The following is a 144179-nucleotide window of genomic DNA, read 5'->3' as shown; positions in this document are numbered from 1 at the left end:
TTTTTTCTTTTATTTTTTTTAAGTTTCATACTTTATCAAGTGAATTCGAAAAAAAAAAGTAAGAAAGAAAAAAAGATGCAAAGATTGAAAAAAAATGGAGGGAAATATAAGAAACTCTGATCCATGAAAAAAAGATGACAGGACAAGTTTTCCAATATCATATGATATTCTGCTGGTACTTAAAATTAATTCCAGGAAATGGTACAAGTCTGAGTTTATCAACTTGAAAGACATTTACTTCAGCTATGCAAGGCATTACACAAATTTGAAGACATATGCTATTTTGTATTTGCCCCCACCTTCCCAGACCAATCTCTGTCAGTGATGCTGAAGGAAATTGATTCCTTGCTCTGACACTGATACACACTAGTTCTTATTTCAGGCTCATAATGAGCCTCTTAAGACCCTTTAATGACTGCAAGTTGCTGTTGTTACTGAGATATTTATTCTCAGTGGAGGAGCGTTTCTGTTTGTACTTCTCTGAGTTTGGACCATTGCAGCCCATCTGATTGTGGTGTAACCATGGTGGTGTTATACTGAAGGACTTGTGTGAGGAGGGGGCTGTCTCTCATCCTTGGGCAGGGTGGAGAATATTACTGCTCCTAGGTTTGCAGAGGGGAAAGCCAGCAAAGACTGTGAATGATTTTGTCCTAAGCACACAGAGATTCTGGTCAGAGCAGGTGTTTGGCACACAGCAGCACAACAGTCCTATCTTCTTGCTGGTACACAATTATTTCTTGATTAGCTCTTTTGGCAATGAGATGCTAACTGCTCCTTTCCCTCCCTCAGGTATATTGTGATGTCAGGAACCCCAGAGAAAATTTTAGAGCACTTTCTAGAAACTATGCGCCTTGAAGCAACTTTAAATGAAGCAACAGGTATCTGCATGGCAGAAGCTGTTTTATTACTACTCCATAAAATGGATTTGCTGGGGGAACACTGCAGTATGGTGCTTTGAAAAGCACCTAGTGGTAGTTTTTCCCAGAAGAGCTGTCTACTGCTCTGAAACAACCCCAAGAGAATTGAGGAAATGCAGAATTAAAAATAGCAATCCACTTTTCCAAGCCTGCTCTAGTGTATTTGTACTTTAAGGTCATAGTAGAACAGCAAAAGCCTCCAAGGTGCCAGCCCAGCAGTTACAACTTTAAATAGGCACAACCTTAAGGCCTGGACAGAGCACCCCATCAGTAATGGTACTTCTTGTTCTGGAGATCACTTTAATACTGTGCAATAGCTTGGTACCTCCTGACTTACATTGTGCTAGTATAAGTGTTCTCAGATCTTCATCTCACATTTAAAGTATAACAATCTGAATTTTGTGTTTGTGATGCTTTTCCATGTGCAGGGAAAAAAGAGTTGTTACTCAAAGGAGAAGAACTCACCACAGCATGGGTCGAGTCCCAAGAATGCAGGTTGCTACATCTGCTCTTAATGGGCTGCTTTTCATCAATGTAAAGAGAACAAGGAATTTACATCTAGGGATAAACATATTTGCAGACTTAACATTTTAGTAATTATTTTAATTTTTGAAGAGTCAGACACAAAAATACTCATAATTCTCATAAAGTAATGCATAGACATATATTAAACTACGTAACATTGCTTTTGCAGGTTCTTTTTCCACTATAGATGTCTGCTAAGTACATATTCAAAAATGTTCTTAAATCCAGTTAATCTGTTTTTGGCCTCATAGTATTGGAGAAACCTGTATAGTGGTCCATGAATGATGGAATAATTGAAAAATTACAGAAATCCTTTTAAAGTGTGTGTTTTCACTACTTTAAAGACAGGAAAAAAGTGATCCTTTTCATAGATGCCTGTTTACTAGAATTACAAGCAGAATGTTATTCCTCAGGCTTGCAGCCATATAATTACAAGTTTACCATTGCAGTATGCATGTATTATATATTTTTCAAAATCAAATAATTTTAAAAATATTTTAAAACTTTTTGCCGAAACATATTGTGACAAGATTGTACCTATATCCCAATATAATATAATGTGTCACAATTCATAAAGTTATTTTTAGGATATAGGATCACAGAATGCTGGAAAACAGAATTTTTCATTTATGCATTCCTTTAAGAGTATTTAAAAAACAGTTTGCTCTGGGTATTACAGTTAAAAAGTGCTGCCCTTCCAGAGGTGAGTTTTGTCAACTGAGAGATACTTTCATATAGGAATTATACAAGTGAAGGCAATAATGCAATATTATATTGCACAGTTATTTTAATATTTCGTCTGCCATCCCTTACAGTGTTTGTAAATGTTTCTGTTATCTCAACAGTTGCACTGTAGAAATTACACCCTGGGGCATTGTGTTCACTGTTTCTCAGTGATTCCATATAAGCCTGCCAAACTCATTCTGGCCTCTGCAGCCAGGTTTTATAAATCCTTCTTGTTGTCACAAATGCAAAGATAAGGCAAACTGGGATTTACACCAGCTCTACCACAGGTCATTTTAGCAGAAAAAAATAGCTTGCTGGGTTTTGTCAGAGAAAATGTCAGTCATATGGTTCATATATGTGTTAATGTAATTGTAGCAGCTGTGATACTTTTGAATCAAAATAAACCCAGAAATTTGACTGTCCACTTGCCTCTTTTAGACGTTCTACACTGCTAGGAAATCACCACAGAATGAAACTATTTGCCTTCTCCTGACAGGATATACTAAGTGTGCTGCCTGGTACTGTAACTCCTAAAGCCAAATGTTACAGCTCTTTTTAGATACCAGGTGTGAAAGGCCTAATTCTTCCTTGCATAGAACTCCACACTTGTAGAGAGGTATATCCAAATATTTCACTTTAGTACAGATGTGGGGCTTTTTGCTGTGCCAGATTTCTCTTTGACACTGGCAAATGCCTGTTAATATAAGTGCAATAAAATACATGCAGACAAGACTAAAAGTTTAATATTTTAGCTCATACTTGTTCATGACCCTTTTTTTGTACCTAATGCCTGCAAAGAGCATGCAAAAAACCACTATTGCCTGTAGAGGGCTAATAAGTTGGTTAAGGTGAAAGAAAACTCATCCTTGAAATCCTCAAGCTGTTTGCAGAGGCTTAATTGACTGTTTTCTTTCTCTTTTTTCCCCACAGATTCTGTTTTAAATGATTTTATTATGATGCACTGTGTTTTTATGCCAAATAGCCAGCTCTGCCCAGCCTTGATGGCACAATATCCTTTTTTAAGAGAAAAGTCTCTAGCCATTATACCTATCAGTGATGAAAGTGAAGCTTCCCTCTCTCAAGAAGTACATCACATTCCATGGAGGCTGTGCCTTGTGAGTAGATTCTCAGTGTCTGACTATCAGCTGTCCATAGCTCAACAGTTCTAAAATGGATAGTGTATATATCCCATGATGAGATACAGTATGGACCATGAAAAATGTGCATTTCCTTTGCTGATTACTGTTCCAAGGGAAATAAATGTACTGTCCACCAGATAAGTGAAATTACATAAAAGTTTGGGTTACTCTTCCTGTATCCTTCCTGTCTTTCTTGGGTTTTGCTGAACTAAGCATCTGCATTTTAACTGGGATAGTTATGTCTTGGCAATTTCAATGGTCCACTTAATGATTTCAAGCTGCAAGCTACCTCTAGCAAGAGGCTGACTGAACTTGTAGATTAATGGGTAAGTAATTCCTAGGTGCTGTTCTAATTGTTATGAGAAAGTGGTAATAATCTGTAATAATAGTCTATAGCAAGTGCAAACAAACTGCAAGAAACTTCAATTGGATGTGAATACTAGAAGATGAAATCTTAATAGTGGAGAGCATTGAGAGCTGGGGGTGATTCTCATACTCTGCATGTTTCACAGCAGTCTGTGAAATGTCCACCTGTCAATTACTGGCAGGTTATTTAGTTTGGGGAGCTGTTGGACACAGAGAGTTTTCCTTCTGCACAGTGACTTGAAGCTATCAAGCGACTGGGAACATTAAATAAACATATAATGTTTTCTGTTTTATAGAATTCTGACAGGGGCATAATAACTTCAGGTCCCTATTTATTTGTTTAGAATCGCACTGGTGTGAAAGTGCTTTCCTTCAAGCTCAGTGGGGCGAGTGACATCTGGGAAAGCTCACCTCCTGAAACCACAAAATAGAGCATTGTGTCCTTGTCTGGCAAGCTTGAGAATCCATTTGTGTTACTCCTAGTAAGGAGAGTAATGATTTTGAAAACCTTTGGACCCGTGAAACTGGTCTGTAGAAGATTGTCTGCACACCTGAAACAAACACATTTTCCAAAATCACATTGTTTTGGATATCAAAAGTATTATGAAATGATGTTGCTGACAGCAGTGAGAGGGGAAGAAAGGGCAACACTTTTAATGTTTGGGTGTTTTGTCCTGATTCATTTAGCTCATATTGTTCAGTCAGCCCATTTGAGAGTCAGGCTTTTCTATCCTCAGTTATAATTCGATACCTCTATCCAATAAATGGGAAAATCAGACCCATAAGCAAAATGTACCTCACTCTTTATAGGGGAAAAGCTTTTCTGATAATCAAAGTTAAGGATAATCACGCTTAAGGATAAATATTCACTTGTGATTAAATCTGTTCTGGAGAGGATGCTAGGACCATGGTCTTCAGTGGGTCATGGCAAGCAACATGTTAATTCTTTTCAGAGAGGAGCTGGAAGTAACTGGTATCCTAGTGTTTTAGTTTTTGGTTTTCCTGGAGCTGAATTATTATTTATTTGGACCACTCTGAATATGGAAAAGCTAACTGTGGCTTTGTTGATTGTAACATTGAAATTTATTGTTAGAGTTGAAAGGTTCCTAACAAAGCTCATCTTTTTGGAGCAAAATCATGTGACAAAAGTGTTCGCCAGTGGTGTGAGACTAAGGAGAGATTAGTTATGCTCAATGAGGAAATTAAAAGAGAAAAGGAAGAAAGGTGATTCAGACAGAGACCTTTTTCTTCAACTCCCAATTTTTAATCAAAACAAGTCTATTTTCCTACACCCACTTAGGATACTATTTTAGCTGGCAGCATGCTAGTACGAGTAGAGCTAGACCACTGAAGTGCTTTCAAGCATAGTACAGAGTATAAATTATTTGGGTTTTCACTTCTTTTTCAGCAGTCATTTGTAAGTTATTTTAATCCTGAAAGGAATGGACAGGTACACCATTTCATCTAAGTACCATTATTGCTTGCTGTGGATTCCGTGCTTATTCTGTGCCGTCCTTTGGCATACCAAGTCTTTTTGGGTCATTAAAGAATATAGGTCCTGCAATATTAAAAGACATCGCTTCCGTTTTATAGGGAAGCAAAGGACAATGCTCCCCTGTCCTGGATCATGATATAAGTCCTGTGTGTTGGATCAAGGCCCCTGTTTCCCTCTTCTTCACAGAATGGTAATTTCCAAATTCTCAGAGCTACAGCTTGTCAGAGGGAGGCAGGACAAGGCTTGAAACAAAACTTGAAATAGAGCAGCAGCTCCGAAAGTGCACTTGGGTTAGTGCAAGTGTGTGTGAGCATGTGTGCAGGGGTTCACCTTTAAAGGACCACTGTCTAAATATTTACAAAGTATAAACTCCTCTTTTGCTCTCTGTAGATGATAGTTCTTCAGCACTTTTCTCTATGAGTGTTTTGCTAAACTCCTTTTCCACTGTGCCACCAAAAAATTTTGGTTCTGTTGTAGCAGTGATCTTGTACAGCTCCTGATACAGCTGAGTATTCCTATGCAGGGAAGAACAGCCTTCAGAATTGCTTCAATTTCTTAGCATATGCTAGAGAAAATTAGAAACATATGTATGTATTGAGCTCTAACCATATTAGTGTTGACAAATATTTTGCAATTATCTGACACTTGTTGCAAGTATACATCACAGTTTATTTCTGACTGCAATCTGTAGTGAAGCTGCATCTTGAAGATCACATAAAATTGTGAGAACTCTTCATTGGCTTACCCTGTGATAATGTTAATAAAAGAGAAATCAATATAAATGGGCAGTAAAAAATACAGAAAAATTACCAGTGCCTGTGGTGAGTCAGTTAATAAGAAAGTAAAAATACATTAAATAATTATAGTGTTTGAAAGGTAAATATGGCATGAGAAAAATGACTCAGTAGAATATTAAACTTGCTCCCCAAGACATTGAATTATTTACTTCTTATGACCTTTTGACTGATTTCTGCCTTAATTATACTGTCATGTTCCGTTCTCTACTCATTTTAAACCTTTCCAAATGAAATAAAAATGCAGATTTCCAAAAGTTTGTCAGTCAAACGAGTGCCCCAGTAACCCTGGTAGAATATAAAATCTCTGCAGGGGCTTTGGGCAGCAGGATCATTTCAAAATGTGATTTAATAGGTACTTTTCCCCACTGCATTTTATAAATAGCATTGTTAGGCTTCTCTAAATGAGAAGCTGAAAATGAATATCTTATATAATTTGTACCACATTAATATTTTTATTTTTCTAATTAGTTTTAAAAAATATTTTGGTACAGCAACTGAAAGTGCATCTGGAAAGGGTGCAAGGATGCTGGACATGGCTGTGGGGGAGAATGTCAGTATTTTAATGTTACATGTTACTATGTAATTGAGAATACCATTACTCATAGCAGTCCAGAATCAGGATTCCTATAACTGGGAAGAAAGTTGAAGATGTAACTGCACTCATTGTGTGCTTACTTGCCACTCAGCCATCAGTTTATTTGGAACAGTTTGAATATATATTGTTAACCTTTTTTCAGTGAGAAATAGACACACAAATAGTCATGTCCTGTTTCTTCTGGAGATACTTAATTTTCACACAAGTTAAAGGCTCAGATTATCTCAGTTTATTCTCCATTGTGCCTTTACTTTTTTTCTTGTTTTTTTCCTTTCACTAAATGTTGCTTTTGGCCTTTTAGCTATTTGTTTTTGTAATGTTGACACTTTGTCTTTAAAAGGTCAGTGAAGTGTTTCCCATTTTTTCTTACTGTTCATCACAAAATAACTTTCACAGAGTATACTTTCCTAAATACACTTTATTTGACATGCTGGAAATGTCTGATTTCCTCGTGACAATGAGGCTATTACAAAATTTATTATTTTACCCTGTGTTTCTATAGTCAATTTAGGCTAAGAGTCAGTCCCCCTCCCTTAATGGGACCGAGGTTCATTTTGAGTTACAATAACTTGTATAAACAAAAGGAATAGCACTAGTGTTTCATTCTGGTAGTCTTCCTCACAAATGCAAATTTGGAACTGCTAATAAACACAAAGTGACATTTTTCTTTTTCTTCAACTGTTTCCAAAGAGGAACAAGGAGAAATACCCTTCGTCAGTCTCCATGGTTAATCCTCTTTGTTATTCCAAGTGTCATATCTGTTCTTTTTCCCCTACAGCAACCATCTCTGTAGTGGAACTGTGATCCTTCCTGTGCTCTTCAGAAAATTCACTGTTTGAACGTGAAAAGTTTGCAAATTGTTATGCTAGTGGGTGTCAGAATTTAGAAGTGCATATTGGAAAGTTATGTTTGAGCACCCTGAAAGTGGCTTGTTGGAAGTCAGTCATTTATGAATTCATACTGAGTTTGATATTTTCAATCATCGATTGTTTTCCTTGACACTGTGGCACCTATCATGCCCAGCCTTCTCAGGGTACAGAGCAGGAAAAAATGGATTATGCTCTCAACAATAAAAGGAGAGTCATTCGACTGGTTCTGCAGTGGGCCGCTTTATATGGAGATTTACTGCAAGAAGATGAAGCAGCAATGGCCTTTTTGGAGGTATAAAGGAATCACTGTACCACTGAAGTGAAAAAGGTCGTTCCAAAGAGCAAAGTTTATTTCAGTTTATAACTGCTTTCTCAGGTTTGGCCACAGACAGTAAAGGCACCACAAGAGTGTTTGAACCATTGCCAGCCTCTGGACCTCTGAAAATAGTGTTGCAGATCCCTTTCAAAGCACTGCATGGGTTGCTTGTGTTATAGCAACAGCTGAATTTGCTTTTTCTAGTATTTTCTTGTGAATGGGTCAAGAGTTCTAAGGGTTGAACTGGAGGGCTGTTTATGCCTGCCTGAGGTATGCCAGGAAGGAGCTGGAGGGCTGCTGCTCTACAGAAGCAAAAGTCCTTTCCATTTGAATGAAAGCTGTACTGCGGCTATTGGAATTTAAGATCTTTGCCTTCAAAACCCTTGTAAATTCTTTGTGGTAGCTGCCATATCCTTGGATTTCTAAGAATGCAGCACCAATGTCATATTAAATGATTGTTATTGCCATTCTTATTATATATGGTGTTTATGGAACAGAATCCCATATGTTACTGGCTGAACAAATGTTCTTGTCCTAAAGAGCTTAAAACTGAGTCTGAGATTTAGCAGAGGGGAATAGGGAGGGGCTTTAAGAATGGTAGACATGCCACAAGCCCACATGGGAAAGCTTTTCAGGCTTTGGAGATGATAGAAGTTTAAGAAAAATCACCAGTTGCAATCACAGAGATCATTCTTTGGGATGGTTTTATGTAGTTGTTACAGAAAGAGACCTGACTAGGGTTTAAAAGTGGGTAATACTGTAGTGGATTAGAGTAGCTGAGAGTCAGTGTCTCAGGAACAGATGAAGCACTATAGACTACAACAGCAATGAATTAAAAAAACCTATCATGCTAGATTATTTTTGGCTTTTTTAGTCTTTATCGTTGACAATGTGAAAATGCAGGTTTTACACAAGCAGTCAGTGGTTGCAGAGTGAGTGAAGGAGCCTCATCAGGCTTCCCTTCTTCATATATATCTCTTGCTTTAAATCAGCTGGAGATAAACAAGTAGAAGTAATAGAGGGTTGGGCCCAGCATGTGTTCCTCTATGCAGATTATCATTCTTTATTATCATTAAGCTATCAGATGTCATCTCATAATCCTCTCTCCTGAGTACTGCTCCTTTACCCCTATCGTTATTTAAAGACTATTCTGTATCATTTACAGGAATTTTATGTGTCTGTATCAGATGATACTAGAATGATTGCAGCACTAAAGGAACAACTTCCAGAGCTAGAGAAAATTGTAAAGCAAATGTAAGCATAGTTTTTGCTTCTTTCCTTCCCTTGCCCTTTTTGTCAGTAAATTAATGAAGAAAAATTTTTGGTTGTATCTATTAAAACGGCATTTTGTGAATGACACTCAGTTACACAAAATTGAAAGTTTGTATGCAGGCTTATTTAAATTAATGTCTGTGGTCCACTTTTCCACATGATTCTTTCAAACACTGTACCCTCACTGAGAGATTGACAGAAGCTTATTTCATGCTTACATGAACTTTGTATAATTTTTCTGCCTTGGTCATAGATTAACTGTGGTATCATCTAGTCTTTTCACATATAAATATGATTCTATTGATATGCTAGTTTGACAAGTGGTCCATGTTCTATAGGTGATTTCATACACAAAATCTTCCAGGCAATATTTAATTATATATTCTATGCTTTACCCCTTTATAGTTCTGAAGAACCTAAAGCATCACAGAAGAAGGTAAAAAATTTTATTTGTCCATTTTCTCAAGTAAAATCTTAAGCACAGCAAATTCATAAGCATCTTCTCTTTAGTAATAATGGATATATGAGCTATATCTCAATTGTTATATTGAGAGATCGCTTTTAACATTGTCAAATTTTGCATTGCTGCTCTTTTTCCTGCCATTGATAAGAGATGTATTGTAGTTCATGGGTACCACAGGTTTATTCTTGAATTAATGTGAATCTTGATGATTCATTTTCAGCACAAAGTTCTTCTGCAGCTGTTCAACACAAGTGATGACAGAACACAGAAACGCCAGCCTATCAGGGGTGGTGATGAAGGTGAGTTTCTTCTATGCTAAGTTTTCTTGAGCCACTGACATCTATATAAATTTATCTGTCTCAAAAGAAAAGTCTAAAAATAAATGAATGTGCCTACCTAGACTTTTGAAGCCTGGCCTGAAACAAACTCTCTGCTTTTGCTAACCCACTGTTCTACATTGTTGATTAGAGGTGCTCCTGGTCTTTTTCCCTTAGTTACTTGTGCTGTCAAACACTGCTGCTTCAGACAAAGATGTAAAAGCCTTTAAAATAAGGAATGAACAAAACAGGGAAGAACCAATAAGATACTGTACTGCAGGTAATGGCAGTGCAATAAAGAGTGTAAGATGGAGGTCATGTTTGAGCCTCTGTCCCCCTGTGTAGTTTGAGCTAACATGTACAGCTGTTTTCTTTGCAAGGTAGGAGTGGAGCAGATAATCATGCCATGGACCATGGATCTAGAATCCAAGAATCTAGGCACACAGCCTAAAAACCAAAATCTGCTGGTTTGCCCTATTGCTGTTGTTTGATTCTCTGAGGAGATTAAGGTAAAATTTACAGCAATGTATCAGAATGTCATTTTCAGATTACTGATAAGGTATTCTTAATGGTTGTTTTGTGGAACTTCATCACCTAAAACAGCTGCTTCTTCAACACATTTGATATTAAAGGATAGCTCTTGCTAATGGACAGCAGTAAAACCAAGTAACAGAATTCAAGGTCATGTATCTGAGAAAGCTGGTGGCATAAACCAGACCAATAGAAGAACCATGTTAAAAGCTGGAAGTAGCCATATACAAACAGCAGACATCCTGCCAGTCATGCAGCTTCTGCTGTCCACCATCACAGTAGTGTTTCTAGGCCTACAAAGAGGGAAGCAGCTCCTGCTGCCAGTGAAGTACTATCTCTTGTGTCTGTCCTGACAGGCAGTAACTGCTCCTTTCATATGGCTGCAGCTTTCTCATTCATAGGACAGGCAGCTCACCGAACTCTGAAAATCAAAAATCCAAAACTCTGGGAAATCAGAGATTTCTGTACTAGAAATTGTAGAGCATATGAGAAATGGGGAGCTATGTATTATTTATTGTTTCTTTGTCTCATTGGTGAGGAGTGGTTTCTGAAGTGTCAATAATTTGTATGGTAAATCTTAGGGTTTTACACATGGAGTAAACCATGCAATGTTTTTTTTCTTTAGTTCTGTTTAAGGTGTACTGCATAGACCAAACCTACACCACTATCCGTGTGCCAGTGTCTTCCTCTGTGAAGGAGGTGATCAGTGCAGTAGCAGACAAGCTGGGCTCTGGAGAAGGCCTCATCATCGTAAAGATGAGTTCAGGAGGAGGTAATGTACTTACATCATCTTAAACGCTCCTCAGTTATGGTGAAGCAGAATTTTTGGAGGGATTGAAAGATTATTTCAGTCAAGGTTTTATACCTGTGTGCATGTTTAGCTCTCACACAAGTCCTAATTGAGAGGCAAGTCCTTCCTGTGCTGCAGGAACAGACTGCAGCTCACATGGGATACAGGAGAAGCTTGTGTATCTGCACGTTGCAGAGCACAGCTACCCCCATTTTCCTTCACTGTTAAGTTTGTAAGAGTTTTTAGCAAGAGAAATAGAAGGTGAGCATGGATAAATTCATGCTAGACTCAGGAATCAGTAGCATCAGAAAACACTGCAGTGCAAACATTGTGGCAGTGGTCACTACCATTCTGGCTGCTCTGTCTGTGCAAACCACTAGACAGCAACTTAGTGCCAAACACACTGACCTGGTGTTTGCAGAGGGACAGGGATCAGGGCCCCCTCTAGGCAGTGGAAATGCAAGATTAACCGTGGGGTGAATTCTCCTGGAGAATTGATGATGCTCAAGTGCTTTGGTTGAGTAGGACTGTGTGGAGGCCCACAGAGGTAATGAGAGCTGTGTTGAAAGGCATTTTTGCAAATAGTAGTGCCTGCCAAAAATGGCTCACTTCCTGAGAACTGACACCAGGCAGCTTTACTTTTTGCAGCTGAAGCAATTTTTTATTGTCAGATTTGCTGACCACCAACATATGATGGAGGAGACTGTTTTGTAAGTTACTTCATTATCTTTTCTTTACCTGTGATGTAGTTCTCTTTTAGAAATGTTCTAATCCATTTCCATCACCTCCTTGAGCAGTTACTGCCTTCCAGAGCAATTTCTATTAAGAAGAGCTCTCCAAATGCTTACAGCTCAGTAGTGATTCAATGGACTCCCTAATTAGGCTTAATTTTTGCAGGTACTTTCTAGTGATAGCAGCACAGGCTTCTTCACCTGTCTATACAGTTTGGGACTGGGATTCTGGTTCTGTAGGAGACTGGTTTTGGGCTGAGCTTATCACATTTCTTCAAGTAAAGAGGTTCTTGCTGTCTTCTGTTTTGTATCCTGAACACTGGGTTACTGGGCAAAATTTGTTCCCAGAAGGGTGATCTGTGCAGCTGGTGGATCAGTCCTGCTGTAAATTCTTTCTCTATGCAATCAATTTGTTCCATTTCTGCAGAAAAGGTTGTGCTCAAGCCTCACGACGTTTCAGTGTTCACCACTCTCAGCGTTAATGGCCGGCTGTTTGCTTGCCCACGGGATCAGTTGGATTCATTGGTATGTATGTGTGCAGTGCTCAGGAACACCAGGGCTTTGGTTTATTTGAACACCTGGCCCTTTTTTGCATTATCCACACTTCAGATAAAAAATAGTGGAAATATAGGCAACAAAGGGCTTGTCACACTGCAATAGGATGAGCCCTAAAAATAAAACAAGCTCATGTTATAGTTCCCTAGAGCAGTCCAGAAATCCATCCATCTGATCCACATAACAGAACTCGATCCCAGTACTCTCACTGTCACACTGAGCATTTAGGAAGAGCTGAGTATTGTCACCAAGACATGCAGTAATTCTTCATTACAGAATTATCTCCTCAAAGTCATAGAGATATATTTTCTAAGATAGTTGTTACCAATTAAAACATTCTAGAGATTTGATTCCAGCAGTAAATTCTGTATTTTTTCAGATTTCTCATCCCCACAAAATACTGAGTCAAAATCTGAGATAATTCCATGTAGAACCACAGAAAATATTCCTGGTAGATAGTCTGTTTTTTTCTTAGGTAGAATTGCTCATAAGTACTTACAGTTTATACAGTCACTCTAGCAATCTCCATGGGGTCTGCTTTTATAGAGTTTGATTTGACTGTACTTTTTGTTCCTTTTATTTCATTAAAAACAAATGTCATTGCCAAGTCATGTCAGCATGAACTCTATTACTCCTAGCCTTGTTTCAGCCTCCTGTATGCTTTTAACAAGCCACTTAGTATGTATGCCTGATTTCTTTTATGGATATGGTAAAATCTATGCTTTGCTGCTGCTTTCAATTTAGCAGCCAGGGAATGCACATCCAGCATATGTAGTTCCATGCAGAGATACCTCTTATTCAGCTTATTAAATTCTGGTGTTCCCTTAAGGTTAATTAATCCTGCCAAGTAGATACCCTCATGGGGCATGCTACTGTAAAGCAGGGGTGTTGCATCAGTACAACTGTGCAGGGTACTTATATATGGCTAGGCATTGTCTATGTACACATAGCTTTGGCAGCAAATTGTCTTGGCTTTCTATGCCTTTTCCCTGTGCTATTTACCATGCATCAAGTACTCAGAGTGCTGCAGGGAGCTCTAAGATACAGGGCTGCAATGTGCTACTTTTCATCAACTAGACTGAATTCAGTAAGAATTAGGGAAATACATTCAGCACCTTAAAAATGGTTCTCAACACTGCATAGCAAATTACAGCCCCTTATCAGCTGCATTTTTTCAAAGAGGTATAAACAAATCAAAAAATGTTACAACCGTAGCTGCCTCCCAGTTTAATCCTTTCACATTCCAGTGGCTGGCTGCTTCCTGTTCATGAACATTTATCTACATTACATTTGGCAATTCCCATGTGAAAACTGTTCTGGGTAGATGAATTTTCAAATATGCTGTGAGTTTGCATCTAAGTGCTTCTATCCAAGCCTTAGAAAATATGTGTTTGTTATGGTAACAGCTATGTTGTGTTCATCTCCAAATGGGGGGAAAAAGACATCTTTCAATCTGTAGGCAATTCTCTTTCCATGGATTTCCACAAGTTAGAATTTTCTACACAAAGCTGCTGTACTTTTTATTTCATATGTTGTCATAAACGAAAGAAATTTTTGTGCTTGTTCAAATCCCAATTCAAAGCAATCTGCAGTTATTTTGTGATATTAACGGCTACCCTGGATTTTTTTTTAGAGAATACTTTTCTACTTTTTAAATTATAGGTGAAGTTTTTAAGGTGATAATGTTCGTGATCTATTTAAGTAATTTTTAATTTGTTTCTATAATAATGATAATTGAAAGTTTTCCCTATGGTACAAAGCAAGAACTCATACAGCAGTAAAGTTTCTACACACTATGTGTAACTGAGAAAGTGATTGGATGTAATAATCCAATCAGACTTATTTCTGTTGCTAATATATTACCCTTACATAAAATAGGATTCATTTAGTAGGCTGATTTCTTAGAGTGCAGCATCTAAACATGGTCTGTTAATCTGGCAGGCTCCACCGAGCTTGTGCTGAGGAGGGAGCCTGTTGACAACTGGGTGCTCGCTCCATCATTAGGTGTTAACGGAGGTGGGGAGGATTTGGGAAACTCGTGTGTGAGCTCTGCCGCCCTCTCCTGGGAACAGGACCAGAGACCTGTTCAGGGTCGGCTCTGCGGGACTTTGACCCTCCAGTTTGTGAGGGGCTTCTTGGCAGAATTGTAGCAGCGCTGGTTCAAACACTTCACCCTAATGTGTACAACAGACTACTTCAAACGTCACTTGATCTCGAGCCACGTTTTAAATCTCTGTTTAATACTTCACCTGTGTGCCAAATCATGGATCGCATCTCAGTTATTGGGTGGCATGGAAGTGCCTTTCAGAAACGTTTGGTACTTGGTTCTCTCTCATAAGACTGTGTTTATATCATTCTAATCGGCCTAGGCAAGAATTCGCAATCACAAATTGTGCATCAAATTTGTGTACTGTCAAAGAGAAAGTATGAGGTTTATTTTATAGGTGATCAGAAGATTTTCAATCACTTGCAGATTTCTGGAGCATTCTAGATGTAACAATTCTCATCATTAGAATCAGGAATATGTAAAAGTACTTGGCTTGTCCTTGGTGGCCTAGTTATTTGTGTATGTGCAAAAGGAAACATAGAACTTTTTTTGGAAAGACCTATGCTCCTAAACAAACACACATGCTTTTGTTAGCACAACATGTGTTATAGATTCAATTTTTAAAACAATGTTAAAGATAACACACTGAGAACAGTCTGGTTTATTTCCTTACAGTGTCTCTGAAGAGCTTTCAGAATTTTCCTGACTATCCTGTGCATACTGGATATTGATTTTGCACAGGGCTTCTCATTTCCTAATATCTGCCTGTGGTTAAAAGCAAATTTCAGTTTTAATATTAGAAATACAATTAGGAAAGTGGTCACACTGAAAAAAAAAATGTTAGAAACATAATGGCATGAAAGCATCAACCATACAATTTAGCATGTCTAAAATATTTTCATAATATTTTCCTGTTTGTAGGCACCATTGCCAGAACAAGAAGGACCATCTACTGGTACTGTAGGAACATTTGAACTGATGAGTTCCAAAGACTTAGCACATCAGATGACAGTTTATGACTGGGAGCTCTTCAACTGTGTGCATGAGGTATGAGGATCTGTTCAGCAGGTTAGAATCTTACTAGAAAGTGTTTAATTGTACATTGTAGGTTTTTGCATTATTTCCAAAACCTTCTCTAAGCTTGATTTTCAAGAATTCTACAATAAAGCCACCTACAAGTTTTGAAAGTGTAAGACATTCTTAATTTTATAGGCAAAATAGAAAAAGTTAGACTTCTTCTGAGCATGTGGTGCTTGTTGAATTACTTTTGTTTGTTTTAAGGTATTAAGCTGTTTATATATAATCTGTAGTTACACTTTTACTATGCCTCAGCTATTTTATACTGGATTTGTAACCTGAATCCTTCTCATCTGTGGAGGTAGAAATGTAAACTGCAGAACAAGTTTCAGGCTAGATATTTACCTCATCATTCTTAGCCTCTTTCCTCTGTCCAAGAAACACAACTTCAAAAAAAAATCCGAACTGTTTTCTCTTTCCTAGCTGGAATTGATCTATCACACTTTTGGAAGGCACAATTTTAAAAAGACCACAGCAAATCTGGACTTGTTTTTAAGAAGATTCAATGAAATTCAGTTCTGGGTGGTCAGCGAGATTTGTCTTTGCTCTCAACTCAGCAAGCGTGTTCAGCTGTTAAAGAAATACATTAAGATAGCAGCCCAGTAAGTATTCAGTCATATGGGAGCTGGAAGTGAAGTTCAGTATATATAGTCAATGTGTTTTTATTCTCTCTTTTCAGACAGCCACACAGAGTAGAGTTTAAAACATTCTGTATTTGCTAATTCTGTCTATTTTCTTATGGGGTTGTACAGAACCTTATTAATAGATATTCTTCTTTCCTGTGCTACTCTCCATTTCTCCTTGATCTGTGATCTCTTAGGGCCATGTTTACACATCAAATTTGTGAGAAAATATGTTTCAGTTCATTAGGAGAATCCTTCATTTGCCCTTCCATATGTTAACAAATATTAACACATGAATTAGTAAATACTAACAAAATTGAGCCTAATTTTCCTGAGAACAGAAATGTTTCTGGTACTGCTCAAGACAATCATTCTCAGAATTGCCCCAAGTGGGAAAACCAAGAGGGGAGAGTAAAGAGGTGTAGCACAGAGGTGGTGACACTCATGTTATTTTCATTCTCTTTGGGATTTGCAGCAAGTTTGCTGATGACACAAAGTGGAGGTCCTGCACCTAGGGCAGAGTAACCCCAAGTAGCAGCACAGGTTGGGACTGACCTATTAAGGAGGAGCTCTGCAGAGAGGGACTGGAACTGTTGGTAAATGACAAGGTGACCATGAGCTGGCAGTAGGCCCTGGGGGCCAGGAGAGCCAGTGGGATCCTGGATGCATCGGGAAGAGCGTGGCCAGCAGGTCAAGGGAGGTGTTCCTCCCCCTGTATTCAGCCCTGGTGAGGCCACATCTGGAATATTGTGTCCAGTTCTGGGCTCCTCAGCACAAGAGAGACAAGGAGCTACTGGAGAGGGTCCAGTGGAGGCCACACAGATGATAATGGGGTCTGGAGTATCTCTCATAGCAGGAGAGCCTGCAAGAGCAGGGCCTGCTTAGTCTAGAGAAAACAGACTGAGAGGAGATCTCATCCACACATTCAAATATGTTGAAGGGTGGTACCAAGAGAATAGTTCCAGACCCTTTTCAGTGGTTCCCAGGCAGGATGAGGAGCAAGGGCCTTAAACTAAAACACAAAGACTTTTACCTCAGCATAAGGAATAACCTTGTGTTGAGGGTGGCAAAGTACTGGAACAGGCTGCTCAGGGAGTTCATGGGGTCTCACTGTCCATAGAGACATTCAAAACCCACCTGGACACATTCCTGTGTCATCTGGTCCAGGTGACCCTGCCTTGGCAGAGGAGTAGGACTGGATGATCTCCAGAGGTCCCCTCCAGCCCTAACAATTCTGTGATTCTGTGATTTTTTTTCATAATACTTTTGTTTTAAAATGCAAAATACGAATGTCATCTTTTGTTACTAACTGCTGGCTCTGAGGTTGGATAGCAGGCATTCTTTCTGTCTTCCTTTATTCCTATCCAGATTTAAACTGTTAGGAACTTTCATGCCAGAGATGTCAGCCTTGACTCACTAAAGTCAAGAGCAGGGCAGTGACTGACTTCAGAGGGAGCAGGGGTATAGCCATGCCCTGCATAGGTACAGATTTTTATCATTGTTACACTCTCCCTGCCTTTCCAGCTCATGGTGTATTTATTGCATTCATTGGTGTCTGAAAAACAGTTTTCTGAGGTTTGTAGTGTTTGTCTACAGCTCTGGGCATTGTAACTAGAAGCCTTTAGGCAGTTCTAAAAACAGAGATGTTCTTACTTGCAGTTAAACCAAGCTTTTAACTTTTTTGCATCATTTAATGGAGTTGTGTAAAGGAAGAGATTACTATTGCTGCTGTGATGCTACCCTCCTCCCAGTTAGTAATTGCACATAGCTGAAGTCTGCATTCACATCAAAACTGGGCATCAGTGTGGCTCCTTCCTCCAGGACACCCTGCTCTGCAAGTACCATCTTCCTTCTGGGAGCTACTTTGGGCCCTGCAGTTGGATTACGGGTGGTCAAAGCTGAAGATTTTAAAAAACTGGTGATGGGCATGCAGGATCAGTTTTATATTTAGAACAGAGGACAGAATTTACCTCTTTAATTTCTAAAAATATATGCACTGCATATTCCATGATGTCACTGCGCAGCACAGGAGAGGGAAGCAGCTGCCAGCCTGGCGGGCTGTGCCCAGGAGAGGGCAGTGGCACCCACACAGACGTCGGGGTCTTTCCTAATCTCAGGCATGAAATGGGAAAATGTTGAAATGTGGTCATTAAGATACAATAGTAATTTCCATAAACACTTGAAATCAAGTATCCTAAAAATTACAGTTAAATATCTCCTTAATAAACTGCCATAGCCTGCGAGTTCCGCAGAGTCATGGGTTTAATCTTGAGCTATTTACAACAGCCTGACAACCTCCTGTTTACTTCCATGTTTCTGGTATCACTACAATGCTAAAAATAAATAGCTAAAAGCGGCCTGCTCTGCTGGGTCCTCTTTGTCTCCTAAAAGCAGAGAAATCTGAAGCACAAGATTTTCCTCTGTACAAACCAAAGGAGCAGGTTTAATTCCAGCCTCTGGAAAGGCACTGGGAAGTTTTGCCAGGCTGCTGCCCTCTGTGCAGTGCTGCCATGGTAACAGCTGCTACACATGCACTAAAACAAACACAAAGTGCACCGAAGTTAGAGGGGAGAAAAAGCCCAGACCTTGAAGCAATATCTTTGAGAAAGTTTTGCCTGTGAAGATCCTTGAGGCCTAATGAGAACTTTACCCTACCTAGAAGTACTAGACTCATTAGAAAAGTGTTCAGGGAGAACAGCTCAGTGCTGCACTATTAATCTTAGGCATGACTGTTGGTAACGAGATGCCTTGCACGTACTCATTTTCAAAGATAACTGCTACTGAGAAGCTTTTTTCAGTTCTGTGGCTTGAGGTGCAGATACCATTGCAGAAGGCACATCATTCTGTCTGCCACCCCATGCACCCTTGATGTGTGCTCCCAGTCTGTGCAGGAAGCGCAAGGCCAAGTGCTGGCTCCGAGTGCTGTGCACATGTGCTTTCAGTTCCAGGAGCCAGTGTCACTTTAGCATCTGCTGGAAAAGGACATAGAGGTTACCAGGTTCATCTCCTTTCTCCAGCTATTGTAGGAACAACGTTCAAACAAAGGGGAGAAGTGAACTATATATCCAACAGTGAATTCTTCCCATATTAATTGCTGAAGAAAGGCCTTCTGGGATGTGCTTGAACATACTCTTATGGATATCTGCAAATGCAGTTTGTGTATATTTCCTCTTTGCAGATATAGCCACAGGCTGTTTAGAAGCCTTCTTGTGTATCAGTGTACTCAGACACATTCATTCAGTTTTTGAAAATCATTCTTTCCATACATGTGCATATATTATAAGCCCAAGGAGCCTGTGAGAAATTTCTCAAGTGTGTGTTTATAGAGAAAATGCAAAGATGAATATGCTTGTGTGTGTGTTTGCTGTTCAGCCTAACAGGAAAGATTTTTCTGGTACAGTCCATTCTGTGAGGCAGAGAGACCTCTCCTCCAAGGTGGTGCATTGTGGTGCTTTAGAGGACCCACTTTTTGACATTTTACATGCAGTTTATATGCGGTAGAGCCATGCAGCACTGTTTCTATTACTTTACAGGGGTCCTTTATCTGGAACTGAGCTATTTATTTTGGACCCTGTAGAATTTACAGAATATCGGGTAGAACATCATGTATCTAGATGGCTTTTAAATGGGATTTTGTCAAATTGTATTGATTAACAGATTCAAATTAAATGTTGCAGATACAATTGCAGCTGCCTACTTTGTTTGAGCACCAGTGCTGTGTGTTACTAATTATTTTACCCTGCACTAATTTATTCCTAATCCTGTCATGGGCTGTGGACAGATATCCCTTATGGGTTTACTCATGCCTAGGGAAGAGGTTATCACTGACAGCCTATCCTGTCTGCTTTTCATCTTTATCTCCCCTCAGATCCACTAATGAGGCACTCCCTGACCTGGACCAGTAGATTAAGTTGGTGTAGCTTTAGCATTTCAGTTTATCATTTCTACCCTTGCTCACTGTCGTTAATCTGATGTGGGAGAATTTATATGAACAGCTCTGCCAGAAGACCTGAGAGGGCAGCAATCTCCCAACAGAGAGACCAGCATATGGGACAGATCATTTATTCACGTGCTCAGTGTTTACACAGTGCAGACACAAGTGAGGCCAAGATCTAAAGGACTCACCCACTCAATACATCCAAGTCTGGTAAAATGGAGGTACAGAAGGAATAGAATGGTGTGGATGATGGATGATGGATGATTGATGATGGATGATGGAGAACAGGGTGATGGAGAACAGGATGATGTGGCAATTATGGAGTCAGATAGTAGGATGAGATGATTGTACTAATTTTGTCTGAAACTAAGCTAAGAGCTTTGATGATGACTTAAAAAATACGAGAATCATAGACTGAATCTTGTTAAAGTTTTCTTGGTAAATCGCAGAATCATAGAATAGCTTGGGTTGGAAGGGACTGTAAAGATCATCAAGTTCCAACCCCCTTGCCATGGGCAGGGACAACTTCCACTAGACCGGGTTGCTTAAAGCCCCATCCAACCTGGTCTTGAACCCTTCCAGGAACAGGGTGTCCACAGCTTCTGTGGGGAAATAGTTCCATTGCCTCATCACCCTCACAGTAAAGAATTTCTTCTTAATAGCTAAACCTGTCCCTCCATGCCCTTGTCATAAGTTCTTCTCCAGCTTTCTTGCAGGCCCCTTTAGGTATTGGAAGGTGCTCCAAGATCTCCTTTGGAGCTTTCTCCAGCCTGAACAATGCCAGCTCTCTCACCCTGTCTTCACAGCAGAGGTGCTCCAGTTCTCTGATTATCTTTGTGGCCCTCCTTTGCACTCACTCCAGCAGATCCATGTCCTTCATATGTTTGGAACATATGCAGAGCTGGACACAGCTCTGCAAGTGGGGTCTCAGAAGAACAGAGGGGGAGAGTCACCTCCCTTGACCAGCTGGCCATGATGTTTTTGATGCAGCCCAGAACACGGTTGGCTTTTTGGGCTGCAAGCACGTATTTTCAGCTCATGTAAGATTTTTGTCCACCAGCACCCCCAAGTACTTCTCCCCAGGGCTGCTCTCAATCCACTCTTCACCCAGCCTGTGCTTGTGCTTGTGCTTGTGGTTGGCCTGACTCAGGTGCAGGTCCTTGCACTTGGCCTTGTTGAATTTCATGAGGTTCACACAGTCCCACCTCTCAAGCCTGTCAAAGTCCCCTCTGGATGGCACCCCTTCTCTCCAGGGTGTCAGCTGCACCACGCAGCTTGGAGCCATCAGCAGACCTGCTGAGGGTGCACTCAATGCCACTATCCATGACACTGACAGAGATGTTAAACCCCAGCAGTCTCAATACCAATCTCTAAGGAAAGCCACTCACAGCTGAAGAAACAGAGACTGAGGTGCTGAAATTGGATGTTGGCACATCATTTGAGAAAAAAAGGGATTATTTGCAAAAACCCAATGAGACACAGTTTTGGGAGGTTTATTTTGATAGGCTTTGTTCTGTCTCGTCTCTTCTCTTCCTATTGAGTCACTAATGTAGAACAAGCTGAGCAGTTGCATTGACTATGCCCATCATATTGTATCTACTCCTTCACATGGCATGTTGGATCTTCCATAGTATTCAATTACGTGTTCCAGTTTTTCCTGACTGATAGCAAAATCCTCCTTTGCATGAGAGATGGAGTGTGACCTGGAGCTCCTTTTGCCCAGGACCTCTTTAATGATGCTGGTCACAAATGGCAGTTCTTTTCTTGAAACATACCAGAGGTCCCAGAATCTATAAGTAATATAAATCCTATCCTGCAGGACAGGTCTCTGGCATGGGGTATCTCTAGACAGTTGGTCTTCTCCCTTTAAAAAGACTCAGTGGCCCTGTAAACTGCAGTGAAGATTGCCTAAGGAGAGCTTCAAGCATTCATTAGCTGTTCAGAAGCTGTCAGCAAGTTCTGCAGCAAATGAGGTTATAAACAATTGTTTACATGGTTTCTAGTATCCCTTGGGACTGAATTTAGCCCAGTTTCAGGAGTGTCTCTCTGGGTGGGGAATTGCTTCAAAGACTAGAAGTCCTTGCAGAAGCTGGTTCCCAGTGAAGTAGAAGAAGGGAGGTCATTTTAGGAGGGAAGGGAAAGAAGCCTCCAGAGTGTGGTGAAGTGCTAACACGCTGGTGAAGAGGTATCTGCAGGCATGCTGGCCAGGACTGTCTAAATTCAGTCACTTCTAAGCTAGATGCCTGGGTTCAGCTCTCTTAAGGTTGTCATAAGTACTGCTCTGACTGATCTATACAACTTAAAACCTGGCCCTTTGTGTTTCAGCTGTAAAGAATACAAAAATTTGAACTCCTTTTTCGCTATTATTATGGGACTGAGTAATGTTGCTGTGAGCCGTCTCTCATTAACGTGGGAGGTAAGTCTTTGCTAAAATCCTGTTCCAGGAAGCTTGATGGGGACTTGTGCTTTTAGTTAGCAAAAACATGAATTGGGCCTTTATTATTGATAAAGCTGGATCTGCTAATTCAGCTCCTGACCATAAGCCTTAGCTTAGGCTGGCAGTATTTATTAGTAAGGCAGTATACTACACCCATGGACATGCTGAATACTCACAGGAGTTAACAAGAGTGACAACAGCAGCTCCTGTTGCTGAGCTAAACTGCCCAACAGGATGAGCAAGCTAGCCAGCTAACCTCTTAGATCAGCACATCCTCTGTGTGCCTTTACTTTACTGATGGTTCAGGGAGATCGCTCCAATGATCATTTTCTTAAATTCATCCTCTGTTTATGTATATTATTTTCTGATCTTCACAGGGACTCTCTTGCCCTGTTAAAATGTAGGTTCGTCTTAACCAGTTCTGGTTTTCTCTCTGACATGCCTTTTCATGCTTACTGTCAGTTTGGTCTTCATTCTCAGAGCTTCCACCTTTTTCTGTGGCTTTGCTCTTCTGTATATGAGTGTATAAAATGGTGCAGTGTCCAGCACAGTGTAACCACTGAGAACATCCTGGTTATCAAAAGCAGTATGGATTTAAATGTGCATGTATTTTGTTCATTAGAAATTTGAAATAATTAGTATAACTGAGGTTATTGATGCAAGTGAGAGCAAAATTTGAACACCTTTAAAAATGTGCTTTAAAACAGGAGATGAGACTAACACATCTGAGAGTACACCAGTCCCGTTTTCAAAAGTATGTCTATTATATAAAATCAGTGCTACAGGCAAATATTTTCAGTTTCTCAAAATTCTCTGACCCTTCATTTGTGGCAACTGAGAGGAGTTGGGAGAGCTGAGTACAGGACTAGAGAAGGAATTGAATGTATATACTACATACAGCAATCTGAAATGGGCACCTGAGCAGGGGGCAGGGGGGTACAGATCATTTATGTGTGTGGAGGATTAACTTGAGGTCAAGGAAATGTTACCACACTCAGGTTTTGTAGAGCAGTTGGGTTATCAAGAGAATTTCTGCAATTTGATTTTTAGCCAGATATATACAGAAAATACTTAAAGACAAACGTACCAAGACCTGATTTTTTTTCTATATTATCATGTATTTACATTAGTTGCATGCAGAAATTAGATATTTGCAGGTGCAAATGTCCAATTATACCACTTACTTGACAAATACCTAATCTGCATGCATATGCAAACTAGGCACACAGTTGTTGACACACATCATTAAAAATTAGGCCCTTGCTGTGGCACAGTGTAAATAGCTTGCTAGGGTACACACTCCAAATGTAGAAAGTATTGCAAAAAATGATTTCTGCACTATAAAGTCTCTGTTCATTTTTAATGTTATCCACTGCTAATAGTAGTCTGAAAAATTCATCAAATACAGAGAAATTTCTTACTAAAAATAACTGACATATTCTGATTGTACGTAAATTACAGTGATCTCTGAAACCAATTTATCACTTATCTTACAGTCTTTAAAGTTATTTAATCTGTGTAACATAATATGAATGAGGGGGTAGAAAGTATTTAGTAAAGCCCATCTCATCTCAGTGATTGCATGATCAACTGACCATTATTTATTTGTGTAGATATTGTAGACTAAAAAACTATTCATTAATTTGTACATCAGAAAGTGATAGAGCACCTTTGCTGCTAAGCATGTCAAGAATTTTACCAATAAATGCATCAGCATGGATGTGGAAATGGATCCTGGAAATGCCCAGGCATGGCTATGAATTTTGCAAGGGCAGTTCATCATAGGTATGAATAATGAAGCTGATCTGCCCCTACGCAAGCTGTGTGTAAATTATATTTTCAGATAGGCTATAATCAGGAATATCTTGAAAGCATTCACATGAATTTCCACTTACATTCTGAATTCAGTGATTGCTCGGTGAGCCAAACAAAAATCTGAATCTAAACATCCCAAAGGACTGAATTCAAGTCAGGGTTTAAATCAGGATTCAGGTTTCATGCCTGGTCCCGTCTCTATTTTTAATCTGGTTGCTAGGAAACATGTTGTATTTTAGATTAGCACATTGTTAGAAATATCTGGCAAAAAAAAAAGAGCACTTTCCTGACTTAGGGCGTTGTAGAAGGAACTAGCATTTACAGTAAAATTACTGCACTGATCGGATTTAATTAAGGTTTGCTATTTTTGTTTTTATTAACAGAAACTCCCAAGCAAGTTCAAGAAGATCTATGCAGAGTTTGAAAGCTTAATGGTGAATAGCAATAGATCCCTTATTCTATGCACAATCTGAGATAATTCTGTTTCTGATTTGAATTCCTTGATTCAGAACATTTTATATGTCCTTGTTTGACTTTAAGAAGTTTATGATCCCATTTTAGAGCTGCTAAAACAAGTATGTATGACTAATAAATTATACTCTTAGGAACCTATTCTGAAAGAACTTATGTACCACTCAAAGTTAATCTGGGAACTCAGAAAAGCTTTATCACATGTTTTCCAATAGTACATATGGGAAATTCTATTTTTCAACCTGGATTTTTCTAGGCAATACATTTTAGTGCTACGATATATGCAGAACTGGATCTGCAGCTGTAAGGAGGAAGGAAAAAAATGCGTGGTTTCTTTTATGAAGAATGTTTTTATAATCGTATCTTACCTCGCTATTCGGCATGAAAAGATGTTTGTGTTTAATGGCTGCATTCTCATCATGTAACCAGGGAGAATTCCAGTTAATAATTCTGGGAGAATGATGAAAGGTATCTGAATTTGCAGATGCACTTTTAAAGTCACAGGAAAAAGATAATGTTTTTAATAAATGCCATGACATCTAAATGAATGCATATGGTGTCTTGATACATATAATAATACATATTGGTAATTATTTCATTTCTCTTTTTTTGTAAGGATCCATCAAGAAACCATAGGGCCTACAGACTAACCGTAGCTAAATTGGACCCTCCAATAATTCCTTTCATGCCGCTGCTTATAAAAGGTAAGCTTGGATGTTACCAGAATTATTAACTTGAAAGCTATTTGTCAAATATCTGAAGGATAAGACTAGCAGCAAGAAAAAGCAAAAATCAGTCTCAGTGTGAGGTATGATCTTTTTCCATTATGAAAAGCATGACACAGAGACAAGAAAAACTGCTTTTGTACATCTGAATATCATACCTCAATTTTATTACCATATCAGAAATGCTGCAAATTAAAACCTAAATGTTTTACGTTTACAGCTGCTACAAATTTGTAAGATAAAACATTCTGCTGTTTTGTATTGCCACGATTCAGAAATGGGCTTTTATGTGTCTTTTATTTCTATACAGACATGACATTTACTCATGAGGGAAACAAGACATTCACTGACAATCTAGTAAACTTCGAAAAAATGGTATGTATGACATATTTGAAAGAAAACTTAGAAAGACCTCCCTGTTCTCCCCTTCAAGAGTGAACTTCTGAACAGTGAGTTCCAGGGCTAGGGAAAATGAAGGCAGGACCAAGACCTGGCAAAAATAGCCTGCATTGTACACAGAGCCTGGGGCCTCTGGTTTTCTGGAAAGCCTCACAGAGCTGGAGAATAAACTGCCCACTAAGCCATGCACAGCCAAAATGTTTCCTAGGAGAGGGATCATCAGGGACAGGAAGCAGAGATGTTAGAGACACTTTTTAACAGCCAGTTTGGGACCAACCTGTGATTTTAACTGCTGTTCCTTCAAACAGGCCTGAACTGCCTCAGCCTGGCATAGTTCTGCATTGCTCCTTGGAGAATGAAAGAAGCATTGAAAAGAATTTGCACAACATCTTATTTTCTTCTTTCCTTTGAAAATGAAAAGAGGTGTCTGTGGCTTGATTGCTTTCATCCTGAAAAGGAGAATCAATGATAAAAGGCTAGAGTACGCTCAAATTTGATACCAGTCCTGCACTTAAGCTGTTATTATTTCAAACACCATTGTCAAAAACTGCAGGCAGGCAACTTTCCATTGCAGAAGTCTCAACTGAAACTTGAGTTTCTCAGCAGTGAGAAGACATTTTCTTGGTTGCTAACGCCGTGTTCCTCATTAATGTGGTTAATGACACCTGTATCTGAGAACCTCCGTTAGTCCAACCCAGCTATGGCATCTGCATAGCAAAACCAAACCTGACTTACTGCTCTGGCAGTAAACAGTAGGATCACAGAATCACTAAGGTTGGAAAAGACCTCCAAGATCCCTGTGTCCAACTGTTAGGCCAGCACCACTGGGTTCCCCAGTAAACCTTGTCCCTGAGTGCCACATCCACAGGCTCTTTGAGCACTTCCAGGCATGGTGATTCCACCACTTTCCTGTGCAGCCTATTCCAATGCCTGAACACCCTTAAAGTGAAGAACTTTTTCTTGCATCCAATCTAAAACTCCCCTGGCACAGCCTGGGGCTGTTTCCTCTCAGTCATTCAGCAGCCATGCTAGAGCATATTTCCTCTGCCACCTGTATGTGCTTGTTCTTAGTAGTACAGTAATCAGAACCACTCCATTCCACTGGAGTTACATAACTGCAGTTATTTTCACTGCACTGTGGAGGTGTTTGTTTGACCCTCAGAACACTGATAACTGCAGAAGGGAAAAAAGGAGGACTTCTAGCTCTTTAAAAAACTTCACAGAAAAGTGATCCTCACTCTGAGTGAATTCTCTTAGATTTTAATCTGTAGCTCCAGGACAGCCTCTGTCCTTGAGTGAAAATACTGATTTATGAAGAGGAGACATTTTGTAAGTAAATGGCAGTGCTAATGCCTGAGTAAGGGCCTGACCTCACTTTGCAATAATGGCATTCTGTAATTGCATATGCAGATTGTGTTGCCATCTCTTTCCAAAGGCCTTGAGCCTTCTACCTGCAGAAGAAGATTGTTTTTAGGACTGCCTCTTTTAATTAGATATAGATATAATAGTATAGATAGTAAATACTTTAGGGAGCACAGAGGAATCTCAGACTTGCTTGGAACATCTCCAAAGCAGAAAGGATGGAAGCTGCATTGCTATAGCCATAGTTCTGAGGCTGGCTCCAACATCTCCACCTCACTTGGCCTGTTTACACCTACTGAGCCAGAAGAGCTGGTACATCCACTGGCCTCAGAGCTCCGCACTTCATTCTCTTTATGCCTGATTTTGTGTAAAAGCCAGTACGGGAGGGAGGAGCTCTCCTGTAAGCACTTCCCACAGACAGAAGTTCAACAGAGGTTTTGTCTTTTAAAATAGTTCTACACCACTCTATACCACATTTTGGCACTCCCAAGGCTAAGAGTGAATTTTATAGCAGCTTAAACTGATCTATATCTAAGTTTCTGCAGGTCTGCCCTCTTTGCCCTAGTCTGCTCATTGTCTTATCTTCAAAAGAATACCCCCAAATACCCCCAAAACAAGAGTTTACTACTAACACCGAAAAGTTTTAAATAGTATTTTACACTGCAAGAATGTAGTATCAGTAATGTGAGTTTTGATAATTTTCTTTAGGAGAGGAATGTGAAAATCAGTTAGTGCATTTTTGATGCTGCGTATTTTTTAAGGAATAAGTATTATGTCTCATGTTCCTCAACTCACTAGAAAGGGAAACATTCTCCTTTTTAGTATTCTAAGCCTTTCTTTGTTTGGTACTCTACCTAAAAGCTCAGTCTGCTTTTCCTCCAGGCCTTAATACAAGTATCTATTTTGTATTTTTGTTGTTCTTCATTAGCTTTTCTGCATGCTTCTATGGTACTTTTACTGCCTCTCTCAACCTGTAGCTGTTCAGAGCAACCTGTATTCAAATTCCACCCACATAATTCATTCAAATCCTACTGTGGACCTGGCAGTTTTTAGCTTTTTGCATGTGTCATCAGGTCAAGCAAAGAAGAAAAGCCTACTGTTAAACCTCAGTCACTGCCGCCTACTTGCGTTAGGCTTACAACTGTCATATCCACACGTAATTGCCAGATATTAAACTGTGAAGACAAGACCACTCAGCCAGATAACTCCCAGATAAATTCTCTTTTAAATAAGTATAAGCCCAAGGTGTTTTTGTGATTCTACTCTCTGCCATTTTCAGGAGAAGAGTAGAAACCAGATTTTCTCACAGGAATTATGTCCTGCCATTTGTTGTTTCTGTCTATTTGTTCTGCTGCATGGTGTTCTTTCATGAGCAGAACATCATGCAGCAGATAAGAGATTTCATAGACTATTGCTGGGACCCACTCTTACTGATGTTTCTGAAACATCTTTGTTCTTTGGAAGATTGTTTCCTTTTATGTTTGCTGAAGTTTATGAATAAAAATATCCGGGTAGTTGCCACTGCTGGTGCCACTTGCCACTGGAGGAGGTGGGTCCCTCTGACTCTCATGTAAGCACAGTGATGAAACTGAGAACAGCCTCTGGCATCATGTCTGCATTCTCACCACAGAGCTCTGATCCCGACAGCTGATGTACTGCTGACAACTATTCCTGTAACTGGCAGCCAAAAGTAGAAGTTTGATCTAGTGGCATTTCTTCAGCTAAAACAGCTTCCTTTGTGACTTTTCTGATTTGTGATATTTCTGTTATTATTTTTATTAAATGCTGCATCTTAAAACATGCAGGAGCTGTCAGGCAGTGTCTTAGCCAGGAGCTCCCTGAGTGCCAGAAACAGCAAGGCCTGGTTTCCTAAACATTTGTGTTTCATGGCTGCTTGAGCTCTGCTCAGATCTCTCCTCGTGGCTGGGGCATGTGTTGTTTCTTCATGGCTGGGGAATTCTGTGTGAATAGGCTTTTGTCATAACATAGGAACTTGCACTACAGCTTTTTTCCTGAAGGAGACAGGAGGGCACTTACACAATCTTTCTCTTGTCCACGGCCATCTGTTTTAACAGAAAATTGGTAGGAGCTTTCTTGTGTTTGAAAACTCTGGGTTCTTTTTTCAAATTGAACAAAATTATCTAGAGAAGAAGGGAAAAACAGACAGATGATGTTGAACCACATTAGCCTAGTCTTTTTTAACAACTCAAGCTAATAAGGAAAAAGACTGAGCCAATTTCTTTTTGCTACACTTTCCTATATATTGATCTTTTCAGTGGTGAGTGACATAACTGTGGTATTGGCAGTAGTAGGGGGACATTACTCTGCAGAGCATTGCTGAGCTTTACCGGCTGCTGCCTTTGTGGCTGCCTGCTCTTTCTTCCCCTTCCCATCTCCTGATCCCCACAGATGCCTTATCTGGAGGAGGCTGCGAGGAGTGGTAGGACAGGGACACCTAGCCAGGGAAGAGAGTAAGCACGTGTGGCAAAGCCACAGCTATGGGTAAAGGGGGAAGTTTGTAAACACACCCATTTGGTTTGTACAAGATGTGGGTAGATAGTATTGAACATGTCAGAAATAGGTTATGCTCTTTGTATTCATACTCTATTTGGGCTCTTTACTCATGCCATTGCATAAAGCCTTAAAATACAGTCTGGAAAGTGTTATTTATACATATGTCAATAGGTAGACAAAATTACTGAATTGTAGTGTAAGTAATGTAAGTTTTTAGTAAAAGGCTTTGTCTTCAATAGCAAACAAGACATGGTTTTAGAGAAGTATTGAAGGTCTTTTACTTACCTCACTGCAAGAAGCTGATGTGTAGAGGTTGCAAGCTGTTTCCACCATGGTGTTGCTCAGATGTACATTCTAGTTTGGCATATATGCCATGACACCAAACCACCTGCATCTCTTCTCCCCAGTGAGTTGACAGTACATGTTAGTTGTACGTGTGCCTTTAGAAGACTCATCTATGTAAAAACCAAAGACGTATTTGTTACAGAGGAGCAAAGCTTGTAAAGCTTTTAAAATAGTTCTAGTTTGGCAGGTGGGGAACATTTTGAGAGCTGCAAGTACATGAAAGATACAAAGATGGCAGTAGGCTGCAAACACAATTCGTTTGTGATCTAGAATGACCCTCTTCTTAGGTGAAGGCAAACACCCAAATAGCACCAGTGGTAATAGTTCCTGTAAACTCTGTGTGATTTATCAGATACAGGATAACCTACAACCTGTAGCACTTGGCAACATACACCATTTAAGTGATACTGCTTTTATAGATATATATTTAGAAAAAAATTTACAAGTGCTTTCCTAGAATTAGGTCTTGGCAGGGAAGGAACAGAGAAGAAAGCGAGGAAAGTAATAAACATGACTGTCCTTAGGGACAGGCAGTATTTCATACCCTTGACCACTTACTGATTTCCTTTTTTCAAACCTCAGCTGCGCAATTGCACTCTGACTGCCAGTAGAGAATTTTGTATTCATAGACAAAGGGAAGATGCAATTTGGGAACTTTATCAGCACCGTTTCTCAAATCATCAGAGAACCGAAACAAAGATTACTTTCTGTGGCACCTTCTCCATATGACATTATCCAGCATTATCTCAGGAATAACACCTGTAGAGGGAGCAGAAGTCGGGAAAAAGCTCTGGAAGTCCTAACCTGCCATGGCAGCACAAGATAGTGCCAGGGTGCTGACCACTGATGCTTCTTTTTGTCAAGCCTCTTCACCCTTCAGGTGCAAAAAAAGGATTAGAGAATTTGTGCATATTTGTTTTCAGGTTTTGTGGAGATGAACAAAAGGGAATTCACACTCTTATCCATATGCAAAAAGAAAAAGGGCAAACATTCTTTAATTTTTGGAACATAAAGATTATGCAAAAAGTGTGTGACTAAAGTCCTTAGTAGTTTTCAATGGCATATATGAATATTTATAATATTTAGCAACCTGGGTTTGGAATGGATTAGAAGATAATGTGCTGGCCTGCTGCCACAATTCCAGACTGTAAAACTTGAAAGGGTATTGCTGTGTATACACAGCATTCTTGTAGTAGCCATTACTTGTTATATTATGCACTTAGTTCTGTTTCAGAAAGATCCAAATTTAGGTTTGTATGGCTTTTTAATAGTGGTCTGGTTTAGCACTGAGATTAACAGAGGTTAATCTTTGCAGGCATTGACTAGAGGTAATCCTCTATTTGAAGAAAAACTGTAAAGAGCAATTGTTTATTTTACTGTTTTTTCTCTTGTGGAGAATTTGTTCTCAAAAGAAGAAGAACATTCAGAATAAATACTGTAATGCAGTACTGTACTGAAAGAAAAATTATGGGTGTTTAGTGAAGGTTTTTAAAAAAGTTTTTGCTATTTTCAAATTTGCCATTGTGTGGGCTCTTGCAGGCAAGGAAAATAGAAGTGGCAATGGACTTGTCTGACTTCTGGTTAAAGGCTGAACTGCTTGGCTTCCTTCAGTTGGCTTAATTTAAAGGGGTTCTTTTGCCTTTTCCTGAGGATATTGTGATGCAATCTGTGCGTTCAGAATTATCCTGGCAATGATGAAATACAAACCAATAAGGAAGTGGGTGGTAAGGCTGAATAAATGGAGAAACTAACTGTGGCCCAAAGATGGCATCACATACCAGTAGGGAGATTCTGAAGCATTATGTATCTTTGAAGAGCTCTTTTCACATTACTTTTTTTTTTCAAAGTGCTGTTCCACTCATAATGTCTAAGCTCCTAATAGTTTCTCTTCGTAAGGTATGAAGTGAACAGAAAAACAGATTATGAAACAAAAGTGAAATTTCCCTTCCTGAATCTCATCTTCTTTTGATGCAAGAAAACTAGAAACGTGTACAGAAAAATTGTTCAGATGGAAGTTTAGATTTGCATTTGATTGGGTTACACTGAAAAACCCAACACTGTTACCAGCAGTGTGTTCTGTCTCAGCTCAGTTGAAAATCTTGAGTATTTTTTAAGAGGCTGCATTGAAGTCAATGGAATTTATTCACATGCTTAATGCTAAGCACCTGTAAGAATGTGTGCAAGGTAAATGCCTTAGAAAATCTACATAGTAATCATAGTAATAATGGCTTGAAGAGGTATGAAAATTACCATAGGATAAAATTTACTCTTACTTGAATTACACATGTAGATACATATGACTTTAGGAGCAACGTAAGAAGATCCATATCCAGATTCCCTAGATCTGTTAGGAAAGTGTGTTTTCAAATTAACATATTTTAGATCAGTTTCATTTGATAATACAAGGTGTAATCCACAAACATTTAGTACATGATATATCAATTGTGTTTCTTACGCCGACCAACCAACCCATTTTTGTATGCTTGGCAGTACATTAAAATGAGGTTATGCAGTGTGTGTGTAAGGAACGTCTTAACATTGGTGCTTCTCACTTCTGGAATGACAGATTTCACAAACTTATTTCATTTGTAACATTTTCATTTAAGATTATAATTGTGATTTCCTTTAAGATTATAATGAATTTAGAGAAGCATATGCCCCAGGCTTTATTGTTCACTAGTAAGAGAGATATAATTCCATTTTGTGATAGTTTATGACAACTAGTTTGTTAATCTCACACAGAATTTCCATAATGTATGAAGCAGCCTGGTGAGAGTGCACTGTTGTTAGAAGTTGTAGCTGTTTTGGAATACAGACATTAGAATCTGATGGGGAATTGCATTTCCCTCCTCTACTTATTTTAACTTAAGCAAAAAAAAAAAATGAAACAAATGTTGTCCTTATAACAGGTATTGTCCTTATAACAGAGATTAATCAAACTATCTAGCTCACTGCTGAAGTTTCAGCTTATTTGACATTATGTAGAACAACTAATTCTGCCCCATACTGGTGGGTATATTATTTCTGTGGTGCTAATCACAGAAACCAGTTAAAATTCTACAGTCCAGAACTAATGTTTTGCTTTATGACTTACCTTAATTTCTTTTCTTAAAAACTATTGTAAAGTACCATCTGATTTATCACAGCAAGTGTATTGATTGAAACGGAATTGAAGGAAATTTTGTCTTTTTTTTCTGAACTGAAGGCACAGCCAAGGAGGATTGAAGTGTTTTCTGCTTTTTTTTTGGTGAATTGTCAGTAGAAGATTCACCAAAAGTGAATCCACTTTTCAAGTCCTATAAGATACACTTGTGCAAAATAACACTGTAACAGGTCTATTTATGAAACTTGGCTGCAGGCCGCAGTACTGACAAGGCCTTCTCACTTGGGAACCAAGCATTCTGCCAGTGGAATCACCCTCATGTCCTCATTTACACTGTCATCTTCCAGGAGGACTGCATTTTAAACCCAAGTTTATATAAAAGAGGAAAGCTCTTTAATTGCTGAATGTATTCTAGAAATGGCCCTTGCTTTTAGGAGCTGATGGTCTTTAAATTAATGTGTATATACTCCATGGTATTCCCTTCACTTTTTAATATGGTAAGATGTTATCAAAGAAATGCACATTGAAGGGGCTGATTTTCATTCTTTGTTAGGGCCTTTTATAGCATTCAGGCAAGGGAAAGAGTTCTCTGAGCGCATGTAAATTATACTCATGCTTATTTAAAGCCTGTGTAAATGCAAATCACACCCTATATATTAAAGTAGCAGCATTAAAATTATATTTTCATTCATATGACTGCTTTTATTGGCATGTGTCTTCACACTCAGGCACAGTTAGGTGCTTCGTTTAAATGATGATGAAATACAGTGCTTGTTCTCTGATTGCATCCCATCTTTTCCTTCCAGCGCATGATTGCCAACACTGTCAGGACAGTGAAATTCTGCCGAAGCCAGTCTTTCAGTAAGTGTACTACAACATCTGTACCGTTGGCATTATCATCAGTAGCTACAGTAATTACAATTCTGTAATTGTACACTAATTCTGTGTGTACCAGAACTGAAAAGTCTGATTTCCAGTGATTCTTCCATGTTTGGATCCTGTGATGTTTCACAGGGAGAAATACCTTTCAGGAAGCTCTAATAAACTCCTTGTCCTCTATTTCTTTTCCATGCATGTGAAAAAGCTAAATATCTATGAGGTCTCTAGCCATCTGTCAGATTAGAGCCAGTTGTAATTAGCCACTGGATTCAGACGTGGCAGTAGCAGGCAGCAGCACACAGATACTTGCTTGGATAAATGCTGCTTTAGTATGAAACCAGTCTGGAGACATGACGTTTATAAATGACATAACTGCATAAGGCAGTGAATTTAAAACCTGTTTGTCAGTAAAATTACCAGAACTTGCTTAAGGCCATGTAAGATGACAGAGCTGTATGGTCAAACAGGCTTCTCTGTGGGACTCATCCCATTGAGTTGCGCTGTCAGTCTCGGTCACGTGGCCATTTCCTCAGCACTTCATCCATTTTGACTCACCTTCCTCTTTCTCAAACAACGCAAATAATATAAAACTATATTTTTATAAAAATAGTTTCTTTCCATATGAGTCAAAGCTTTACTGTAGAAGATACGTCGAAATTTCTGTAGAACTGTAGAAATTGAGAATTGTTTTCCTCCACAGTCCAGGTTTTTCTGGCTTTGTGTCTTTAATTTTGATGTATTAAGCATGGGTGAGACCTCAACATATTTAGAAATGGAGGCACACTTTCATTATACATGATATAACAAAATGCCAGTATGTAGATCTACTAGATGTGAATTTTATGCTTTTTGTGTGTGTGTATGTGTAATGCATTGTAGATGTTTCAGTATAATTTTTAGTTGACTTTAAGTAACCTAACACGTATTACATTACACTGTAAGCTGTTCCCTGTGAGGCTGAAGATATTTAGAATTAACTCAGTAGCATTCCATAACTGCTGCTTGAGTAGGTATAATGTGGTTGAGTAATGTAAACAGGTAGTAAATTCTGAGGCTTGAATGGGGCAGCCACTAAGCACTACATTATTACAAATATTTAATACTGAGCTAGAAATGAGAATATTGCATGAAAAGAGGCTTAAATCAATTACATAATTTTGAATCTGTGAAAGTTGCTAGTTCAAAAGCAAATGAGCAGCTTTAAATTGTACATGTTAGATGTATAATTTATAGCTAATGACTGATAAGGTGATGTGTAAAACTGTAACCAAGGGCCATCAATTTTAGTAAATGTAGCCAAGGATGTCCAAGAGAAAAGTTAATTTGTGGGGGTAGTAACCAGAAAGACCGTCAGATATGGAGGAAAGGTTTCAAAGAGCAATTTCTAAATATTTCCTTTTTAACTCATCAGGATCTAGTCGTCCCTGTGACATCTGGTAAGGAGTTGTGCATTTTGTTCAGGCATTTATCCATTTACATGTATCAATCCTACATCATTTCTCTTTCACCAGATCCTGATGCAGCCCTAACTAATAAAAACCATCAGGATGTTCGGAGCTACGTGCGGCAATTAAATGTGATTGACAACCAGAGAACTTTATCACAGATGTCTCACCGACTGGAACCGCGCCGAGCATAAACATTTGAAGCAATGATGAGAAATGATCTTTTATCCTCTCAAGGTCACTTGTTAAGAACTTCACTTTCTCTGCTACTGCACTGCCACTACAAAAATAAGCAAAAACATACTCTAAGGTCTTGGGCAACGCACAATGTACCAGCCTGGTGGAGAACTTTGGCTGAGGAAGAATTTATGCACTGTAGGTGTTGTGAACCATTAATTCATCTTAAAGTGTAGTAAGTGATATCTCATATGGATTTAAAAAAAAGGCAAAAGATAAAATAGAATAGTTAGTGGGAAATGCACAAAAACTTGTAACAGTTCTAAGGTAGGTAGTGGGTTCTTCTCCCTAATTAAGAAGCTGTATTTTATGATTTATGCTTCTGGTCAGGATCAAAACTGATCATCAGTTTAGCTTGCTCAGCTACTGTTGACCTCAGTAGAAGACGGATGTATGGATCTGATGAAATAATGTAGGTTCAAGAGTGGTTCAAGGTATAGTTCCATTCAGAGAAAACTTGCAAATATTTCCATTTTAAATACAACAAATACTATGAAAAATTCCTAATCCTGATCATACTGTCTACTACTACAAGCAGTGTGGCCATTTCAGAAAACTGACAGGACTGAAAATATTTTGAATGATAGATTAATCAGTGTTTACATTTTACTTCCTTCTTTTTAAATTTCCAATCGGTTTTTTACAAAACGCAGTTAAAAAGTAAGGTCATCAAAATCAATAGCACTAAAGGTAGCAAAGGACTGGTTCAAAAAGAGCACAATATGCACAAATGGATTTCAAGATAATATTTTCCTGGACATTAAAACCTTAAACTTCAGCTAGGATTAATCATGGCTGGTTAACACATTTTCTGGTCTTACGCATTTACAAATATCTTAATTTTCAGCCAATTGTTTGCACTTTCAATAGACTGTAAATAAATGTCAATTCATTATGTTCTAAAATATTTATTTATGTAATAGTTATTGTGCCAAAATAATTCTGGTTTATTTATTTTGTTTAGCATGTTATGAGAGTGCAGCTTTTGTCTTCACACTCTGTGTGCATTTACATGTAGAAGCTGTGTGATCTATCTTTTCTGTAAATAACATGCAGTACCTTATTAAATATAATTGCTGGAAAGGTTTAGTCACTGGCCTTATTTGCACTTTCAGCTTCATTCCTGCATAAATACCAATGCTGCTAATTAGCTGATATATCAAACTTGGCTTGTCATTTGCTGGGCCCCAAACCTGCAGCTGGCCTTCATGCACTGAGAGATGGACGATGAGATTAAAGTCAGTCAGATCCATCCCTGCCACGGGGGATGACAGTCTGCCACTGACGCAACACCACGCTCTAACACTTGTTAGCTCATTTGTTTCTCAGGAGAAAACGTTTAAATTGGAAGGGATTAAATAAACAAGGGATATATTATTAATTTTAGCTATCTGACTAATTTGTCCTGCTCAGTCACTAGTGTGAGCACTACACGTTATCTTATCTTGGGCAGGATTTTACCTGAGGTTGGCAAACTCAAGACCTTGGCAAATACGGCACTTTGAGAGACCTCCGGGTTCGATGACCACAGGGAGGTCTCTCAGGGCTGCAGCCGTAAGGGGAGAGGTGGTTTGGCATGTGCCCTTTCCCCTCCTGAATGTGCCTGGGGATGGCTGTACTACTGCTGGGCAAGCCCAGATGGCGGCCAAGTGCATGCCAAGGGAGTGACGATGTTCAAATGGCAAAAGTCTTTCCTATTGCATTCACACTGGTTCTGCGCTGTGAAGCTGGATGTCATAAAACTGACTAAGCCTGAAATTAGAAGTTGCAACTATTATCTCATAATTGGGCTTCAGAGGTGACCTCATTGATACAGTCTACATTTTGCTTTGGACACAGAATATAGATTTTTTGGCATTGAGCAGGACTGTGTGGAATCAGTATACCCATTCTTTTAATCTATAAAAATAATTACATTCTTTTAGTCAAAACATAAATTCTGCAGAAACTGAGAGTCACCGGGGAGATGCTGACACACAGAACCACAATCTGCTTGGTACCTGCATTCTGCAGAGGAAAGAATTACACGGTTAAGAAATATTCTGCAGCATGATGAAATAATTTATTTTAACTTTGCTGTCTGACTAGAAGTTCAAGATGATTCAGAGGAAAACCAGCTAATAACATAGAGATGAATTTGTGTCTTATTATTTCAAGTGAGAAATATTTATTTCCATTTGTGCTGTTCAACAAATATACTTCATATGGCTTTTTCAGATACAGAATCTTCCCAGAAGCAAAGTTTGCGGTAGAATAAACTACAGGGACACAATTAATTCAACAGGCATTTTTATCTTTGCAATCAATTGATGATATTTCTGAGTTCATGATTTTATTTGTTCCAGGTTTGTTCCTGTTGTTTGGACTTCCATTTATTTCTGTGTTAGCTGGTTTATAAAGCTGCCAAGTTTTGGCTTGGCTCTGAGTATAGACCAATTCTTCATCCGTTTAGTATGTTTTTGTCCCCTTGGTTTATTCTTTTTCCTTTAGAACTTCTAACTGTTTTACTTACTTGTTGTCAACTGTCTCTATCATGTAGTTGTATCCCAGTGATACAAACAGAGGTTTTATGGCACCTCCATATCAACAAATGAATGTAGTTTACCTACTCAATGAAACTAGTATCTGACATTTTTAAATTTTCCAATAAAGGGTGCTGTATAAATAATAAGTCTTGTTATCTCTGTATCTAACTCATTCGAGTGGCTCAGATAGTTGCTATGGTTCTGATCACTGTCTACATACTTAGAGATTAGATGAATAAAACTACTTTCCGCCTCTGTGATCTGTCCTGGGCTTCCCTTGCTCTCTGTGTTGACTTTACAACAGGAAGGCAGCTGTCAATATATTGCTCTTGCTGTAGGGAGTCTAAGCGACTGCTGCACGAAAGTGGAGAATGAAGAGGAACTCAAGAACACTGAAATGTCCGAACGTCTATCCTGACTTCACCCTGTGCTCGCAGCTGTGAGTCACAGCTTGTTCCTGCTCCACTGAAGACAGCCCCTGGCTGCTGACTCTCAGGCTGGTCTACAGGTCCAACTTCAGGGAGCTGGGCAGTCCCCAGCACTGCCTGGCTCATGGTCCATCCTGCTTCATTGCAGCACTTGGCCTGGTTTTGGCCCTTGCCAGCTACCCCTGCAGGAGAGTGTCCAGCCATTCCTTGTGGGGGGTCATGCAGCAGGGCCATTTCCAGGGCAGACTACAGAGCTGTCTGTCCTGTCTCCATCCTGCCCCCGCAGCTCTCCAGTGGGACCCAAGGTGCTCTGCACCTCCATCACACCCACTTGCATGAACAGCATAAAACACTGCAGCACAGCCCCCTCTTCATTGCAACACTGCAGGTTGGACAAATACAAACCTGCTCTAAATGATGATTATGGCTGAGGGTCACAGGCCATTCAGTGCTCATATGGCTGGTCCCTCCTGCTTGGCCTCAGGCCCCAGAGCTCCTGGTCCTGTTTTATTTACTGGCAGAGTCATAACTGTTGAATGAGTTTTCAGATGAGAGATGAGCAGAGGCAGTGTCCATAATAAACATCCACTAAACCAGGATGGCAACACCTTGGGCATTTTGGAAAACATTCTGGGTTACAGTGTTCCGCTGTGATGTTTTTTTGCTCAGGCAGCAGTAGAGAGCACAAACACCTCTGTTTAGGGCTGCAGAGCCTAAAGAATCACAGGGTACAACTCTCCCTACCCTGACACATTTCACTATTGTTGATTTGTTAGGATTTGTTCTTTTCCTCAGTGACCAGGCCAGTGTTGACAAAGGCAGAAAACAAAGGTTAAATCCAAGGAGGCTTGAATCCTGCACACCAGGAGACTGAAACTTGTTTGGTAAAGGTGGGATTCAAAAATTTTTCCATGGACATCTTATTCAAACCCAGTCGGCCACAAAGATATGATAGTGCCAGATAAAAGAGTTCAAACGTATTTGCAGGACTCTGCAGATGGAGGGTTTGGGTTCTTTCTTCCTAGGTAAAATACTGTGAGGGCACACAGTCTCTTCAGACCAAGTACAAAGAGAGACAGAAACAAAAAATGCTGCTTTTCAGAGACACTGGCAAAACAACCTTTTAAGTACAAGAAGTTTAAATGTAATTTAAAAATCTTACAAAATAAGTTAGAGAGAAATCAAAAGATTTAACCTTCAGGGGTACAAAAAGAGATAATGAATTTTGCTTGGGGAAAAAATTTAACAAAATTATAAATCTAAATTGTTAACACAGCTTCTTAGTAAGGTCAACTGCATAATATAGAGCACCTTAACCTCTTCCAGCAATTTTTAAACACCATGCAGCTTAAATAGACTACTTCTGTATTCAGCAGTATTTCTTCTGGGACCTCTGAATGCAAATCAAGAGGTAATAGTAGAAGGAAATTAAAAGATGTGCTATTCTCATTTCATTTTTTGTACTGATAATAGAAAAGCAGCATAGAGTGATATGGCAAAGTGAACCTCTAACTTCAATAGCTTTTCTTTCACTGTTAATCTGAAATGCATTACACTCTGCCTTTTCAAATAATCATAATGTTCTTTACTGTAGCCTGCATTAAAGTTTAGCAGGCATAAGCAGCAGCTGCCACCAGAGGTCAAGGTATTAGCAATCAAAGAAAATAATGACCACATTAAAAAGTTATCATTAAAATTGCGAAACCAGAAAGTTCTGTAGCAGCTTATCTTTGGAGCCCTGCCTCCAGGGCTGTAGCTGTACCCCTGGAACCCCTGGCACCTCAGATGCCTCCCGATTGCAATGTGGTGGGGCTGAGCAGCCCTGAGCTGGGGTGATGACATTTGTGGCCTCAGCAGCTGGAGGTGACCCTCACCTTTCTGCCTCTCTTGGAAAGGTGCAGCACTGCCCCAAACCAATTCCCACAGGACAGGGAGCTCTCTGACATGGCCGGTGGCTAAAATTTGACGTCAGGCTCCTCACTGTGGTCAGTGTTAGAGGGGCACGCAGGGCACGTTGCCGCACGCTTTTACCTCACGCTGTCCAACAGCATGGGGAGACTGGTCCTGACCCCACCTGCCCTGGGCACTGCTTCAGCAATTACAGCCCTCAGACATCTTCTAACTAAGGCAGCAACTTGAAAACCCACAAAGGAGCATAATCCAACCATGGTCTTGGCAGTTTATGATTCAAGTGATGGGGGGACTGCTGTAGAGGGCGAGATTCTTAAAAGGGAAAAATGAGAGTGTACAGCTACAAAATCTATCACATCTAACTGCTGAATGGTATTTCACAAAGAGTTGCTTTTTAATAGGCCTGGCAATCAAAGGTAATTTCTGAATTCAAAATAAACTCAGAAACTGACATGATAATGCATAAAGAACAAATAATTACTGACGCAAATTGGGATATTTTTCTTGGAAACTCCATGTAATAAAAACGTGACACATGGGGGTACTGGTAAGAGCTTGACCTTTTTTTCCTGGCCCTAATCCATTTGGGTCAGAGTGACAAAAAAAGCGAACCCTTTCTCACATGGTAGGGGTCAGTCAGTCGTGGTTAATTTTTTTCCTCTTTTTGCTTTCAAATGCAAATAAAGCACATTACCAATGAAAATAATGATCGTAAATGAATACCTCAATTAAAGGACATTTACATAAAGATACATAGGATAGAGGTGAAAGTAGTTATTTCAACATCCTAACAGACAATAATCCATTTCTTAATCAACTTCTGTCAATAATCATAAGCTTTCTGCTCTCCATGGTTTCCTCATTATAACACCACCTCTTGTGTTTTTAAATAGTTCTTTCTTCAGATGCTGTCCGAGCCAGCAAGTGAACCTGCTATCTGTATTTGCCGACTCTTTGTGTTTTTTCACAGGTGTACATTATTTCTGCACAGGACTACTGTCGGCAGCATTGTGGATATTCTCAGATAACAGACAGTTTTGCCTTGGGTTTTCTTTAGATGTCCTCATTCTCTGTAGGATTGACCCTTGAGGGCTGCAGTACTGGCAGGTTGCTGTCTAGTGTCTGTTTGAAATACAACATTTCCTTCCATTTGTAATTCCTGCCCTAGTGTTTCTCCTGTTCCTCTTGTCTGGCATGTAACTCCTTTGTGATGCTCCTGATCAGTTAGCACTGTTGCCAGAAACTAGTAAGAGGTTTGCAAGGATTTTTGTTTGCCTCCTGTCATAACTAGAAACTGTTAATAGTGTGCTTGTGTTTTCGGGGAGCTGATTACCCGTACTTTCTGGAATCACAGGAAAAGGGACTGAGATGATACAGCTAAACAGATTTATCCACAGTAATGGCTTTTCTGAAGCAGTCTAATATTATGCATGTTTTCTAGTCTTATTTAATCTCTAAATTCAAAGAGAAAAAATATGTGATCTCCAATAGACAGATTTGTTACTAATTTCCAGTGAATTAAACAAGTAGCAAAAAATGTAAACTACTGCGTACTATGGTACATCATTAAAAGGAGTTCATATTTTCTTTGTAATTCAAACCAATTCCCTGCCAATGGTGACCAAAATTTTAATGACTGCAGTACCTGCATTCACTTTAGAAGAAAGGCAAATGACATAAATAGTTTGGTAATAATTGGTTTTAATAAAGAAAATATTATATTATGCTTTAAATAATTTGTTGAAAGTGTTATCTTCCCTTGGTGGTCCTCAGAGGTGGTGGAATTGTGCCTGCCTCAGCTCAAACTCTGTGACTGAGCAATCTATTGGGAAAAAATTCAGAGAGAAACGAAGGGACTATTGCTTCAGTGGAGCTCGGTGCGATGCGGATTAGAAAACACAAATGGGCACAGCTACAATAAATTCAGTACAGCTCTAAAACAAAGCAAAATGTGTTAAGCTGTATTACATTTTAGAGAAAATATCTGCCAAAATTAGAACAATAAATTAAGTCCATTGGACCAGAAATTTTAATATAAGAAGAAGTATGAGCTATATATATACAATTAAAAGTATGTAATGAAATGGTAGTTGAGCAGAGTACCAGCGAGTGGATTACAGCTGAGTATAATGATCAGCTAAAAACTGTGGTGCCAGAAAAAGATAAGAAAACCATTTTTGTAAAACAATCAAGAATTGGATTTCTTGTTAATATTTTGCCATCTCATGGCTATCTCATTACTAATTATATTGACATTTTTGTAGAAGTTATATGTGCTTTTACAGTGCACACGTCTGATCAAAAGACAGCGTACAAGCTGTAACCTGCCAGTTCTGAAAACCATTGTGCACAAAGCAGGTATTTGATCCACACCCATTGCACACAAGCATATTCTGCCATGTCTGTATTTAATCATTCTGGTATATGTTCAATCATTTTGTGTTTAATAATTTTAATTAATTTATACTTAATAGTATATTTATAATTTCATGTTAAATATACCATATAGGCACTTTCATAAAATCCTTATTTAAAATTTAAAAAAAAAGCAGGTAAGAAAACAACAACAAATATGAGTATCATAGATGGATAATGGTTGGTACAAGCTCTTTCTTCATTCCTCATGAAGGACAAGAAGAAGCCATTTCCCACAGGACACCAAAGCAAACAGGAATCACAGTCTCAGCTGTGTGAGCATGGGGACTGTGTGTAGCATCAGACTGGTGTTTGTGGGTACACACTCACCACCTCATGCCAGGAATGGCAAGATTGCCTCTGAGCCAATTCCAAAGACAATTCCTTAGATTTTCCACTTGCTGTCACCCAGAATGAGAAAAGGCAGCTTATTTTGGCTAGCAGTACCATGCAAGTTGTCTTTAGTCATGAAACCAATCCTGCTAGTTATGTTTTGGGGTGTAACTGCAGAGGTGTGTGATTGCAGCATGTGTAGACATACCTGCACATATTCCAGTCTGGAAAGCAGGCAAAAATAATGTAGAGAGGGCTTTCAGGTGAGCCATTTATTCACCTCTTCCAGATCACAAACCTGATAGAACAAATGGCATAAGCCTAATGCCACCATGTAGTTAGAGCTAACATTTTTCAAACTAGATAGATTAACACTAGCATATACTAGTGCTACATCTTCTACAGCAGTGTGTACAACCTTCCCAGTATATCCTGGGCATGACTTCCACCATGTGTTCTGGCCAGTTTTTTAAGCTAGAAATGGAAGCAAGCCATAGCAACCAAAGAAGCAGCTATGCTTCAAAGAAATCTCTGTATTAAGCCTGAGATGAACTCTGGGCCAGTCTTGAAGGAGAACTGAAAAATACAGAGCAGGTGTCCACCTCCAAATTATCTGTGTCTAGAGTTTCACACACAGTTTAAGGGGGCATAAACCACCTACCACGCAGCTAAAAAAGCACTTCAGGGCTCCATCCCCTCTCAGCTGCTTTTATCAGCCCTTGCTCCTTTCCTGCCTCTGAACTGGCACGAGTCTTTGTGCAATTGCCTGATGACCTGCATTCTGCTCCGAGTGAAAACTGTTTTGTTTTCTCTGCCGTAGCTTCTCCTGCACAGCCCAATTCCCTGACCAGCCCTGCAAACACCATGCTGGCAGAAGGTGAAATGGGCAGTGCAGCAGCAGGAGCAGGGCTCGACAGGCAGGGCAGGGCTGTGCCTTGTGCTTTGGGCAGGCAGGATGATTTAAACCACCTGGACATATGCGCGACACTGTATTTTCCATGTTGAAACGGGGTGAGATGTCATTACACAACCCGTAATGAGATGCAAAGAGACAATTCATATGAATCCTTTCAACTCTGAGTTAAAAGTTGCTAGAACTGCCTTTATCCTTTGCCAATTTCTGTGGTTTTACAATAACTTTTGTTACCTTTTAAATATTTTCTTTTTCTGCCTGTCCCATGTCAATTGAAGAAGCCTGAGATTAGGATTGAGCTCTCCAGAGGTAACTTTTGAGTTTCTTTGATTGAGATTGCTGCCTCAGAAAGGAGGGAAAACATACCACCATGTGTTGGCTCACTGTTCTATACAGTAGTATGACAGCCTAAGAAACTGCCATTACACTGGTTTCTGATCTTTTCCAGCTATTTTAAATTTTATTTTCATGATAATAGAAATACAACTTGAAAATAACCAGTCTCACTACCCAGAGGGGAGAAAAAGTACAAGCCCCAAAATGCACACTTAAAACCTTGTTGCAATAGTTTCAGCTCACAACAGTGAAGCTCTGAGGTTGGACAGTCCTTGTGTAGATTTCTTTGCTTTCTCTTACTTGTCCTCCACTACAGCAGGTGCAATTATGTGATTTAAACAAGTGGCATGTTAACACATTGCTTGGTGCAGACTCTGCACTCCTACTCTTGAAGTAGGAAATATTAACCACCCCCTCATTTCTCATGTGCTACTGGAATAGTTTATTTAGGCCCTGCAACCAGGGCCTAAAGTCACATATGGTAAATCCCTGCTCTACAGATATACAGCCATGGAAAAAATGCCCAGACAAAGCACAGTAGGCAAAAGACCTCTGAATGCATGTGCTCAAGGAAAATGCCTATGGAACAGGTGATTTAGCATTCAAAGAGATTTAAAAATCACTTGACTAATTGGCAATTCTCTGACGGGAAGGAGAAACACCTTAGTTACAGCATTTAAGAGACTAAGTATGTGGCACCTCTCCTCCTCCAGAGCATAGTTTTATGTGACTTGTGTTTGATATTTGTGTGTTCCTTTAAAATGTGGCCCTTTTGACTGGAGGCTTCTCCAGGCTCACTACATACAGTTCATAAGAAAGCACGAGTGCTCTCAGATCAGACAAGAAGGGCCTGAAACTGCAGTATCCAGGGGAAGCCAAAGCATGCTGACCTCCTTCACTGCTTGTTCTGGCAATACTGACCCTATCTGGTGGGCAAAAGGGGGTCATCAGTGCCTGCTTTTTGACTTTCTTACTGTCTTCACATACTTTCTGCACTGCGTGCTTAAGATCTTGCTGAACTTTACTCCTACTATTATGGTTCAGTGACATGTTTTATTTTAAGCACATAAAGTATTAGTACTTTTAATGGATATTAGTATTTAATGGATATCAGAGGCTTTCCCCCATATTTTATTAGTTGTGCCAAACTAATAAGACATGGGGGAAAGCCTCTGATATCCATTAAATACTTTTATTTCATTAATCAGTAAAGTGTTCTTCCACCATACATCTTTTGAGATGTACAATTAATGGATATGATTCAGCGGGATGCTGCGCAGCTCTTTGTGAACCATTGTGCTATACAACCCATTTTATATGGCAGATCTACACGTGCATGTAACAACAGTCAAATATGAAAGATAGTGGGGAGCTTCAGTTCTCCAGAGAATATAAAATCCCAATGTACAGTCAGCAGTAGATGACCTGGGGAGTGGAGAGTAAAGCAGAGCTAGGCACTGAGTCTTGCATGATAAATTGTATCAAACAGAAAATGTGCTGTCACAGCCATGTGATGTGTTTACCTCAATAGAAAAATTGTTTGCCCCCAAGTCCTTTGAGTCTCTTCCTTTATGTGTGACACCAGTAAACTGCCTTACTGAAATAGTAATAAGCTGATTCTATTTGCAAAATGTTTTCTGCAACAGTAGAATACCTCAATGCCATTAAAATGTTTGGATGAGAAGTGTTTTGTATGGCTGTTTCATTTCTGACCTGGACAGCCAGGGAATATATAGGAGGATTGGGGTAATTGCCAGTCAAGTCCTCCTCTTCTTCCATTTTCTGGAAAGGAGGATTGGCTGTGGGAGCATACCTTCTCCCTTTCTATTCCTTGGGACCTCCAAACCCTCACCCACAGCATCACAGCAATCACAAGTGACGCTCAAGACTTAAATATGCTGCATCTTGGGAAAACGTCATCCCAGCACCCATGGCACAAGAATGACGAAGAAGAGGAATTTTTTTGTTACCTTCATCTAGTCATTTTGGTTAAAAAAAAATAGCCATACTACCTGTCACCGAAGCAGGAACTTTGGAGGAAGAAGCTTGTGCTTCCAAAGCTGTGGCCATGGCAGTGAATCCCCATGCCTGGACCCCCTCCACCTGCAGTGGCTGGGCTGCACTTGTCCAGTGGAAACACCCAAGAGAACAGGCCCTGCTCAGTCCAGAGGCTCTTCCCAAGTTTGGCAAAGTTGACCAACAAGCAAACAGCCACTCTGCTGGAGGCCAATATCCCTGCTCAGTCCAACCCAGTAGGGCCAATAGTGTCCTGGGGTACATCAGGCACAGCATCACCAGCCAGGCAAGGGATGTGACTGTCCCCCTCTGCTCTGGGAGCAGTTTTGGGTGCCACAGTATAAGAAGGTTAAAAAGCTCTTAGAGAATGCCCAAAGGAAGCCAACAGCAATGGTGAGGGGCCTTGAGGGGAGCTGTATGAGGAGCGGCTGAAGGCACTGGGTCTGTTCAGCCTGGAGGAGACTGAGGGGAGACTTCACTGAGGTGACAACTTCCTCAAGAGGGGAAGCAGAGGGGCAGACGCTGATCTCTTCTCTGTGGTGACCCAACCCAAGGGAATGGCCTGAAGTTGTGTCAGGAAAGGCTTAGACTGGAAATTATTAAACGGTTCTTCACACGGTGCGGGGTTGCGCACTGGAACAGGCTCCCCAGGGCAGTCGTCACAGCTGACAGTCCAACAAGCGTTGGGACACCACTCTGAGGAACTTTGTGTGATTCTTGTGCATGTCCTGTGCAAAGCGAGGAGTTGGACTTCATGGTCCTGGCTGGTCGCTCCCACTTTAGCACAGTCTGGGATTCTGTGATTCTGAGAAGCCGATGCTCCATCCCGCTCGCCTCACGCCAGCCCCACCCCAGCGCTCACGGTGTGGGTGTGGGGTGCGCAGGCCGTGAGGGGCGCCGCGCGCCGTACGCCAAGGCTCGCGTTCCGGGGCGGGGGGGCCACGCTCGGCTCCGCTCGCCGCCCGCTCCCGAGGGGCCGCTCCGCGCCGGCAGCGCCCTCCCTGCCCCGGCACCGCGCCCCCTGCAGGCAGGGCACCGCGCCGTCCGCACCCCCGGGCCGGCGGCCGCCGCGCCTCCCCGCGGGGCCCGGCGCGGAGCGCGGGGTGGCGCCGCTGCGAGGCGGTGCGGGGGCGGCGGCGGCGGCGGCGGCGGCTCCGGCTCCCGGCACCAACCGGAAGCGCGGGGGACGGAGCGGGAGACGCGGTCGCGCCGGTTGTAGCTTCCCTCGCCGGCTCCGGGATCGGCGCCGCTCGGGTCCCGCCAGCCCGGAGCCCCTCGGGAAAGGTGAGGACGGTGAAGCGCCCCCCGCGGAGGCAGCGCTTGGGGCGGCGGCGCGGTGGGTGCGAGTTCGGCTGGACGGAGGGAGGCGGCGGGCCGGGCCGGGCCGGGCCGGGCCGGGCCGGGCCGTGCCGTGGGTGTCCCCTCTAGCTTTGACGTTCCCCGTGCCGAAGCAACTTCGGAAGCTCTGTGAAGGGACGCGGCCGGCCGGGCACACGGCCTGACCTTGCGTCGCCTTGGTCCCCCCGCTCCGGCCAAACGCTCCCCTGGTCGGCGGCGTCCAGGCTTGGCCGCGCAGTGAGACGGGGGTCGGGAGACGAGCCGAGCCCCGCTGGGAGGGGAGGGCAGGACAGGGCAGGTGAGGGCAGGGTAGAGCGGCGTCCGCCGAGCAGCGCCCGGGCGGGACGGCCCGGCGCGGGAAAGGTGCTGCCAGCGGCGGGCGCCGGTCAGGGCGGGCAGCGGGACATGCATGGACAGACGGACATGGACAGAGGGACATGGGCAGAGGGACATGGGCAGCGGGACGTGCATGGACAGCGGGACATGCATGGACAGACGGACATGGGCAGCGGGACATGGGCAGCCGGCGTCCGGCCGGGGGCTGCTGCGCTCGCCTTCCCTGCGCTCCTTAGAATGTGTTTCAAATGCTGCGCACCTACTGCATTTTGCTGTTGTTCTGGGCATAAAATCCGTCGGGTTGGAATTTGAGGTGTGACTTTCATTCCCTCCGGGTTTTTTTCCCTTTTTTTTTTTTTTTAAGTAAGCTGTCGTTCTTTGGTTTTGCTGTGTTTGCTTAAGTTAGCTCGTTTCCAGCAGCATGATCTTTTATTAAGCACGAGCGTGTGAGCCATCTATTACCCTGTATCCAGCATGCTCTGCTGGGAGGTTTAGCGACAGAGCCATCGGGAAAGCCATGGATCATTACTTTTTCTAAGTTCCAGAAGCAGAAATAATTTGAAAGCACTGGATTAACTGGGTCGCTGCCTGAAAACATCATAGCCTTCTTCAGGAGGCATGTGGTTAGATGTTTCCAGGACTTTGTCCTGGAATTGTAAATCCTCTGAAACCTAGTTATTTTATCTATCTGTAATGTGTTTTGCATACCGGTGGCATTGTGTGAATAATGGTGAGTCTGGCTCACTGTGAGGGGAAGACAGAAATGGATAAAACTGAGGCCCAGGTCCTGCAGTCTGGCCTGTGCCAGGACCAAGCTGCTCTATGGGCCTGGATGTAGGCTTAGCTGCCTTCTCTGTCTTGTGTGCTGTTGTGTGTGTACTACTGGCAGGCATCACTTACAAGGTATAATGTAAGGGACGTGACCAGTTTAGGGGTTTTCTGAGATAAAATGTTTTCTATTTAAAGTCTTTAGAGCCTTCAGTCTCTTCCACTTATACAGGTTGACTTAAAAATGATTCTTTTCCTACAGTACTCAAACTGTTTAGGTGGAGTTGAGCCTTTTTCTGCAGCAATGGTTATATAAATTAAAATATAATTAGAAGTGTTATTAATGGAAGTTATGCAGAATTCTTATGTTCTGGCAGAGGACAGGCTTAAATGTTGTAGAGTCTAACTAAGGTAGGCAGAGCCATGCCTCCAGTCTCACCATGTACAGGACTGCTACTCTGTCTGATTAAGAAAGTTGAGGAGTTGTAGGAGTTGTTGGCTTTATTTTAACTCATTGGGAGATTAGAAGATTAGAATATATTTAATTTAGATTTGTGCTTGGAGTTTGCGTCTTATCTGTCAGCAGTTCATGATATGATTAAGGGTTTTTTGTTTAATTTATAAAAACTTCTTTCTTCATTATCTTCTGTAGCTCAATGTCATTATAACTCCTTTTCTGTTTTCTGTTTGGACAAGACAATGGTTAACCGTGTTTTGGTGTTTGAGGGTGTTTTTTTTTTTTTTTTTTTTTTTTTGGGCAATTTTATTTGTCTTTTTTAATATGTATATACTTTTAAACTCTGTATAAATATACTGCTGAAAAAATCCAGGTTGGTTTGCTCAAGACTGTTGGATAAAAAGGATGATTTGGGTCTAAAAATGGATGGTCAAAGATCCTGAAAGCAAATGGGCTGTTTTGCCAAATAAGGAAACTTGGCACATTCAGCTGTGTATTTTAAGATAGCACAAGTGTGGTGTGCTACTACTTTATTGGCAATATGTTGGCAGTGTGCCTTCCTGCAGGAAGCACTGAATCCTACTTTGTGGCACCATGCAGTGAAGTGAGGGGCAGGGAGTTGCATGGTTGTTCCCCATAATAAATTACGCAGGCTGTTCCTGCAGTAATTGAATACTTGAGCAGCGTCAGGTGCACGTGCAAGATGAGAGATGCAATTTTGGTTTCGCAGCCACGCACTGAACAAACTATGAGTTGCAGTTACTGTGCAATTTGTAAATTCTTTCCTCCATCCTGTCTCTTAAGTCCCTCAAGTGGAAGCTGTCTATGCTCTGGGAGCAGTAGCTGAATGCCAAACAGAAGGGTCTTCTGTTATGGAGGTGGAATAAAGCAGAGTGTTGGGCATGGCAGCACTTCTCCTACACTGCAGTTTGTAGGGAGCTGGGAGGTATAAGTGAACGTGTTGAGTTCTTCCAGTGTTGCTGTGCTAAGATGCAGGGCAGCCTGCATGCCTGGGGGTTCCCTTACTTTGGGGGGATCTAGGGGGAGCAGCAAATGTGGGACCTTTGCAGGGCCAGGACCCTCACATGGGTTAATCCCCTAAAGTGCTGTAATCACAAAATGACAGTGATGATGGATGGTTTCCTACACCTGCATCATTGGTGTACTGAACTGAGCTTGTGGTGACATAATGCGGTGACTTCGCTTGCTGCAGTGACTCTGCATAATAGTTCTGACATTCTGAATGCTAAATAATAATATCAGATGTTAAACACTGCCAAATGCAACTCAGATCTGTTACTTCTTGGTATGAAATGAACAGCTTCCAACAGCATGCTCAAATATAAGTTACAATGTGGAGAAAAAAGAGCCAGGAGTAGATGTTGCTGCAAGATTACAAAGTCATGCTAACTATTAGAATTAAAATAGAAAAAGGAGAAAATTATTTTACCCCCCAAGAAGATCCCATAGGAATAACTGAAATACCTGTCATTCACTGTTTCTGAATTGTCATGTTTTCATTTGTCCGAGAACAAGCAACAGAGTCAGTCAGTGCAGTGTTTCCCTGCTGCACCGTGATGGTGCTTAGCACCCGAAACTGTGAGTGGGGAAGGAGGGTGTGGGTGCCAAGCCCTCCCCAGCTGTGTGCAGGGGAGTTGCTGTAAGGCCCCAGGCCTGGAGGCCGTGTTGCAGAGGACTGCTCTCCTGTCTGCAGAAGTGTAAGATGCAAAAAAGTGTCGTGCATTGTTGGAATGCTGTGCTTGTTTCAGATGCAAGTGGAAGACTGTAGAGTTTAATGAAATACCCGATCTGTTTTTTTTGTTTTGTTTTTTTTTTCTCTTAACCAGCGTTATAAACTCAGATTGTTAAATATCTTTAAAACAGGATGACAAGTTAATAACTATGTGGATTTGTCACTTGCAATTGTTAATCTAAACAGTTGTTTTCTCGAACATAACACAGAGATTGATCTTTCTAATTGAGGATTACCTACCTTAAATCCAAAAACATGGAGTCATGTTTAAACAGGTCTGTTGTTTCATCTAGAAAAAGAAAATTAATGTAGGCTGGTTTTAATTACAGATCTCTAAATAAAGAGTGTCTCTTGTAAATCTCCTCTACTTTCTGTGGAAAAAAAAGCATCTGGAACAACCTGATGCCAACCAGTGAATCATTTTTTAAATGAAATTAACTTATTGTGTGCTGCTGCCCTATAGTGTCTCTACAACTACCTGAAAAGAGGTTATGCTCAGGCAGGGGTCAGCCTCTTCTCCCTGACAGCCAGTGACAGGACAAGAGGACATGGTCTTTAGCTGTATCAGGGGAAGTTTAGGCTGGACATGAGGAAGAATTTCTTCACAAAAAGAGTGATTAAACATTGGAGTAGACTGCCCAGGAAGGTGGTGGAGTCACTGTACCTGGAGGTGTTTAAGGAAAGACTGGATGTGGTGCTCAGTGCCACGGTCTAGTTGACAAAGTAGTGTTCAGTCATAGGTTGGATTGTGTATCTCAAAGGTCTTGCCACCTGATTTATTGTGTGATCCGGTGATCTGCAGCTGGTTGACTGCTGTAGGTAAATTTGAGACTGAGAAGGTGTTTAAAGAACGAATGGTAGCTTCTGGAAGTGCTTGTGTGCCAGGCACTGCATTGTGAATGCATGAAAATTTAGATAAAGCTTGAAGCAGTAAGGAGGACCCATCAGAAAAGTACCCATTTGTATTTGTCAAGTGTCTGGTGTGCATGTTATTCTCTGCTAGTATAATTTTCAGAAATCAAATAATTTACTAGTTAGTATGGTTGATTTGGTGGTTCTGAATGAACAATAATGTTAAATAGTTTGACATCTCTTCAAAACTGTTGAATTCAGATAGTGAAGGCCAGAAATTTCTTTCCTGGGATGTGTTTTTCTTTTCATTTGGTTTCCTCTTCCTTCTGCCATCCCAAATGCAATGATCTGTTTTCAGCTTTCCCCACTTTCCTGTTAAATTTATGGTCTCGTCTGTGCATATGCTTTTGCCTGTGGGTAACATCACTCTTCTAGCTAATTCTGTTGTCAGTAAGGAAATTGTTCACTCGACTGTAATTGCTGTTTGCATAAATTTGTGCAGGGCTGTGGCCTTAAATTGTGAGGTCTTTGGGTTGGGAAGTCAACCTTTTATTTGTCTGTAAAGTGTCACATATGCTTGAGACACCATGTACCCAGGATGAACTTGGAGTAACTGCTGTAGTAAACGATGCAAATGAACTTTTGTTTCTGAAGATCTGCTAATTAAGCAGCACTGGCAAAGAGCAAAACATTAAAATGTTCATTACTCTCTTGGTTGGTAGGATTGACCAATTTCCTTTCCTTTGAGCTTTCTCTAAAGAAAACATGTGCAGGCTGTGCAAAAGATGACTGGGATGGCAGGAAATTAACAGCAGCAACAAGGACAGAAGGTCAGCAGGACAGTTCAGGCACTTGTATTAGGGAAGAGGCTGCAGAGCACTGGAAGAATGGACTTTATTTCAGATCCCACTGGTAACCCCTGCTCTGACTTACAGCTCTGGGGAGAGATCATTCATATCTCTCTGAGAGCTCTGCAGGCTGGCTGTCAGTGAAAGGCTTGAAGTCTGCTCCTTGCTAAAAAGCCTTCAGTACATGTAATAAAGTTGTCATGACCTGGTCAGCATTTGTCTTTATCTTTATGGGTGGTCAAGAGGTGTAAAATGAAGCAGGCGCTTTCAGAGAAGGCTGTATATTATGTTGTGTGTAGAAAAGTGTTGATACCTTCATCTCTCATTTGGAGAATAGCTGCAGCCAAACAGTCCCAGAAATTCCTGATCAGATGATATCTCAAAATTTTAATCAGAGTAGCTACACAATCAGGAGAGCCAGAGGACAAATAATGCCTTTGTGTTTGTTACAGAAGCGACTGGCATAAAGAGATTCTGGCAGTCAGCAGTACAAGGAGTTAACACAGGTGTGTTTCACTGCTCTGGACAACACATAACATGTGTTTTATCTTAAAAAACCCCATGGAATCAAGGTTCTCAGAAGGCATATTTTGCTACTGTAATTTACCAGTGAAATTAGATGTGTAGTTGTCATCATCAACCCGAATTCTCCAGTTCTTTGTTTAGCTTGTTTTATTAAAATTCATCTCTCATTTTACGCTGATAAATTTGCTTGCATTAATTGCAATTACAGTAGCTTTTACTGGCAATGAAAACTACTTTGTCTAGGCTGGTGCATCTGAACTGAACCCACAGCAGGCTTGCAGATGGTTCTGGAGTATGCCATGTCCTGCAGTCCCATTAAAGACCTGATCTTTCTGATCTTGTGTCATTAAAAAAAGAAATCTAAAATTAGTCATTGTTCATGCATTTAGGTGATAATGTTTCTTGAAATTAGCTACAGCCATAAGCTTTATCACCGTGAAATCTCGGGAAAGGACGTTCTGTTCCCCTGTCAGTGGATTTGGGATCATCTCCTGAAACTGCCGACACCAGTCTTGGCACAGGCTGCAGAATTTCACATATTGTAACCCAGATGAATTACCCTGTACTTGTGCTTTGTTACAACGTGCAAACAGATCTGAGTCACTCAGGAAGAAAGATTTACCATGGCCAGGTTTTTCCACATCATTGCACGAAGCGCTCCTCCGACCTGGCCCGGAGCGCTGTTGGGGCGCGCGGTGCATGCCAAGGTGCCGCTGCTCGCTGGCCACCGCTGCTGGCTGGCCAAAGGCGACCTGCCCGGCCAGGGTGGCCTGGCCATCGCGGCTGGAGGACAGCGTGCCTGGCGTGCCTGAGCGGGCAGGCAGCCCCGAGCCCAGAGCGCGCTTCCTGTCTGTCCACGGAGAAGGCAGCTCCGTGCCTGCCTTCTGCAGAGCTGCTTCCAAGGTGTTCGTTCCGAGGGGAATGTCAGGATTGCTCTGAGGAATAATGGTAGTTGTTTCTGTCCCCCAGCTCCTCCTAATAGCTTGTGCAAATTATGCGATCTTTTGCACATCCTGTTGGAATGCATGTTCTCAGGCTCTTTTCCTCCTGTGGCCTGTGGATTTTACTGTAGTGTGCTTATGATTCTGATTTTGGGGTGACTGGGCGCGGGTAAGAAAGTCCATAAATCCTTGGAGCGTGTGCAGTAATTAAAGCTCTTCTCTTTACAGGTTTTGCTGTGGTATATTTTGTCATTATGAGATGTCGTCTACCAGTGCTTCATTTGTGCAAATTAAATTTGATGACTTGCAGTTTTTTGAGAACTGCGGTGGAGGGAGTTTTGGGAGTGTCTACCGAGCCCGATGGATTTCTCAGGACAAGGAGGTGGCAGTAAAGAAGCTGCTCAAAATAGAAAAAGAGGTAAAAGTTTACTTTTCATTCACTTTGTCTGCTGTGGTAACAAGAGCAAAAATTCTGTTATGTGTTTTCCATCCTCTAGGTAATGCCAGCAAACCACCTTGGGAATTTTTTGTAATTACAGAACTCCATAATCGATGATGTTACAGTAAAGACCTAACGAGCAGTCCAAGCTGAGGGGGCTGATTTAAAGCACTGGTGTTTAACCCTTCACTGTTGTCTCCCACTTTTCCTGTTTTGCAATTCTCCTCTGCCTGGCCCTGAGGAGGAGGAGAGCTGGCTGCAGCTGTGGAGCTACTAATTTCTCCTTGATACCTCTGGCATGTTGCTAGATAGGAAGAGGCAGTGTTCCTGTCATTACCTGATTCCATCTTGTCCTCTTGACGTCTGCTCTGTGGTTCACATCCGTATGTTGACTACGGGCTTAGAGTTGACTCTTCCCTGCCTGCTGAAGATTTTGATCTAGAGCTCCACTAGCTCCTAGTTAGTCACAGCCACACAGTCATAGCTTGGTCTTGCAGTGAGGTAGTTTTAACCCTAACTGTTCTCCCAGTCACCTTCCCTTGGGATGTCTTGTGACCCAGAAGGGCAGATGGGTCCTTGGCAATCCTGGGGGAAAAGGCAGAATTAACTAAGTGCACTTTTTCCAGCTCAGGCTTTTTTTTATTTTTAAAATATTTTAAAATTTGCCTTAAAATCCTTTTGACTCCTTGGTTTTGTACAGTTTCAGCAGAGATATGGTATATGTGGTCCTCACAGTGCTCTAGTCTGCCTGCTGGTCAGCACCACTGATAGAGCAGTGAGCAGCCCCAGAGTAGTGATGGACAGCAGAGTTACTGGACTGCTGTTCCATCATGACTGTATGTAACTCGTAGCCAATATCCTCAGACTGTTGTAGGAAGACACAAGCTGGAGGACAGCAGAGCAGTGCTAGGCATAATAGACTTAGTAAATAATCAGACACCAAAGTTCATCCACTGCTGCTGCAGCAGCCAAGCTGCCATGATTGTGTCATGCTTAGTGATGTGGTAAGCATATTTGATCACAATTAAGCACATTGCTGTCTAAAATAGTGTAAAAGGATCTCACGATTTTTCTAGAACAATGGAAGATTTATACATTCTGTCCAATATCAGTTTGTGCTGTTCTCTTTATTTCTACTGTTTGTTAATATCAAGATACATGAAAAGTAAAATTTGTGCTATGCAGTATCAGTAATGTGCTCCTTAAAAAATGACCTGGCTGTCAGATCTCAGTCAGGGTCAGTGAAATACCTTTACAGAAGTTGTGTGTTTCTGAAGGGGTTGCACCTGTATCTGTGCTAGACATGTTGTTATGTACTTAAAGCATTTTTTGAAAGTAAATTTTAAAACAATATTGCTAATCTTGTGATGGCATAAAACTTAATGGAACAGGAAAGAATGGAGAAAGGAAAATCCTGCATATTACTTGATGCAGTTGGACCATTCAACAAAAGTATATTTTTAAGATGGCGCAACACAAAGTTCAGCTTGGAGTAGCAAGGAAAACAGGTTGTACAGTAGGAAAAGGAAGCCATATGCCAGAAAGAGTTTATTGTAATTTAAGGGTTTATTTAGGGATTAATGAAGAATTGCAACTCAGTAAGAGCTCATATCATGGTGCTGGTAGGCAAATTAGGTTAATTGTTTTGTGTATGCAAATCAGGATCAAGTAATTTTTAGCAACCAGGCATGCTTTATCTTGGTATGAAGCACTGGGAAAATTGTTGTTAGGCGTATGTGGTTCTGTTGTGTTTAAGAGTGTGAATGAACTGTAAGGGCAGCTCAAGGGAATCTGCAAAACACAAATGGAAAGTTAGAGAAAGTGGGGATGTCAAGAGGGGATCATGAATATCATCCATCAGGATGAGTTGACGGAAGGAGAGCAAGTGCCTTCCATCACAAATTTGTTTCTTTTTCTTCAGACTGATTATAACTTGCAACTTAAACTAAACAAGACAGTTTATGGGAGCAGCTTGGTATGGGCACTTTCAAGAGAAGGTTTTCTGGGAAGGCAGCAGAGAGGCAAGTGGTGATGACTTATTTAAGTCTGACAAGCTTTGGCAGAACTTTTCTGTCAACAGCCTTAGAGAATTAAAAAGTAAGAGCTTAAATACAAAAATTGCATTTTCATATGGAGAAAATGAAGGGATAGTTTAATTTAGTGCAAAAAGTGTTTGCAAGAGCTAGTGCTTGGAATTTGCAGCCAGAAAAATTAGAATGGAAAGAAAAGCACAAATGATCAGGCGTGAGGATGAGTAACACTTGGCATAGACTACAAATGAAAGGACTGAAGATGGAGGATCCTTTTCATCTGTCTTCTCATTTAGATGTCTTTTTAGACAATTGTTTTTGTCAAGTTGTTGAGCTCACCACAGGAACATTTTGCTGAAGTATAGTGGCCTGTGCTGTACCAGAGACCTGCTTGATGGCTGAAAGGTCTTCAGACCCTAGTGGTTGTCACGTGTGTACATATGTAGCATCTTCATCTGTAGTGATGACAATAATGAGTGTGACTGAACTGCACTGAAAGTCATGGGGAGTTCATGACTCTTCTGATATCAATACAAACGAAACTTGCTGTAACTCTTGTGTATCTGTGTTTAGTGGATACTTGGATGCATTTAGTCCAGAAAACTTTATTCTGTGCATTTGGGCTGTGCTCTTAGGCACTCTTGGGGATGGTCCTGTGTGGGGCTGAGAGCTGGATTTAGTGATCTTTGTGGGTCCCTTCCAGCTGGGCATAATCTGGGATTCTACTATTTCTAGTTTATTTGGAAGGAAGTGTCCTTTTATCTCCATGACTGCATGTCTTGTATTTCTGTTAACTGCTGCCAGCAATCCATAACAACTGATTAGAGGGAAAACATAGGAGAGTTGTGAAAAACTTGCTCAGAGGCATTTCGTGCTAGACAAGTCCAAGGGAACAAGCCAAGTCAATGGAGCTATGGTATCATTCTGCAAATATGTTCTATCTGTGTGTCATTTTATTAAACAAGCCAATCACAACCAACAAAAATCGTGGAAGTTCTATATTAGCCAAGGGGCTAACAAGTTCTAACATGTTCAGAGCAATTTTTGTTCCAGCATAACATATTAGAATATGTGCTTAGAAAAACTTAAAAGTATTTGAAAGAGTGTTGCTCAGACAGATTGCTTTGAAACTCTGAAATGTGAGAAATACCTCTGCAAGGCATTAACTTTTTATAGACAGGCAGTAAAATGCAACTTTATGAGAAGAGATGTGTGTTTATGTGAAAAAATACACCTAAACAGATTTGCTAGGAAAAAAATTATATGACCTTGATTAGAATATCAGATGTGAAACTGAGTAAGAATTGTGCCAATTAAGTACAACATAGAAATGTGGCCTGAATTATTAAATAGCAGCAAAAACAAAAATTAAGTTGCCATTTTACTATCTAGTACAACCATTATAGTGGTTTTGGGTTTAAAGTAGGAAACAGGAATTCCTAGTGAATTGTCTTACAGAAAATTAGGCTATCAGCATGATATTTATGGTGCATAGGGCAGAGTAGAAGTACCTCCTGTAGCAGGATCTGTCCTTTTGCCTTAAGTGATAATTGTGTCCACTCATTGAAGAAAATTGCACATCTACTACTCTGGAAGTTGTCTGGTACATTTATGAGGGATTTATATGAATTATTAGATAAACCTGTGATTTGGCTCCCACTGAAATGAATGGGAGAGGCTGGGGCCAGGGGCCTTATTCTGCAAATTGCTAGCAGTTCTTTTGATTCCATTATCTCGAGCAGATAACTGCTGGACTGAAGTGTTACAAATGTTGTTTTATGCCTTGCCACCTTAGGTTTTCACTGAAGAGCACTCACCTCCTTTGATTGCCCATCTCTGAAGTTCACCTGTTATTCACCTTGTCATTGCTTTTGAGGGCTGTGCTTCTGGTGGTAGTTTGTTGGCAGCTGGTGTGTGGAGTGTGGTATTTCACCAGGAGGTTTATTACTGCTGGAATTTCACCTGGAGTTTGAAATTAGTTTTGATACTACAGGTCTTTGAAAGTACACCATGGTCCATGAGCTGTCTCCATGCTATTGATGGGCAGCAGTATTGCTTCAGCCACTACAACCAGGGTACTTGGGTACAGGATCACTTGATTTCATGCAGTACACCTGTTCTTGGACTCCTTCAAAATGCTGGCACTGGTCTGTGCAAACTGCAGGAGAGTGGTGAAAAAAAACCCAGTAAAATGTAATTGTAATCTTACTGTAATTGTAATCTTAAGTATTTCTGGTCAACTAACAGAACTAACTTGTGGCTAGAAGTTGTTAAATTGAGCAGGATTAACTATGCATGCTTTGTTCAGTCACGTCTGTAATGCATTTGAGTTTTATGAGGCTCAAAAATAAATACATGCTTTCTCTAGTTTTGATACTGTATTGCCTGGAGTCTGACTATCATGGAAGTTAATTTTATATTGTCAGGGTTTCTTGTATGTCATACATGTGTTGTAAGCTTTAGGGGATATTTTAATGCTTCATAAAAATTTTCATATGCAGCTTGTTCACTTTTTTGATTTTTATGATCCACTTCTGGAAAGGACTGTCCAGAAGACATAGATGGTGCTTGTACCTTCTGAAGGGGATGAGTTAAGTATAATCACATGGATGTCACTGGACTTACCTCATTCATGTTTGTAGTGCTAAAAGAGAGCATGTGATAATTTTGATGTGGGTCATGAGAGCAAGGACTGGCAATGATTTGCAAGAGTAACAAGGGAAAAACAACAGAGTAAAATAAAGCAAAATAAAACAAACTGAAATTGATACTTTAGTCCTGACAGGACTAAAAATAGTAGATGTTCTTTTTCTTTGTAGTTTGTAGCTGATATGGGTACTCCAGTGCCAGCCTTGAATGACTCTCCACACTGGGTCCTGGCTGTAATGAAGGGCAATTTCGATGCTCTATTAATATTTTATTAGCTCTTTCTAGGAGTTTCTACTCCCTTACCTCTCTCAGGTCTGAGTCAGCAGGTATTGAGAGTGATGAACTGTGAGAGAGGGCTTAGAGTGTGTGCTGTATGAAGGTATGCAGGGTGTAGGAGTGGAATATGTGAACTTTCCAGGGATATCTGCACCTATACTGAAAAATTACAGAGTTCACAGTAAATGGTCTCATGGGAGCCCATACAGCCCCATATTCATTCAAAGAAAAACAATCACAGAATCAGTTAGATTGGATGAGACCTCTGAAATCATCAAGTCCAACCTATGACCTAACACCACCTTGTCAATTAGACTGTGGCATTGACTGCCACATCTGGTCTTTCCTGAAATACCTCCAGGAGTGGTGACTCTACCACCTCCCTGGCCAGCCCATTACAATGCTCAGTCACCCTTACTTTGAAAAACTTCTTCCTGATATCCAGCCTAAACCTTGCCTGGTGCAGTTTAAGTGTCTGTCCTCTTGTGCTTTTGCTAATTGCTGCGAGAAGAGACTGACCCTTACATGGCTACAACCTCCGTTCAGATTTACTGCTATGTGGTGTTAGCTGCTAAAAGGACATAAAACTGTGTTTATTATACCAGAGGAGTGTCTTAAAATGTCTTAGTTTTTGTTTTACAGAATGGTTATATTGCAAGGTTTTCTGTTGGTTTTTTTTTTTTGTATATTTTGGTAAAGGAATTGGCTTAGAGCACTCCTCTTGGTGCTGACTAGGGTATTCTCAAAAGGTATCAAGAGGATACTTAGAAGCCTTTATAGACTGAAAGCTGTCAAAATTGCTTCAGATGCTCCAGCTGCTGTGTAATCTGTATCTTGCAGAATAAATCATTTTGGATAGGACAGACTTCTGCAGTGAATCTGACTGATTCTTTATTTGCCTTATTCTTGGCTTTCATTCAATGGGTAATTTTATGGAGGATTTTATTTTGCAAATGAATGTCATATTTCCAGGAATTAAAAAGGTCACTGCATGAGATTTTCTTAGTGGATGCTTTGGATAAGACTGTGTTGTGTCATGGCATGTTGGTCTTGCAACCAAAATATTGTCCAAACCCCATATTTGGGGGACACCAGTATAATGAAACCTGCCAGAATACAATTATTCTTGCCGAGAACAGGCTTTGGTTTCATTTTGTCAGTTATAATAAACTTCATTCCTGTGTCTCTCCCTCCTAAAACAATCCTGGAAACACAGGAATCCAGACGTAGGAAAGTACTTGTCTGTATTTTTTTGCATTTTATTGTAGTGTATCTTTTTACTCGTGTATTTAAACATTTTTGTACAAAGTTTTTCATTAAATGAGTAACAACTTGAGTTGCTTCATATAAATAATGAGTATTTGTAGTACAAATTGTGTGGCTTACTGGATTTTTTTTACCAACTTAATCTGAGATTCTTGCTTGTACTAGCTTGTATATGCACTTTTTTTTTAAATCAAGCCAGTTGTGGGGTTAATTTGATATGAACATCAGCTTCAGTGAAGCTGTTTTGTCAGGGCCCACACTGGCAGTATGTGACTTCAAAAGTTATTTTGAATCAGTTGAGACATAATAACTGCCAGTGGTGTAAACCACTCGATTTTGTACTAAAATTGTAAAGGGACAAGTGTACATGTCCTCTTGACTGATGGCCAGTCCTGAGTAGTTGCTATGTAAACAAATTTGATTAACAGGTAAATTATTAAGCTAAGATGCACCAGATATGTCTGTTGCTTCCTTTTGCTTGTCTTTTGAATTGCTTTAAACTTTTTAAGTGAGAAGTGAAATTACCTTGCATGTTCTGTTCATTAGGAATATAGGTACAGCTTCCTTAACTTGGTTGAGTCACAGGAAATTACTGTGTGCCTGATCCCTGGGTTAGGAATATGTCTGTGAGGTCTGATCATTTTTATCTCAGTTATCTTCAATTTCAGTGGTTTGTTTTCTTTTTTTTTTTCAGAAGGTGCGACATCTGCAAGTGAACAAGTTTTTATGCTTGTTTTCAGTAAATTGTGATTAAATGTTGTTTAGGATAGGGAAAAAAATCTCAGATTCTTGGAAAACACTCTCTCTTATCCTCTTTGCTATCCACAGCATGCAGACTGTTAAGATATTATTAAATATTCTTTACTTTCATAATTAGTTTAATTCCATTGCATATAGTCTTAACTATTACGTCAATTGCAGGTTTTTGTTTGACAGTGGGCTGCTTACATTGCTCACATTTCCAATAGATACTTAGTTACTTAGTTGCAATTAAGGGTATTTTTCCTAGGGTGGTTTGCTTTGTTTGTTTCTTTATTTTGGGCTTTTTTTGTGTGTTGTTTTTTTTTTTCTTTTCTTTTTTACATGTTATTTTTAATTTTTCTCTAGATCTATTCTTCTTTTTCGGTCTTCTTTTTACATGGACTCGGTTGTTTTTTTTAATTTGGAGGAGAGGTTGTGTTATTTATTTTTTTATGCCAGCAACCCTTGACATGATATGGCAGTTCTTTTGTTTCCCCTCCCACGACTTTTTCTGACCCTGAGCTTCTGTTGAAGTGATTAACTGCAAAATGGTATTTTTGGATGTTTAAGCTGTCCTGAAGTTTTGCTGTGGAAATCTCATGGATACAGAAATTCTTTTTTCTCAAAGTGTTGTTTTAGACTGTTGCAGGCTCAGGCAATTGAAGTTTGGTTCAAGTTAGACTTGTGTAGACATATATTTAACTACATAGTTTTCTTAAAACAAGGTTACAAGTAGAAAATCACAGTGGCAGGTGAGTGGTAACTTGAGAGATAAGTGATTGCATGTTTGAGTGTTATGTGCTTTGAGGGACAGCTGACAATTTAAATGTCCGTGACCCACATTGAAATTTGTTGGTGTTGCAATTCCTGGAGATCCTAATTAAATAAATTGCACTCACTGCAGCATAGGGAGTGAGAAGTTGTTTCTGATAAGCCCAGAGTAGCTCTTGAGGTGCCTGGAAGTATTGTTTAAATCTGACACAGTTTCTAGGTTGTTGCACGCCTGTGTGATGGTTCAGATGAAGTCAGAGACCTGGGCTGGAGTTGATGTCATCTGAGCCTGGGACCATTAATCTCCTGGAGACCACTTTCCACAGGAATATTCAAAGCTGAGCATGGGGGCTGCAGTCTCTGGCTGGGTTCCCCAAAATACCTGCCACACACATGGTGGCAATGGAATTTTGAACAATGTGTTTTGTGCTTTTAAAAGGGCAATAAAACGCTCTATAGAACTAGAGAGGCACTACTTTACTTCCTTTTTTTTGTTTGTTTTTTTGTTTTTCTAGTCCTTAATTTTAAACTGGCTGCATGTGACTTGTGTAAGGGTCTGGGGCATAAGATTTCACTGAAAACAGAGTTGAAGGAAAAAGAAAATATATCCTAACTTGAATGCAAGCATCAAAATCAGACTTTTTAATTGTAATGACACAACTAAGACTTGTAAAAGTTATTTCAAATTTACCTATTTCCACTTACTAAGGTGCTGATAGAAGAAGTTTCCTTTTTAAGAGGACAATATAAGCAGTCACAGGGAAACATTCAGATATGTTTATGTTAGCTGGGGGCTGCAGAGGAGCCCAGACAACAGCTTCAGCATTAACTCTCTCTCTTATACTCAGTTAATTGTACTAGCACACCAGGGAGATGAGGCCAGCAAGGGCAAACAGAGCTGCACTTCTGATCCAACTGCCTCTAAACTGCCCTGTTCCTCTTAAATGTTTCATCTGTTGCAGTTCAGCTACTGAGGAAGAATCCTATTTGCAAATACATGTTTGTTTGTTAGACTAATGTTTACAGAATCTACATTCTGCATAATTTCTATTTAAGAAAGCTCCACAGGGAAACTGTACAGGAGGGGCCCTCTATGGGTGCACCTCCTTGGTAGAATAGAGCCTGGTCCTTGGATGTCATTGAAGGGGAGCAGTGGCACACACCTACCCACTTATCTTCTGCCTCTGGTTGCTTATTTATTTTACTCCAAAACTCCGGAAAATTGAGGTTCCTTGTGGCTCAATGGTGGAGGCAAGAGAGGAAAAAATTGTGTTGTGATATACACAACTGACCAAATAGCTGTGGGTTTTGTGTATTGGGCACCTGATTTACCAGTAGCCATGTCAAAAATAAGCTTAGCTTGTAAAATCCCTTGAGCTGTTGTAGGAGAAGTGAGGAAGCTCTTGGTAGACACCAGAAGATGAGATGCAGTTGCTTGTACCAAGTTACTGTTGGCAGGTGGGAAAACCAAAAGACAGGGACGCAGGCTGGGCGGGTGGCAGCCTTTCAGTGAAAGCTGAGTCACTCTGCAAATCATTATCTGGCAGAGGCAGAATAGGAGAGATGAGTGGGTAGTTCTGGAAACTTGTTAAAATCAACTAGTTGCTGTGAGCAACTCAAGCGAATGAGTGACATTTTCCAAGAGGTTATCTTTTCCTCTTGGAAGAACTGTACAGCTGAGAAAGTGTTGTGCATGCCTATGTGAAATTAGAGGGGGGGAAGTGCAGAAATCACTTCTTGTCTAATCTTTTAACAACTCTAATTTTAGTAATGTTAGATGCATTTGAGGCAAACCTTTCAAATGTGAAGGCTTATAAATAGTGATTGGTGGGTTTCCATTTTTGTGAGCTGCATACTTTTAATCTCCTAAACCAAGGAGGAGGCTTTTCTGCTCATAACTTTTGGGTTCTCGGTTGTTTATGTATTTGTACCAAAGTCTTTATTGTAAAGTCATCTCTCCAAGCCAGTGTCTCATCTGTCCTGTGCAGAAGCTGGCAGTAATGTGCTTTCTGGCACTGTGTTCCAAGTGGTTTACTCTGTTCATATAGGAGACTGATGCCCTGTAAGTGCTATGATTCTGGAAGGAGTCCTGCAATTTTTCACTGACTGGGAGTAATGCTCAGTCCTCCTAGGATCAACAGGCATTCTGTTTTTACTTAATAAATTTGAAACCTGCAGTACGAAATCTCCTGCCTTTTCACGAGTATGACTCTGTGCTATCCTGTGAGAAGTGGGATGTTCGCTGCGTGTTACAGCTGTTAGTGAGATGAATGTGAAGTAACAGCACTAACAGGGTGCCTGACACTCAAGAAATTCAGGGTGAGTGATACTTGATTCTGTAGCAACATTGACATCAGCTGTTAGCTCTGGTGACATGGACATTGCCTTGAAACTGTGACCTGAGTTCCCTTTTTGAGAAACTAAGAACCTGCAAACCCACTTCAAAGACCAGGGCAGCTGCTTTGTTTGTCTTTCAAAAACCTGTGTTTCTGCCTTTTTGCTTGGTCAATGTTTAGAACCATTGAAAAAGTAAATGTGACATGGGGACTGAGATCCTGCAGCTAGAGCTCCTTTATAATTACATATTCAACCACAACCACACAAAGGAAAATGAGAGTCCCTTTTCCTTTATGTACCATATTTCAGTTTTCCCTCTAGCTTTAAATTGGCGTTTTGGGCTATATTCGCTTGAGCCACTGAAGAGCTTATCAGAAAAGGAGGGAAACAGAGGGAGGGAAAGAAAGATAGATTTCCAAATGACAAGCGTTTGAATAGTCGAAGTTCAATCCCTAAAACAAAAAGTGGAATCTTTTTTTTTCTAAATAATGTGCTTTACAGTCTCACCTCTCATCTTGAGAAACATAAAAGAGCAAGTAAAAGAGATGACCCAAATCACAGAGTCCTTTGAAAGAAGAAATTCAGCTGTTTTGAACACTTACAATCAAAGGAAGTGGTTTCCCTAATTACATGAACTATGTGAAAGCTCTCAGAATAGCTCTTCCACCCCAGGATTCCTTGCACTTTAGAAGTTTGCATAAAAGCTCACATGGAGAATCAGATGCAAAGTGTTTGATTCAAATTTTATTAGGCAGAAGTGAGCATACATTCCTGTCTCTGGGTTTGACAGCTGCTTGGGTTTGGACCACAAGCCTGGGTTTGATGGATTTCAGTCCTATACTTAAATCTTTCACTCTTCAGGTTCTCTGGTGAGACACCCCTATCGAGAAAAGTAGAATTGAAAAAATGGAGAAAGGATAGAGGGATTTCTTTGTGAGCTTTCAGTTGAGGATTCTTCACCCTGATTAGGCTGTTCATTGTTGTGAAGACCCCTCTGTGTACGCAGCTTTTATGAAGAATTTTGCTTCCTCACATTTTAAAGAAACTGTGTATCTTAAAATATTCATTTGGAAGAACTGCAATCTGAATTCTACAACTTTTAGTATTATTTTAGCACCACCATTTACTTCAATCCATCAAAATTCTGAGTTCAGTAGAGACTTTGAACAAAAAAGCAATATTTTCAAAAGACTAATACACCTTGTGGTTTCTTTTTGTACATACACAATAATAAAGGTATGTTAGTCTAAACTAAACAGTGAGGACACATGAAAAGATGCAGGACACTTCTAAAGGCTTAAGATCTCTGGTGCTGCCCCTGAGGATACAGTATGGACTAATTAATGGCTTAAATATTTGAAAATAATATTTGCAAGATTTGCAGTAGTATGCAAGACCATCACACTTGCTCTGCACAATAGAGACCTCAGAATGGTCTCATTCTCCCCTCAGAGCTAACTACAGTAATTATATCCAGATTTGGTAAACACAGAGATAATTGATAAAATTTGCCTTGAGGAGAGATATAAATACTCTTCTAAGTGCAACAATTCAGACTCAAGAAGGAAAAAAGGCAGGAGGGTTATGAGAGCCTTCTGCATATATGGAGTTGGCCAAACCCTCTTTGCAGTAACACTGTGTGCCAGTCATGAGATACTGCTAACTCATCTTGAAGAGAAGGAGGAATGTTTCTCTTAAGTCCTTTATTTCCTGCCAGTATTGTTTTGGTTTTTTATTTCCTCTCTTCCCAGGCAGAAGGAAGGACTTCACCTGGAATAAGAGAATTGTCTCCTAGAAATAAACACCCTCAGGTGGCCAGTGGTGTTGCAAGTGTGCAGCACAGCAGCAGGACGTGTAGAAAGGGAAGAGAAATATTGCATAGCCATATAGCTGTGACAGGGTGGAAGAGAGTTCTTGCTGTGTATTCTAGAGAACTCTGTCTCAGGCAGCAAAGCTTTACTGGAGGATGATTTTGCTTGGTTGAAGAAGAAAGTAATTCCAGCCTTGCTTACATGAAGGTAGCATGGAAAATTACATCTGCTTGTGTGTCTGATCCTTGATAGGAGTCAATTTCTTAGGCAATGGTTTGGGTATGTCTGGCACTTGAAAATGAGAAGCTGTGGTATATGGGATGCTGTTATTCTTCCGTGGCAATTTGGATGTATTTTTTTCCACCGAAACATCACGGACATCCTGGGCCCTGGATCCAGCTTGTGAGTTCAGTTCATTGTACTGAACTTTGCTAATCTAATCCGTGTCATGCTTGGAGCATAAGTCAGCCAGTAGCTGTGCAAAGACTACGGGCACTGCTGAAATAGGAAAAGATGCAAATTCTCTCACCTGCACTCAGATTCAGGTTGAAATTGTCATTAGCTGCATCATGATGCCTTCTCTTCAGCTCTTTAGGTACAGCCCAGAAGAGAGGCTTTATTGTACTCTGCACATGAAAGTCCTGAAAGTTCCTGTGCTCCCATATGTGTACAATTCCTAGTTCCTCTTGGCTGTTTCATTTACTGCAGGTCCTTGGCAAGCACAGTGCAGAGTGATGGAAGAAGCAGTGCAGGTCAGTGGTTTTGTAACCACAGAATAGATGATCTCAATTTTGTTACTGACCTTATAAATGTTATTCATTCCCCATTAGGTATGTGTGATGTTCCTCTCATATTAGTAAGTATAGACACAGGTAGCAGTTACGGTACCTCTGGTTGTTCCGACATAATTTGGGGAAGGAAATGGCTGAAGATACTGTTGTTTCTTTGGAGAAGAGCAATGACAAAACAGACTTTTGACTTAATTTGATAGTCCTGTAGTGGTACAAGACCCCTGTGAGTTCTCTGCTCTTTGTAGGTCTGCAAGACTCAAAGCAACTTCCTTTGTAGGTCAGTCTGTAATCATTCTCGCTCTTCTAGATGGGTTCTTCTGGATTTCCGCTTTCTGCAGAGTTCAGATACTGGTATTCAAGTTATTAACTTCAAAAATGTGTTTTGAGGCTGACCATTCTTATTCCTATATAACAAGGACTATAAATGAAATCACTGTTATTGCCCTATCTATGTAAGCCGAGAGCTATAAAGACGCTTAGATAAGATAGGGAGTTCTGTGTACAAGAAATTCGTCACAGAGAAGTAAGGGAAAAGCTGAAGTTACATGTCAGAAATACATAATAGAGTAATAATGATAAATGTGGATTTATGACACAAAAAGAATTTTTAAAATAGTGCTAATTTTCCTCCAAGGTTTTAATTTTAGCCATTGTTTTACTTGAATATTTTTAGTTCTAATGGAAAAATGATTGAGCTATCATAAAGGCAGCATGAAGAAACCCAAGAGAAAAGAAACACTGGGTCCATGTTTCATAAAGATAAAAGCTTAAAATTTGATACCTTTTGTCTGGTTTTATTTTTTGACCATTGCTACACAATAGAAGTAGCATTTGAACTAAGTTTATAAGTAAAATACAGTTTTCATTGTGAAGAAGAGTGATTTTTCTGAAAAGCAGGTAGAATTCACCAAGATTCATGCTGGATTTTTTTGACAGTTTCACATAAAACCATGATGCGTGTCATTCAGAAAATGATTTCTTGAAAACCTCAGATTTGTGAGGTTGTGCCTCTCAATCCATGGAGGGCTCATCCACTTCAGCAGAGTGCCAACATCTGTGGTTGGCAACTGCTTTCCTTTCTTTTTATGCCTGCTTGTCACAGCTGTTTTGAAAGCTTTTTTAAGTTAGGTGGATTCCAGGTAGGGAACTATTCATACCTTTTCTGCAGGAGCAGCTCAGTTTTGAGTGACAGCTGGGGATAGCCTTATGTAGAGCTCTAGCAGCCCATGTTGAAAACAAAACCTTGTGGTTTGCTGTTACAAGCAGGTGACACATCCTGTGAAGTGTTTTTTTCTTAAGGGTGAGCTCAGCCTGCCTGGTTGAGCAACATTTTCTGGAATTATAACATTCACTAGGATTCCAATAAGAGGGATTCCCATCAAGTGTTGTCCTTGTCATTAGCTATAGTAGGTTTATCTATTCTAAGACAGGCTTTAAGTGAGTGTTCAAGAACATGATGTTTTTTTCCCCCTGTGGTTAAATTACAGTTTTCATGATTAAGATGGAAAAATACTTCATTGTAAAGATCACATCTGCTTTAGAGGAGTGGATCAGGATGCATAAGTACAGCTGTTGCTGTCTCTGTTGAAGTCTTTGCTAAAATCCACTGTATAATGAGATTTGACTTGTTCTATGTTATCTTATCCAGGTTCCCTACAAATGCCTTGCAGACCTCAGAAAAATCACTCCTTGAAAGGGGATTCATTTTGCATATCACTTTTATACCAAAATGCCTTTCCATCAGGGTGCTCATGAAACCTACAATGACTTTAATCTCACAAATAATTTCCTTGGATATTCTTCCATTTGTTGGGTCTGGTTGCACATTAGCCATGATATCTTCTCACCTGAGGAGTATGCCAGGAGTTAGAAAGTTTCAAGTTTTGTTACTCTGTTGCATTTTAGGAATGTTGACGATTTTGTTACTGTTCTCTATAATCAACAAAAGTGATTACGAGTAACTTGGAAAATTTCCCAACATTGAAAAGAGAAATGATGATTGCTGAAAATAAACAGCTCTGTGGGAGCTTAGGTGTTTCAGCCCTGCTGTTTAGTTCACTCATCTATTGCTTCTACTCAACTGCTGATATTGCTTTGCAGCTGGAGGCACCTTAGTACTCCAAATCTGACTGAATTAAAAATTACAAATATTGTGGATGTTGCTCATTTCTAAATTCTTACACCGGTACAAATACATAGTTATGCAAGTTTTGAATGGTTTTTACTTTATATGAATAACAGCAGTGAAATCCAAACTAAACTTGTTCTTGGAAGATCTGCCTTTATCAGATATCCTCATATTAAATGCTCATACAATCTCATGCTGTATGCTGCAAAATGTAACAGTCCTGTGGGTGTATTTCTATTTGAAATCTGTCTGAAAAATGAGTTATTTTTCCATAATCTTAGTTTCAGGTTTTTGTTTGTTTGTTTGGATTTTTTTTTGTAAATGGCAGCGTGAATGTAATATAGAATTTTTTCAAGCTTACTAACCATTCTGTAAAGATTTTCCACAGAAAGTGCCTCTGCTTAGTTCCATCAGTCTGTTAGCAGCCTCCTCTCTCAAAGACAGCAAGTTTTTAACCCTCCTCATGAGGAAAACCAACACCATGATCCTGCAATTTCTTGGTTAGTGCTGTGTGGGCTCCACGTGGTCCTTGTTCTGAGCTGATGGAAGTCGGAGGGAGGACTGAGCCAGTTAGGTTGACCTCACTCCCTCTTACTGCACAAGGCAGAGGGTCTGTTGCCACATCACAAGGACAAAGCCCCTGTGATTTTTAATGGGACCAGCCTGCTTTTCATGGGCTAAGCAAGCCTTTGCAGTGTTTTGACAGGCATGTTCTGAATTTGCTAGCTAGTACTTTTAATCCCCTAGCATTCAAATTATCTATAATGTACCAAGTTCTGTGCAAAGATTGCTATAAGGAACTATAGTAGAGTATAAAACTCAGTTTTCTTTTCAAATGGTCAAAATCCAGTGCATTTTACTACTAACAAATCCTATGGTGTTGCATGATGCAAATTAACTATTTTGTAGTAAATTTCATATGATGTGGTGAGCCTAGAACAGAATGCAATACATTCATGTCTAGATTCCTTATCTGTGGTACATTATGATAGTTTAATGAAAGTTATTTGTCTTGGTAATGGGCTTTTTCTTTCTCCAAGATTATAACCTTAGAGTCAATACAAGGTATTTAAAGTGTGTGTTTCTATCACGGTATCTCCAAAAATGAGATTTATTTTTTTTTGTGATATCCACCAGTGTATTCAAAATAATGGTAAAATAATTATATAGTAATGAGAATTTATTAGTTTCCTGTACATTTCTGCTTTTAGTCTCTGGGATTTGTAACAGTGTAGGACATAATTTTGATGCAAATTAGATGCTTTGAAAGTTTTGCTTAATCAAAATGCTTCAAAGTACAAATTTTGTACATCATTGTAGATGTATTTCTGAGAATTTAATTCTGTTACTTACAGAAATGCTGGTGACATCAATCTGAGAATGCAGTTTAACTCTTTTCTGTGTGGTTTAAGAGGATACTGTTTCTTATTACAGCCTGAATATAGAGGCTGTGTTGTAAGACATAAATGCTGACAGTTCTAACATGTAAATGGCTTATAGAGACCAGCTTTTTTTTGGGATAAATTATCATCTAAATGAATAATAGAAAAGAAGGCCAAGCTCACACAGCTTTAAGTGCCATGCGACCATCATTTTAAAACTATGATTGCCTATGGGAAGAGATGGTAAGGTGTATGCTGGGAGCGTGCCCATTGAAGCACTTGGTGACTGCTTATTTCAGGTAAAAAAAATCTCACTGAGGATTCTTTGGCTTTGTCATGTTCGTGTGATTTTCTTCTTGCATTGTTAGCATTAAAGACAACTTAATAGGTTTAACAAAAATTCTCTGAATTGGACAGTCGGTATCCTTTGCTTGTTGTTTAGGGCCCCCAAAGCACAAAATTCTTGTTCACCTAAAGAAACTGGTATTATACAAGGTGTCATCCTTTATGGTGTCATGGACACCAGTAAATTCAGGAAAGAATTCATGAGACACTGGAAATGGACATAGACTGGATATATTTCTGAGCAGGAGTCTAGAAATAAAGGTGTGGGATTTACATGTGTTAGCATTCTGTATCTTTTGTGTATGTGGTTGCCACTAAAAAACATCAGCTGGTCTCTTCCAGCTGCCCTTGTATTAGACTGTAAAAGCCCCTGATAGTAGCTAAGTTGCAACTCTCCCAAGAACATGACAAAGGTCAAAGCCTTTAAAATGCTACATAACTTTAAAAAAAATCTTTCCAAAGCTGCCTTAAGTGTGTCAAAATACCTCTGTAATTAACATGGCAAGCAGTTGTCTGGAAAATTAAATAGGCAGACTTGCACAATGTAATAATAAATATTATAAGGCAATTAAGGAAGTTGCGTTAATCAGACTAAGTAGCTAACCATGTGTAACTCGGTAGTTTTGCGTGGAGTGAAGGTGCCACTTGCTGTGTGGTTAACCAAGAGTTGGTTGGCTGCTGGCTGATGCAGGGCTCTCACAAGGAGCTGCAGCTAGTTCCTATGTTAATCCTAAACCAGTGTGCTCAGACCAGGGTGGAAAGATTCTTTGCTCTTTCCAGTCAGCTGTTCCAAGGGCACCTGGAAGAGGCGGTGGTTGGGTTGCTTTGGGCTCAGTTTGTCTGGACCCATGCAAAAATAGCCTTCTGATGCTGAAAAACCCTGTGAACAGATGTTCTTTTACAGTTCCAGCTGTGCTGCTGGAACAGACTGCCCAAACCCTTGATCACTTCTCTTGACTACAAGCGTGAGTGTAACAAATTCCAAGGAGAACCAGAGTAACTGAAATATGCTGAATCGTTTGGTCTTTGCTAACTTTGACTGCCTTGGGATAGGGAGCTGTAACAAGAGCAGCTGCAGCTGCTCTGAGTAGCTGTCAAGCAACAACACAGCTGTATGCAAAGTGCCTCCATCCACATCCTTACTGTCTTCGCGGCTGCAATTAAAGATCTGACGCTACGGCCTTGTCTGATTCCCAAGTAATGCCAGCTCAGCATCAGGTGGCCATCGCCCGCATCTGCAGTCAGCACCAACCTTGAAGACCTCATCAGATCTTAGCTGCACTTGCTGCTTTTGCTGCACTGGTACAAGGCAGAGCAAAAACAAGTGAGGGCTTGGGTCGTCCTGGTGAGCTGAGGTTTGTGCTGCTCACAATGAGACCACGCTGTCCAGCCAGCTTGTTTTGTCCCCTCATCTGCTGATGGCTGTGCTTAGAATTTGTGTTTGTGATTTCTGTCCAGCAATTGCTGAACACAGACAAGAGCTGGGGGAGGACCTTGTTTTTCATGCATGGTTGTTTGTATTACAAGATTAAGAGCAGTGCTAGTGGGTCTACAAGCAGCTCTGGGGTGAAGTCAGTCCTAGTTTATGTAACCGTCATTTTCACATATGGCAATAAGTAGAGATTAAAGAGGCATAAAACCAAATTGCCTGTTAAACACTGTGATCCATGCCACGGTTCACAGGACACAATTACACTGTTTGTACACTTAGGGATTACCTGAATTCCAAACTCTTATACTGTAACTGTTTTATGAATTGGGTTTGATTTACAGTAAGTCAGTAAGTGAGAATTAAATGAAAAAGTTTTCAATGTAATTTGTTCTGACCTTGGATTTTGTGGTATTTGAATTATGTAAGCAGTGGATTAGGTTTGTTTAGAAATACGAATCCCTTTGCCTTCAAGAAATGGTGTGCAGTCTGTAATCCCTTCAGCAGGAATCAAGAGAGGAATTTCATCCATACCTGTGATGTAAATGCAATATGGACAATTTTAGCGTAGTTTGATGGTCAGTAACAGGCTGTAACTGACATGGCACTAAGCATAATACTCAATTCTCTTGCAGTTACCTTGTGTGTCTGGGAGTTTGTATTTAGGTATTTGGATGTCTTTCCTTCAACTGAAGTCCACTAGTTCTGCTTCAATTAAACCTTAAAAAAAAAATCTGTCTTTCACACCAAAAACTAATGTAATGGAGTAGTTGAATACTTGTTACTTGTCATCACTATTTAGGAAGCAAATTGGTGCTCATTTGGCTTGCATAAGATAGATAGCAGCTTTACTCAGGGAAGAGTGTCATGGCCAAGCCAGCAAGGGCTGCCTATAGACAGACAGATGCATGACAGGATTTTCTTCCAAGCATTTAGGCATTTTGGATTAAAGTACAGTTTTGATGCTTAAAGGTGATGCTAAATATTCTTGTTAGTGTCTAAGAGACCTTTGAAATACCGGTCTTATACCACCACTTTGTAATTTCCTATCTGAAAGTAATTTTCATTGAAATATGGCACCTTCTTGTCAAAGATAATACAAAAGCTTCAAAGATACAGACTGGCTTGCATCTGGTTCTCACTGTAAGGAATAAGTGTCTTTAAACTGGCTAATAGAGTTCAGAGCTGATCCACGGCAACAGAAAAGAAAAAAGCATGAAAGGAATAGTCTAGAATTGCTACTGCTAACAACAGCAGAGTGATTAAAAATGTTTAGAGAGGATTTCTTTGCAATATAATGGTCCTTAGGAAAAGTTGGAAATCTTTTTAACCCCACAATTGTTCCTTGTCATATCTGTAGGCAATTAGAAGGCGCTTCTCTAGATTTCTTAGATGGAAGCTTGCTTTGGTATCTGTTAAATCCCAGATCACAGTATGAATATCAGTGTGAAGTGATGGCATTATCTGTGGTCCACACAGTATTTTTTTTCATACTTCTGTAATGTGATCTTAGTGTATATAATGTAAATAAGATAATCTTAAAATTGTTTTTTATTTTTTGCATTTCCAAGTGATAAAAGCACTGTGTGTCAGTGTGCCTGTGGCAGTGAAGTATTCATCTTCTTGGCCCAATACTCCTATTTTGATTGCAGTCCCTGTTGTGGTAGCACTGGGTGATTGGTTGGGCTGAGGTTTGCTGCAGTGCAGCCCCTCCTGTTGTCCACTAACTCTGATGGGCTTTCACTGGATCCAGCAGCATCTTGTGTGAGATGGAGAACAGTCACTGGGTTCTGCACATAGTTGTGGTGGGATAGGGAGCTATGGAACTTGGATTTGTTAATCATGGCACATTTTTGATTGTTCTCTGAAAAGATTCATCTAGTACTTCTTTTATAGACAGGATCTAAATATATTATGCTATGGGAAAATTAAATATGAGACCCATCAATTTAATTCTAATGACCTATTGAAGTACTTGTGTTGTAAACACCACAGCAGATGGCATGCTCATTGCTTTGAAGACATGGTGTGTTTTAAGTACTTTAAAAGAAGATGGTTTTATCCTATTCCTCTGACCAAGGCGTTAATGAAAAAGTGGTTTAGATAGTTTTTCAAACTGTGTTATTCCTGTCTCATATCAGAATATTCAGATAGGCAGTCAAGGAGAGTGAGGTCTCCTGGTAGTCTGGCAGCAATGCTTGTAGGAATTTAGAGAATTGAATATTTCCTAAGGAATATACAAACATAATACAAAAGTTTCTGAGGTGGAGATTTGAATGACTCAGTGGTCACCTGCATCCTCCAGCCTAGGGAAGGAGGTTGCAGATACAGCTCCTGGTTCTGCTGCTGCAAGAGTCCTTGTTTTGGGAGGATGGTGGGGCTGCAGGTGAATGGCAGAGCTCCTTCTGCTGGCAGATCGACTCACTGGCTCTAGGAGTCTTGCTGTTTACCTGCAGCTGAATCTTTCCACATTTTCTTAGATAGATGCCAGTTAAATTATTTTGTAGCCTTGTAGATGCACTGAAAACAGGCTATAGCAGTTTTTATGCAGAAGCCCATAGTACATCAGCTACTGCTATTCTAATAAATGTAGAGCTATAGCAAACCAGTATTTGTTGGGCCTATGTTCTATAGGTGGTACCATGATACATGTGCTTAATTGCATGATTACAGATAAAGGCATTAGATGACTCAATTTTTTGCTATTGTTGTCGCTTAAAGACTTTTTTGAGTAACTTCAGCATAGTTTTGAAGACCTTTAGCTAATGCTCAGACATTTACACATATTCAATTAAATCTTAACTATAGCTTTGAACTGAATTTGGGTTATGCTAACTCTTCATGCTGCTTAGCCTGCTCAACAAGAAAAACAGTATTATCATCGAGTGAGTAATCTTTTTTTTCACAATACCAGAAAATTAACTTTTAAAATGTATGCTGTTTTCAGCAAATCATACAGAAGACAGACTCACCTACAAGTCCACAAAAAATTTAATTGGCAGTTATCTGAGAGCATGTGTGAAAACTCAGCTGTGGGTAAACAGCAACACTCCCACTGCAAGTCAGGGGATCTGTGAAGGGATCTGTCACATTCTTTTGATAAGTTCTGAGGAGCTGTGATCCTGTTTTTGTTTGATGCTCTTGCCTGCTAGAGAGTCAACATAATCTTGAAGTCTTAAAATAAAGCATTACTGTGGAGAAAAATACAAAATAGTACATATATGTATTTGCATAATAGGTATATTTGTGTAAAAACATGTATCGAAAAACTGTTGATGCACTGCAGAGTTGAAACTGTTGAGACACCTTCCAGGAGATACCTGACCTTCTTTCTCAAAAACTACAGGGCATACATGTCTTAATTTCTGTAGATACAGTCTCATTGTCTTGCAGTCTCTTGCTCAAACCCAGCAACATTGTTGAAGTGGAATTGGAAGGTTTTGTATATTTATCCAGAACTGCCAAACATCTGTAGTCTGCTTTGAGGAGCAGTTTCAACTACACTGCTGGGTATTTGGCAATCTCAGTCATGCTTGCTCTGTGTATTTAATCAGACTCCACAGCACATGCTTGGAAATTCCACATTTCCAGTAAACATTGGATGGAGCTGTGTGTGCATGGTGTGCTGTAACAGCCCGGAGCACTGGACTCACTGAACTCATGGTACTTTGTACATAAACACAAATTCTGGATAGGACTGCTGCTGCTCTGCCAAAAATCCCAGATCTTTCTTAGAATAAAGTTTTCTAAGATTTTCAGTTTTTCCAAAGACTTAACTTCCTACATCAGTGCCTTGGCCATGAAAGAATAGTTTGAAATTTATTTTTCCCACCCCCCTCCCAAACATACAAAGCATTTATCTGCCAAACTCTCTCATTAGGTTTTCAGATGCTAAGCATTTGTGAACAGTCTTTCTTAAATGTGTGTGTGCTTTTATATATCTATATATTACATTCTGTATGTGTGTATACCCACTGGAGCATGAAATAAGCTATCATAGTAAATGACCCATTCTCAATTGTCTAACTTGTTTGTTTGTTTGTTTGTTTGTTTGTTTTCAACAGGCAGAAATACTCAGTGTGCTCAGTCACAAAAACATCATTCAGTTCTATGGAGCTGTCATTGAACCTCCAAATTATGGCATAGTTACAGGTAAGGATTTTTGTCTGACCTTCTTCTTGACTCTGTAAAGCTACAGTTTTACAAGGTTATCTCCAGTGTTAGCCAATTACAGTATTTTGCTAATTGTTCTGGTCTTTAAACGTTAAGAGTGTTTGGCACTACCTGCCTCAAAGTAAGTGGGAGTGCTGAAGGTGAGAACCAGGCTGGGAGCATAGCTGGGGGCAGCATGGAGGCAGGTGAGGCCTAGGGTGTTCTTAGTGCACAAACACAGAACTCCTTTAAACAGCATCTTTCACTGTTTTCTCTTATGCTGTTTGGAGAATTGCTTTTCCATTTTAATTGGCATGTCACAAAAGTAGAGGTTTTCGTGATACAAAGTCCTGTCTGGTTCAGTGAAGAAGGTAGGCTGGGTGTCTGCTCAGAGCAAAGCTGCCCCATGAGTTCTGCCTGGACTGAAAGTAGGAGAATCTGCATTGTGAGGTTCACAATGGGAAGAGCTTGAAATAGAGTCAAGGGTTTATAAGACATTGTAAGACAGCTCCTTTTTTTATACAGTTGAAACTAGGTTTTGTTTTTACATTCCTGGAATTACGCAGAAGTTTTTTTTGTTTGTTTTTTTTTTGTTTGTTTGTTTGTTTTAATTGGTTTGGTTTTGTTGTTGTTTTTGTGGTATTGTTGGGGCTTTTTTTGTTGTTTTTGTTTGTTTGTTTGTTTGTTTTCTGTTAATGCTTTAAGCTTCCTGGTCTTATCTTTGGAGATGGTCCAAATACAGAATTTTCTCCCTTTCCTGTACGGGACAAACTACACAAGATAGGAGTAGGAAGTAAACCCAAAGCAAAGAAATTTCCTAACTGCTCAAACAAATGTTTGGAGAGAGAAAACCCATGAAAACGTGGATTAGGAGGCATGTTTTGGCATATCTGTCACCTTTCAAAGTTCAATGTGAAGAGTAGTCTTGCATGTGGCACAATCTAATACCAATTTGAGTCACTGTTGGTCAGGTTTTTATTGGTTCTTGGATGGGTGGTCAGAACTTGTGAAAATACAGTTATTTCTACCTGTCTCTTGGACTTCTGTTATCACAGCAGATGGCAGTGTAATCTGGTGGGAGTGCATCTGAAATGCAGCACATTTCAGGGTGTGGGAAGCTTTGCTTATTCCAGGAGTATCAGCCTACTGGAGGTCATGGTGTGGCAGTCAGCATTCCAGAGGAGCTTGGGGTGACCACAGTCTACACCACTCAGAAATGTCCTGATGATGGCATATAGACAGAAACTTGAATTCTTTCTGGAAGCAATAGAAAGCTCATAAATCAAGTAATGTAATTTTACTATCCTTTTTAATATAACTATAAACCAGCAAGCAGAGTAGCAAAGGAGAGGTGTAATCAGTGACCTGGGATGATGTCTGGATCAGAAGTCTTCAGCTTGATTTCACAAAAGGTTGGTGTTGGGAGGACATATGACCTGCTTACCAGTCACAAGACAGACTGAAACTAAAGTAACTCACTGTGCTGTTGAGAATGGGGACTCTTTAACTGCCTGTGAGAAAGAGACTATGGTGTGTAGTTCAACAGCTCTGTTCCACAGGGAACTCTGATCACATCTGGATAAAGAAGAAAAAGGGTTGGGTTTTTTTTAGCAAACTGTGTTGATTCTCTGTGCAGCTTCTAAGGAGACTGAAGTCCTGTGGGTTGGAATGGAAGCGAGGCTGCATTTCCCCACACCATTTTCAAATGAGAGAATGGCTACTGATAAAAGAAATGTTAATTACGCTTCTGATGTCTTGTAGAGGGATTTTCACTTTGTGATCTTCTGGATGGCCTTCAGTGTTGCAGACAATCCTGTGTTTAGTCAGAGATTTGTTTCTTGAGAGAGAAAATCCCAAACAAGAAGAAATCTTGAGAAATTAGTATTTCTTCAGAGTGATGGAGATGAAAGCATTCAGCCAAGTATTGGCATGTACTAAGTATTAGCTGCATGTAATGTCTTACGTGGGATTGTTAAAGAGTTCTCTGAGAAGGGCTACAACTGGACTTAAAAAACTATTTTCCTACGGGGATGTATGTCTGTGTTCCAGCCCATCCTGCCACCTGGTGAGCTGCTGTCATGTTACTGGCCATCTCTGTCAGCAGCAGTCTCAATATGTAGCTTTCAGATACGGCTTTTGGCCACAGCTGCCTCATCCCAAAAGATTCTCAGAACTTGTGCCCCCATTGTACAGAACCATATGTATGCCACAGACCACCACAGGGTGGGTCCAGTAAGGCAATCAGAGCTTTTCATTGTAAAGCAAATATTTTTTTTTCCATTATTGACAAAATATTGTCCTTGCAATATGATTTCCAAATCCACAAGCACCTAGTAAATATCTGTGGCACAATAAGTGCATGGAAGAAATACTAACAATGGAGCTTTGTTGATTGAAGCTTACTTGCCTCTGTTCACACAAAGTGGCAGAGGGCTGGAGGAACAGAGCTGTCCCTGACCCTGGTGGATGAAATTATGCATTGTAAAGGCATGCAAAGCATGCAGCCAACCTGTTCCTGAAGAATCCATTTATAAGACAGATGATGACCTCATGGGTAAAAAAAGCTTCTGTTTTAATTGTGGAAATGTGCAGGTCAGCAGCTTACTGCTCTCTTGGTGACTTCAGAAGCAACATGTCTGTCCTTTCATTGGGAGGTTGTGCAGCAGTGATCCAAAGCTTACTTGCCACTTGAGTGTTTACTTTCAGAGGACTTGCTATTTTCTCCCTCTTTCATTTATCACTAGAGTCTGCCCATCTGGTCTGCCGTGTTCTAGGCTGCAGATTCAGTTTGGTCTTAGTTTCCTTCCCCAGTGTTTTTCATTTCTTTGGTTAGGAACAATGGAAATTTTTGTATGCATTTACCTTATCATGTATCAATCATTGATTAATATTATTACTAACAAAATTTAGACACATTTGATGTAGTCTTAAAGGCTGATTTTAGGATGTAGTCTTAAAGGATGATTTTGTGACTGCTTTCAAATGATATGAAGATTTTGAGAGTCTTCTAGATAGGTTCTTAATTCTGCTCGAGAGCACTTTGAATAGCCTTAGGAGAGAGGGACAAGAGGCTTAAGTTGCTCCTTGTATGCCCCTGGTCTTTGTGCTACTTGGGCTGCACCTGCCTGCCCTGTCATTGCAAACAGATAAAAGAAAATGTATCAGCTTCTTCATCTTATGAGCCTCCTGTTGTGTTTTTGGTCAAACATTAATGAATACTAAATAAGATAAAGCTTATTTAATAAATACTGAGCAGAAGAATTACAGCCTTTAAAACTGCTGTAGATGACCTGCAGCATAAGGAAATCTGTCCTGCTTATCTCAGGGTTAGACTTCTAGTTTCATCCTTCCATTTTTTCATGAACAAATTATTTGATCTGCTGTTCTGTTTCTCCATGGGGAAATAGGAAACTGTCTATTTGCAAACCCTTTCTTTGTAACAGAACATTATATATTTAGCATGTAGCTTTACTTTAAAAAAAAAAAAAAGTTTTGTTATGGGGTATCATTTATACACAGTACTGCTTACCAGTGGGGAGTATCCTCTGATTTTGGAAACATTAAGGTGAATCTGATACCACCAAACTCATCTGTTAACTGCTCTTCTGATCAAGAGTGGCTAATTCACTGCTCAAAAAAGTAAGAATTTTAGGTTATATGAAAGTGGTCGTGTACAGATTAGAGTTGTCTCCAGTTTCACACCTATAATGTGTGTAGGGCTAACTAGCTTGTTATTCCTGCTTTAAGGCCCACAACTCTGGCAGTCAGACTGGATTCCATCTGCCACACTTCCAAACACCAGTGGGCCCCAAATGACCTTATTTGTACCCACAGAATCCTGCTGTGTGATTCTGTAGGTATACTTAAGGGAAATTTAAAAAAAACATCTTTAAAAAAGATCTGGCATCAAGGAAGATCAGGCAAAGCAGCTCAGATTCCTGAGTAAAAGGTTCTGCATGTTTCTTGTTATGTCTTCATTGGGATAATCAGATAAACTCTCCTACTACACTGGTAATATTATTAGGCTGTTGAACCCAAATTCTTTGTCATTAAGCCAGAGGTTGACTGCTTTCTGGAACTGGCATAGTTTCTATTACGTCTTTCAAGTTAGGTGCAACGTTCTTAAATGTCTTGTTGGTTGCTGTTTTTTAACAGAGTATGCTTCTGCTGGCTCACTGTTTGATTACATTAATAGTAACAAAAGTGAAGAGATGGATATGGATCATATAATGACCTGGGCCACTGACATAGCCAAAGGTAAGCAAGAAGAGTAGTGTGTACTGCCTACACATCCAGCAAATGTACAGCCTTCCTTAGTCAGGAAAGCCCTCCTAGTCTTCCTGACTCGGGTGGTAACAAAACCAGTCAAACATATATAAATAAAATAGCAAAACCCATTCACTGTTCTTTTTAATATGTTCCTCGTTCGTTATGAATCCAAAATATTATGGAGTGAAAATGACTTCTGTGAGTCAGTTCTGGTGTGCCCCTAAGTCCCAAGAGGATAATTTTGCTGATGTAGAGTAATTATGAGGTAAAGTGCATAATTGCTCTTACATTTTATTTGCTTTGGGGCATTTAAGGAATCTAAGGGCTTATTCTCAGCAAACATACTGAAATTCTTCATATAATACTGTAGAGTAAGCTGTTCCATCCTTTGTGTTCTTTGTGACTGACCACACAAGAATTGGTGTAAACTAATGAAAAAAAAGTATCTTTGTCTCCAGCTTAATTATGTAGACATCTCCTTAACTATATAGCTAGAGAAAATAACTACATATGATGTTAAAAAATATTAGCATATCTGTATATATGCTCTGAGAGATATTTGAGCTTTGCTTAGTGCTTTTTACTCAAAGTAGATTATGGGAAGCTTTGCTTCTCCTTCAGCACATCAATATGGGACACAGGTATGGCAACTCATCATGAGTACAGCTAGTGGGAACCAGAAATCATGACTGCAGATATGTGATGGCCCTGCTCAGCCTGTCTAATTAGATTGTTCCTTTGTTTTGTGTAGGAATGCACTATTTACACATGGAAGCTCCAGTCAAAGTTATCCACAGGGACCTGAAGTCCAGGAATGGTAAAGTAGCAAAACACTGAAATGCTCTGCATTTACTGTTAATGTGGCATTTAAATCTGTGCCTGAGCTTTGTGAACAAGCAGAACTAACTAATGCCTTGGTTGTCATCAAAGCTGCAGTTGCTGAAGCACAGAAAAGCCTGTTCCCTCCTCCCCATCCTGAGCCTGTCTGAAGTTCATTACAGACCTGGTATCATCTAGAGCACTTTGGAGGGCTCTTTCAACCTGTATCTTGCTGGCCATGATTGGCCATGAAAGCTGATGAAGTTTTCAGATACTGCCTGGGCACTCCTCACCTCTTTTTTTCTATTTGGAAAGATTGAGTACCAGGAAGGTCTGGCAGACACCAGTCACAATAGACTGGATAAGGCCTATTCTTTCTTATCAGAAAATCTTGCCTTTACTGTGGCCTTTTTTGAGGTTTGAAGGATACTCAGGCTTTTGAGTGATACACATTCAGTATGAAGTCTGTACTTAGCAGTTAACTGTCCTTTCTGAAATTTGCTGAACATTGCCTTTTAGATGAAACCTCTACTACTAGTGGTGGGACTGGAGAAGCACAGATTTTAATAGAGCACACGGGGAAATAATAGTCAATAAACATGTAGGTCTCACCTCGGTTGTAGCTCTTCTCCTTTTATTAATGACTCTTCCAGAGAGCTTCTTATTAAACCTAACTGTACTGGGGAGAATGAAGTTAATCTGTATTGCTGTCTTTTAACTCAGTAAGGCCTGAAAGGTTTAGCATTTCTTCAGAGGCTTGCAGGTGTTCAGCAGATATTCTGTCAGCTTCTCAGAGAAACCAGGACAGGTGTGCACATTCAGATGCTGGCTCACATTAGGGTCATTTGTTTTATTGAAAAATGCAGTGTTTTGCTGTAAAAATGTATCGCGCTTGCTTTTTGCATTCTTGTAACCTTTTGTTTTTTCATTTTCAGTTGTTATAGCTGCTGATGGTGTGTTAAAGGTATGACCACTTTAATTATTTGTAGAGAGATGCTGCTGCTTTGACTGCATGTTTCCATGTCTGATGATTGAGGTCAATATTCTTAATACCAGTTTAATATTTTATTTGTTTTTGCCAGATCTGTGATTTTGGTGCCTCAAGATTCCATTCCCATACGACACACATGTCATTAGTGGGCACTTTCCCGTGGATGGCCCCAGAAGTTATTCAAAGTCTTCCAGTGTCTGAAACATGTGACACATACTCCTACGGAGTGGTGAGTGCCTCATCTCACTATGCATTGTGGCAGCTCTTCAGTGGGACAGAATTCACGTGGTGCAGGAACAACAGTTCTAAATAAGAGCAATAAAATACATCACACTTCCTTTTAAGACTCATAAGACCCACAGTTTATAATTATATGCTTGAAAATGATAGGAAGAACATAGTATCTTGTATGTTTTGTAACATCTGATTAGGTTAGCAGCATGCCAGTGTAGGAAGTACATGTTTTGCCACAGTTGTGCAGCCTATGTCCATAGGCTTTCAGGAGCTACTGAACAACCTGCATCATGAATCTCTACTTCGGGGGTTTTTTTGTGAAACCAAGGAGTAAAAGGTTGTCTTTGTAATAGGAGTGTAACAAGATGAAACCATTAGCATTCGACTTTCCCCAAAATACAATGTCACTGATTTTTTATTAAAAAGGAACTGATCTATAATCAATTGTTTAAAAGACACTGCTATCACTATTTGTGAGAATAGACCCCATCTGAAAATATCGAAGCCCAGCACTGCTTTTCTGAAGGGTGAGGAATCAGTTATAGTTCATAAGAATGTCAGGTTTTCAGATTTAGTAATGTGAATTACTTTACTCTGTCCACTGTTAAAACTCTAATTTAGTTTTGCTCTGCAGTATGAAGTAGGCTAGAAATAACCCTACTGGTTACATCAGTTGTGACTTCTCTGGCAGAGGACAGTAAAGAGTACTTGGGGGGGGAAGGAAAGGAAGTGGGGCTGTAGTTTCCATGCATATTGGTGCATTAACCATTTTTCTGTTTGGATTCAACAGTGGGTGGCAGAATGAGAAATTCTTCACTACCTGTCAAGTATTGTCTCTTTGTCTTTGAGGAATGGGAGGAGATAGATGAGAGGTTTTAAGCTAGCACATATGGCTATACATAGCTAAGCTGATGTCTCAGTGGAGGGTGACACTAACTTTTTGCCAAAGAGTTGTTTATAGTGAGAAAAATCTTTGAGACATGATGTGACCACTTAACACTGAAAGTTTGCAAGGAGCCTATATTGGCAGATTCAAAATCTTTGCTTGCTTAACTGAACTATGTCACAAAGAGTAAGAGAACATAAGTTAACAAATGTAAACGTTAATATAAACTGTTACTGGAAGCAATCACATCTTACTGAAGGGAAACATTCCAGTTTCAAAACAGAACAACAATATTAGAGGAAAAAAATCCAAACATGGTATTATAGTTCAAGCTGCTTGCATAGTCATCCTAGTTTGAATTAACTTTAGGTAATGTTTTCAAAGGGGGAGAGGGTAAGAAATTGTTTATTATCTTATCATGTCAAGTATTAACAGTACTTTGGAAACAGTATGTTGTGCAAAGTTTATTTTACCTCACTCAAAAAGTCAGGTTCCTTTGACAGTTATGTGCTTATAGGTAGAACTGAACTACCTTTCTTTTGAAAACAGTTCAGTGTTACCAGAGTATTTTAACATTGTTATGGCTGTGTAGTGCTAATTTTAGAATGTCTAGTAATGACACACAATTTTTTAATATATTATTTTTGAACTAATGTATTGTAGTGTGTGTTGAAGCTTATGAATTCATAAACACTTAAGAGTTATTTTTCTTTCTATAACTCTAGTCTTGGCACACCATCATTTTCAGAGGAGATAGATGGGTAGAAATGAAGAATGGCAGTGGCCCAAGTTATCTGTTTCTAAAATAACTGATATTAGGGGGTTATACCAGCAAGAAACGGCCTGAATATAACATTGAAAATTGGAATCTCCCTATAATAAGTGTTACAACTACCACAGAGTTAGCTAGGGGTCTGAAAACAAGAAATCTGAGAAAGGGTATTTTTGTCTCTTTAAGTTATTATCATCTATAAAAACAAAATGTAAAGAATCCCTTTTTGAAGCGTAACACTTGCCAGCAGCTTTTGTGCTAGAGAGACAAATCTGCTTTACTTCAGTTAAAGTCCTCTTAACAAAGAACAGAATCCTTTCAAATGTAAACTAGTAAGATGCTAGGAATAGATATTTCATTTTCAATATTTGTCATCTTTCCCATGGTTTTCTTTAATTTCCTTTCTTCTATTTTTTTATCTGATAGTCTTTTCATTCCACAAACCTATCTGTAATTTTAAATATTCTTCTTAAGCTGTGCGAGAGCTTTTTTCCATGAAGTATTGAAGTCTTTCTGCAGCCTCATAGGTCTGAGCTGCTTCTTAGCTGAAATAAATTTTCCTTTTTGTGAGCAGCTGTATACATGTTTATAGCTAATGTTTAGATTAGCTTGTCCTGCTCTTGGTGGATGATTAAACAGGCCTATGTATTCTCTGAGATACATAGTCAATAATTTATAATACTGTCATGAAATGCTAAAGCTAAATTTTCTAGGAGAATTTATTACCACCCAAAGACAGATCTTACACTTTCCTTCAGCCATGCTGTAGTTCTCTTTTCTGATCCATTTCCAAGTCTGTACTCCAAACAACTGAAACCAAGTGTTACAAGTGATCAACCCTAAAACAGACTTGTATGTCACTGTGTGTTGGTCAAAAATTATTCCTTGCCATCTCTGTCATTCCTTCTATCTCTGCCAGATAGGGAAGTGTATGTGGAATGACAGTGTCACTCTAAAAACTGTTTGAAATCATGAAGACATATGTTCAGAATATGTTATCCTGGCAGAACTGTTTGTAGTGGACCACAGTGTGTGTTTGTGTATCAGTATAAATGTGTTTAATCACAGAAAGCTTTTCTGGTGTAGCTGAATTATCACTTACAAGAACAAATAAGTAAAACCATTAATTGGCTATTGGTGGCATAGAGACTGCCATTAAATGTAGCAGCTGTTCAAACACTGCTTTAGTTATGAGAACATATGTTATTTATAGAGGGAATGTTGGCCAGCTCCAGGGGTTATCCCTTACTCTTTTTGAAAAGAATGATGTGATCTTTAACTGCAGTTGGATCAATGCAGAGAAGCCAGACCTAATTTTCATGCCTAAGGGCAGTACCTCTGTGAGTGCAATGCTAATGCTTATGCTGTACCTCTGCTAACTGTGGCTCCTGACCATTGTTTGTGAACAGTTTCCTACCAGACAAAGCTTTTTTTTTTTTTTCCGTGAAGGTGTTCGGAGTGTTTTCTTTCCCTCAGATTACTTACTCGGATGTCCCCCTATCCAAATGGCACTTTGAATCATTATTGGCTTTGCACTAGTGTGGGGATGGGGGTAGCATAGAGGTGTTGTAGGTTTAATTTTTCCTTTGGGTCATTGTCACATAGTTTAGAGGACAGGAATTGAAATGCACAGCTGAGCCAACAGAAGTGTGTGGGCTTTTTCTGAAGACCACATATTTCTTATTCTCAGGTTTGTGTATAGGGTGAACATTCATACATTTATCTCTCCTTTCTGTTCCTCTCTTTGCAAAGATGAGTCTTCTGAGGCTGCAGCTTGCAAACCTATAGACCTGTAAACTATATTAAATGGCCTTGCTTTGTTTTTCATCATTGTTTCTAGCTTGGCTGTTTTCTCTCTGAGCACCTGCTGTCCATCATCACAGAGATGTGATGTAATTGGGAAAGCAGGTGATCCTCACCATCACAGGTGGGAGGGGCAGTTAACCATGTCAGTCTCAATTAGATTATAAACCAGAAAGGAAAGATAAATTGATTTCCATATGAAGTGAGCTAGGGAGACTGTTCTGAAAATGAACAGCGTGTACCTCATAATAAAGAGGCTGGGATAAGTTAGGTTGTGGTCCTTGCCTGCTGCTGAATCACCCTGGGGAAAGGAAGAGGCAAATGAGAATGCAGATGGTACCCATTTGCTGCTTTTTAGAAGACTGCTGTTGCAATCATTCACCTTAGCTGATGATTCAGGGTAGCTAGTCCATGAGAAGGGGTTGAAACTCCTGTAAAATTGAACATAGAGACATGTCACCATTGGAAGGAAAGGCTTTCTCTATATACCTGGCCTGAATATGAAAATTGCACTGTTGTTAAAATATTTTCTAAACCTGCGTAAGTAAATACAAAGGTTTCCGACATCCAACTTCTGTACATTTTACTTGCATTTATTACTAAAATGAAGGCATTAAGAAAAATCCTTCTTAATATTGTGTCAAATTGCTGGTTTTCTCTTCAACTGTGTGTAGTCTTGGAAGAGTTTATAGCTAGCACTATTGGTTTAGGGACTCAGTGATCTATTTGGGCAGTGGAAATAAACACTAAAGGTGTCATGATAAAAGAATTCGGTGCAAAATGTTCTGCACAAGCAAATATGCATGAATGAAACAAGATAGCTCTTACAATTTACAGTCTTCTGAAAGAAAGGTAGCACAGCAGTAGGTTTCCAGCTCAAGGCTCTTGAAGACGTTTAACATGTATTTCTTTATGTTCTTTACTTTGAAGGTTGTTTAGATACTGCACTATCTGATGTGCAAACTTGAGTTTTTTCCTCTGTAGTTTCATGGTACAGTCCCAACAGATGAGGTTGTGCTGCAAAACTGCTCAACCACATCTTTGATTTGGTCCAGGAGCCTTTGTTTTAAACTGACTGTTTTATACACTGCTTTTTTGCCTGAAGTACATGGGACTGGTAAATTTTTTCCTTCTCTCACAATTACATTTCCTTCTGTAGCAGTAGAGAGGCGATAATTTGAGTTACAATTGAGGTGCCTTTTTTCCTTCTGAAAGGATTGAACTGAGGCTAACAGGATAATTGAACATGTCTGTGATAGCTTTCCCCATATATTTCTTATTCTCAGAAAAACTGTTCTTATTTTTCCAAGATACCCTTACCTTTACTAATCAGTCTTCTGACTCAAGAAGAATTATTCAGATAGGTCTACTCTTGGAGTACCCTGTTCACTTGATTAAAGGCCCAACTCTGCTTCAGTGCATTTTTTTGCTTGACTTCTATGTGCCAGTATTGTTGCATTTGCTTTCTCATGATCTTCATAGCTGTCCACAATCCATTCAAAATTGTACAGCTGGAATAAACCTGGGCACTAACCCAAACAGGGAGGATATAGAGACTTGCATAAGGATCTTACTGCATTTTGGCAAATCCTGCATTAAAGATGTTTTGATGTTGTTATACTTGATATATGAGCAGAAGAAGAAGTTTGTAGGTATTTGCAACAAGATGTGTATATGAAAGTTCTCTTTTAAAAAAAGAGGACATATACAAGTGGAGGTACAAAGTGCTGTTAACTTGGTTGAATTCCAATGCGTTGTCCCAAGGGCAAAAAAACAAGTTGGATTCATTGACTTGAAGCCTTTTTGTTGATGCCAAACTGTTTTCTACAGAGTAGCTTAGTTTCTTGGGTAGTGTGTAACCAAAAGGCTAAAAGCACGCAAAATTAGGAGATCTTTTGATAGCTAAGGACAGTATGTCTATAAAAACTCGTGGTGAACAGAGTAACTTTTTATATGGTGTATATTGCTTGGTTTAACGTGATCACGTACTTGGAGATAAACAATTACACTTTTGATTGCAAAATTATATTTTTATAGGCATATCATAGGAGCAAAATGCCTTTTGGATCATAGTCACTGGTTGCAATCGCATAGAAATATTTTTAAATGAAAAATTACTGCAAAGCAAAGATATGTCTGGTTGGAGCTGAGAAGGAGAGGAAGAGTTCATTGTCTTCCCAAGTCCCAGTTGCCAAATGGGAACTTTATAGTGTACAAAGATAGTAAAAAAGCAGCCCAGTTTTTCATCTTGGCTTTTCTGTAGAGGAAAAAGCAAAAACATTCAAATTAATTTTGTAAGAGGATCTTGCACACAAACACTGGTCCAAGTTCCTGCAAATGAAAACTGGTTGCCTGGTAATTGGATACAGAATAGTGCTGTATCAAGGTTTAATAATGTATTTAAAATACAAAGTACAGAAATAAAAATTCTTTTCTTTTTTTCTCTTCCAGGTTCTCTGGGAGATGCTAACAAGGGAGGTCCCCTTTAAAGGCTTGGAAGGATTACAAGTAGCTTGGCTTGTAGTGGAAAAAAACGAGGTAAGACTACATTTCTACATTCAGGTACATAGATCAGAAAACAGTATTGGGGTTTTGCAAAAGACTTTTTCATCTTCTTCAAATTGAAAGTAAGTTCACGCGTATGGAAAGATTAGCAGTAGGAGCTAACACAAAGGGTCAAAGTGATGTTATTCCTCATGAATGGACCCTTTACATCTAATTGTTGCAGCTTCACGTCGTGATGCTGTAGATCAAAAATTGTACAAGTACTGTACTAGTTTCTCAGTCTCAATTGTAAAACCTAGGGGTTTGTTCTTAGTGATGAAAGAAGCCATTGCGTCCAAGGTAGGGGAACAGTTTAACTCCATCTCCTGCGTTTAGGACATCTTTTTACTGGCCGGGAGTTGATATATCTGTAAGAGACCTTCAGCTACTTCAACTTAACTCTCCCAGCAGGAGTCACTATAGTACAAGAAACTGCCGCTTAGATGAAAATTTCAAAAATAAAAGAAGAAAAAATAGTTTTAAAAAAAGAGAGAAATTACAGTTTTGCCACCTACGTTCAACACTACATTGAAGATGAGCTCCTCACTGGTATCGGCAAGGCTGTGGCATAGCTGCAAGCCTCCTCATGCAGAGTCTTTCCATTTCAAAAGCACTTCAGTGGTGTAAACACCGTTTGTACAGTGTCCCCAGCCTCGCTTTTCTTCTTCTCACAAATTGAGGCTTTCAGTTAGTTGGACATGTGAGCGTATATCTGAACACATAGTCCCTTGATATCAAAGACAGTAACTACATTTAAAAAACATTTAAAGTTGTGACTGTACCACACACAGACAAGCATGGAAATCCTCCACAAAGATGAAACCTCCTCTATCTAGACACAGCGGAAGCTTGGGAAACATTACAATGGCGAGGCACTGGCTGTACAATACAGATTTCTATTATTCTACATAAACTGTTTCTCAAAATGCTTCAGAGTTAAGCAGAGGAGTTAGGTTTCCTCCTCTTAGTTTAATGTTTTTTGTTGGTGTTTTTTTGCCTCTCTCTTTTTTCTTCTTTTTGAGGACTGGATTAATTCCAGTGAGTGACACTGTGATATACCAATTAGTTGGAAATGCTACACTAACAGTGTGAAGATTGTGAATGTGGTCTTCTACTGCATTTATCAGAGCAGGGGACACAAAGACACTCTTTCTCCTAGTTTAGAAAAAGCCTCACGCATCATTTTGAAGGAGGAGCCAAAAAGCCTTCCATCAACAGTATTAGGTTCTTGTGCATACCACATGCAGTTTTATGTAAGGAGTACAGAGTGGCATTGGGAATATTGTAAAGACATGCAGTCAGTCACGTGCTGAAACAGGTCCAAGAGTACAACACACATTTCTCTACAGTTTTCCGGAGCAACAAATTGTGTAAAATACAGTATGAGCAAAATGTGGATGTGACTATTTTACTCATGGCTGAAGAAACCTAAGGGGTGGCACTCTCAGAGCCAGCTCTTTGCCTGTGAGGTACCACTAGCCTGTTGCTACCACTTTCCTCAGAGGACTCTGAGGGATCTTACTGGGCATTGCAGGCTTTTAATTTTTTCTGGGCATGAAATGGGTAATATGTCCAGCATAAGCCTCGTAAAAGCCAGCTTGTGCTACCTTTCTTCTTAGTTTTCTGTGTCCCAAAACACGTGTAAGGGTCAGGTTCTGCTCTCAGTTCAGTCTGTTGATATCGGTGGGATTGCATGGTTCCAGTCCACAAGAGAACTGGATTACTGTTGAGCCACTCCTCCATCTTCTGGACTGCAAGTCTTTTGTTAAAATCAGTGAGAGATTAAGGCCAAAGCATAATTGCATAAGGTGAAAAATAGCCTTTGTAAAGCCTAAGGCCAGCAAATGGAGTAGATTCTAATGTTTCTCTATGTCCTTTGACACTATGCATAATTTAACAGTATTATTTTTATTCTGGTGAAGATTTTTTAAAGCCATTTTTTTGCGAAAAGCAAAGCGTGAGAATTCAAGTTATGCTAGACATGATCTCATAATAAATTGCCACTGAGAAATGTATTCTTTATTATAATATGACATTTGGAACCTGCTACCTCTATATTACATATTAGGTAGGCAACATTCTCCATAAGTGAGGCAAGTAGTGATTGCAACTGTTTGTCTAGCCCCTGGAACAGTGAGGGTTACAGACACTACTGCAGCAAGACTAGCCAGTGTATTTTTAGGCTAATGACTCAATTAGAGATCAGACACCAGTACAACTTATTTATGCATTGTACAAATTTCTGTGTATTTCCTCCACAGAAGCCCTTGCATGTTAAGTTATGACATTAATAATCAGACTTCTGCAGTGCCCTGCCTCTGTATCTCATGTTTCCAATTCTTACAGGGTTCAAATGCTTTCGGAACAGAATTTTTTAGCTCTTACTTTTGGCTGTTGTGTCTTGTAAGGCTTTGCAGGTCACGCTGCAGTAATGTAATGGTACAGAGTGACATAACCTGCTCTACTTTACTTCTGAAATGGCAGTAGTAGGGCAGATGAGAGTGTCTTCCTGGCAGGTTAGTCTGAAAAGGAATGTAATACCTGGTTCTTGCCTCGTAGAGGACAAGAACCCTTTTTTCAAACAGCTTGACCCCTCTTACATTTGAACTCATTTTCGCTGAGAAACTGGTTTTCTATCTAACTTTAAAAAATTTATTTATGTAATATGAAACATCTGAAGTCATTTAATGGCGTTAGTGAGAGCAGAGGGATCTCCTTCAGTGTGTAATGTTGGAAGCATGTGCAGTCAACTGGAGAGGGTTCAGTATCTCTGTATGTGTATATGAGAAAGGATTTGTTTTAGAGCTTTCCACTATGGAGGCAGGCTGTTAATGTAAGAATCTTCTAATTTAAAACTCAGCAAATGAAACCAAACTAGCTTCAAACTAATTCTGTGTAGTCAGTGGTCCTGGCTATGACCAGCAACTCCTTGTCTTCAGTCATTAGGAAGTATTTATGAGTTCACTGTGCTCTGTGAGTGCTTTCTGAGATCTGCATGTCCTCATTAATCCTGCTGACCACAGGCTCATGAAACGTCTCTTGTGTCATGTAGAGCTTCACTTAACTCTTTTTAGCTCACTTAATGTAATCTATATTTCAGCTATTTGTGTGTCAAGAGTGATTATAGTATTGTACAGCTAGATCATTTATGTGGGAGAAAGGAATTAAGGCAGGCTGTATGCTATGCCTATCTGACAAGAATCTTAAAATACTACACAGTAACCTCCACAAACTATTATGTTTTAGTATTAAAAGTTGTTTGTCTTGGTTTTTCTTCTTCTCTCTGAGTTTTCTTAAGGAACTCTATTTGTGCATTTGATGCATTGCTTTCTTATAGGTCTATTAAAAATTATTTGTGCTTCTTGCTAGTGTTAGTAATTTTGATTTTTCTTTCTAATATGTCTCCACATTTTTTATATTGTGTTTCAAAAAGGAAATGTGCTTTAATTCTTTGAAGTCTATTGGTCTCATAAGAAATTGCTTAGTAGCAGCTGAAAAGGAAATGCTTCCAGTAACTGATATATTTTCTTTCCATCAGAGATTAACCATTCCAAGCAGTTGTCCCAGAAGTTTTGCAGAACTGATGCATCAATGCTGGGATGCTGATTCAAAGGTAATTAAATGTGGTTTTGATTTCTGCACCACCACCCTAGCCTTGTTTTGCAAAGTGAATTAGCATTTCTTTAGGGGACAAGTCTGAGCTAACATCATTGACACATTTCTTCATGAAGATACTCAGGATTGTCTCTTTTTTTTAGTGGGTTTATATATTTATACCTAAATCTCTCTCTCTTTTCCCCTTTTAATCAAGAGTTACTATGCTGCTAACTTTTCCTGACTACTAAAGACAATGACAGGAAATATGGTAAGATGGCAAAAATATAGCCATGGAAAAATCGTGGGGTTTATATTTTCTTTCAGAGGTTAGTACTTAATCCCTCTTGGATGCATGTGAGCATCACGTTATGAAATACAAATTTCAAGGTCCAATTCTGTGCCCTACTTGTGTTGAAAACACAAGTGTAAGTAAAGAATAAGTTAATCCATAAAACAGGTAGGAACAGCAACAACACATTCTAAATTAACATTAAACCTTTCCTAATGTTCCCTTAGGGCTTGAATGGTGAGCTTTACAAAGGCTGTACTGTAATAATATGATAATAGCAGTGCTGTTTAACCATGAAAACAGAATATAAAGTTAAAAGAGCTGCATCATTGTCACTATTAATCTGTTGCTGCAAGGAAGGGATTAAATAAGTATTTATACAGTAAAAGATTTTGTAGATTATGAGAGCAACCTTCTTTAAATGGACTTTGTGACCATCCTGTTGTACATAAAACTGGCTGAAAAGAGCCTGTGGGCATACTAGCTTTACTACCAAGGATTAACATCTATTTCCTTTGCCTATGAAAATATTTGAGACATTGAAGAATACTTAAGCAAAGGAAATTGTGCTTTTTTTCTCAAGTCAAGGCACCAGGAAGAACTTAGTTTCTTTAAACTCAGAAGAAAGTTAGCTACTTCTTCAGAGAGACCAAGATTAATTCCAAGAAAAATTATACCATACAGGTGCTCTAAACTAGAATTTATCACCAAAGAGTAGCCACAGAAGAATAGTATGGAAAAGAAAATACCCATTCTTGGTATGCCTTTTAAAAGCAAGGGGTTGCTTTCCTGCAGAATGGATCTGGAACACTGAGATCCATCAGCATGTGATTTCCACAAGAACAGACATATAATTACCACTCTTAATAACTTCTTATATCTTCTCCTCAGAAGGGAGGGGAGAAAAATGCTTTGAGTTTTTGAATCTACAGGTAGGCTGTTTAAGTTCTAGGTCAGTAATTACTGAAGAGGAATTTAAGTGCCAACTGCTTACTTTTACTAACTGCTCCTAAGTGTCAGCATCACTATCAAAGGCCTCAGAAAAAGAACTATTTGAGCTTCTTTTCTGTAATTGGAGCACATACTAGATCAGCTCACTGTCTTCCCTGTTCGAGCCACTTCCTTAAGTGTGCAGAAGACTGTTGTTTCTCAAGGAGAGAGAGGGATTTGCATGTTGTTAAGGAATGGTGCTTAACCATCAGGCTGAGTTCTGTCTGATAATTAAGTGGGTGTGGGCTGGTTCCTTGGGACATTGTTCCCAGAGATCTCTCTGGTGCATGCAAAGTGTGAATCTCCTGTGAGATGGGGTTTTTCTGATGGTCTGCTCTTCGCTAGTTTATTTTATGCAGCTCTTCCTCTGTTAGGCAACTGCAGCTTTGTTCACATGACTGAAATGGAGTAATGTGTGGTCACAGTTTGGACATGTGACTGACTTATTCAGTCACGTGCTGGGAAAGGTTCGCTACTTACAGTTCTCCAGATGCTTTGATAAAGGGCTGTGTGGCCTGCATGAGCCAAAAGATGGAGCACGCTCCTCTGAAATACTGCTCTGTAACATTCCCTTTTTGCCAGGATTAGCTTTAGACATTCAGATCGTTGATGCATGAACAAGTCACTGAAGGTCAAGCAGGGGTGAACTTGAGTATGTCAGCTGCTCAAAAGCAGTTGCTAAGGTGCACACTTCTAGCCCACAAAAATCATGAAGTAATTTTTGGTGGCTTGCCCCTGAGAAATGAGGGATGTGCATTTAGGTGGGGCTGAGGAATACACTTGGAGAGGTGCTGCAGAGCGGCTGGAGTGTCAGACACTGCTCACACCATAATTTATTCATGGGAACAGACAGAGTTATTAATGTTGCTTTGAATTCTTAAGAATTTCTTCACGTGGAAAAAAATATCTCTAGTGCTCCATGTGATACTTGAAATGGTAGTCTTTATGCAGTTTAAACTGCTAGTTGAAACAAATAGTTCACACCTTAAAATTTCTACCAAACAAGGTGCTTTTGCTTGGGTATTAGGTAATTGTAGAAACAAGGTTGGTCATCACTGATGTCTTTGTTTACTGGGGTTACTTGCTTTTGGGACATGGGTGAATAATTCTTTCTCATTTCATCTGTTCCTTCATTTTCTTTCCACATAAGAGATGTTTATAAATTACGGAGTATTTTAATGGAAAACAGAAATCTGGGAACAGTAAAGAAACAAAAAATGAAAGACTTGTGGATTAAATATCCTTGTTTTATGCAGACCTGTTCAGTAAGAAATACTGAGTGGAAGGAAACAATGCAAACATTAGCCAGAATTATTTCTAGAGGGGCATATATTTTAAAGATTTCAGTATGAGACATCACAGATATAAAGGGAAACAGTTTTCAAAGGCGACTCATGCCTTGATATTTTAAGAATCCCTTATAAGGGCTTTCTAGAAAGTGCTAAACAGTTATCCACTGAAAAGAAGACTTTTTTTTTTTTTTAATGTTTCTCAGCTCAGGCTCCCAGTTTCACAAATCACTTCTTGCCAGTTTTAACCAGGGTACCACTCTCCATTTAGAGTGGATTTATTAAATCTGAAATTATCTCTTCCTAGGGGCAGGAAACCAACAAAACCCACATGACAGTGTAGGCTTGTGCCTTCCTGTCAGGTTTGTCTCTATGCAAAGCTGTTACTTGTAAATCTGGCAGCTGCAAAGCTGGCAGGGTAACTGCTGGCTGTTTACAGAATTTGCACAGCCAGAATGTACAGTACTTTGGCAGTACTGTGTGATTCTGCATTTGTTCCAGCTCCAGTTGCACCAACTCAGCAGCTCCTTCGCCTGTAGTGCAGAACCCACCAAGTGATTGTTGCTGCTTCTCCCAAATCAGCTGGTTGCTCCTTTTGCCTGCCATTAGTAAAAGCCCTATTCTCTGTCATTGTCTCCACGCTGGTTGCTCCAGGCAAGCCTGACAGTAGAGTTGACTGTGCTCACTTAGTGTCAGCCCGGCCCTATACTTCCCAGTATACACCTGAGAAAGAAGGAGCAAGCAAAACTCATAGATGTGTTTTGTAAATGATCCTGAATAGTCCATAAAATATTGTAGATAATTCAGCATGGGAATGTTTGCCCTTGGTGTCTTCCTGAAAATTTGTTTTCTATAGGCACATTATGTACCTGCCAGTCTGTTGGACAATGTGAAGCAGTTGCAGTACCCTGGTAAATTGCAGAAAGCCACTATGTCCTATCTCTGGCAGCTTCCTCACCATTTGGGAGGCCCTTGAATCCCTTAAGAGTTCACATCCACTGGTGTGGTTACAAGAGATGCAGCTGTAGCAACAAAAAGGCTGTGAAGGCGGGTCAAAGGTTCTTCTGCCCCAGGACTGCACTGGAGTTGGTGGTGGTAGTCATGGATGGATTTTGTGCCATGTGCCCCCAGTGCTGCCCACTCCTGACCGGGGAAGTTTGGGCTCTTCCCAGGGTGTGTTCAGAGGATCTGCTCAGCTGGGGCAGGTCCAGCACCATCATGCACGTGGAGGGGAGGACAGCTGCCTCCCCAGCCCCCGGTAAAGGCAGGGAGACCCTGCTGGTTTCCATACAAGGGACTATGTCACCAGTTCCAGCAGCGTGCTGCTTAACGGGTACCTGTTGCTGTGAAGCCCTGTGTGCCCAGCGTGCCACTCTCTGCATGCTGGGCTGGGGAACAAATTGCATAAGCACTTGTGGCTGGGGGAGCGTGTCTGTGGCAAAGAAAATCTGCGTAGCTCACTGAACTGCCCATTGCCTGAAAGCACGGAGGTGGACCAAAAAATGACAGACAAAGCCTCCAGTTACAGCCGAGTAGTGCGGCATTACAGTATAAGAGAGCTTGTCTCTTTTTTTGTTATGCATTTGACACTTCTTCATGCTGTTTGACATTTAAAATAAAGAAATTGTCTGTCTTTTATAATGTGGAAATCACTTGGATCTTCCTGAGAGAGACACCTCAGCATTGTTCCTAATTGTTTTTGTGCTCCCAAATTAAAATGCACGTTTTAATTGCGGCATCTGTAATTTTAGCAGAAATGGTATAATTAAAGGCACAGTAGAGAGAGAATGTGCATCATCCCCTTATTATGTAGCTACATTTTGTTTCAACCTTTTGTCTCAACCTTGTCTGGGGTCTGTCAAACAGACTAACAGAGTCAGCGCTCTTTCAAGAAACACGTTTAACTGGCTTTTTCAGTTTTCAGTTTATTATCCTACTTCATAGCTTCCCCTTGCGACTAAGGGAAAGGGAATAAAAAAAAAAAAAAGGAAGAAAAGTTTTCACTGGTCTTTCTGACTCATGAGCACAGTGGGTCTTGGATGGAGAGCCCTGGACCAGAAGGTTCAGTAAATCAGCCCAGGACAGAAGAGCACAGAGTCCACTAACTTGAGCTTAGCTGCCAGTCAAGATATCCTTCCCTAGCCTCAATCTTCGGTTCTTCCCAGGCTGCTCCTGAAGTAGCTAAGTGAGAGTTTTTTGAAAGTATCTCCTCTGCAAGAGGGGAATTGCAGCCAGAAACCTGTTACTGAAAGGCAGCTAAATGGCTTGTTCACACACCAAAGAGTTTATGTTAATACCTGTAAAATGCTGGCTGTATAATTACCAGTTGCTGATGGTCCAGCCTTCTCTATTTGGAAGCATTTTCCCTCTTATCTTGAGAAAAATTATTCTTTCAAATTAAGAATCTAGATGATTATTGATGAATCCAATATTTAACACTGTTTCACTGGTAGACATGGGAGACAGCTAAAGGCTTGAGTCCTACTAGCCTGTGTGACTCTTCCCAAACCTCTCTTTAAAGGAAGAACAAAAAGAAACCATTTACAGACTTAGAGTCCTCTTGAAGGATGCTGTGGCCAGAAAGAAGTGTGGCAATTCCTGTTAATTGTGTTGTTTCAGTTGAAAAATTCCTGCAGATAGTTTTAGTAGTTTTGTATGAATGCAAATGCTCTGTTTTGTTTTTTTTTTTCCTTCAGAAAAGACCATCTTTCAAGCAGATTATTTCAATCCTGGAATCTATGTCAAATGACAGCAGTCTTCCAGACCAGTGTAACTCATTCCTGCATAACAAGGCGGAGTGGAGGTAAGTTTTCTTCCTCCCAAGATGATATGATGTGTTTTACGTTGAAATGGTATGAGTAGTTTTTTTTCAGAAAGACATCAGACTCCAGTGATGTACTGGTAGAAAATATGCATGCTTGAAGTATTTTTAGAACACAACTTACCTTGTTGTTTTTCAGGAATGCCCAGAATGTTGCGAAACTTGTATTAGGAGCCAATGCACTTAGCTGTACCCTGTATTTAATATTACACTGGTTTAGGCATCATGATATTTATGGTTTTGTGATTCACATCTTAAAACCAATTACAAGGTTTCAGTCAATAGTGTGGGGGCAAAAGAACTCAAATAACATGTAGGTTTGATGCCATTTTCATAGACAGTGTATTGGTGATGTTAGTATTAAAACAAAAAAAAGATAATAGATAAAAGATAACTCCCCCCCCCCTTCCAAATCAAGCCTCTATTTGTATGCATTCTGACATTCTTACTGTGTTCTCTCCTTTGTATGAACTATGTTCACATATCTAGCATATGCCCAGGCCAGTAGTGTTTTTACATACTGTTCCAGCATTGTTTGAGCATATATGATTTTAGCTATTGCTGATTTTTAATTGTTATTCATAAGTGATTATAAATGGAGATGAGATTTGAGACAATTTTATTACATTACAGTTTTGCCGTAAAACTTCCAGCCTCTTCTTTGTTATGTGCCAGAACTTCAAAAACTTGTCCCTGAAGCTTATTTGTGGGTTAGAAAACTCGCTCCTTCCCAGTACAGCCTTCTGTTTGAGATGGAATATTGAAAACAGATCTGCAGAGGGAGGGAGATGATTTTTGCAGATGATCGTGTCTCAGTCTATATTAAGAAGCTTTGGCTCTATGCCAAAAAAGCAGGGAGCAGACATACGGAAAGATTCCCTGCATCGAAGAAACGGGGACGGGGTGGAGGATGGGAAAGAGCACATGGAAATGGGGCTTGTGTCAAGCCCGGCAATCCCGCGTTTCTTCCGCTGCTTTGCCAGGAAAGGCAAGACGTAGATTTTTAATGGGGCGAGTGGAAAAACTGAGCTGTCGCTGGGACGCCCCCGGTCACACGGCGGGGTATAAATAACCCGGCCCGGGCCCGGCCGGGCGGCGGGGGCTGCGCGCCATCTGCTGGCGGCAGCGCCGCACTGCGCCCCCGCGGGGCCGCCCCGCCGAGCCCGCCCTGCTCCGGGCGCTGCTCCTGCCCTTAGCAAGGGACCGGCCCGGCCCAGCCCGCCCTGCTCCGGGCGCTGCTCCTGCCCTTAGCAAGGGACCGGCCCGGCCCAGCCCGCCCTGCTCCGGGCGCTGCTCCTGCCCTTAGCAAGGGACCGGCCCGGCCCAGCCCGCCCTGCTCCGGGCGCTGCTCCTGCCCTTAGCAAGGGACCGGCCCGGCCCAGCCCGCCCTGCTCCGGGCGCTGCTCCTGCCCTTAGCAAGGGACCGGCCCGGCCCAGCCCGCCCTGCTCCGGGCGCTGCTCCTGCCCTTAGCAAGGGACCGGCCCGGCCCAGCCCGCCCTGCTCCGGGCGCTGCTCCTGCCCTTAGCAAGGGACCGGCCCGGCCCAGCCCGCCCTGCTCCGGGCGCTGCTCCTGCCCTTAGCAAGGGACCGGCCGGCCCAGCCCGCCCTGCTCCGGGCGCTGCTCCTGCCCTCCCTAAGGGACCGGCCGGCCCAGCCCGCCCTGCTCCTGCCCGCACCGCGGGGCCGCTGCGCCCCTCACCCCGTGCCAGTGTTCTGGGGCCTGGGAGTCATGGTGGTACTTGAAATGCCTCAATGGCCACCGTTGTTTATGCAGACTCTGAGCCTCGTGTGGTGGCTTTGACGGCAGACAGAACAAGGAGGGTTGGGAAACAAGTACACCCTCGTGAGGGGTTTATTATAATAAAAATATTTATTTAAAAGATGAATGGTGCCCAAAGAGGCTGCCTGAAACGGAGGGTAGACAATGTTACATGAGTAAAGCAGGTATTTATTAAAAGGTCTTCAAAGGATAAACCTTGGGCAGTGCAAGAGCCCAGCCGTGGCTCTACCCAAGATGGATGCAGGATGGATCCTGTTCATGAGTTTTCACACTTCTGTAAGTTTTGGTCTATCCACACATTGGGGTTAATTGTCCGATTACGGCTTCAGGTTATGAAGTCCCATTCTCCTAGATTGCTTTGCTGTTGCTTACACATTTTGGGCCCAAAGCTGTAATGGTGTCCTTGGTTCTCAGCCTGGAAAAGGATTGTTTGGTCTAACTAAACTGTGAGGAGAATTTGCTAACAATTTATATGAAGTTCAGAGTCATGCACTAAGGCAGTACCCAATCTGAAAAATATAAAAGCTAAAACTTAAGGCATCATGAGCAAATATTCAAATGCCTTTAGGAAAAGCAAATAACTACTTAAATCTTGCCAATATAGAAAAATAACAGTTGTACTAGCTGACATTTGGTAACAAACATTGTCTAACTTAATCTGTTTATTTCTTGAAGTGTGACTCAAGTGACCCACTTATGTCTTGCTAATTTTGTTTTGGTACACCTGAATTTCTCAGATGAGGAATGTCTGAAAAGGTGTTAATGAAAGGCCATGCAGCAACAAAAAGCTCTTTGGTACTGTCAAGTAATGAAAAAAATTCTTACCATGGAGACTTGTCTTAACAATAAATGTGGCATTTTTTTCTGGAAGAATAAATGACTTGGAGACAAGGAAATGTGAAAGAAAATGAAAGTTGGTGATGGGACATGATTTGCTTGAAAGCGAAGATGATTTTTTAATTGAGCTAAAATGAAAACAGCGTTCAGAACGAGCACAAATCATGTGGGCACTAGTTTGGAAGCTGGGGAGTGCTCTGCTATCCAAATTCTGGTAACAGCTTTCTGCCCTGATACAAAATCTGTGTCTCTGTGGAAGCTTTCATGAATGTTTAGCCAAATAAACAGAAAGTATGCAAAAGATTTGCCACCTGAAGTAGATGAAAAATGCATAAAGTGATCCCAAAGGATATACTAAAAGACAAAGACCTAAGTTTGTTACTAAAAACAATTGCGCAGAAGTTTAATGTATTTTAACTTCTGCATTGAAAAATTTTTGCTTTTACTGATGATTTGTGTTTTTTCCATGGTTTTTTATCCCATAGGGATTTGCAAAGAGATAGTGGAACCAGCAGCAGGGAAAGAATGAGATCACAAAATAGGGAATTTTAATGAAGCCTGGATATCAGAGCCCTGGAGAAGGGTAGGCTTGGGAAAAGCAAAAATTATGCTTGTTCCTTTGAGGGACCTCTGAATTAATGATCCAGATACTGCACTTTCACAAGGATACTGCACTTACCAAAGCAAATCAAAGCTCAGACAAGCTGGATTGCATTTTCACCACTCTTAAAAAAAAAAAATAAAAAAAAGGCAAGCTGAGGTTCTTTTTGTATAGACATGCCAAAATTGTAGCTATAACAGCAAGTAACTGGAGTCTTCAGTTTCACTGAGTGGCTGGCATGAAAACTGAGAGTGGGCTGAGTCTCTACGTGACTGCTGGAGTTGATAACACAGATGATGCTTTGACTTACCTATATAATGCAGTCCTATTTGCAATATTTTCTGGTCTTAATTTTTATATTAATATTTTTATCTGCTCATTCTGTTTTTCCTTAAAATAATTCAGTGTCTTCTTTCCTAACTGTTCCACGCATGTTTGGCACATTTTTATTATTAATAAAATAAGGGCACTGCCTTATGCTTGGGTTGCCTAGGTCTACCCTATGTTTAAGTTCATATTCTGTGATCCTTTTGGAGCCCTTTTCCAAGTCACTTGTATTACAGTCAGAAAAAATTACTGTAGAAGTAATGATGTTTCAGTTCAGTGAGAGATCACATTTATCTGCATTTAGTCATATATACTAACTGCATCTTTCCTTCCATCTTCTCCCCACGAGTGGCTGCTCCACTGATTAAAATAGTTTATTAGTGATACTTATATTTGTGTATTAGTAGCAATTCAAGACATATAAAGAAATGCCAGTCATTGTTTTTAATCTGTGAATGTTTAGCATTATAGTTTCTAGCAATGCAGTATTTGTTCTTCTGTATTACAGAATGAATTTTTTCTAGAAAAACCAGTAAACCCACACTACAGAAGCAAACAAATCCACATGCCCTACAATGTATAATGTTTCAAGCTGCTACATTTATGGAGTAAGACTCATTAACTGGGCAATGTACAGTAGCTTTCTCTTTAATTACACAGTTTCATTATGCAGTGGAATTATTTTTCAGAATGCAACTGTTTTTGCAGACTAACCTTTTATTATAAGAGAAGTTTCTGTCTAATGAAGAGAGATAATTACAGTACAAAGCAGACTTTTGACAGAGAGAAAACTATTGTTACCAGGACTCCCCTAGTGCATAGTATTATTTTAAAAGAGGATGTAATTTACATATTAAAAAACTTGCAGAGTTGCGTGTAAGTAGCAGCAATGATGAGAGACAAACTAAGAAAAGCAGTGCTTGCAACTGCCCTCAAACTGCTGTTTCCACAGTAGATAGCATAATATGTGTTGCACCTGACAGAAAGGGTTTATGAGGGCTTTGGGTGTCTGGGGAGGAGTTACTTTCTGACTTTCAGTCCAGTGCCTTTTAGTTTGTTCCCTTGTTGTCTGTTTATTATGATGTGTGTCCACTTTCTACCCAGCACAGGGATCAATCTTAATCTATGCATGCCTAAATATGATAGAGAATTTTTCTTGAAATCTGAAGCATGGTAATTAGGAGGCGTATTTGTTCTGACCACCATATAGAACAGCTCACTCAGCAGGACTCCAGTGTGATAAATGCCTTTGCCCCCAGGTGGCTGATTTCTGCAGTAGAATTAAGCATGGTAGCAAAGTTTGCAGTAGGACTTACTGGTTATTCTAGCTCTGAATCCTTTCACTGTACTTTGTAAGCAATGCTCTCTGAAAGAGATGCTTTATCAAAGTGAGAAATCCATAAAATTTGAAATATTTATGTTATTGGTTAAATAGATTATTTGGGCACGCCATTTTCCCACACTGAGAGGTTAAACTCTTTTAGTGGAGAAGAGTTTAATCATTTCATGCCAGGATAGGAGATTTACAGAAACAACTATTATCTTTCTCCACCCCAAACAGAAATGACAGCTAATTCTGTCAGTCCTTGTACTTTCTTTTTGAAAACATCAGAAGAAGTATATTTTGTTCACATTATATTAGCACAAGAAAAATAATGTGGAAGTTGGAGCAGAATATTTGGCCTTGCTGAGTCCCAATAGCTATCTTTATAGGAGCTCTCTTCAGGATCTCTTGTCTTCTTAGGAGCTCTCTTTTTCAAGGAGAAAAACAAAACACTGTGATTGACTTCCCACAACTGTCAGGATACAAGTGACAGGCAGTGCACAATCTCCCAAAGAGGCACAGAAATGTGAAATGCAAGTACAACCTCTGACACTAATTGGAGATTTTTCTTTGGTTCCCCCACAAGCAAAATATATGTCTGAATCTGGTGACAGAATTGTTGTTCACCTTCTGTGCATTTGTGTAGTGCAGAACTTGTTACACTCTTCTCCAAGAGCAGTTCAGTTCATGTGTTTAAAATACACTGTCCATCAGAACGTATGTCAAAGGAAACTACCTCGTTACAGGAGGTATGTGCAGTGGAACCAAATAAAGATGGTGTCTGCAACTTTCTTGGAGTACTGCCTTCATTTCCTGCTCTTCCTACTTTTCACAACTTTGCATGTATGGTGAGAAGGGGGGAAAAGTAAATAATTTTCACAACTTCTCCAAACTTGAGAAGCTTGTATTTGTGACCATTTTCAGGACTGGCTCGTATCACAGTTTGTGTTTTTGCTCTTGTATCTTCACCTAAAGAAACAGGAAGGCAAGTGGGGAAAACATTCCCCCACAAAATGCTTCTGTGCACTTTGAGTATAAGTCCAAATACTATTTATAGTCAAGTTATAAACCCAGACAAATGGGCTTCTTGGACTGTCTGTATTGTGTTGCTAATGCTTGTCCCACTACCAGTTCTTAATGCAGTTTCTTTATGGATCAGATCATGTTTCATGATGTTGGGGGAAAAGAAGGCATTTTCATTTTTAAAATGTTTTTGTTACATGTTATTTTACTCTTTTAAATGTTATTTTTCTTCAACTGAAGGTATTATGGTTGTTCTGAAGTATAAACATTACCATTTCTTCCTAAAGCTGTGGAAGACTTTGCATTTGGTAATTAAATGAACTGCTTGAGTTAGTATTGTACTTTTCAGCTTTTCACATTTAATTAACATTCAAGTGGGAATTATTAACAATTTATATCTGTCAGGAAAAGACAAGACGTAACAAATTGTCTCCGTGCAGATGTGAAATTGAGGCAACCTTAGAGAGACTAAAGAAACTGGAGCGTGATCTGAGCTTTAAAGAGCAGGAACTAAAGGAGCGGGAGAGACGTTTGAAGATGTGGGAGCAGAAGTTAACTGAACAATCAAATACTCCTGTAAGTAGACAATAATTCAACCTTTCATCTTGTGTCAGAAGTATTTGGAGCTTTGTCTATATAAATCTCAAGATATACCAAAGAACTAGTGCTCCTGTTTTTAGTTGTTCCTTCGGGCCAATTTTATTGCATCACTGCAGATAACAATTTATTTTGTAATTTCACCTAATACATTAGATACCACATATTACTGATAGTTCATACTGTGACATGGGCATTTTAAATAGTGTCCCATTGTTTTATTTAGAGTTTTCAGCTTTAAAAGTTGTTTACATTCAGTAAATTATTTTCTCAACTAGGCAGTTGTTGGCTTTATAGAATGTAGGATTTGGTCTTAAATGTAAGAATAATATGTATCTTCCAGAAGGCATGTTGTGAAACTTACACAGATTTTTATGAATCTGTTCTTTTTCTTCGAGAAGAAGCAAATTCCCATTCTGTGAAAAGGGGGTCAAAAATTGATGTATTAATTTAAGGTTTTGTTAATAATTATAGTTAACATAACTTTGACTGGCCAGTTACCAGCCAGTAGAATTCCCACATTTCTGTTAGTAAATGGAATAAAAAACCTTCCTTGTATTATCTTGCATTTCTTAATGAAATACCATGCTCTTAACCACTGATTGGCAGAGGGAGGACCCACAGGGTCAGTGCATGGCGAGACATATTACAACAGAGTTGTTAAAAAATTTACTGTGATACCTACTTGTTTTTAGAGCACTAGCTAAAACAAATACCAAATTGAGATTGCAGTAGCGTTATGATTTTACTTATGCACAATTTTATCCTACTTCTAACCTTGATTCCAGCCAGACCCATTTACATATGACTTGTTTTTAAGGTGTAGCTTATTGCTGTTCTTTGAATGAAGTTATGTTTATGTTCCAGCTGCGAACATGCAGTAATGAAATCATGGAGGATAAATGTTTTCCTGTGTGCAGATTCTGTGTGTTTTCAGTAGATATCTGTATGCCTGCTTTAACACTTGCAAGATTCCAGTAACTGAGCTGTGGGCCATCCTCTATCCTGTGCACAGCATGAGACACAGCCTTAATGAGCAAACCTTTTCACCAGCAAGGCCCTAGGGTTTTTTTATGCTGTACTTCCTTATGACTTGTACTTTTCACTTAGAGCTGGCATTGCTGCAAGAATAAAGCATTGTGCTAAGGCCTATTGTGCTAAGCATGAACTGTCTTTCTGCATAGCATTAACCCAACTCTCCTATTGCATTTAAATGTAATTTCTTCTATTAGAGAAATACAGGTTTGTTTTTTACATACAGCTTAAGTGAGCTTTTACACAGAACATATTTTTCAAGAAGCTCTTTTATTGGAAGAATTTTGACATACTGGAAAAGAAAGGGCTAGTTCAAGGAGGATTGGTTCTTTTCGTAGCACTGGTTACACATACAACTATATTGTAAATTCATAGCTCTAAATAATTTCCAAAATATCTTTGGATATTCTGTTTGCAAGCTGTAACCCTTGAGAGTCAAGCATCTGTCTCCCTCCATTAGTTCAGTGTCTGCTCAGCAGCATCAGACCTAGAGGGTTAGAACAGAGAGCTGCAGTGCGTGACTTTAAAGTACCTTGACTAAACAGCAGGAATAAAGATCTGGCAACCAGACACATCTTAGGGTTCCCACTAGGCATAAACCTGGTTCTAGCTAACACTAGACCTTGTTGTGTCTTAGCTGGTAGTCTTGTCTCTGCTCTGTGTTCTGCAGTCACCTCTTCACTTGGATCTGCAGCAAAGACCAGAGGCCAACAGTGGTGTGCAGGAGTAGAAACTTAAACCAAATGACAGGAGAACAGCTGAACTGTCTCTGCCACTTGATTCTCCAGTACTGTAGGGTTGGTAAAAGCTTCATCCTGCATGGTAGCTATGAGTGGCAGGCTGCTCCTGCTCCAAAGAGTAAAGTATAGCTTCACACATATCATCATGAGGGAACGATGAGGCCAGTATTTAGAAATGCTTTTATGCATTTCTCTCTCCTCTTGTTTTCATCCTATTTCTGCTGCATCTTATACAACAGACACCTTTGAGTCTGGTCTCTGCAAATTCTTTTGTGCATATCTCCAAGAGTCTAGTGCAAGGGAATCTAGAGCATTTTGGTGGAGTAAAAGATATCCATAGCTGCCATGAAACGGGAGACTTCTCTTGAAAAAAGATTTGACTTTACAAGGCTAGTGTATGTAGCTAAGATGAACATCTTATTTAGAGGAAGACAGTGAACAACATATGAAATTCATGTATCACTTGTGATGCCCTGTACTTGCAGGTCATCGTTTAAGAATCATGGAATTTGGAGAGATTGGTGAATCCCAGCTATTTCTAAGGGTCTCTTCTGATAGTCATCATATGCAGTGTGTCAGTATAAGGCCTGTCCTGTCCCAACAAACTGTTTAAATTATCCAGATAACGAGATGGCAAAATACAGAGGAAGTAAAGTGATTATAACTTGCAAAATGAGCCATTCACAGCTTACCCACTCTCAGACCTTGAACAGTCAATTACTCCTTAAAGGTGTTTTAGTGGAAAGCTGATTTGCAGCTTTGTTGATTTTCGTTGGGAATTCTTCCCGTATGTCAGGGGATGCTCTTCTTTGGTTCTACAATGATTGTAACTACCTGGGAATGAAGCATGTGTGCTGTGTACTAGGTCTTGTTTTTAAAAGATTCCTTATTTTTATCAGGAAGGGCTTTTAGTAGTCCTTGATCCAACTAGAATGCTGTTGATGGTGTAACCAGGGGGATTTGTACAGCCAGGTGTACAAAATCTTAGCTGCAGGTTCTTTCATCAGATAGTGATAGGATGTATGAAGAGTACTTAGGGCACCCCATCATCCCAACTTCTTACTTTTGTTTTGGTTTCTTAAACCCTGATCACTAACTTTACTTAACCAGAATGCAAATAGTGCGTCTGTGTAAGTAGGGAAAGCTCAAGTCAAACAGAAGACAGATACTGTCTTTTTTAATGATAAAAAATCAGTCAGTGTAAGTGATTTTACCAAGAAATGGGCACTCTTGGAACAACCCTGGCTGTGAAGCCTCTTGTGTTACATACCAGGGCATCACCATAATCACCCCTGTAACCTGTTGTGATCAACTGCCGTAGACTGTTCAGTCAGTTTTCTGATCAGGCTAAAACAGATATGAAAACCAATGAGTTTTGGGGAGGTAGTTTTACAGATGCTTTGGAAAGAAAGGCTACTGCAGGTGTTTATGCACAGCTCCTTTGCTGTTATTTTAGTAGTGTCTCAGTTTGACACCCCGAGACAGGTAGGTAGTTTAATTTAGGGTGAAACTCCTGAGTTTTATTCCCTGTGAAACATAGGCAGACATGCCACAGAGGTTACTAGCCTGGCCACTCTGAAGAGGCATTAATAATTTACCTGAAGAGAGCATATTTCATTTGTTACTACAGACTGGGTCAGGAGAATGCCATTGTCTGTAGGTGAAGATTAATAGAAATGTAATATGATATACAACCAATTGACAGATGTCTCTTGATACCACTAAAGAAAATAAAAGGCAAAAAAAGAAGGAAAAAAAAAAGCTGAAGAAGCAGATAAGCTGACCCAAACCACCCCTCTTCCCTTGCCTGCTTGTCCTTGGGATGGCTTCTGAAGGTGTGGTGCTGGTGCAGGCTGGAGGCCAATTCTCCTGTCCTTTGCTTTGTTGAGAGACTCACTTCTGATTGTGGCTGTTGCAGGGTGACCCTTTCTCTCCTTTCGAGCATACACTCAAAGCCAGTCTGCTGCTGCTTTCATTTCTGGTATTTAGGGGCTGCTACTTCTGCATCAAACTGCAGAGCTTTTTTGGATTCTCTGGTCTTAACCTGATTGATTCTTCAATCCTGAAAGGATGAATTAAGCAACTCCAATTGCCTTGGAACCAGTGCACCTGGTTGGGAAATGTCATATTCTGTTTTGTGCTATACAAAATGAAGGATTGAAGAGTTTGAACCTTCTTTTGTCATGAAAGCTCTGTTGTCTATGGTTCTTGCCATGCCACTCAGTGATTTTGCACTTTGGTTTAGGAACAATGACCCCAGAAGGACTCTGTCTGTTTTAATGAATTCTTACTTGACCTCTGTGTTAAGATTCACTAATCGTATGCTTTCTGTTGATTGCTGACTAATCTGGTGGTGTCTTTTTCCTTGATTTTTAAATTGGTTCTAACTTTCACTTTTGCTCTGTCCTTTCCTCCTTTCAATAGTTTTTCTTACCTCTTGCTGCAAGAATGTCTCAGGAGTCTTACTTTGAATCTAAAACAGAGGAGTCAAACAGTGCAGAGATGTCATGTCAGATCACAGCAACAAGTAACGGGGAGGTAGCTGGCATGAACCAAAGTCTGAAGGCCTTGATGATGACGGGCTTTGGGGATATCTTCTCTCTGAACCAAGCAGGATCTGTCCTGCATTCTGGAATGCAGATAAACATGCAAGCCAAAAAGAATTCTTCTAAAACCACCTCTATGAGAAAAGGGAAGAAAATCAACATGGCTTTGGGTTTCAGTGAATTCGACTGGTCAGATGACGATGATGATGATGATTTTGATGACACAGATGATAGCAGCGAATGAAATAAGTTGTAGAAATTAACCCTGAAATCGTTTTAGCAAAGCAAAACAATAAAGTTCTAGAACAAGAATCCTGTCAGTTTGGTCTGTTTAAATCCTGTAAAAGAACAAAAAAACAAACAAGCAACAACAACAAAGATATTTACCAGGCTGAGCGTATTTGTATGTGGAAAGATATGTTTTTGTTCATTTGTACTGACTTATTTCTATTTTGGAAACTAAATTTGGAACTAAACTTTCCAAACTAATTGAGATTATTATTATTTTATTATTCTATCTATAATTCCTAGTGCCTGATTACAGAAACTATGGCTTCATAAATTTTAAGATTTAAGATCTGGAAACACTGGGAGAAACTTCAATGCCATTAATGTACTTCAAATTTTTCTTTTGTGTTTTTTGTCATTTCCCTTACCCTTTTAATTGTCAGTCACATGCATATGCTTGTACTTCCAATTTTGCTATTCTCTACATCCATTCTTTCTTACTGTTGTAGTGAAGGGGTTTGTTGTGTTTCTAATTTACAGCCTTTTTCAAGGCAGCATTGTGGGAAGTCATAGGTTTCTAGGAAGAGAGGAGCTGGGGAGGGGGAAGGGAGGGGTTAGTTAAATATATAATTTAAAAACTGAATAGCAGCAGAACCCAGATAATCCCTATTAGTAGATGATTTGTATAAATGTTCTTTTTTTCCTCCCTCACGTGTATGTGCATGTGTATATAATTCACTCCTGCAAAGTAAACTGCAATCAGACCTCTGCATCTATTATCAGATATTGTGATTTCGAAGCTAATTTTCAGTTATGTTAATGTGAATCCATGAAGCCTCATTAACTCTGATGGACTTATTCTTGTACCTGCGAGCAAAAATCGGTGTTTGTAAATTTTGATTCTGTTGTATCTGTTAAGCGGCGTGTGCCATCCCTAGGAAAGGACAAAAAGAAGGCACTGTGACATTTCAGCTTGGGCCCTACTCCTGTGGCTTATGTGAAATTCTCCGTAGTAGAATCTGGCAGTAATGTCAGGAATATTTACTAGTCTCTGCATAACTATTTTTTTGCAGCTACATTACTTTTAAAGTATTGTCATTGCTCTTACAGCTTACCATAAAACTCAAGCGTGTAACAATCTGCTGCAATAATTGCCTGCCAGGCACTTACATTGAGAGCAGTGAGGATGTTTCTCCTGATGACCCCTTTAGTGGTGATGCAGAAGGAGGGAGGGAAACCAGTGCGAACACAGATGCAGGTTAGAAAGGAAAATGTTGTAAAATATTTGCCAAGGAAGAAGGGCAGCATTTCAAAAGAAAAATGTTACTGTGTAGTTCAGCAGTAGTGGGAATAAGCCATCAAAATTCCATTCTCAATTACTGGAAGGGTTTCTTTTATAAAACTTCTGTTTTTGAGTGGCTTCTTTAATTATAGACTTGCCTGTTACACAGCTCTAACCTACATATTATGGTGTTTTGTGGATAGCTTAGAGAAAAATGGATACATTAGATAACAGCAGGCCTGAAATCATGACCTGTTCACTCAACAAAACAAAGTGGGCACCTCTTTGGGTTGTGAGAAATAATTGTTTTATCCTTAAGTGTCAGCACTGGTCTAGTCACCTGCAAGGCACAAGTGCTGTACTTTAAGCTGGCCTACTCCATTCTGTTTGCACAGGATTAGACCCACCCGAGATGCAGGATGTTCCTGCAGGAACATTTAACCTTCCAAACACTCCCAGATCTGTTGACTTGAACCTAACCTTCCTGTATCCAGAAGGTTTTCTCATGATGAAATTATCATTTAAATGATGCAGTAAATGTTCAAAGTATCCCAAGGAGAAACTTCTTGGCTCAGGTGGGGATGGCTTCTTAGGTCCATCAAAGCAACCCTATTTTAGGGAGAAAAAGAAACTTGGAAGGGCAAATAATGAAATGGAAATAAGATCAAATAGCCTTTTCCAGTGTAGATTTGTACTATTTTTGTAAGTCTATGTCTGCTAACACCTACAGCAATGATACTATTATTGTAACTGCCACTTTGCACTCTGCAAAATTTGATGGATTTTTGTAATGTAGTATGTGCACTTTAGGTCTTAAGATGTGTATCATTGTGCATAAATTACATAAGAAGTGTAGGGTTGTACAACTGAAAAAAAAAATTGGTTCAGTACATTTCGATTTCAAAAACGCCAAAAAATCTGTTCCTAGCATTGATATTTTGCACTTTTTTGGTGTTTGACAATCTTGGAGCACTTCATGCACATTTCTATTTGTGTGGGTTTTAACTGAATTTGTAAATTCACTCCTTAATCTTTACAGAAATAAAAATAGTTTTTAAGCAGTGTGACATAGATTTTCATAGTTGCAACATCACAAGGTTTAAGTCTGTCTTCAAGGTTTTGTGCTTACCCGGGGCTATAATTTATATCAGCAAACATCATTAGAATGTGGTAACATGCTTGTAGTAATTTTCACAATATGCTTGTTTCAGTATTTTTTAAAGAAGCAAGGTAGTTTATTTTCTTTCCCCTTTGCTTTTTTCCCCCTTGTTGTTTCTCAAAGCAAGTTAAACTATATTAAGGGAAAATTTAAGCTCTTCCGAAACTTCCCCGCGCATTTTAAGTAGCAAAGGTGACCTCTGAATTGTAGATAAGATGATAACATGACAAACTCTTCTGATAGAGTTGAGATAGTGTTACACTTAGGATAGTGGCTGTGCTTACTAAAAAAGCAGTGGTATTAATTGCATTTTTACTTTCCTGTGATGAGTTTCAAACCAGGTTTCTCCAGTTTACAAGCTAGTTATCAGATGTGAGAATCAAGCTGTGTTGCTTCTGCCTCTGAAACGCTTCTCAATAGATAGAAGTATTGAAAATGGCTCTGGTGGGCAGATATGGTGATTGGAGGTCAGAGTATTTAATCTTCCACACCTGATTTTGCTCTGCAATGTATCCCAGTCCATATTCTGCCTGTCTCATCACCAGGTTATACAAATCTCCACAAAAGTCCACAGCCACACAGTGTGTCACCTTATGAAAGCATTAACCAAACCCAGAAGGCATTTCTCTGGCTGCTCTGGGCCAAAGCCAGAACAAACCACTAAAAGCCTTCCTGTGCCTTGTACACCTCTCAGCTCACTAGACCCTGCCAGGCCTTTTGGGTTCCCAGTTTCCTCTGTCTTCCATAAAGCCTGAAGGTATTTCCAGTAAAATAATATCACTGCATTTGATGGAGGGGAAGGGTAAGAACCAGGCCTAAACGTTGTGGTTTTACCAGGCTGCTGTACTACAAACATTAACTTAGGTGGGTAAATGGCCTCAGAGAAGAATGGAGAGGGTCGACTTTTGGCTTGCTTCATGGTCAGCTGGGACCAAGACAGGATGTCCAACTCCCTTTCTTTTCCTTCAGTGGTGGTGAAAAAAAATGGAAATGGGACTTACTGAAAGAAAACTTTTGATCTAGTAATTTTTGTGGTGATGACCTCACTACTTTCTTGGAGTGGCAAGTGGCTTAAGGTACAGTGTGTAGGTGTGCTGCATCACCAGCCATTGTGTGCTCCCTGACATGGAGCTTGTCCTCTCTGGATAGGAAGGGCTTTCTGGAGGTGAGGTCTGGCATGGCCTCTTGTGATAGTCATGTTCATGGCTTGTCATTTGCTTATCATTCCAGAGGTTTTCTTAGATGTTGATTCCCTTTCCTTCTGGGTTTTAAAGTGTTTATTCTGAGTTGAGTATCTGACACAGTAATGATGGGTATTGCTCTCAGCAGTAGCAATAGATCTGTATTGTGCATATAGCTGTTAAGTACTGAGTGGTGTTTACTGTGTGTCTTTAGTGCTGTACTTCCTTTGTCTGTAATCAGGCAGCTTTTACAGGTTTTTAATAAGACCTCTTGACTTGACAGAGGTTCTAACTACAGTCCTAGGTAGAATGTTCAGGTAGAGAAAGTAAGTTCATTTAGTAATTTTCACAGCCCTTAAAATGCACTGGTAGGAATCTGGAGGAGAGACCTTTCCCCTTTCCCCCAGGCTTCAACTTAGTGTACACTGTAAAATCTGCACAGAGATTTCTGATGTGTGAAGATTTAATTTTAAAACTGTAGAACCGACAACATTCTTTTAACATTTTATATTGTGTGCTAAATACTCATATGCCTTTTAAAGTCAGTTATAGTCCACTGCATTTCTTGCTTTTGCACTACTGAAGAAGTTTTGTACTGAATAGTAGGAGTTGATGCTATTTACGCTTCAGGTTTTAACTGATGGAATTCGAATAGGAAATATTTTCACAGTGTTAGAAAACTTCATTTTCCATTCTGAAAAAGCAAAGCTGAGCGCAATGCCTATGCCAAGATTCTTGCGCTGTAAACTGAATATATCATTTGTGTGGTACATGCAATGTTACACTTCTGTGTGGTAAAATCTTGCAGTGTCAGTTATCCTCTTTATTGCACTTGACATACCATGTCTTGTTTTATTCCCACTGTGGATTTGATTTTTCAGTGTAAAACCAAAGCAAACAAACAAAAAGAAATCCTTCAATGTATTCAATTTCCTCGATTGGTGTCATAAAATTTCTTTTGGTGTGAACTTTTCCCTTGCTTCTCTTTTGTTCCAAACTTCTATTTTGCAATAAACATTTTGACAGTAAATTTTATGCATTTGTGTCACTGTGTAAAATGCTGATGTTCCAAGAGGTTCCTTATTGTCTGCTTTTAAGTCACTTTTTTGTATTACTAACTGTGTGACATTTCTCCTTTATTCTCCCATTTAAAAAAAAAAATGAAACAATACAGAACTGTTCTGCCACTGGTTATATTTAAACATGAAGAAAGCTGCAAAAAACCACTGTACATCTAAAAATGCATTATTGGACTTCTGCAGTAAATTTTTCAGCTGTACAGATTATTATACCAGGCTCCTGCTGCAGCACCAGCCAGTTTGACTAGAAGTACTCACAAAAGGCACAACTCATGGCTTCCTGAGGGTGTTCATGATTGCCACTTGCCCTTCATTGTGCTTAAGTGTTGCCCCTAGCACTGCTTTTGCCCCACAGCACTCTGCCCAGTTGCTGTTAGTGTGCAGCTGGAGGTGCTGGGCTGAGGGGCTGCCTAGGGGACATGCTTGGCTTGTGGGTGGGTCTGGGGAGCCTGGGGGTGGCTGGGCTCTCTGAAGGAGGTGACAAAGCCATGGGGGCTCATGGGTAACCAAGCTGAGTCTCTCATAAGTCACTGTTAGCTACATCAAAAGAGTTTGCAACTACATCATGATATTTGGCTTCTTGGGAGACACTGACTGTCCAAATGCAGATCTACAATTAATGCTAACCCTTTAAGCTGGATAAAAATGCCAAGAAGGTGACACTTGGGATACCATATCCTTGAATGAGTAAAATGGCAATTGCTTTTACAGTGATATCTTTGTCACTTTTCAAATAATCCCAGAATTTTTTTTTAATGCAGCCATTCCTCCGTTGTTTCCTAGTACTTCAAGAGCTAACACCATCTTGAATCCAAAAAAGAGGAGGAGGCTGGGAAGTGCTGCACTCCTCCAGCCTTATGGAACTGGTTACAAAGCAGTGGCAGAAACCAAGAGATACTTGTCTGTACATGGGTGGGAGGTCTTCAGTGGCTGGACTCCAAATTCTGTTTTCGCTGCTCTCCAGTGAAAGTTTTCCTTCCTTTTGCAGAAAATATCCATCATCAGGGAGGGAGTCATAATCTCAGCATTATTTTCATTGCAGAAATCAAGTGGTACCAAAGCCATAGCAAAAGCCTTCCTCTAGTGTCAGAACCAAGAGGAGAGGCAGATAGAGTCCCTTGCCATCAGATGGTTTACTTTTGTTTCCTAGGTTGTTTTTGCTGGAGATCTGCTGTTAATTTTACCTGCAGAGAGGGACAGGATTGATTTAACACTGCCAGCACACTATTGGAGCCAGTCCACAGTCAATGTGAATCCAGTGGTTTAGTACATCAATATGAGTTGCAGCCTAAGGTTCTGCCCTTAGCAGGGGAAAGGAACAGAATATTATCACCCACCAGCGTAAAATTTGGGTGGAGGGGAGAAAAATGGTCAGATGGTTTTCTTTTCAATTCATATCTCTCACACAGTTGCTGCCCTCCTTTGATATTTGTGCATGGACCGAAGAAGATGTGGTGAGTATTTTTTGTTAATGTGGCCAGGGTTGTGTTGCTGGACCTCTAACAAATTACAGTGGGCATGGTGGGAGGAAAGGCTGGATCAGAACATCTAGGTGAGATTTTACTGCTGTTTGCTTGGTGAAACTTGTGTCCCAGAAAGGCTTGAAAATTACCAGAAGAAAATTAAAGATTTGAGTTACCTTCATAAAGCAGCCACATTCTCCAGTGTCCAGCAAATAGTGGCATTCCTGGGTCCTTATTTAAGGAATGTTGTAGTGCCCAATGACCCGACCCTGGACAGGACAAAATCATTTCAAAGGTTTTATCCCACTGTGTGCCACCTGGATGGCAATTAACTGAAAAAAAAAAAAAAGTTTAGGGCTTTTTAGGGGGTGTGCAGCATCTCTATCATATAAAATAATGGCATTGAGTACTTTACACATTTTTATTCAGTTAAAAGGCTAAACAAGATGCATCAGTGATTTATCTCTGGCATAGTGATGTGTCAAAATGATTTTTATGTTCTGTCAAGCACTCCCTTTATGTGTTGTGCATCATGGGGTTGTTTGGCTGACATTTACCAAAAGGCTGTCTGGAAAGCCAGTGCAAAATCCATAAAAGTCCTGGCTCCTTCACTTCAGCCCTTTTAGCACGTGACATTTCTCAGCTTCTGCTTTAGTCAATTCAGTTCTTCATGGCAATAAACTAAGAAAGGTGGCAGCAAAATGGAAGGCAGTTTGAAAAGCTAAAGAGAAGTAATCACTTGCATGGGTGAATCTTGAGTAATTTATCCCAAAGTGAGGAATATTTTTAAATTTTGTTTTGAAAAGGATAATTACTTGTGAACTCCAAATAACTGTAATACAGGATTTTGATAATTTGAACTTCAAGATTGATTCCTCTTTTTTGCAGTTTTTCTGGATGCAACAACTTACTAGAAAAGGTAAAACTATTCATATGTCATTTCATATTCACATATATGAATTAATACATTTTTTTTCATTTTTCCCTGCCTCCAATCAAGTGCCATGTGGATTTCTGAATAACCTCTTTTATCTTAAGGCGATACTTCTGGTGAAATGAGTGTCTATGCTAGCTTGTTTAAGGAACATCATATCACTGGGAAGCAATTGCTTCTTCTAGAAGAAGAGGATTTAAAGGACATGGGAATTGTTTCTAGAGGACACATCATCCATTTGAAGGTATTATTAGCGTATATTGAGTGTTGCAGTAGTGTGAGTATTACGGAGTCTATAGGGTTTCAGTAGTATTAGCAACAAAAAAAGTGACAAAACTAAATAGAGAACATATCTGGTATCTAAAATAAACAGAATTATAGCTTAATATGGATCTAGAACTCAAAGCAACATGAACATTTTATGAGGCATGAAAATGTGCTGTGATCTTTATTCTCTGTAGTTCTTGTTTTTCTTGGGAGTTGTGTGGCTGTACTGCTCCAGATTCATCTAGGAGGGCCATTCTCCCAGCAGAAAAGCTTGGGAATCTTCAGAGAGATCTCCCTTTAGCTGAAGGAGAAACAGATAAAAAACGGTTTCTTGAACTGAAATCTAAGCTTCTCAACTTCCACATCTCATTTATAGAGTAAAGTATATTTAGACTAACAAAACTCAGTTGAACAACTTTAAAGCTGATAGACACACAGATTTCTTTGCTCTTAGAACTTTGCTTTAAAACAATGTTTTAAATATCTAATGTTTGTAATGAATTAGGAAAATCATGGTCTGGAAAATGTGATCATGAGAGCAGTAATGGTATTAGTACTGTAGCCACAGGAGAGAGATCAGTTGTCTGGCAGTCAGCTTTGGAAAAAGGATTCTATAAAAGCAGCATCTATAATTCTGTTGGGTCTCAATGATTTTAGATCACAATTTGCTAATAAAGAGATAATTATATTGTAATTGCTGTCCTGAAAATTTAGCTTTGTAAGTCACACAGATTTATTCCCATTTTGCTCATCAGCCATTTTTTCCATGCCCACACACCATTACTGATATATTTAATTTACATTTCCTACAGGGAAAATTATTGAAACTTAATAAAGTCAATAATGTCCACAATGAAAGATCTCAGTTTCCTGGGTTGATTTGAGCATAAATAAAAACAACAAAAACAAGCCCCTGAACATCTCTTTCTCTGATTAAGCAGATCTGATTCTGAATGCAAACGAGGGCCAATCTACCACAACAATTTCCAGAGCAGGGCTATATTTTAAACTCAACTCACATGCCCTAATGTATCCACAGTGTAAAACAGAGAGCACATGGGGTTGTGCTGTTTTTCATGCTGGTGTTTGCAGGATGAGTTATTAAATAACTCCCATCTGGTTTTATTGATTTTTTTTTTCCTAGACTGCTATTGAGAAGTTAACCCATGACTACCTAAATCTGTTTCATTTTCCACCATTAATTAAGGTAAGTCTCACTGTTGATATAAGATGTGCTTCTCGTGCTGGTAATATTTCACTGTTCTCATGTCTCAACTTTCCCCCATTCAGGGGAGGGCAACACTGCATTCCTACTGAGGGTTGTAACAAATGCGGAGATTCAACAGCAGCAATGGGTGGCATCAGAAAAAATAATAGGAAAACAGAAGTTGTTTTCAAGAAGGTTCTAAGTTTATATCATGGTGCTGGTAGAATTAAATTAAATGACAACTGGTTGCAATTTGTTTGGTGTCATTAATCAGAATTACTTTGAAGAGCCATTCCTCCAAACTGCTGCCACCAACTGGTCACCACTGAAGAACAGCAGACTCTTGGCCCAGAATAAACCCATTGTTCCCCAGTTTGCTAATGTTATGAAGGAAGAAGGATGAAGGAAGAAGGATGATTCAGTGTCTTGTCACCCTTACATTAACCAATTCGTTTTCTGACATCAGTAATAAGACCCATGCAAAATGAAGAGAGTGTTTGGAACCTTGATGTTGCTCAAGCAGATATTTTCCTTTTTTAATTCCGTGAGCTCATCGAGGAATTCTAGACTCCAAATCCTGAAGTCGCTTTTTTAGTCATAATTTATTGCACAGCTATAGAGTGAAATCCACATAAAGCCAATTTGCATCTAGCAAAACTGTGTTCCCTGGAGGAGAAAATGAAAGTCAGAGTTTTGCTGCCTTGCTGTGCCAGCTTCAATTCCAATGGCAGAGGCTGCCACAATGCTCGCAGAGACGCTGCACCGTGCCAGAGCATCTCAGCCAGGAGCAGAAATTGTGCAGCATCTCCCAGTTGCCATCCACTACCAGCCCTAAGCCCATGCAGAAGCCCTTGCCCCTCTTGGAGTGTGATGTCTCCTTTCTGCTGCCTGCCAGACTTGTAGCACCTGAAAGGCAAATCCTCTCTGCCACCAAAGGGTGTGCTCCTGTCTCCCAGTGGGTTGTGGTAGATGTGAATTCTCACCTTTGCCTGTTTTTTTTTTTTGGCAGGATTCTTCAGGTGGAGCTGAAGAAAGCATAGAGAAAGTAGTGAATCTTGAACTTGTTTTTGGTTATCACTTGAAGCCGGGAAATGGTCCAAAGGTAAGCTGGGAGTGCTAGATCAGTTGGTTTGGTTAAGAGTCCTTACCCAGAGGGTCCAGTGCCTTCTGAACACAAAAGATAAATTGGCATGAGAATCCTCTTGTTTTGGAGGGTGTTGACTGAATGTCAAGGTGGCAAATGGGGCTGCATCAGTGATGAGGAACTATTCCCCCATAACAGGCAAGGAAGAGAAGAATGGCACAGAAAGTTTTGGCTGAAAGCTTTTGTTTCCTTGTGAACAATTTTTAAATTGCTATTTTTGTAATTTGTTCCTTTTATCCCAATGGTTCTGAAATGGTAATCCATTTATTTAAAAAAAACCAAAAAACACTCACATTTGAGCAGTGGCATATGCCTGGTGTTGGTGGACAGACTTCCTTTTGTCTCAGCAGAAAGGAGATACTGTTTTATGCAACCAAGAGGAGTTCAGAAAATACATGGTATGCATGGCTGCTGGCTGGGCAGGATGGGACTGGTCGTGGTGGAGACCATGTGCCCTCATGCTGCTGGAGAAGGAGGGAGTGGTAGTTGCAGCACATTGAACAAAACTGCTGTGCTTCAGCAATTGCCAGTGTGCCACATCCTGATCAAACCTCAGCTCCAAGCCGAGCTGGTTCAAGGAGCTCGCGATGAGCTGGTTCAAGCAGCTCTTGATACACCCTGTGTAACAGGAGCGTTAACGACTCCAGATGTTCCAGCAACGGATTTCTACCACATTGTTTTTTCTCAAGAGTGAGGTTTGTCCCATGCTTTTTGTTTGCTTTGTCCAGCTTTCCATGTACTCTGACTTCAAGGGTTTTAGAATTAATCATCTATGTGGAAATGGTGTGCAAAGCATTTCTGAGCTAGAGTCAGGGGTTGTGACAGCAGGATTTGTTTCCTTTTGTATTTGATAAATCTGCATTGTGTGTCCACCCTAAACTTGTGGGAGGCTGACTTTGATCTTGTGTTATCTGGCTGCTTTGCTTTCAGGGTATATTGTTTGCAGAAGTCTCTTGATTTCTGTACTTGGTGGTGCTTGCAGAGAAAGCATTTAGGTTTGAACTTAGTAGGAACTTGTACTCACTCTGAAATAATTCCATCAATTTGAAAAAGCTTTTTGTCTGGAGATTTCCTTTTTTAGTTTGTTTCTTTTATCCTGAGTACTTCTTTTTCCTATAAAAATCTTATTTATCACTATGTGAATTACTTAGACTGTCTCAGTGTTCTTGAATGCGTGCTACTTATGCAGCTGTAGAGCTGCTTTTTAGTAGGTGTGCATTCTTCTCTCCCATGTGCAACCAACTCTTGAAGGAACTAAAAGTCTGTAAAAAAAAAAGCTCATATCTCCCTTCCATTTCCAATATGGGCTGTGAGCCATAGTGCAAGGAGTTGGGCAACCACTCCCAGGAAAGAGCAAGAGAAGGAGCAAACAGACCCCTGAGCACTGGAGAGAGAGATGTTATACTCATGTTTTACTTAACACCTCATTAAGTTTGAAGATGAGTAGATGTTTCAGTAGTGACAGAAAAATGTGCAAATGAGACTGTATGCAAAGTCTATGGGACAGAAGCTGAATTGTTATGACAGGGCAGAGTTAGTTCAGTGGGCCTGTGTAGTGTTGACATAACTCTGCAGTCTTCTTACAACCTTGTTTATTTGGTCCTGCCTTCCCTGTGAGCTCCTAATTGGTCCTGTCTGCTCTGTGTGCTGTTGGGTCCTTTTCTGAGGAAGTTATTCCCTCTGAAAGCTCTGGTTGCATGCCAGGCGTGCCTTCCCCATCAGCTGCCCTGCTGCAGCACCCATGTGCTTTGTGATTCCATTCCAGGAATGCACAATTTGTCATCTGAATATGTCTGGGCTGGCAACATCTCTCTTGAGAGCTGCACATTAACTTGTATCTGCCTTGAAAGATGTTGCAGCAGAGCCAGTTTGGAAAAGTGAGCTGGAAGGAGCAGATTGTCTGAGTCTTTGGGCAGGATGCTAGGGCCAACATGGACAAGTACTTTGCATTAAACATAACACTAACAAAGACTGGTGTGGTACATACTGCACAGGAAATTTGGCTAGCCTGCTTCTTTGAAGACCCCTGCATACAATCTTCTGGCTCCCCTAGCGGCTGCTTTGAGCCAGCTACTGTTGCCACCTAGATTTGTTCCAAAATGAACTGAGAAAGGGTGAAAACAGGACTGAAGAGTTTAAGCTTCTTTTATTGTCTCATTTTTGTTAGAGAGTGGTGCCTGTTCCTGTAAAAGTGGGTCACCAGAAGCACTTGGGATCATACCTTCCACCATCTTTATAGCTAAAAAGCTGGCCTACATCAGTTTAAAATAAATTTCTCAAAGGAACTTTACCCTAATCAGTCCCTCTAACCAGCTGCCTAGCTAAGAAGCACTTCTCCTGTTTTAATCATGAGGAAAAAGAGGCAATAAGCTCAAATCTGGGTTACACATTGAGGGTGTGTGTTCCCTGGGTGATGTGTTGGCTGCTAGACTTGTGTACAGCGAGGGAGGTGATTAGGCTCAGCCAGGAGGGAGGTGGTGCAGCACAGCAGGAAGGGCTCTGTAAGGAGAACAGGTCATGCTGGAAGGTTTTACACCAGGCTGGCTCTGTGCTGGTCTTCTGGGTTGAGTTCCCTTTAGTTATTGTAGTGCATCTGCTGATGTCCTTGCACCTGGAAGCAAGCCCATCCATGTCACTGGGGGTGGCTCTGCCCAAGCATGGGACAGGATGAACACATAGGATGAAAGCTTCCAGATCCAAACTAAAGCTGTGGAGTGGGTGCAGCCATGGAGTGCATCATGACATACAGCAATACCAGCAGATATAAAAGTGCTGGAGAAGCTGGTCCAGGACCCAGGGGTGCCAGTTAATTCAGATGTGTTTGGCTGGTGAGAGCGCAGCACCATCTGTGGTGTGAAGATGGTTCCTCAGGGCCCAGGTGTCCTCTCCTGGGCACTGCACTGCGCCCCATCAGCCTGCACACCTTTCTTCATCAGCAGGCAGAAACTTAAGGGCCTTAGGAATGGCAGTGCCTTTTAGCAAGGATCCTGCTGGATATGTTCCAGGACAGCATTTGAATGTTCAGCCTTTTCTGTATGCTGAATGAAACACTGACTTCCCAGTAAACAGCTTTACCAGCCCCATATTTTTTATCTAATTTAAACTTCATCTTGTAGTGGGATTATGTTGGTTTCCACCAGCTGACAGATGCAGTCATTTCATTACAGTTTCCTTCCTTTTTTAGCTGCATCTTTGGAGGCGATAAAAGCTCAGTTGACCTTTGTGCTCTCTGAATGCATCAGGAGTGAGCGCTGCAAAGCTAACCTGGTTTTTAGAGGTTTCTTTTCCAACTCTTGTAGTTCAAGTTATGTGGTTACTTCCATTCACTGCCTTTTCATGACCTTTCTGTATACAATTCCCAATGAGCTGAAAGGTGATAGATTTAGACTTTTTTTTTCCCCCCACAAACTAAAAGAAAAAACAGGGGACCACCAATTAAGTCCAAGATGGAGAGTAAAACAACAAATCCTGGCAGTTGTGGCTTGAGCTGATTTGCAGGACTGCAGGGGGAATTTTCAATGGCTTTTTCTCATCCTAGATGGCTCATTAAAATTTCCCAATCAGGGAAAGGTGCCTGAGCTATGTCAGCTCCACACTGATGAATCACCAAACCCCTTGAGAAGGATGCCTTACAGTCTTTTTGCCTTCTATTGATGCTTTCTTTAGTTTTGGTTCTCAGAAGGGCAGATTTCACTATGCCATTGAATGTTTTCATTTTTTACTGAGAGTGGCACAATTTGACCTATATCCAAACACAAAGCCTTGAAGTTGGCTCACCATTTCGCCTTATTTTTCCCCACTTACCTCTCCCTCCATTTGACAAGGTAAGGAGCAGGGCCTCTTCAAAACCATCTGCTAACTGAACTATTTTCTAGCCTTGAATATGTGAACTGAGATACATTTTAATGCTATTATTTTAATATGTAGTGGCAAAGGTAATGTACTCTTAAGGCTACTTTAAAGCAACATTGTGACCGCCTCTTCATGTGGAGAAGCCCAGGCTGGCAAAATGCAGGCAGTACAAGAAAAAAACAGTATTGCAATAGTTGTAACTGGAATGTAGTTTCACTCACAAGTGCTTGAGACCATTTCTGCTGCTTGTTCCTCTCTACCCTCCCACTATATCAACGCTCAGAAATTCTTTCTTTACTTTCTTAAAAATAAAGCAAGAGCCAAGGTATAAAATTTGAAATTTCAGTTTTACAGTTTTTCAGTCATTTATATTCTCCATGCTCTGTAGGTATTTTAACCCACTTCAGTAAATAAAAATGGAGGAGGAATTGGTTTTATCTGACCCTTCCTTTGTAAATTAATCACAGCTACCTTGACTTTCTAGTATGGGGTTATTTATCTTTATCTCAAAAGCTCATCTTCTAAATTCTCTCTAATTCCATGTCAAAGCACAGTGCTTTCATTACTAAAGACTAATAGTTAATGCAAGAATCAGAGTAGCTGTGTTTGTGTGCTATTTTCATAGATTTGCTCCTATTCCAGCAAGTAGTCAGTGAAGTGACACAAAAAACTACTTAAGCTTTAAAATAAAACCATAGCCACATTAAAATAATGCTACCACAATTAAGAACAGAATAATGTAGTCTGCCAAGTAGGTGGATCAATGCAGGTGATCTGAGGTCCTGGTATTTTCTTCCAAAGACTTTTCAGGACCATGTATTGTTTTTGCATGAGGTGGAGCTGCTGTAACTCCATCATTTCCACTGGGATGCTCCAGCTGTAGCATCCATGTGTAACTGAAGTTGAACTCAAGCCAAGACCCTTAAAAACCCTTGTGTAGGCAGTGCTAGACTGGGGATTCCTTTTAGAAATTATTAGCCCTGAAGAGACATAGACTTTTCAGGTAGGTATTTTGTTCTCTTGACTTTCTAGACTTTTTAAGCTGAAGATTTCTTTTTATACCTTGGCCACTGAATTAACTTGCTGCCTTCCACAGCCTTGCTGCCTTGGTCACAGATATGTCTGCAGAAGCACAGACAGGTTCTCAGTGATCTGTAGGCTTGGCATGTGCTATCCAGACAAAAGCCTGGAAGAGAAGCCTTTGTTCCCAGCAGAACAGTGGCCCTGCCATGCCTTTCCTGAGCTCCTGAGCACCCTTGTTCCCTCAGCCTATGTCCTGCAGAGCTGCAAGTCCCAGAGTGTGAGCAGTCACTCACTCCACCTGCTGCAGTGGGGACATGGTGTCCACATGGCTCCAGCACGGGGTCCCCCAAGTGGTTTACAGGAAATGCCACTGGAGGACTGTACAGGCAGGAACCCATGCAGCCCTCGGGGAGGGGACTCGTTTTTCATGCTTCCACCTTTACCATCCCTGTTGCAATCAGGCTGCTCATGGGGATGATGCCTGCGACTGCAACACCCCTGTTTGCTTCTGATCCCATGGCAAGGGCAGCTTTTGGTAAGTGCTAGGGTATCACTGAGCTCTTGTCTTGGCTGCTGCAAGCCCCTGTTCTCGGGACACACATAGCAGTGCCAGGTATTTACTGCTACATGCCCCTGTGTTGAGCACAGAGCTCTGCAGTGCTGGATGTTAAAGGAGAGGGTACTGTCAGGGCACAGATATTTTTGGTACTGCTGGCTGCTCTGCGTAGGTGTTAAGGGGCCTTGTGCTTCTCCAGGCGAAGCTGCAGCCAGTCAGTGCCTGTTGCCTTGCAGGGGAGTGAGGGCTCCAGCTCAGAGGAGGCACCCAGGCAGCTGATAGCATAAATATATCTTCTGCTTGCTTTGTTTCTGTACATTTTAAGACCATCTCTCTTGCAAGGCCTCCCCTCCGCCCCTCTTTTTTTCTGCCTGCACAGCTGAAACAAAACCAGCGGTGGAGCCACCTTCTCTTGCTGGAGCCTGGCTGGCAGCAGCCTGCCCTGACCTGAGACACCAGCCATTGTTAAGGGTATAACACATTTACATATTTTGCAATAAAACATCAGTTATTTGCATTACTGTGTCAAGTTTTATTTGATTCTTTCACCTAAAAATGACTCATTTTCCTTTCTTGTATTTTAAAAACCAACTACTCTAAGCTTGTTTGAGAATAATCAAAAATTGCCCATTTAGCTAGAAGTCATTTTCTTTTCAAAAGGCAAATGTTATTTAATCTTTCAGCTGTTCATTGTGCCATCATAAATACTTTCTTTTCAGCACAGTTGTGGGGACTGAAATGAGCCCACTAATTGCCTCCCATTTCGACTGACATGTGGTGGTTTAGTGGAAAGAGAACACAGCGGGGAGAAGGAAATAGGAGGCTGAGAAAATGAGAGCTAATTATTTTCACTGCCTCATGTCAGGCTCTGTGTCAGCCTTGTTTTTACAAACTGGAAGGTTTAGCACTAAATAAAACAAACTGGCGTCATGTTTTTATATACTGGCAGTGTCATGGAAGCAGCTGCACATCTCAAAGACAATATAATGCCTGCATTCGCATGGACACCATCTGACAGCCACTGTGAGCCACTGCTAATGAGGATATCACAGTGGTGCCAAGTGAAAGGTGCTGAATTATGTATGATTCTTCATCAGTGCAGCAATAGTCCTGTACATCATTATGAGACATTGTTTTGCTGAAGAGATTAAAACATTCTTAGTTCCAGACCCTGCAACCTATACATGCTACAAGAGGTTATTAATGGAATTTTTAGGGAGAGTTTCTTGTGGATTTCTTTTTGGTTAAAAATATCTCATGGGACAAAGCTGTGGTGGGTCATGACACTATACATATAAAGAAGAGAAGCAAATTAACCATAATTGTGTTATCTTCCTTTAAATCCAGTATAATAAAATATAGTGTAGCAGGGTGATACATAATGATAAATAACCCAAGTGCTGTCACTAGATGTTCAACTCTAATGCCTTTAAAACAGCAGGTTTCAGCAGCTGAGATAGATAATAGCTGAGAACGTAAAGGAGCTTCTGGGGACCTGAATCATCAACATGCTACTACTTTTAGTATCAGCATGGCCAACAATATTTTTTTATTTGTTTCATCTTGCACTACGTCTTACTTTTCTTCTCAAATCCAGTTATCTGCTACAATACCATTTCCATTTTTATTTAGATCTTTAAAAAAAAAAAAGTTTATTGCAACCACTGATTTTAAAATGAATCCTTGATTTGGGCCCCCTTGAAAATGAAGTGCCTCCCTAGCAGAGTTTTTAAGCTCTTGTTGCAGGATATGTGTTTGTTGTTTAGAGCCTGTGCCTGATCTTTTTCATTTCCCTTTCAGGCTTTTTTTTACAGACATAAACACATATGGGGTTAAAGGAGTATTGTCACCACAGTAAGCTGGAGACTTAATTTTTAAAGTGTTCATACTTTTTGTTTCAAAACTGACAAGAAACAGCACAAATACATGTGTGATTTGCTTTTCTACAGCAATTTTCAGAGGTTGTTGATTTATTGGTTTGTCAAAGTGTTTTCGCACAAAGTTTTGCAGGTTGTACCTTACAGTTCTGAAACTAGATAATTTTTTTTCAACAAAAAGCTCAATTTTTTATTTAGATCAAAATCCAGCAGGTAGATTAGGAGGTATGTTAATACTTGAATGACAAAATACCCGGGGAAGTCTCTTTGAAGGACTTATGTAAGCATATCTATCAACCAGACACTTTGAACAAGCCATTTACAAATTATTTTCCCACATGTGCCTGGCACTAAATGTAAGTTTTGATCTAAGAAGTCATATAGCTACAATTCATCAAAGAATTGAAATTCATATGCTTGGTTTTCCTAGCCAAATTTTTGCTTAAATGGATGAGCATCTCCTATTATAAGAACCCAGAACTCCATTGGAAAGCAGGGAAATAGGTCCCTTTCTTTCTGCAGCACACAAATCTTGCATTATTTACTGTGTGGTAGAACAAAACCATTTTTGTTGGTTTGTAAGACAAGTAACCACCTGCTTATCTTAAATATTTGCTAAGTGCCTTGATTCTAAAGTCACCTATCTGCTGCCCTTCCTTCCTTCCTTCCTTCCTTCCTTCCTTCCTTCCTTCCTTCCTTCCTTCCTTCCTTCCTTCCTTCCTTCCTTCCTTCCTTCCTTCCTTCCTTCCTTCCTTCCTTCCTTCCTTCCTTCCTTCCTTCCTTCCTCCCTTCCTCCCTTCCTCCCTCCCTCCCTCCCTCCCTCCCTCCCTCCCTCCCTCTTTTTTTTCTTTTCTTTCTTTCTCCCCTTCATCCCCTTCCCCTTCTTGCTTCTCACTCTCCTTATCTGCTCCTTCTCTCTTCCCCCTTTCCAGTAATGATTTTCTAATAACACAAACTGAAAAACTTTCAAAATAAAATGAGACGTATTTTTGAGGGACCAGAGCAGGTATCCTAGTATGGTATCTTGGCCTCTTGGTATCTGCACAGTGTGGCTGGAGAGAGCTCCAGAGAGGACCAAAGGTTGGGGACTGGATTTGAGGGACAGGAGAGTGTGTTTTTTCCTGAAGATGCAGTTCAGAGCTGGGGAAGGCAATGTTTGTGGAGGGCTCAGGCATCCACCCCTGACTGGGGCAATTTGATGCATGACACATGGAGAGGGATGCTGCCTGTGCAGAGGATCTGGCAAGGGGAGGGGCAGTGGCAGTGCCCACCCCCTGCCAGACCCTGGATGTACACAGCTTTTCTCTAGATGTGGTTGGTTGATTTATTTTGTTTATTAAAATGAGATCATATTTGTCAGATCTAGTCTGCAGGGAAATCTGAGTGAACAGCACAAAATCTGGAGTCAGGAGGGCATGGGAGCCCTGGGACAAGGTGCAGCTCTAGCTCTCAAATGCTTGGCACTGGTATTAGAGATGGTAGGAGATGTGCTGTACTAACCGGATGACAGTGCTTTATGTCAATATTCTTTTCCTTCTCTTGGCTCTGGTGTTTTTGTAAAACTTACAAATGTCATCAAGCATCTTGTCTCTGTCCTCAGGTTTGATCTGCACTAGCATGAATCTCCTGAAAAAAAAGTCTGGCAACAAGAACGTTGGGCAGGGAGAGGAGCACAGTTCAAGAGATGAGGCGGAGTCAGAGACAATTCACTTTGCTGTTGCTGTGCCATTTCAAAGCACGTGCCCTCCTCAGCCAATGTCAGGGCTGGTGCACAGTGCTGAACCTGCAGCTTTTACCCTGGGTCAGCTCACAAATGTGAAAAACAGGACAGAAAAGAGATGTGCAAAGAGATACAGGCTGTGATTAGGAAATGGAGGCACAGGGTGACTTTGATGAGGTTGCACAGGAAGCCAGTAGCAGAAAGGGAAATTGAACTTGCTGCCTCTGAGTCTTGGTTGGTGCTCTGACCACTGAACTGCAGTTCCCACCACTCAAACTTGCAGCAGAGCAGTGCAAAATACAACTCACATGCCCTCTCTGCTTGTAACATGTGGAAGCTTTCTAAGGGGACAGATGGACACACAGGGCCAAACGCTGTCCATAAACATAATTTTTTGTTGCTGTGCAGAAATGATTATGTTTCAGTTTTCTTTCCATTTTTTCTTTTCCAATTGGAATTGCCAGTTCAATGTCTGACAGAAAACTTTGAGACTTCTGAGGGTGGAGCTCCTGTGTTACACTTATGAGACATGCACATGCAAACACCACAGATTCACCTGTGTGAAAGGATACTTTTTAGGATGCTGTATGTTTGTGCAAATAACTGCTTACACAAGCCCGTGGCCCTAAGTGTCCATCTGTGTCCCCACTGAAAGTTTTTGCATTTTCTGAGCTAAACCAAGGTGAAGACTGCCTTCTGCAAGTGCTGAACCCACACCTGCCTTACAGGTGGCATGTGGCAGACCCCTGAACCCCTGGAATGTCTGGAGGAGCTCCTGTTTTTGTGAAGGGAAGATTCCCTCCTTCCTGTATGGAGGTGGAGACACCCTGCTTCCCTGGCAGAGTAGTCCTTCAGGGCACTGATTTTTTGGAGGAGCTTAGTGCACTGCACAGTATCTCATCCCCAAAGCACCTGCTGGGCAGACCAGCAAATGTTGGCTGTTTTGCACCATGGATAGGCAGTCTCTGGTCCCCAGTGGGAGCCTCCCTGGCCACAGACACGAACCCCAGCTCCAGCACTCAGTCCATGTGGGATGTCCTGCAGGACGCTGCCACCTGTCACTTTCTGCAGTCTCATACCTGCAAAGTGTGGGATGTTGGCCCCCTGTTCATTTCAGGGGATTGTTTAAGGATGCTTTTTATTGCTGTGGTTTATTAGAGTCACTGTGATTATTTTCTTAGCTGAGCTTCTTTAATAGTGCAGTTGGAGGCAAGCAGAAGTTGAGGATGCTCAGCGCCTCGCTGGGCACTCAATATCTGAAATAACTGAGCTGTAATAACAAAATCATCCTTTTGCTCATTATTTGAGTGATTGTCTTGAAGGTGTTGCACAGAATTTGGTCATTTATTCCTGGGTTCTCCAGGACAATGTCCTTGTGGCTGGCTGCCAGCACGGACTGTGATCCCAAGTGATGGCTCCCAGCACTGCCCTGTCCCTCCACTGCCCTGGGCTGTGCAGAGCTCCCAAGCCACATGCTCCAGCAGTCTGTCTGTCCAGGTGAGGCTGTTCAGGGACATCCAGACCTGTCAAGGTGGCAGCTGCCTCGCAGGGTGAGCTGAGAGAAAAGGGAACAAGAAGACTGAGGGTTTTCCATTATCAACACTGTACTGCAAACATGCATATCCAAAAATATGTTTATGTCCCTTAACTTTCTTGCTGGGTTATTTTTTCTCTTCATATATTGAGGATTAGCTTTTGGGTTGTTTCAGTTTTGTCTCATTTTGGGTTTTCTTGTTGGGGTTTTTTTCCTATTTGTATTCTAACAATCCAGGATTATTTTTTTTTTTATTATTCATAGGATTGTAAATGGAAAATGTACATGGAGATGGATGGGGATGAAATTGCAATAACCTACATAAAAGATGTGACATTCAACACTAACCTACCTGATGTAGAGATTTTAAAGATGACAAAGGTATTTACAGCCTTAAAGCTTTCATGAATTCACAGATCTCAAACAAAGACATTAAATAACCACAGCAGTCGACTTTTGTGCTTGCAGAAGCTCAATCTCTTGACAGCTTTTAAATAAAATGCACATTTTAAATAGGATTATATCATCATAGGAGTTAGGTATTTTGGTTCTCCTTTAAGCTGACAGCAATGTTAATAATAGACAAATATGAGAAAGAACTAATTTATATTTTCTTGTTTTAATTCCACGTTATATCCTCTAAATTTATTACCCCTTTTAATGAAAAAGAATGTTCCAAAAATTCCTTTATTTTTCAAGAGAAGAAACAAATTTAAATTTCCAGAAACTTCATTTGATTTGTCTGGGGTTTTTTTTTGTTTTTTTCCCTCACTTTCTTTTTTTCTTCTTTTCTTTTATTTGCTTTTTTTTGTGGTTTTTTTTTGTTTGTTTGTTTGTTTGTATGGTTTTAGAACTTCTCCCTGGTTCTAAAACTCTCTCTTTTGTGCACCAGTGGATTGCAAAGACTGAAACCCATCGCAGACAGTACAGCACTGACCATCTGCAATTCATTGTCACTGAGCATTTTACCCTGTGTCAGAACCTGCCTGTAAATATTTACCAGAAAGCATTTAGACTGCTTTTCCCTAAGGTTTTGTTGATGCAGAGGGCATTTTGTTAGCTATTATTTTAATTGTTTGTTTTTATTAATATGCTCCCCTTGATAATAGCTAACAAAATAAATTTCTAACTGAAAAAATATACAAATAGAGCTTGATTGCAAATTAGAGTGCTGCTCTAATGTGCACTGGTAAAAACACCCAGACTCTTGAGTGCTTTTAACTGTGAATTTTTGGAGCAAAATTGGGGGGGAACTTTAAGTCATTTTTTCTAAAGGAAAAAATGAAAAGCAGATTGTCAAGGGTCAGAATTTTAAGTAAAATGTGAAGTAGGTGTATTTGCCAAAAAAAGATTCTAATATTTAATTCATGCTAATACTGTTTCTGTAGTTAGTGATTTCTGGAACAACACTTGTGATTTATCATTATTATTATTATTATTATTGCTGTTGTTATTGCTGTCATTAGTTTTATGTCTAATTTTAGTCTTGGACATTTCAATTTTTCCTTTAAAAAAGGCATGAAGTTAAATAAACTAGCAACTAGATACAGTAACATTAACTTTTCACGTACTTCAACATTTTTATATTTGTCAAAGAATATTTCTGAGAATCTCTAGATATTTGTACTTGCTTTTCTCTGTAAATCTAGCAGAAGCAGAAGTGTACACACACAAAAGTGAAAAAGGTTTATGCCCTTCCAAAAACATCCCATACTGTCCATCTGCTGTGTGTTATGTATGAAAATCTCTTCTCAGTCTCCTTTTGTAAACCAGGAAGTATATATTTCAGAAACATTACTTTGTCTCATAAAATTTTAAGGAAAGTATTGATGTTATCAATATAGGAATGAGTGAAAAGAGGCAAATGTTGTAAATCCCTTTTGGGTGATTTAGAAACAAGTTGGGAGATGAAGAGAACCTTATAAAACTCCTACGATGTTTTTTGTAGCCACCGTTTGTAATGGAGAAATGGATTGTGGGCATAGAAGAGCACCAGTCTGTAGAATGTGTTGTTACATATGAGGTAAGCTCTAACAAACAAATAAAGTAGTTGATCCAAGACAAAACCTACACAGGAGGTGTGGAAATAACATCCTCTGGCTTTGTTATATCCTATAATCAAATTCTCAGCAGCCTGTAATTAGTTGTAAAATACAAACTTCAGAGCAAAAGCTGAATGAAGTTTACAGAGAAAATGGCCTCAGACTGCTGCCTGGGATGGCTCTTCTCAAGGATGAAAGTTCCTTTTACTTGAAGTGTAATGGTCAGTGTTGTTTGCATTATTTAAAGAGGCTGGTTTTTATCTTTTCAATGATGTGCTAATTAGGAGAGCAGAGAAGCAACAGGAGAAGAAAGAAAATGAGAAATCAAGAATAAGATAAAATAAAACCCGGAATACAATTTGATGTGATAGAAATTAGCTTTGTAAAAAGAGTTTGCAGTTAGTTACAATACTGATTTTATAAAGACTAACAGCCTGTCAGAAGGTTAGTAAATGAATTCCAGCTCTGTCCTGAACAAGCATTCAGGCAGTGATGGAGCAATGTGGAAATCCTTGATCTTGCTTCCTTGTCTCAGAAGTGAAGAAGTGGTTTTCTTTCAGGCTGAAGTTTCTCGTAGGAATCATAGGTCCTTAAGAGCAAACTGAAGGGTACTCCAGGAAAATTTTGTTGGTGGTCCCCCCGAAAAAAATACCTGCTTAGTCCTACCTCTTTTAGAAGAAAGCAGTGCATATTTGATGCTCATTAATAGAACTAGTAAAATGTATTTTTGTGTTTGTAGAGGAAGGCCTTCGGATCTTTCTTCCACAGAGTACAAGAACTGAAGCAGTTATTCACTACCACATTTTTAGCATAATCACAAGTACCAGCCAAAATTATCTAGAGTCTAAAAATATTTGAGAACTAGCTAAGTGGTTTTGCAGAACAGGCTCTATTACTGAAACAACTGCTGCCACCCAGGCACTAGTGGAAGTTCCCTCATAGGGGAGCTTATTGTGTTGTGGTTGTTACATCCTCATGCTTGTTGTGTCCTTTCTGAGCAGAGTGATGTTAGAGCTCCCAAAAGCACGAGGCACATCCAAGCTATCTGCTGGAGCAAGATGAAAGCACAGGATGAGGTTGAGGCAGTACAGCTCTTGATACAGACCTCTCTCCCCAATTCAGAGGGGAATTCACGGAGCAGATCTGACTCAGGTAAGTCAACACATGTGAACTTTACTGCTGACATGGGCAGGGCATATATGGGGAGAACAGCAAAAAGTCGATGCACATCAACCACTCCACTCAGCTTGGTGTCACCTGCAGGTGTGCTGAGGGTGCACTCCACCCTTCTGTCAGTGATGTACATCATAAATAACACAGGTCCCAGTATGGACCCCTGAGGGACAACACTTGTCACTGATGTACATCAGGACTCTGAGCTGTTGACCTCTGGATTCAACCATTCAACCAACTCCTTATCCAGCTAACAGTCCACCCATCAAATCCATCTCTGTCCAATTCAGAGAGAAGGATGTTGAGGGGGGATCATGTCAAAGGCTTTACAGAAGTCCAGATAAACGACATCTATGTCATTTATAAATGTCATTCACAACATCTAGAAATGAAAAGCTCTTCCCTTGTCCACTGATGTTAAGATCAGGAAGCATTTTGCTGCCCCAGTCCTCATCCTGCTGTCCTTCGACTTGATGAGTGTTGGAAAAGAGGCTGACAGAAGATTGAGTCAGTCTCTTCTCCCCATCTGTTGTTACCAGTTTTCCAGTGCTGTTTATCAAGAGGGTGCACCTTCTTTGAACTTACTTTGTTAACATAGCTGGAACCCTTCTTGTTATTCTTTGCATCCCTTGCCAGGTTCAGTTCTAGCTTTGTTTTTCCCTTCCTCACTATGCCCCTATACAACCAAACTTCATGTATATACTCTTCCCAGGCTACCTGTCCTTGTTTCCACTTCCTGTGCATTTGCTTCTTTCCTCTTACTTTGACCAGCACTTCCCTACTCATACACACCAGTCTCTCACCTTCTTTGCCCAATTTCTTGCTCCTGGAGAGCTCTTGCATTCTGTGGAAGACTTCCTTAAAGATCTGTCAGGTCCATTCCACTCCTTTGTCCCCAGGGGATCCTTTTGACTATGTCCTTGAGGAGCTGGAATTCTGTTTTCCTAAAATTTGTGAACCTAACTTTACCTGACCCATGTCCCTCAGGACTGCAAACCCTACCATTGCATGATCATTGCAGCCCAGGCTGCCTCTGGTCTTGATGCCTCTGATTAACTTGCTTACATTGGTGGCCATCAGATCCACTTTTGCCCCTGGCAGAGCTGCCTGTTATTACCTGTCTCTGAAGGGTAAGGGGGATGCCCTGTATGCTCCTATAGGAAGCAGTCCGTGTTGATAAACTCAACTGGAGTGCTTCTGCCAGCTCTTTATTCCCACTCTTAGCCCTCCAGCACACAGCTTTGTGCAGATGATGTGCTTGGATAAAGGGCACCTCCTGTTAGAGATGCTTGGGTGCTCTTGCTCTGGCCAGTGCTTTTGCAGGGAGACACACGTACTGAGGCTGTAGCCTCAGAGCTGTAGCTGTAGCCTCACTGTAGCCTCAGTGGTGTGGCAAAAAAGTCCACTGTGGATGATATACTGTTTTGACAAGTACAATACTGCAGCCTGGCAGACACAAGTGCTCCTGACATCCTGCTCTTCTCTGAGGAATTGTGGAAATCTTCCCACTGCATTCTTCTTCCACAGCTCAGCTTGCCCATTTGAGCCAGCCCTGGCTCATCACTGTCTGACTTCTGGAATGGTGTTTATTATGGCCTCTGGGGCTTGATTTGTTTCAGCGAGATACATTTAATAATGCAGTGGGCTCTACAATTCAGTTTTCATTTCCTAATAAATTTATGCTGCTGACAGATTCACACTAGTTCTCACTTGACTCTAGCACAGTTCTGCCTTTAAGATCTGCTGATGTTTTTGTAAAGGTGTTTGTTAGCCAAGCTTTTTCTCTTTGAGTTCACAGTGGGGCTGCAGAAATGTTTGGGTTGGGACACCTGAAGAGCAATTCAGGAGCTGGAACAAGATACCAGCGAGCAGAGGAGGAATTTCTCGACTTTGTATACTACCAGCAACTGTAGAAGAATGGCACTGTGAATTGAGAGGTGCTGGGTTTGGACTACAGACACATCTAACATGAATGTGCTTATTCCTAAGCAACTGCAATCCATTTACAGCACAATTACATTTTGAAATCAAATGAAACCTAAAGCATGTCCTAAAAGATACATCTTTACTCCAGATTAGCTTTGCAGATAGAGATTACCCTGGTTTTGGGGTGATGAGCCCTGCAGCCTTCCCAAGAGTGGTGTGTATCTTCACAGGTTGGCACAGTTGCTGTAAGCCGAAATGGTTGCTTTTTTTCAGTGAGTGGTGGGAGAGCTTGTCTGTCCCTTTGGCACCCTGGAAGGAGTTACATGGAAGCACTAATGTTTTGTCAGCAGCCAATTGAATAGGCACAGTTCAAAGGAGGTGGGTTACCAGCCAGCACGAAAGCTGTGCCACAGCTCTAGCAAACCTTCTGGCCTGTCTTCTTTACCAGACCACCTATCCCAGGTTTAAAAGACCACCAAATCCAAGCACAAAGGTAAGGGTAATACCTGTCTAATAGGCTAAAATAACCAGCAGTGAAGGTACTACCTCTGTGGGCTACCACACAGAGCACATAACTCAGTGTCTGGTGGCTCAGAGATTGTGTGAGGAAGAAGCCCCCTGGTCCATGAGAGGCAGCCACACAGGGCACACTGGGAGATCTTTGCACTGGGAGCTGGATCCTGGGCTGAAAACTGCTGTTGACCATAAGGGGCAAGGACTGAACAATCTGAAGGGAGCCCCTTGTTCAGGGAGATCAGCACTGGTCCCATAGTGCATGTGATGGCCACCTGAGTGTTGCTAACAAATGAAGACCCAAACTTGAGTCCTGAGCCTGCTGTTTCCAGGTTTATGAGGTCTGTGATTTACATCCACAGGCATGGTAGGAGGGCACAGAGGAATGGCAGAGGCAATAGTGTCTAACAAGTACATTTTGTCATGCACATTTCTTCTGAAACCATGACTTTCAAGGAGGTTAAGAAGCAAAGGAGGCAATTCCCATCTGTCTTTCTGTGAAAGTTCACCTCTAAGTGCAGGTGGAGCTATCTGCTGTGTCAGTGTCACACACACTATGACAAGGAAGACGGTTTCCTTTTGACATACTTGACAATAAGTTGAAGTGATTTAAATCTCTTTGGATTCAAACAAAGTCTGGGGGAAAGAGGAGTGGAAGAGATCATCCATTACATTTCAACAGGAGCAATCCTAATGAGGACAGAGCTGCTATCCAGCTCCCACAAACTCCCCATGGTCAATGAAGTGTTCCAGTGAGAGGCAGCGAGGGTTATGCTTTCTTGTTGGAATGATATTAGCAGTCTTTAAGGACAAATCATTCAAATCTCTCTAGAACAAAATTATTTTAGCTGCTCCCCATGGGTCTTTGGCCAGAGCTGCGGCCTCAGATAAGAAGAATTCCTGTTCTCTGCTCTACCCACAAAGTAGCAAACCAGGCAGCCTTTGCAGTTCAAATGGAAAATTTACAGCTATTGTATTTGCTAAAGGCTTTCATGGAAACCACAGGACTGACTTTCAAAACCACTTCAGTGTGATCTCTGAAAGCTACAATTTTTGTTACGACCCCAGGGCTGTGACAGTAGGTTTAGAAGGAACTGTAATACCCTGAGTTGCTCACAGTTAAGCACTGTCTGAGCCAGCCTGGCTGAAGCCTAATGCCTCACTGGTTTTTCCACATACAGAGTTGGTTTTCTGCATGAAGCTGGATGCAAAGTGGATTGAATTCTGAATTTGTAGTAGCCAGAACAACTGAAGTAGCTCTGGTGTAGCAGTTTGAAAAGAAATTGGAGCCAGAGGAGGTGGATGTGGCTGCCACAGCTGGGATTTACACTGTCTCTGCGCTGCTTCCTCTCTGTGCTGGGCTGTGAACAGCACGACTGTGCCAGATGGGAGAGCTGCAGCTGGAAGGCAATGTTGCAGCAGTACTGGTACCTTGGGGTGACCTCTGTGCCAGCTCCAGCGGTCTCCAGGCTCTTTTGTAATGAAAGCCATGGAGAAACCTGCTGAGGTTGCCGAGAGCATCACAGGGCACGTTTAAAACCAGGTTGGGTTTCAAAACTCCAGGAAGCTCTTGGGAGCGGAGCCCAGCTGAACAGCCAAGTGAATGGTTCAGTAACTGTCTTGTGGTCTAAGCTCCATAATCTGCAGCAGCATCAGAAATATTTGTGTCGCTTGCTATTTTCAAAGCCCAACATTATGTTCAACCACAACATTGAACATACTCAAATCCAGGACTATTCGCTGCGAGGCTGGAAGGGGAGGGAGGGGAGGTTTGAGGTTCCTCCGGGAGAAACGCTGGTACCTAACTCACACCTTCGGTAAAGCTGAGAGCGGTTTTCCACGGATTCACAGAAAGCTGACTCTGTTTCCATTCCCTTGCCAGGCACTGACAGTCAGTGGATGCAGACTCTGCGCATGCACCAGCTAGCAAAAGCCATTTCTCTGCAGCACCCCCACAGCCCGGGCACAGTGACCCAGTACCTGCCCTACCTGCGCAGCCAGGACTCCTACGCCGCTGCCGTGCGGAGGACGCGCGCTCCCGTCAGCCACCAGTTCACAGCCATCAGCCACTCGAGGAATTCCTCTCCCCTGTCACACAGCTTCATGAGAAACCTTTCGAGTCTGCACTTGAACTCAAAAGGTAGCAGCGCCTCCAGCACAGCCTCTGACACCCCTTCGGAGAGGGACAGGTCGGCGGGCAATGGCAGGAACGCCTCGCACAGCGCTGCCTCCCGCAGCTCCTCGGACGGGCGGCGCAGCGGGACCAGCTCCCCGGTGCCCCCTCGGCCCTCGGGAAGACCCAGCAGGACTTCTTTGCCAGCGGCCCCCCCGGCTTCCCAGCACCGCAGGTACCCCCGCGCCCCTCCGCAGCCCGCGGCCATCCCTGGCATGCCCCCACAGGGGGACAGCGAGCCCAGGAGGGGCGAAGGGGAGAGCAGAGCCAGCGAGGGCGGGTGGATAAAGGTGCAGCACGCAAGGAAAGCCCACAGGCAAGCCGCCGGCAAGCCGGGAAAGGAGAGAGCCCGGGGGAGCTGGCGGGGCCGGAGGATGTTCTGAGAGGAATTTGGCCCATTATTTAACTGAACGTTCAACCTAGAGAAGATGTGCCTGCTCCTATTTAATTTGCTGCACCGAAGCCGGTACCCACCTGGCTGGGGCCTGCCAGCAGACAGGGAGAGCTGCCACCTCTCCTGTCACTGTCAGCACCAAGGGATTTAATTCGGTTTTCTCCCCTCTGTTCGGTTGCTCGTGTTCTCAGCTGACTAGATATCTACTCATTTGCTTAATATTTCAAAAATAAAATCCATAAGGCACAGTCAGGTGCCACGATGAAAGGCTCTCAGTTTCATCCTTAGGAGAGTTGTGCTGTTACCTCTCTCCTCACCTCATTTTTCTTCTTGATGCCGAGTCCAGCTCTGAGCAGGGTCTTCTCACCCCTTGTCTAGTCTGCTTCTGCCGGGGCTATAGGAAGAGGTAGTATTTTTATCAGACCAGCACAGTATGAATAAAAAGGGACACAAGAACATTTTTCTTGAGGTTCACTTTAGTAGCTTCACTTTTCCACTTTCAGTTTGTCATACCTTCTCAGGAATTTCTTACTTTGTTCCTTATTAGAAGCCCCAACATTAGCTACCCAACACCAATGAGCACACTCTGTCACGTACACAGTTGTCTGAATCAGAAGAAGAATCAAAAACTAGGCTTTATTCTTTTGGGGGAGAAAAAAATTTAAATAGAGTGAGAAGAAGGCATTGCCTTTATCATAGTTGCAACTAACTCCACTGAGGTCTATGATAATATTTATCCCTGTGCAGCTGGTATTTTTAATTGAATTTTTAAATGCGTCCAGACTGTGTCGCTTTTGTCTTTCAGTATTCAGGTAGTAAAGACAAGGTCAGCAGAGTTTCTGATTAATGTGGTCTTTAGCTCTGCTGAGAACAAAGGCACAGCTTAGACTCAGTTGGCGTCAGAAAGTTTCTTCGTGGCCTTTTCACTCCAAGATGATTTCACACAATTAAAAAGGAGAAAAAAAGTTTGGGTTTCACAAGATGCAAGAGAGGAAAAAAGGAAGAAATAGATAAAGGAAGCTGAACCCAAAGCAATGCATGGTACCCTCTGAAAGCCAAGGAACTGTAAATTAGAGATGCCTTTGAACAGTGTGCTGCACACCACCCATCCCAGGTGGTACTTGCTGGCACACCATTGTGCACGGTGCTGGCAGGGCTGCTGGCACACCACCTGCTCAGGGTGAGGGGGTATCACCATACCCTGTCACTGGATGTTCTAAAGGACATGTAAATTCCCTGCTCTGCACAGAGGCCACCCCTGTGGGTACATGCCATTCTCCTTTCTCTGATTGCCACCAGTCCCAGTGAGGGCTGAGCCCTGGTGTGAGTTTCCAGTACATACCAGAGTGAACTGGGACTCACACTTCCTACAGGGTCCACCAAAACCAATGGAGCAAGACACAAATTACACCAGGAGTCAGGAATTGGATCTCTGCCACTCAAGTGCCTTTTCGTCTGACAACAGATAAGAGCAGAAAAAATGGAAGTTTTACCTTGAAGTGAATTCAGCTGCATGGGATGCCCTATGGTAGCAAAGTTTGCCATTTTCTTGTGGCTTCAAACTGGCTGAAAGCTAGCTAGTAACCCAGCTTCTGGCCCTGGTTTACTGAGCCTGACAACAGATTTGGGGGACATGGACAATCTAGCACTGGATGTTTCTCTGTCACAATTTAGCAGGGGATTGGGATTGTATCTAGATTGGGGATCCTTCCCTGACATTTCTTGCCATGACTAGAACTGGAGGATACCAACGAACAGTGACTGCACCTGAGAGCAGTTGCTAGAAATGTGCTTATGTTATTAAAATTTGGATATGCATCTCAGGAATCACAGTTGGGCCTGCACAAATCCTAAGAAAGAAATTTCAAGATTGTGGAAAGACAGCTTTCTCTTCTAGGGTGATCAGGATGGCGGTGTAGTTGTACAAGCCTGAGACAGTGGACTGGTGATGGCAATTCAAGATTTATCAGCTGCCTGTGGTTGTTTGTCAAGATGTCCAGCAGGATTCCTCTGCTGTTTGTAAGCTATTTAATGTGCCTAATTTTAATCTGCAATGTACTGTTTGTCCACATCTGTTGTATTAAAGTGTTCATTAGCATTTAAAGAAGGAGCGGATGGTATTGATCATGCCCATTAAAATTAAACAATCATGCATTAGTGACTGATTAGAAATCCTTTTGCTGTACCAGCATTGCTGGTTAAAGCAACAGTGAGTGAACTTGTAAAAAAATTTAGCAAGATTTAGTTTTCTGTCTTGTTTCTATCACTTTTAATGTGGCTACTCCCTATCTTGGTGATAATTCATTGTAAATAAAAATGTGCTTACATTTTCACACACACCCCCAGTAGTTTACAAAGCTGAGCCTTTTATTTATTTATTTTTTTAATGTTTTACTAACATGCAGTTAGAAGACCATTCACAGCAATGTGTAAAATCAGACTGTCTTGGGCAACTACTTCTGAGGAAATGCTCTTTGGAAAGGAGCCATGTTATGTTCATTAGGGTTTTCTTACAAGTCTGTTAAAGGCAACCATATTTAAGTACAATTCTGTCTAGATTTGCATGCCAGGAGCTGGACACACTGCTCTCCATCCACACACATATCCTTGGCAGTGCAGCAGCTGCTACACCCTCCCTCCATGGCTGACTCTGCAAGTGTCACGAAATACCACTGCTGCAGAGCTGCCTCTTGGTTTCTTGGCTTTTCTTTCTCTTGAGCTTCGTATCTCCATGCTTGGGTGTTGATGTTTTCGTGATCCCCAAAAGGTACCTGCATTTTCCTCTTCCAGGGTTTAAAATGCTCTGAATTGCAAGAAGCGAGCTCTCAGATACCTGCTGGAATGGATGATGGAAAAATAGCAAAGAGCTCATGAAGGCAGATTCAGAACTGGACATCCAAAGTGAGTGAGTATTTGCATCCAATTGAGAGGATGCTTACAAAATCAGATGTGCTTTTTTTATATATATATATATATATATATATATATTTTTTTTTTTAGTGTGAGACTTGCTGTCAGCACTTACAGAGTCATTCTGTTCATTCAGCAGCATTTTACTCTGGATCTTGTGGGAATCACAAGAGCTGCTCTGCTCTCTGGATGCTAAACATCAGCAGGAGAGTTTCAGGGTGAACAGCAGCAGTCTCTCCCTGGCAATAGGTTCTTGACCCTGCCCATGGGTTGTGAGGGAAGAAGCAGAGCTGGGTTCAGATAGGAAGAGCAGGTTAACCTCAGCATCATGGTCCTTAGTTTTCTGAAATTTTACAGGCTTTACCTCCACAACTGATGTCTTCATAGCATGAGCAAAAAGAGTTCTTTCTTTTTCTGCCAACAAAACGTGGTTCAATTAAAAAAAACAAAAAAGAAAGAAAGAACAACAGGAGGGTGGAGAGCAGTCACCACTGAGGGTAGCAAGCATTCTTCTTCAGCTCAGTGGCCCAGAGCTGGGTCTGACCCTGTTGTACTTTGGCTGCCACTGCCATCAGGACTGGCTGTATGAAATCACTGTCCTGGGGACCTGCTCCATAGAGGGAGTGACAGCCAGACCAGCAGCATGGTGCTGCACTCTCCAGCTACTTCTTCCCTGTGTCTTGCAGGTCAGAGATGTGCTGCTGTGCTGTGAACCAGCTGGCAATTCAAATGCCTCGAAATGTGCTCCTAAGCAGGGCAGCACATTAATGTGAGATTCCCTGGAGCAGAAGCATTGCCCAGGTCTGCAAACAGAGGTTGCTTTTGTTTACATACAGCCAGGGCAAGTCCCCATTCAGCTAGGAGGGGAGAGTGGCCATTTATGCCTCCCCCCAGCTCTGCCATGACTGAGCTAGTGCCCCATGAGAACCTGCTTTCTTGCTGTGAAATGGAGGTGGGTGATTTTGGATATGTTTTACTTTTTAAAGAAAAAACTGGCTACTGCAGTTTTGCTTTATCTTACCTGCTCCCACATATTATTTTCTAGCAATTGGCCAAGTATGACACCATGCTGACCAGAATCTGGTGACTTGCTGATTTAAGGAGGAGAGGTTGCCTCACTGAGAGCTACAGCCCCCAGCCATAGCAACCCTCACCTCTGTCCTGCTTTCTAGCTCAGCCAGTATTGCTGAGGATCAAACCCCATGTATTTTAAGACTTTCTGTAACTTGCAGACTTACTACCAAGAACATTGAACTGGACATCAAATACATGCAATTGATTTTTTTTATTGTGCTAGAGAACGCACTTTGACATAGTAATAATAATAATTATTATTATTACTTTAGGCTGGGAAAGACGGGCAGTGACTTATGTAACTGTGGAAAAACCCCAAACTGAGAGACCTCCTGGCATCTCGTGTCACTAAATGGAATCAAATAGCTGTGCTACCTCTGAAAATTACATCTGATAGAATTATTTTCTGTACATGTGACTACCATAGAAGGGTTTTTACATAATATTCTTATCTAATGAATTGACATGCTTAGCAGTTCAAGCCGGTTTGTTGCAAAAATTTAGAGGTTAGAGAGGAGAAGTCTATTAAGGCAGTAACACTAATAAGGGTGTGCCAAGATCACGTTTGAGTGAATGTAAATAGAGGGCATTTGAGATGAACAAGTCGGAGCTGTGGCAGAGGAATGGCACCGCAGGCAGTGTTCTGGGAGAAAGGCGAGCTGGGGCCGGAGGCTCCTCCCGGACCCCTCCCGGGCTCTCTGGCAGCTGCTGGCAGCTGCAGACACGGTCACTGTGCTGTGGAGAATGCAGTGCCTTAGTGCCCCTAGGGCTCAGCAGACACCTTCCTTTTCCTGCTTAGCGAGTGGGGTAAGGGCTCCCTGCAGCAGAAAGGGCATTTCCCTCATGCTGTGAAAAAACCCTAGGGCTTGAAAACTTGAGATGTGCCCTGGGAACCTCTGGCAGGCACTAGCGAGCCCTGAGCGAGGCTTTCTGCTTGTCCCCATCTCTTCCTCCCTCCTGATCTCAGGAGGGAGATCCCTGGGGAGGAGGTTGTGCCACCACCTCTCCTCCCGCTCCCATCCTCTCCCAGCAGCCACATCCTGCTGAAAGCCGGTGGAGGCAATGCAAATCAACACTTGCTGAAAGGCTGTGGCAAAGCTTATATAAAAGGGAGAAAAAAACAGACTACAGTAAGTATTTTGATTATTTCCTGATAGCCTTCTGTTTCCCACAGCTATACATTTGCAGAACATTTTGAAAATTATTTCTTTATGATGTGACTAAATGCAATTTGTGTTTTCAAAGGGAAATAAAAATCAAAGCCCAACAATGAAAGGGCTGGGATCTTGCGCTTTTAAAAGTGGCTACTGCATATCAAAACCAGCTACTTTCGATCAACATTTTTTGCTATGCGTTTTGTGGAATGGCTACAGGGTAATCAAATGAGCATTGTAATTACACTCCCATAATGTGCATCATAATGCTCTGGGCTCCAAATGATCTGCTGTGACTTACGTTTGGAATAACCATTGAGGTTTCCATCAAAAATGAACACATTTCACCATTCTCTTAGTGCACTGATGAATGTAGTATCAACTCCCCTTTTTCTGACACTGAATTATATTATTCCTTTAGTTTTCTTTCTCTTTCAATTTTTGTGGTCTTGCTAGTTCGTGTCAAAGAAACATGGTATTGGATAGGATTGGACATGATCACCTTCAATTCAGCATGCAGGATGCATTGGCACCCAGCCTTTACTAACAAGGAAATCACAGCAAAGCACAAGGAAATACAAACAAATTAAAAAGAGAAAATCTATTTCTCCTTGGAGAGAGAAAAAAGGAAAAAGATACTAATTACATTGTGGAGGTATTTTATGGAGCTGGTGCAGTTGGTCTTACTAGAAACTGATTGTACACGTTAAATATTTAAACATATTTATTTTACAAAATCTGATTGTGCCTATCAGAGCATAGTGTTATTTACATTAAAAAGGTACTCAATAAAAATTCATGTCCAGCAAACATGTAGAGATATCTATCTGTAATTAAATCTCCAAAAGTGGCTATCCTTCTGCTTCTGTGTAAGAACAAGTGTGTCCTTTATGGATTGCAATCAATAGCAGGTTACCTGATTATACACCTTATTATGTCTTGTATAGTAGTGTGAGCCACTGGAGGGTGACGTGAACAAATAGATATGCTTGATCAGATCTTTTCAAGAAACACACCTTACAGGAGAGAGAAAAACAATTAGTGTGTGTTATAGGTTACCGATTTACAATTTACATCATAAATCAATGTCTGATTATTTTAACGCAAAATGTTTTTTAGCTTCATTTTATTGCACTA

General features: G+C 40.6%; 2 protein-coding genes across 3 annotated transcripts in view; both read left to right on the top strand.

The window, feature by feature from the left end:
• The window catches only part of RAPGEF4 (Rap guanine nucleotide exchange factor 4), a 145180-nt gene extending 109403 nt beyond the window's left edge, over nucleotides 1–35777 (top strand). The window contains exons 16-31 of the mRNA XM_062498001.1: nucleotides 790–878; nucleotides 3099–3177; nucleotides 7571–7721; nucleotides 8911–8999; nucleotides 9423–9453; nucleotides 9701–9779; nucleotides 10954–11100; nucleotides 12277–12374; nucleotides 15373–15498; nucleotides 15952–16130; nucleotides 22414–22504; nucleotides 24724–24774; nucleotides 25428–25515; nucleotides 25847–25911; nucleotides 34066–34120; nucleotides 35650–35777. Coding sequence (XP_062353985.1) covers nucleotides 790–878; nucleotides 3099–3177; nucleotides 7571–7721; nucleotides 8911–8999; nucleotides 9423–9453; nucleotides 9701–9779; nucleotides 10954–11100; nucleotides 12277–12374; nucleotides 15373–15498; nucleotides 15952–16130; nucleotides 22414–22504; nucleotides 24724–24774; nucleotides 25428–25515; nucleotides 25847–25911; nucleotides 34066–34120; nucleotides 35650–35777 — 1546 coding nt within the window. The remainder of the gene's footprint in view (nucleotides 1–789; nucleotides 879–3098; nucleotides 3178–7570; nucleotides 7722–8910; nucleotides 9000–9422; nucleotides 9454–9700; nucleotides 9780–10953; nucleotides 11101–12276; nucleotides 12375–15372; nucleotides 15499–15951; nucleotides 16131–22413; nucleotides 22505–24723; nucleotides 24775–25427; nucleotides 25516–25846; nucleotides 25912–34065; nucleotides 34121–35649) is intronic.
• Nucleotides 35778–54756: 18979 nt separating this feature from the next.
• Nucleotides 54757–137893, top strand: MAP3K20 (mitogen-activated protein kinase kinase kinase 20). 2 transcript variants are annotated; one of them, XM_062498202.1, is made up of 19 exons: nucleotides 54757–54933; nucleotides 76975–77062; nucleotides 81218–81319; nucleotides 82083–82148; nucleotides 83086–83114; nucleotides 83233–83370; nucleotides 89288–89374; nucleotides 92919–92993; nucleotides 98242–98348; nucleotides 104700–104835; nucleotides 115516–115560; nucleotides 116458–116488; nucleotides 116608–116747; nucleotides 117915–117977; nucleotides 118987–119079; nucleotides 129948–130064; nucleotides 131632–131706; nucleotides 132727–132877; nucleotides 137220–137893. In XM_062498202.1, the coding sequence occupies exons 1-19, from the start codon at nucleotides 54775–54777 to the stop codon at nucleotides 137891–137893; spliced, it is 2376 nt and encodes a 791-aa protein (XP_062354186.1). In that variant the 5' UTR covers nucleotides 54757–54774. The 2 variants fall into 2 exon arrangements, with proteins under 2 accessions (XP_062354186.1, XP_062354188.1); XM_062498204.1 differs by lacking the exons at nucleotides 115516–115560; nucleotides 116458–116488; nucleotides 116608–116747; ... (4 more) ...; nucleotides 132727–132877; nucleotides 137220–137893 and adding an exon at nucleotides 109056–109487 and having other exon boundaries at nucleotides 54775–54933.
• Nucleotides 137894–144179: the final 6286 nt, after the last annotated feature.

The sequence above is a fragment of the Cinclus cinclus genome, chromosome 9, assembly GCF_963662255.1.
Source record: "Cinclus cinclus chromosome 9, bCinCin1.1, whole genome shotgun sequence".
NCBI lineage: Eukaryota > Metazoa > Chordata > Aves > Passeriformes > Cinclidae > Cinclus > Cinclus cinclus.
This window is presented reverse-complemented; position numbering and strand designations above follow the sequence as displayed.

Coding starts and splice junctions, on each gene's coding strand:
- MAP3K20 (XM_062498202.1), top strand. CDS start 54,775: ATGTCGTCTACCAGTGCTTCATTTGTGCAAATTAAATTTGATGACTTG. Junction 98,349..104,699: donor CATAACAAGGCGGAGTGGAG/GTAAGTTTTCTT, acceptor GTCTCCGTGCAG/ATGTGAAATTGAGGCAACCT. Junction 117,978..118,986: donor ATTTTCCACCATTAATTAAG/GTAAGTCTCACT, acceptor TTTTTTTGGCAG/GATTCTTCAGGTGGAGCTGA.